The following is a 144179-nucleotide window of genomic DNA, read 5'->3' as shown; positions in this document are numbered from 1 at the left end:
ACGGTACGGCCATCTGTATCGCTGAGGCACGCAAGCCTCCCCACCAACGGCAAGGTCCATGGTTCATGTGGGTAGGGCCTAGAACTTAGAACTAATTAAACCTAACTAAGGACAGCACACACATCCATGCCCGAGGCAGGATTGGAACCTGCGACCGTTCTGGTCGCCCGGTTCCAGACTGTAGCGCCTAGAACCGCACGGCCACTTTGGCAGGCCATTCTCAGACTCCCAAGGAAAGCTAGCCCACGTGTACTAGTAACAAGGACTCTACAAAAAATTCTAATACTCTTTTTGGCAGCAGTGGGGTCTGAGGCCGGCGGAAATGTGTCGCCGGAAACAGTCGTGTCAGACAAGAAATAAATTCTCAAGACACAACTGTGGTGGTACCTTTTCTCATATATATATATATCATCAGCTGAAGTCCCTCGTCCACGTAATAGGGTGGATATCCATATTGTAACACCTACATTCTTATATACGGTGCAGGTAGAACCTGCTTGGCTTTTTTCCTTGGGCGCGTTTATCAGTAAAACAACTAAGTTTACCTTATTCTTCAGAGTCTCTCCTTTTCCTGTCGCCAAATTTCGCAATACCTGGATAAAATTATGTTTCACTGTCTCAGTAGCAGTACTATATCCCATTAGTTCACACTGACCGGCAAAGAAACGACACAAAAGAAACGCAGGAGCCGCCTAATTACAACACGAGTCGACCGAAAAAGAAAGCAACCTGCACTCTAGACGGCTTGTATCAAAAGTAATGCGAAAGCAATACATGCTCTGTTTAAGTAAACTTACAAAAATTAAATACGGCATCCATGAATTACTTTCTTATTGATGATAAACAGAACCCCATTTTAATTGATCGGATTATTGGTTCAAATGGCCCTAAGAACTATGGGACTTAACATCTATGGTCATCAGTCCCATAGGCCTTAGAACTACTTAAACCTAGCTAATAAGGACATCACACAACACCCAGTCATCGCGAGGCAGAGAAATGATCGGATTATTAAGACTAGCTCGGACTAGGGTTGGGAATTCCCCAGTAACTTTTGCAATGCTGTCAACTTTCGACACACAATGTATAGTGTGGCCAACGCTCCATTTTATAAATGATCTAAAACTGTTTACTTCTCACTGCAGATATATACACCACTGTCTTTCCATTCGACAGTAGGAAGAATACCATTCAACTCTAACTTGATAGTTTTATTATCCCCGAGGCGTGGGCACCCAAATGCTGACGGTGGCCCGCAGCATTTGCTACTTCTTGCTACGTGGCTAATCCAGCTCTGGGTACATTCCATACACGAGGTGCGACAATAAATTAATGAGACTGATGTGAAAAAAAAATTGCATACTGTTTTCGTCAAGTATAGTGTTGTCTCCTTCAAATTACTTCCCTTTTGACTGCACACACTTTTTCCAACGCTTCTGCCATCGATGGCAACATTTCGAGAACTCATTTTGTGTAATATCCTCCAAGACCCTTGTCACAGCTTTTTGGACATCTTGTGTTGTTTGAAAATGGTGCCCCATCACCGCCGTTTTGACTCTTGGAAACACAAAAAAAGTTTCACGTAGCGATATCTGGTGAATAAGGTGGCAGTGGTAGTACTGAAATTTGTTTTGAGGTTAAAAATTGCTGTACTTACATAGCAGAATGAGATGGCGCACTATTGTGATGCAGAATCCAGTTATCAGCAATGTCGGCACCGACGGGAAGAACTCCTTCACGTATTCTTTCTAAAATTTATTGGTAGTAATATTGGTTAACTGCTTGTCCAGGAGGCACCCACTCTTTATGAACAATTCCCTTGGAATCAAAGAAGCGCACAAGCACGCGTTTCCCTTTTGACTTTGACATGAGAGGTTTTTTTGGTCTGGGTGATCCCTTTGAGCACCATTGCGAACTTTGGTGTTTTCTCTCTGGATCGTACTGAACAAAACCAACTTTGATCACCAGTGATAGCACAGCTCAACAATTCTAGATTGATTTTCGTTTGCTCTAACAGATCGGTTGCCACCTTAGTCTGTGTTTCTGGATGTTGTGGTATGAGTTTTTTGGGGAGCATTTTTGCACAAATATTTCTGTTACCAAGATCTTTAGTTACTGTTAGACGACCCGTTTCTCTATTGATGTTCTTCTGCAGCCATTTCCATGGATAATCTTCGATCAGATCGTACGAGTTCACGCACCCTAGCGAAGTTGACATCCGTCCGTGAGGTTGATGGTCGTGCACTGCGGTCTTCACCTTCATCATTCGTTCTGCCCTCACTAAACATTTTATGCCAACGAAAAACTTGAGCTCTGACATAAACTCCTCTCCAAAAGCCTTCTGAAGCTTACTGTAAGTTGTCGTAGCGTTTTCACCCAATTTAACGCAAAAGGAAATGACGTATCGTTGCGCAGTATTATACGTTTCCATTTCCGTGACGAGAGACGCAAATACGTATTAACTTATTACAGCACAACTCACGACTGAGCAGTTGCATCGATGTTCCGCTTGGACTAGAAGTAGCTTTAAACGAAGGTCAAAGATATTGTGCCTACACAAACCTTCAGGGTTACCACATCTTGCAAAGAAAATCAGTCTGAACACTTTATTGTCGCTCCTTGAACGTGGTGCAGGCACTGCAGTGGGGAATGTTAGTAAAGGAGTTTGGAAGTGACGACATCAACCAGCATTACAAGAGAGAGGGAGGCTGGTTTCTCCAATTACCAAATAGCGCCTCTGAGCTAGATGTTTCGACTCAACTGCGGGAAAACCACGATCACCCGGTGGCGACGCGCTGATTGCCTGGAGATGGAGAGGGTGTTTGCAGCTGGACTGTTTAGGGAGCAGGAAAACGGGATGGCAGTAGGAAGTGTAGACGGCACACACACACACACACACACACACACACACACACACACACACATACACAGACGACGAGCCGAGCGCCAAGCACACTGGCCCGCGCGGCGCTTTTGCCGGCCGGCTGCGTGGGCATAAACAGTTTGTTACGCTAATCGCAGATTTAACATCGTTAGCCGCGCATGGACTGGGCTTGTGCCTAGGCGATAATGCTGCTTGTTCAGGTGCGCGCGCCTGCCGAAGCCATACACACACACACACACACACACACACACACACACTGGCCAGGCTTGGAAACATCATGTGAAACGAACAACGGATCGCATGAGAGAAATCATGTCTGTGCAAAATTTATAGAGGACTGAGACAGGGCTCTGAGCTACACTCTCGAGATTCTCCATCCTATACACGACCACAGTGCATAGTTCGATCTTTCTCATCGGCGACAGTAGTCTTTCCGTTTAGTTTCGCGAGAAATTATATTGTTTTATGTGATGTTTTCCTTATAGGATGCCATCTTACTGTCGGAGCAGCTGTAAGGCAACTACCGTTCTTTTTTTCTTTTCTCAGATGAAGATGAAAAACTCATATTTCGTTTTCTGGACGCCGTTCAAGGAGGACGCATTACATATACACTCCTGGAAATTGAAATAAGAACACCGTGAATTCATTGTCCAAGGAAGGGGAAACTTTATTGACGCATTCCTGGGGTCAGATACATCACATGATCACACTGACAGAAACACAGGCACATAGACACAGGCGACAGAGCATGCACAATGTCGGCACTAGTACAGTGTATATCCACCTTTCGCAGCAATGCAGGCTGCTATTCTCCCATGGAGACGATCGTAGAGATGCTGGATGTAGTCCTGTGGAACGGCTTGCCATGCCATTTCCACCTGGCGCCTCAGTTGGACCAGCGTTCGTGCTGGACGTGCAGACCGCGTGAGACGATGCTTCATCCAGTCCCAAACATGCTCAATGGGGGACAGATCCGGAGATCTTGCTGGCCAGGGTAGTTGACTCACACCTTCTAGAGCACGTTGGGTGGCACGGGATACATGCGGACGTGCATTGTCCTGTTGGAACAGCAAGTTCCCTTGCCGGTCTAGGAATGGTAGAACGATGGGTTCGATGACGGTTTGGATGTACCATGCACTATTCAGTGTCCCCTCGACGATCACCAGAGGTGTACGGCCAGTGTAGGAGATCGCTCCCCATACCATGATGCCGGGTGTTGGCTCTGTGTGCCTCGGTCGTATGCAGTCCTGATTGTGGCGCTCACCTGCACGGCGCCAAATACGCATACGACCATCATTGGCACCAAGGCAGAAACGACTCTCATCGCTCAAGACGACACGTCTCCATTCGTCCCTCCATTCACGCCTGTCGCGATACCACTGGAGGCGGGCTGCACGATGTTGGGGCGTGAGCGGAAGACGGCCTAACGGTGTGCGGGACCGTAGCCCAGCTTCATGGAGACGGTTGCGAATGGTCCTCGCCGATACCCCAGGAGCAACAGTGTCCCTAATTTGCTGGGAAGTGGCGCTGCGGTCCCCTACGGCACTGCGTAGGATCCTACGGTCTTGGCGTGCATCCGTGCGTCGCTGCGGTCCGGTCCCAGGTCGACGGGCACGTGCACCTTCCGCCGACCACTGGTGACAACATCGATGTACTGTGGAGACCTCACGCCCCACGTGTTGAGCAATTCGGCGGTACGTCCACCCGGCCTCCCGCATGCCCACTATACGCCCTTGCTCAAAGTCCGTCAACTGCACATACGGTTCACGTCCACACTGTCGCGGCATGCTACCAGTGTTAAAGACTGCGATGGAGCTCCGTATGCCACGGCAAACTGGCTGATACTGACGGCGGCGGTGCACAAATGCTGCGCAGCTAGCGCCATTCGACGGCCAACACCGCGGTTCCTGGTGTGTCCGCTGTGCCGTGCGTGTGATCATTGCTTGTACAGCCCTCTCGCAGTGTCCGGAGCAAGTATGGTGGGTCTGACACACCGGTGTCAATGTGTTCTTTTTTCCATTTCCAGGAGTGTAGTTTGAAGCGCTACCCGCAGTATTCTGAAGCGCTGCTTTACATCTGAATAAACAGTCGACTTCTTGACAGCTATACCAGTTTCCAAATTATCTGTATCAAACCCAGCATTTTTTATTGCTGTGGGAAATTTTACAGGTGGATTTCTAGCATTTGAGTGTCACTGTTGACATTTTCCTGGAGCAAAGCGAACAATCTGGTGACACAGTTTAGAAGTAAAAATAAATTGTACAATCTGAAAGCTAGGGAAGAAACGAATAGACGCGGTTAAAAGATACACATATTGTAATAGATTTTAGGCGTATGTCGTCACACACATTGCTAAAATATGCTTATACGAGGAACCGATTATTGTTAGATGCAAAGTAAGGGTCTTTGGACCTGCAAGATTATAACATACCATTCAATGGATATGAATCGAGGACAGGCAAGCAAATAGGCTGCAGCCGATTCGGAGGCACCCTCTCGCTACTGAGCTTCGTCGTTTTAGATTATCTCTGTATATAAATGGCCATGTCCTGACTGACTGACTGAATCATAATCGCCCAGCACAAACCGCTTAGGATATAAACTTGAAATTCTAATTTATGGTTCTTATACTGTGGGTGTGGTTTAAGAAGTGATTTCTCGAAATTCCGACCCTAAGGGGATGAAATAGGGCATTAAGGTTTCTTTGAAAAATGTCGTTATTAAAGCAATCTTGAAGCTAGACCTACGAAAACTGTTATTTGGTTTTCGGTCAGAAATAAAGAGGTATGTGTTTCAGTATTTTTGGACATTAAACATTGTGGGAGAGAAATAGTGGGTGAAAGCTTTTTTTTAATATATCATCATTAATGATTTACTGAAGTATTTTTAAAGCTATATCTATGAACATTGGTATCTGATTTATCAGTTACAAAACAAAATATATCTCTCTCATTGTTTTTGGTAACTGGACTCCTACTGGGTGTGAAACAGGGGATGAGGCTCTTTATGATTTTTTTTTTTTGAACCATTTTTAAAACTAAACCTAAGGAAATTTAAATTTAATGAATCGATTAGAAATAAAAAATACGAGTTTCATTGATTTTGGAAATTCGCCCCCTAAGGGAGTGAAATATGCTCAGACTGATTCATGGCCTCATTATCTCACAGCCCAGTGTAACGTCCTTCGGATCTTCGCTCTTGGCTATACTCAGCGGTAGAGCAATGAGATTATTATTTCTTATGTATCTGTATCGACGTTACAAACAGAGCATTGATGAACTAAATTCGCGACTTGTGCGAGATATTTACTTCACCAAATGTCGTAATTAAATCGTTTATAATCGCTGGTTTAACAGTTCCTATTTAAATATTAATGATAAGTTCAAATTAGTTCCAAATACACCAAATTACCTACAGACTGGTTGTAATCTCAAATCTATAATCAATCGTAAGAGTGTTATTAATTCCTAACGTCAAGGAGTTTCTATATATGCTCCGAGCGCTTCAGTCAAATCATATCGCAGCACGTTATCTCTATAAATAATATTGTAAAACTTGAATGATAAATGCGTGAATTGACACGATAGGCTTGTTTAAAACACAATATTAGTCACTTCCTAACAGTGCTGTGAGGAAGAAGCTATCTACATCTACATCCATACCCCGCAAGCCACCTGACGGTGTGTGGCGGAGGGTACCCTGCGTACCTCTATCGGTTCTCCCTTCTATTCCAGTCTCGTGTTGTTCGTGGAGAGAAGGACTGCCGGTATGCTTCTGTGTGGGCTCTAATCTCTCTGATTTTATCCTCATGATCTATTCGCGAGATATACGTAGGAGGGAGCAATATACTGCTTGACTCTTCGGTGAAGGTATGTTTTAGAAACTTCAACAAAAGCCCGTTTCGAGCTACTGAGCGTCTCTCCTACAGTCTTCCACTGGAGTTTAGCTATCATCTCCGTAACGCTTTCGCGATTACTAAATGATCCTGTAACGAAGCGCGCTGCTCTCCGCTGGATCTTCTCTATCTCTTCTATCAACCCTATCTGGTACGGAAGCCACACTGCTGAGCAGTATTCAAGCAGTGAACGAACAAGCGTACTGTAACCTACTTCCTTTGTTTTCGGATTGCATTTCCTTAGGATTCTTCCATTGAATCTCAGTCTGGCATCTGCTTTACCGACGATCAACTTTATATGATCATTCCATTTTAAATCACTCCTAATGCGTACTCCCAGATAATTTATGGAATTAACTGCTTCCAGTTGCTGACCTGCTATTTTGTCGCTAAATGATAAGGGACTTATCTTTCTATGTATTCGCAGCACATTACACTTGTCTACACTGAGATTCGATTGCCATTCCGTGCACCATGCGTCAATTCGCTGCAGATCCTCCTGCATTTCAGTACAATTTTCTATTGTAACACCTCTCGATACACCACAGCATCATCTGCAAAAAGCCTCAGTGAACTTCCGATGTCATCCACCAGGTCATTTACGTATATTGTGAATAGCAACGGTCCTCTGACATTCCCCTGCTTCACACCTGACACCACTCTTACTTCGGAAGACTTCTCTCCATTGAGAATGACATGCTGCGTTCTGTTATCTAGGAACTCCTCAATCCAATCACACAATTGATCTGATAGTCCGTATGCTCTTACTTTGTTCATTAAACGACTGTGGGGAACTGTATCGAACGCCTTGCGGAACTCAAGAAACACGGCATCTACCTGGGAACCCGTGTCTAAGGCCCTCTGAGTCTCGTGGACGAACAGCGCGAACTGGGTTTCACAAGACCGTCTTTTTCGAAACCCATGCTGATTCCTACAGGGTAGATTTCTAGTCTCCAGAAAAGTCATTATACTTGAACATAATACGTGTTCCAAAATTCTGCAACTGATCGACGTTAGAGATATACGTCTATAGTTGTGCACATCTGTTCGACGTCCCTTCTTGAAAACGGGGATGACAGGTGCCCTTTTCCAGTCCTTTGGAACGCAACGCTCTTCTAGAGACCTACGGTACACCGCTGCAAGAAGAGGGGCAAGTTCCTTCGCGTACTCTGTGTAAAATCGAACTGGTATCCCATCAGGTCCAGCGGCCTTTCCTCTTTTGAGCGTTTTCAGTTGTTTCTATATCCCTCTGTCGTCTATTTCGACATCTACCAATTTGTCATCTGTGCGACATTCTAGAGAAGGAACTACAGTGCAGTTTTCCTCTGTGAAACAGCTTTGGAAAAACACATTTTGTATTTCGGCCTTTAGTTTGTCATCCTCTGTTTCAGTACCATTTTGGTCACAGAGTGTCTGGACGTTTTGTTTTGATCCACCTACCGCTTTGACATAGGACCAAAATTTCTTAGGATTTTCTGCTAAGTCAGTACACAGAACTTTACTTTCGAATTAATTGAACGCCTCTCGCATAGACCTCCTCACACTACATTTCGCTTCGCATAATTTTTGTTTGTGTGCAAGGCTTTGGCTATGTTTATGTTTGCTGTGAAGTTCCCTTTGCTTCGGCAGCAGTTTCCTAACTCGGTTGTTGTACCACGGTGGCTCTTTTCCATCTCTTACGATCTTGCTTGGCACATACTCATCTAACGCATATTGTACGATGATTTTGAACTTTGTCCACTGATCCTCAACACTATCTATACTTGAGACAAAACTTTTATGTTTCGCCGCCAGGTACTCTGTAATCTGCTTTTTGTCACTTTTGTTAAATAGAAAAATCTTCCTACCTTTATTAATATTTTTATTTACAGCTGAAATCATCGATGCAGCAACAGCTTTGGATCGCTGATTCCCTGTTCTGCGTTAACTATTTCAAATGGTTCGGGTCTGTTTGTCACCAGAAGGTCTAATATGTTATCGCCACGAGTCGGTTCTCTGTTTAACTGCTCAAGGTAGTCTCCAGATAAAGCACTTAAAAAAATTTCACTGGATTCTTTGTCCCTGCCGCCCGTTATGAACGTTTGAGTCTCCCAGTATATATCCTGCAAATTACAATCTCCACCCAGAACTATAAAATGGTGGGGAAATGTACTCGAAATATTTTCCAAATTATCCTTCAGGTGCTCAGCCACAACATCTGCTGAGCCAGGGGGCCTATATAGACATCTAATTACCATGTCTGAGCCTGCTTTAACCGTGACCTTCACCCAAATTATTTCATATTTCGGATCTCCGTCAATTTCCTTCGATACTATTGCACTTCTTATCGATATAAACACGCCTCTCCCTACACTGTCCAGCCTGTCTCTGCGGTATACATTCCAATCTGAGTTTAGGATTTCATTACTGTGTACGTCTGGTTTCAGCCAACTTTCTGTCCCTAGTACTATATGGGTGTTGTGACCGTTTATTAATGAGAGCAGTTCTTGGACCTTTCTATAGACGCTCCTGCAGTTTACTATTAGCACATTAATATTGTTATTCCCTGTTGCATTTTGCCTACTACTACCTTACCGTGTCTCAGGAGGTGTCTTGTCGGGCCTAGGGAGGGAATTCTCTAACCTAAAAAACCCACATGTGCACTCCACACGTACTCCGCTACCCTTGTAGCCGCTTCCGGCGTGTAGTGCACGCCTGACCTATTCAGGGGGACCCTACATTTCTCCGCCCGAAAGCAGAGGTCGAGAAATTTGCACCCCATATCTCCGCAGAATCGTCTGAGCCTCTGGTTTAAGCCTTCTACTAGCCTCCAAACCAGAAGACCGCGATCGGTTCTGGGAACGATACTACAAATAGTTAGCTCAGATTCCACCCCGCGAGCGAGGCTTTCCGCCTTCACCAATTCCGCCAACTGCCTGTACGAACTGAGGATGACCTCTGAACCCAGACGGCAGAAGTCAATGGTGCCGACATGAGCAACAATTTGCAGTCGGGGGCACCCAGTGCTCTCTATCGCCGCCGGCAGGGCCTCCTCCACATCTCGGATGAGACCCCCGGCAAGCAGACACAGTGAACACTGGCCAACTTCCCCAACCTTTCCGCTATTTCCCTAAGGGGCTCCATCACCCGCCTAACGTTGGAGCTCCCAATGACTAATAATTCCCTCCCCCCGTGTGCCTGCTCGGACCTTGCTGAAGAGCGGCCACATGTCCACTCACAGGCAGAGCGGGCGATGCCACACAGGCAGCTTCCACATTGACCGCCCGCCTCGTGCGCCGCGAACGCCGCAGAAACCGCCACTCCCCTTGGGGAGAGGGTGGCCCAACCGCACCCGGTACCCGCGAAGATGTTTCGACAGCAGGGATAGTGGGTGAAGCATGTAACACCTGCGGTGTACCATGCGACGCACCAGACTCCCCGCTGCCGCTACATTCCGAGGCAGCAGCCTGAAGACGGCTGACCGCGGCCATCAGCACGTTCAGGTGTTCGCGAACAGTGGCCAGCTCCTCCTGCGTCCGTACACAGCAGTCACACATCCTATCCATCCTAAGAAATCAATTTACTGTAGAGAGTTAATCAACTTTTAATTAGAGTGCTAATTCACTAAAGGCGGCTGATTGTTGACTAAACTGTGGTTGCTAGACACTTCTTGTAGAAAACAATGAAGGTAGCACTACCTGTCTCTGGACTGTATTGAAAGAAACACTAGCACTACTAGCACTATGGTTGACTAAAGGGTCTCTCTCTGACTGTATTCAAAACAAACACGAAATCTATGGAACACAAATACTAGCACTCGACAATTAAAGCTTACTGAAAGAAAAACACACGGAAGAAGAAGTGACAAGTAAGAAAAATATAGTTAATACTTAAATTAACGTAGCTCGCTGCACAGCAGACGTGAAGCAGACGGCAGGTGTTGGGGGGAATTATAAATTATAACCCTCGTAACTATCGCCAAGTTCCATAGACCATTACTTATTACGAATGAAATTGTCTATCTGTGTTCACTTCCTAAATAGTGTTAACATCAAGTTATCTAATTAAAAGTCACTTCTGTCTAATATATGACAGTTCTGCGTCATAGTAGGCCGCAATAATCAATTCTGAAAAAACAATCTAATTGCGCCTACGTATACAAGCATTCAAAAGTATGACCTGCTTCGGCTAACTCTCGTAACGTAGTGACAATGGATTGAATTATCCTTAGCCATTACTCACTAATCTCGAAGAGTATTCACACGGAGTATTCTTTGGAAACGTTCGTTCTACTTTGCGAATTTTAATTATAATGATTTTGCGATTTAGTATGATTTTGAATTTTGAGTTTGATTTTACTGGAATCCCATCTTTCTTTCGTATCTTAATAAATTACTAAGTATTAGATTCCTGATTCAGTTACTGGTTAATATTACTGGTTAATATCCAAATAATAGTGTTAACTGGAAATTTGTTTGCTTCTTTATTTCTCATGGAATGTGGAACTTGTTTTGGGGAAATCTTTGGGAATTTTGGATTTAATTTTTGATTTTCATTTCTCGTCCAAGGAAGTCGCATTACACCAGTCCATTATGGATACAAACTTGATGTTTCGAGAGGGTGTGAATCTTATATTCTAGGCATCCTTTAAGAAGGTATTGCCCGAAATTTCACTTCTAGGAGGTTGGGTGAAATAGGTGATATAAGACGTTTTGAACGTATGAATTTTGAAGGCAATTTTGAAGATAGAGCTACGAAAAGTGGCATTTGGTTTTTCAGCCAGAAAATAAAAAATAATTGTTTTAGCAATTTTGGATATTCAACCACTAAGGGGGTAAAATAGTAGCTGAAATTTGTTTTCTAAATAAATAACTGCTAAAGGATTTTAAGGCTAAATTATGACAACTGGTATTTCACTTTACAGTTTTTTGTGGCTGACCCACTTTAAATCGCTCCGTACGAGTAGTCGCAGACATTAAGTGTATGTGACTGCTATCAGTGTTTCTTGCACAATCTCACCATTGTGTACTTTATGATCAAACGGTATCCCAACACTTAATAGTGGACTTCACTATGGAGTAATTCCGCTCCTAACCTTTGTGACAGGTTGAAAGCTTCTGAGGACACACTCAATGAGGTGTCTGCATGTCTGTAGAGGAGTGGGAGCCCAGTCTTTCTCAAAAACTGAAGCCAGAGAAGGTAGAAATATTGGACGATGTAATGTTTTCCAGGTATTGGTAAAAACTCAAACCATCCTATCGGATTGCCGCAGTGTATGGAGTGACTCACCGCAGTAAATCACTCGTTTCCAGTCGTCCACTGCACATTGGCGTCGATTTTTACACCACCTCATGTATAACATAGCATTGACCAAAGAAATTTGTGGCTTACGGGGAGCTGCTCGATCATCATATCTCCATTCTCTCCAACTTCCTAAGCACAGTACTTGGGCTAGGTGTACTGCTGGTAGAGCTTCTTTGGAACATGGTAGTGATAAACTTCCTGGCAGATTAAAACGGTGTGCCGGACCGAGACTCGAACTCAGACATCTCTGCCTTTCACGGACAAGTGCTCTACCATCTGAGCTGTCCTAGTACGACTCACGCCCCGTCCTGACAGCTTCACTTCCGCCAATACCTCATCTCCTACGTTACAAGCCTCACAGGAGCTCTCCTGCGAAACTTGCAGACTAGCGCTCCGGAAGAAATGATATTGAGGAGACATTATGGTAGTGATTTCTTCTACTGGTTTCATGAGGTCTCTTACAACAATCCTCGGTAATGGTCGACAGTGTCCTTGTGTCAATAAGTACATGACGTCTGCATAGCCTAGGTTTAAGTGAGGATATTCCTTTGCGTCTCGACTTCAGAGTCGCATTTAGAAAGGTTGAAATATCACTGATGAATTATTTGCTCAGTTAGTTCAATGAGTACACCACGTTCGAAGTAACTGAGGTCTCCCGACCAACCCATTCTACTCTCATTGAGTCTCTGATGACTATATTGGAGGATCCGTCACTAGTGACATTTATTGGTCACATCCACATAACATCTGGGTACCCCAACACCTTTTTATCGAATAGTGTACAAGAAAACCTCTTTGTTCCTATTTATTGAGAAATACGGTACATTTATTTATGTAAAGGGTCAAGTAAGAATTTTTTGCAGAGCTTCCCGCATTTCGTTACCACCTTCTAGCGTTTTCTGTAGACAACTGTTTTATTCGCGAAGCCTCATGAAGCTTCCTACGTTATCCGCTAGGTCAGGGGCGTCCAACCTTTCGGTTTAACTGGGCCATATTGGAATAGGGGTATTTTTGGGCCCCACATAATATTCTTAATACTAATAATAACCGCTAAAGAAAAAAAAAAGGAGGGACCGATGAGAGAACAGCGTCGTGTAGTGCGAGTTCAGACTGAAATTATTCAGTTTAATATAAATTTACATAAAAGAAATTTTACCGTTTTTTATTATTCTTGGGCCGCACTGATACTTGCTCTGTGCCATATCCAACCCGCGGGGCGCGGGTTGGACACCCCTGCATTACATCATTCATATATGTTGTGAACAGTACTTTTATATAACCTTATAATTCTCACTTAGGATATACCATAAGTTACTTTTGGGTATAAATATCTCTCTCTCCACTGAGAGAGTCACGCTGTGTTCTGTTTGCTGAATACACTTGAACCCAGTAAATCAGCTTGTCTGACACTTCGTACGATCGAATTTTGTACATTAGGTGCCAACATGAATCTGTATTGAACACCTTCTGAAACTGAAGGAACACAGCGTCAAACATGACGCCGGAATCTACTGCTGTCTAGGTCTCGTGGACGAGCAGTGTGAGCGAGGTTTCATGTCATCATTGTTTGCTGAATCCATGTCGATACCTGTAGGAGGAAGTTCAGACACAGGAACGTCAAAAATTTTCTAAAACTTCACAACAGTCTGGCGGAAGAGAAATAAGCCAATAGTTTCGTGGATGAATTCAACGAAACGAGGATAACCAGTTGTTTTCTTCCAATCACTAGGAAGCCTGCGCTATTCCAGCTATCTACAGTACAATTTTCTTAAAGTGAAATAAGTTCTTCCGAGCACTCTAAATACAATCGTATTAACACTGATAAAACTGCCTGGGCTTCTACAAATGAAACTGGTACAAGATCCAAGTTTAAAGTAGTAGAAGATGGAAGTTAGTACGCGTGAATGATTAAATAAGACACTGGTTGTAGTTATAATGATATGTACAGATGAAGAATTTAGGCTGGTAAGCAAACAATTCGATCTTCAGATGTGGTTTAAAGTTCTGCAATACTTTCTATAATTTCTACAACTTTTCAAATATTTTTAAATTACTAGAATTTTCTTCTACCTTTTTATACAATTTACATTGTATTTTGAAAGATATCTTACTGTAGGGCTAAAATTATATTTACAGCGACATTCTGATGAATCATCTTTCTCAAAACAATTAAAACTAGTGGACATTTACGTCGTCGATGACTCACCCTTGAAGAAAACATGTCACAAATGTACAAACTAACAAGATATTCCAAAGATTTTAATTTACCATTGGTTATAGGAGACAAGTGTTTCTTTACTTACGATAATAATCTTCTACATTGATAGGCTGTGTCATCCTTTTTCATGAAAGATGACACGCCCACGCCACATAGATATTACCTTTGATAACCTTTAAAACCTGCTTATCTACATGGATTTCACTATCTTACGCCTCCTTCCTGCTATTGGAAATGTTACGTTCTAAACGACAGAATGCTCCTTTTATTATCGCCATCACATATCACTCCATTTTGTTTCATTCTTTATTATCCTGTCTCATTTCATCACTGTTATTTTTGGTTTGGTTTTACCTTGTACTAATTTAAGAGTTACATATAAGTTACTATGTCCTCTCCACTTGCACCCTTTACCTACTGTATTGTCAATAATCCTTTCCACTTCTTTGCATCTCTTAAGAGTTTTACATTTATTTCAAAATAGTCTATTACATATTTCACTGTTTCTTGATGTGTGAATTAAATAACAGTGGCAGTCAGCTGAAAAACTTACATCCTCAACACAAATGTTTCTTTCTCTGTTTACAATTTTGGTATTTCTGTCTCTTGTGAATACTGTGGAATGCTAGCCTCTGTACTATCTCTCAACTTTCCTTAAGATTTGTAGTATCTTCTTGTTATGATAGCGGACGTGATTACACGTGTTATATCACAGATTTGTCGATGCAATTTCATTTACTTCGTTTCGTGATGTGTACGAAAGGTTGTTATTATTTGCTGCCTGGATAAATTTTCGATGCATTTTATAATACTATATTGTAATTCAGTGGACGTCATTTACGAATTCCAAGTATAACTGCTTCATCGTCGTCTCATGTAGAGAATTACCCTTCTATTTTAAGTACACTGATTTGTGTGCTTGTTAGGAATTTTCTGGTTATTTCTACGTAAATGGAGAAATACGAGAGTCGTCCACAAAGTAAGTTCCGTTTCTGTTTCTATCCGCGGCAGCGAAACGATCGCGGTTCGGAGCATGTCAGACTGTTACTCTGACTCAAGAAGAAGACATGTACGCCATTTTCAGATCGTTGCTACCGACGTGTGCTTTGCAGGGCTTCTTTATGTCAGCAGTAATTTAAAATGCCGCCGGGTGTGAAACCAGGTCCGTGATTCGTTTTCTAAATGCAAAGAAAGTTAAACCAAAGGAAATTCATTGGAAAATCTGCGAGATTTACTGACAAATGCTATGAGGGATTCAGTGGTTAGAAGAGGGATCCGACTGTTCAATGAAGGACATGATCAAGTGCACGAAGAAGAACGAAGTGTACACCCGTCTATGGTTACCGATGAACTACTTCCACATTTGAAGAGAAGATTAAGCACAGCCGTAAGTTTACACTTAGTGACCTTGCTATGGAAGTTCCGCAGATCTCATGAAATTATTACAGAAAAACTGAAATTTCGAAAACTTTGCTCACGTTGGGTGCCCAAAATTCTTACTGAACAACACAAAAAAAAACAGCGGATTGGCAGTGCACTGAAGTTTGACACGCTACAATAAAGAAGGAGATGGTTTACTTTTCCGGATTGTCATAGGGGATGAAACTTGGGTATCGTACAACACCACTGAAACAAAACGGCAATCAGTGGAATGGAGGCACACTTAATCCACAACGAAGGTTTAGCAGAAGAAAATCTTGACACTTCGAAAAGTCATGTGCATCGTTTTATGGAACATAAAAGGCATTTTGCTGATTGATTTCTTACCAAGAGTCTGAACAATTAATGCCGATGGTTACCGCGAGACCATTAAGAAAATGTGCCGCGTTATGACAAGTGCCTACAAAATTGCGGAAGCTATGTAGGTAAGTAGTTTAACAGTTGTAGATTTTTGTACAATAAATATCTTTTCTGTATCTGTACTCGTGTGTTTTATATAACCAAATGGAACTTATTTTGTGGACATAACTGATACTATAACTTTTTCGACGTTTGTCGTTCTAACCTCTACATAATTTTCGTCTTGCAACTGCTGCTACTCTTGTCGTGTTAGAACACAACGCTGCTGAGTAATACGTAAATGAGAAATTGACTTGATGAAAACTACCAAGAATGTTAGGAATCCTGTGATCATTTTCTGAAATATCGCCATGGCGTTGTGCAACCCATCGTAAAAGTAAGAGCCATTTGGCGCCTCTTCCGTTTTTTAACTGTTTGGCTCGAGCAGATCCTCGAGATCGCACACAGACGTTCATGGACGTCCCGTGGGAGTTACGGTTAGGGGAGTCTGTATTATTCAGCGCCGCCGTTGCCGCCGCCTCTCCCTGTAGGCAACCGCGAGGCACACAGCGCCGCCTACCTTCCACTGTGATGCAGCCGTGCAGCACAGACTGTGGGATGTGCTTCCGTCTCTGCCCTGATCAGTCAGAATAGGTTCTGCACGGTTCCCGTTGCCAGTAGATTTCAATGGTTCTTTCATTACAGTCGTGTATGCTGTACAAGTACAAGAGTTTAGACTACAGATAAGGCTTCTTTTTACCTTCATCTGCTTTTGTTCCTGTCACAGAAGTCCAGATGAAGTATCCCTTACTTATCATTGTACATGTACTTCAAAGAGTAAGATTGCTTTGTTGACGAGGACTTTAATACAGAAAAATTCTGATACTGATAGAAAATTAGGGAAGAGGTATAACAAAAATGTGTTATAGTAATTTGCTCTAAAGTTTCGACAGTCTGATACTCTGACTATTGATTGAGTACATAACTAATTATATATCTCACTACTTTCTACATTTCCGTTAAATCTTTGAAGTCATTGAAGAGATTGTATTTAGTCCTAGTTTTATATACATCCTTTGCACCATTGCTGAAAAACGAGGAGCTTTGCTACAAGAAAGAACCTTCCTGAGTATTTCTACTGGGAAAAAGTTGCCAATTAACTGGGGTTTTTAAAGAGATCTCTGCAGGAAGCTCTACCAATAACTAAGAAGAAGTGCATTAGCACATATAATTTATGAACTCTTGTGGTCTGATAAACTTAACAACACAGTGTTATTTAAAACTGATTATGGTTATTGCTTCTGTTATCATATACAGAATAAAGAAAAATATTTAGTGGGTGGTAATTTGATTTGTTATTAATTTGTTGACTATTTGTATTAATTTATCAGTTGATTCTAATAATATATCATTCTAATCACCACCTGACCACAAGGATTTAGGTATATGAGCTGTTATTAATTCACTTCACACTGCAATGATCCCTTTGAAATTATCATGTCCAATTTCCAGCTTATTCCTGTTGAGCTTGTCCTCTATTTGAAATGATTGCACAGATAACTGGACAAATGAAATTTTCACTTCTTTCCTCGGACAGAAAAGAATGAAACAGAGGATTGCTTTCTTAGATATTTCATTAATACTTCACTACCCAATATCATATTCTCAAACCTTCATTTGTTATCAAAATAATGATTAAAAATGTACCATTGTCACTGTAACCTCAGGAAAATGAGGTACTACCACACTAACGCTGTAGTTGTACACATTTCACTTTGGTTTAGGGAAGACTGCATGGAGATCATCAAAAAAAGAAATCAGTACAAAGTCATAGAAAAAATACAACCCAATTTCAACGAAAACTGTCTTGAATTCTGTCGAGATGTTCTTGCTGCCTAAATGAGAATTTTTATCAAATCCGCCAAAATTATACTGAAAAATTATTTGTAGAGGATATAATCATTTATTTGATATCGGTTTTGCTACCACACCATAAGTAAACAGTGACACATCAAGCCGTAAATTTGTGAGTTCTATACACATCATTCGGCACGTGATGATGACATTACCCCTCAACTCGTTCTGGGCCGATGTGCGAAGATTTACCGTTAGTCTATCCACAGCATTGTAGGTATCAGAAGAGGCTATGTCGACAAGGACATCGATTTTGTGCAGAAGTGACTACAACACTACCTCACACAATTATACCGCGAGTATGTGCTATTATTTTACTCTTATGTGACGGTGTTACTAACGATTAGTTTAGACAGTTGCATTCAAGGGTGATTCATACCCCAAAACAAACCATAATCAGTATACAAAACAATTTGGATTGCAAGTCGTTTCTGTTAGGCCACACGAAACTCATATTACAGTTGTAGCAAGACAAAATTACAGTCACCAACGCAATTCTGCATTCCTTTTAGTCAGTGAGGGCACTGGACCAATTGAGCTGAAAATTTCAATTGCTAACTAACTGCCTTCATCGACTGTTTCACGAGAAAGCCACTGGATCAACTTTTATCTATAATATTCACTATGCTCTAAACTGTGAGACACTAATTAACAATGAAGTCACTTATTTACATTAACTGTCAAGAAATTAATGTGGGTAGTTTTGAATGAAGCAAAGTACATTAAGGTGACAAAAGTCTTTGAACTGTGGTGTGTGTGTGTGTGTGTGTGTGTGTGTGTGTGTGTGTGTGTGTGTGTGTGTGAGAGAGAGAGAGAGAGAGAGAGAGAGAGAGAGAGAGAGAGAGAGAGAGAGAGAGAGAGAGATTCATTGTGATAGATACAGAAACAGAGAAGGATAAATTACGAGAGTGAAAGGTAGAGAGAGTAAAAGGAAATGGTAGGCTAAAACTTGCCTACAGTGAACTATGTTTCTACCATATTTAATGTAATGCTGATTTTTTATCGAAAGCTGTGGGGAAATGCTGTTATGGCAACCCACACATTACATGCAATGTTCCTTGTGTGCTAACTATACTTGTGTGTGAGACATGTACTTCGTTATCGCCTGTAGATTACAGAACGAGATAGCCGCAAATTGCTGTGTGTTTGTCTCACGCAACAAAATTATGATGCTTGCTGTCGTGAAACTGTCAGCTATGTAGCTGTGAGATAGAACGAGCAACAGCTCTCGCGCTTCGAGTACTGACATCGATATCAGCAGCACGAAACTCGTGTTGCGTTTCCCTCTAAACGAATCTATTATGGAAACTAGCAGCGAATGTATCGTCGGCTCCCTTCGTTTCACAAGCTACCTGTCACTAGTTTTCTGTCGCTTGTATCTATAAATTACAACATGCCAGCATTCGATACTTCCACGTGACTATCGGCCGTCGTGTTAGTTAATTATAAAGGCACACCCACTTGATGCAAAATCAACCATGGAGTAAATGTAAATATAGTAACAGTTTCCTGTTCCCATCTTGAGTGACCAAGTGCACAATAGAGCAGCAAACATCAATTATTGTTGCTTTTAATGATGCTGTATTCTTCAACCTGAAAACTGGTTTGGTGCATGTCTCGATGGTAGCCTATCTTGTCCAAGCCTCTTCATATCTCTATGAATACAGCAGTGTTCACGCATCAGAAACTGTTTACTATATTCATACCTTGGTTTCCCCCTGCATTTTTTAGTACCCCCATTGCCATACATTCTCATTCTGAAAATTACTTTCTGCCTCATAACGTGTTCTACGTAGCGATCCACTCTTTTAGTCAAGTTGTACAGAAAATTTCTTTTCTCCCCAGTTCAATTCAGTACCTTCTCCTTAGATACTCGATTTGCCCATCTAATCTTCAGCACCCTTCTGTAGCGCCACATTGCAAATGTTTCTATTTTCTTATAGTGTGAACCGATTATCGTCTACATTTCACTGCCGTAGGAGGCTGCACTCCAAACAAATCCTCTCACATTACACTTCCTAATGCTTAAATTTATATTACATTACCGACCCACACAGACTCTGCACGGACAGAAATAAGTATCTTCGGCAGAAAGATTTTTCTGATGTAACAGTAATACCTTATGTACATAAACTTCCTCGTGAATCCTTCTGTCTATTAGTGTAAATCGTATCAAAACCTCTACAGTTCACATGTGTTGTTGTGGTCTTCAGTCCTGATACTAGTTTGATGCAGCTCTCACAGTAAAGCTGCATGCCCCCGGGAAAAATTACGGCCGTAGTTTACCCTTTCTTTCTGCCGTTCGCAGTACCAGAACAGCAAGGCAGTTTTGGTTAGTGTTACAAGCCCAGATCAATCATTCAAACTATTGCCCTTGCAACTACTGAAAAGGCTGCTGCCCCTCTTCAGGAACCACACGTTTGTCTGGCCTCTCAACAGATACCCCTCCGTTGTGGTTGCACCTACGGTACGACCATCTGTATCGCTGAGGCACGCACACAAGCCCCCCCCCCCTCCCCCCCAACAACGCAAGGTCCATAGTTCATGGGGGGGGGGGGGAGGGGACAGTTCACATATGCACAGAGAAAAACGAAGAAGTACTTGTATGCATACAAGTCAACAATTCCTCTTGTATTGAAATTCTTTCTTGGCATTACAGTTCTGCATTTTTTTTCCTCCCTACTTCGGTCATCATCAGTTATTTTGCTTCACAAATGGCTATACTCCTTTATTCCTTTATTTCTTTTTTCCTAATCTAATTTCTTGAGCATTGTCTGATTTAATTCGGCTACATTCGACTACCCTTGTTTTACTTTTATTGATTTTCACCATACAATCTAGACTATTCATTCTATTCAACAGGTCATCCAGGTCTTTTTCCTGCTCTGACATTATTACAGTGTCACCAGTAAACGTCAAAATTTTTGTTCCCTCTCCCTGAACTTTAATTGCCTTTCTCAATTTCTCCTCGGTTTCATATACAGCTTATCGATGTGCAGATTGTGAACACGGTGGTAAGCTAAAACCCTGCGTAACTCCCTTCTCAACTACTGTTACCCTTTCATCTACTTCGACTTTGGTTTCTGTACACGTTGTAAATAAACTTGCGGCATCCGTTTCCTTCAGAATTTCGAAGAGTCTACGTCTACATAACTACTCTGCAATTCACTATTTCTCTACTGTTCCACTCTCGAACACTAAAATCTTTTCGTACGAGGTTTGTTTTCTCTTATTTTATTACAAATATCATTTCTTCTTATTTAGGTTGATATCAACAAAATATCTTGCCATTCGGAGGAAAAAGTTGGAGACTGAAATGTAGTGAAATGATCTCGCTGCTACGAGAAACGCCTGTGCTTTAGTAACAAATTCTGTGCAGTAAGGGTGTCGGAATGAAATCCAGAAAGATGAAATATGTAATGGCACACCAAACTATCGCTCTCGGTTGTTGGGCTTTATGGCGGGTGACGGTCAGGTTCGTAAACCATTGCTGTCCGGGGTGTCTCCACACACATCTTCGTTTGTCGTCGGGCCATGGAATCATACTGACTAGAGAAGAATTGTCTTCAGCGATGAGTTTCGCTTCGAGTTGAGCCTGGTCCTCGGCAACGTCTATGGTTTATGGGCGCAAACATCCACCGGTACCTCAAAGACGTTTCTCTTTAAAAATACAATAATTCAAATTTATTATCGTGTTTTAGATAACTTTGAAGACAAATGTATTACACTGAGATCGTGACAATACCGTGGTTTCCATGGTTTCTTTCTGACATCTATGCTGCAGATGTATGTTTATAAACACGCAGATTTAGAAAAATTTATCATAACTGGACGTACTTCTCACAGGGATTTGAATAAATCCCACAGATTTTGGTTATTGTAATTTCTTAGCTTGTCACAGCACGTTTAGAAGTTTCTAATACCTTAAAAAAGGAAAAATAGTTGTGAATATCGAGACACTTCTCAAACATTTCCTAACTAATCTAGTAATCATGTTTGTTAACTGTCGCAGTCAGTCGGAAAATAAAGATGAAAAAGCCGGGCTAAACTTAAACGTTCAAAAAAAATTCAGTTAATTCAGGCTGATATTTTCCTTCCAACACTGTCATACATGTGAAATTTGCAGCTAAAGTCGTCCCAGAACATAATACTTTACTCTTTTCATTGGCTAATGACTTCACATCGACAATGTAGAGAAGCGCTGAAGAGTATTTTCACATCTATACCACATTAAAATTATCTATAAAATCCTCCAACATCTTAAAATGTCCATTCGAGAGAAATTTTAAGAGCGAGAATTCCATTTACTTTTTCTGAAGTAACTGCAGTATCTTCAAGTGCCATTTAATTTTTTTGAAATCTGAAGTAACAGATGACATGGTTGCAATTTATAATATAACTAGACCAAACCAAACAAATATTTTAATTTGCAATATGGGATTTTCAGCGTACCTCCATTCCTCCAACACACACTTCTATTCTCACATAAGGTCACTATAAATGTGACATATGTCGCTTTGCATCTACTCTTGGCATCAGACAGTTTAGACTGACTCAGCTACTTCCTCTTCTCCTACAATACCCATTCAACACAACGAAAATTATTTAATGTCCTGTGATGATAAAGTTATTATCGACACAGCGAAGGAAGTCTAAACAGGGATGCGGAAAAATATTGGTCATATCCCTTTCAAAAGTTGTGCTAGCCTTACCCTTAATCGGTTTAGGAAAACTATGGTAAACGTTAACCTTGGTGAGTGGACAGGGATTCAACGTCTGCTCATCCCGAATAGGATCCCAGTGCGTTAAGGACTGTGCTACAACTGTCAGTTTCGTAGGCAAAGGGGTTCGATAGCGCAAGGAAAATTCTGAAGGACATGGCAATCTGAAGTCTATTATTTGGCAAATAAATGAAAATAAATAAGCCAAATAAGGACCTCGCCATTAACTCACTTCTGTAATGACAAATACGAATCACAACAAGTGATTGTTGTTTTCACCGTTCTTGTCGTTCGAGGTCTGGTTTAATGCAACAGCATGCTACTCTACCTCGTGCAAGCCTACAGTAACTTACATCTGCTTTGAAGCGGTACTGAGAGTACGCTTCACGAATAACCTACTAAGGGACATGTACAAGGCAACTAATTTTTTTTAAAAATTTCGATTACTTTCTCAATGTGTCACGCTTCCTCGTCCCCTATGTACCTTTCCAACGTATGAGTGCATGTTGTGTGAATGTGTGGGGCTTAGAAAGGCGAAGGAAACTTTAAAACATTGTCAGTAGATGCGGTAGGCTTCTCAAATGAGAAACTAGGGAAGGTAAACAAAGGGATTGCTTGAGACACTTCAGAAAGACTTCTGAGGAGTGTAGAGAGCAGAGGTTGGCCTTTAGCCAATAGGAACGTGGCAGTTCGAACAACGGCCGGGGTGGTCTGTTGGTAGCGTGACGGGTAGACTGGTAGCAGCGACGTGCTGAGTAGAGGACGCAGTGCGGAGACGCTCCGTCCGGAAGGTGGGAAGATGTGAAATGCAGTGTATCACGGTAGATACAGTTCGCGAGCCAACTTCCCCTCTTTGGCTGGTCTCATGTGCGCACTGTAAAATTATGTGCTGGAGCAACTTTGTGGGTAGCTTCCCAGATCTGTGCGGTCGCGCTTTTGCATTAACTTATGTAGCAACGAAATTTCGAGTAGTGCTTCACGTTGTGCCTCAGCGTAGCGATGCATGGAAGGTTTGTGCCCTGGTGTGTGATAATGAATGCCCTTCGGCCAACCTATAGGGTGACCATTGATAGGTTGATAATACGAGACCAATTAGCCATCTCAATATTTGTCAGCACCGACAACAGTATGGATCAGTGATTCCAGATTTTGCTCAATTATAACCTCTAAATTTGTAATAAAATTTCAGTCACCTAAGAAACAGAGCTGGAATTTTCGTATAATTACCTCTCGTCTCCAAAAGCTCATCATACTGCTGGTAAGAACCCCCCTTATTACCTTAGCAAACAATGCCAAATCAACCAGCAATTCCCCTCTTGATACCCCAGTAGGAATATGTGCGTAGGCCTGAAGAAATGGTACAGGTTACCATCCCCGTTACTGATTGCTTTGGTTGTGTGTGTGTGTGTGTGTGTGTGTGTGTGTGTGTGTGTGTGTGTGTGTGCGAGCGAGCGTGCGTGCGTGCGTGCGTGCGTGTGTGTGTGTGTGTTGTTATTCCGCTGCGTTCACTAGTGTTTTATCAATAATTATAAATCAGGTCGTACTCACACGAAAAATTATCATGCGCCTTCGACCACAGCATCCACTAATGTATGAGCACCAAGCAGACAAGAGGCACAGACCAGCACCACAGAGAGGGAAGACGGTTATCACGCACCGTGTTAATCTGTTGCTGTAGTCAAGCCTTGATAACGCTCTAGAATTTTTACCGACACATTTCCTTAAAATGTAAAAGTAATGATTCATTGTAAAGTCAGAGTGTGTCCTTCAGCCGTCCCCTTGTTTTAGCCAAGTTTTTCCATGAATGTTTTCCCCAACTAGGTCCAGAACCTCCCCATTTGTCACTCGACCTACTCAATTAATCGTCATACATCTTATGTAACACAACATTTAAAAATATTCTGTTATCTTCTTGTGTGAACTGCTTATCATCCATGTCTCACACCCGTATGAGTGTACACTCCAGAAAAATGCCTTCAGAAATAACTTCCTAATACTCAAATTTATATTCGTTTTCAACAAATTTCTCTTTTCAAGTAATTCTATTCAAGTTATTGCCGGTCTGCATTTTATGTCTTCTTTAATTCGGCCATCGTTGTTTATTACTTTTGTCGCCAAAATACCAGTGTCACCTGCGAATCCAATTCCCTGAGCATTGATTTATTTAATTTAAGTGCATTCAGTTTCAGCTGTTGTACTTTTTTATATCCTTCTTATAACCTTTTGCTGTTAGTTGGCGCGTTTCACTATGCCAGCCATTTGTACTTGTGATAAATTCTAAGTTGTACCATGGTACAGATAACGTTTTAAACTGGGTAAGTCAGTTATAAAGTTGAAAGCGGACAAGCGCATACAGAAGGTAACAGGATCATACTTACTAAAACAATCCAATGTTCTAATGAACCTTCAGAATGAAGGAAACTTAACATCTTATTATCAAACCAAAGATCAAATGTGTCTCATTAGTGTCAAAAAAAGAAAAGCAAATTGTTGTTTCATGTGTCTAAAAGCCTGTTATTTATGAGATAAGATAAAAAGAACAATAGTTATCTTACTTTAAATTCATTAGCGATGGTCAAACGTTTCCACACCTTTTGCACAGTTTCATCTGCTTAGAAAAAATATTTACATATACATCACCAACATAAAGCAAGGTTGTACATAAATCAGTGTAAAAGACAGCTGTTGATTTGAAACTTTTCTTCTGCTCTGAATGTATGTATAATGCTTCTAAGCACACAGAAATATCATAATTCCTGAAGTGTTTTGCATCCAAGGTTATCAATTATTGATAAGTCAACAGAGCATTACTAAAAAGCGTCATCACAATTTTTTGGGCATCACTGCAGAAACAATCAGCTCGGTCACAGCATTTGCAGAAATCGTACACTGCCTGCAGACACCGTGTCGTCAGTATGCGAATTGCAGGAACAGGGCTGCTTGTATACTGCGAGACGGGCCAGACCGAGGACTTCAATCCTGGCGCCGAAGCGAAACGAAGGTACTCTCGCAGAGGGCGCTACGTAGTTAATCAGGACCCCTCGGATTTGTTATTTCGAAGGTGAGTGGAAGCCATGCATCGGCACAACAAACGAGCTGTCAATCCATATAAATAAATGTCAATTTTAGCAGAATTATCAGCAGTCCAGCAGCGCCCGCCACGTCTGGAGGGTTACAACAGAGGCCAGAGTGATGCTGGACAGCAAGAAAGCAATGTGGGGGTGGGCTTCCGCTTTGACGGCACCATCCTCCAGCAACAATTCCACTTTCTTGGACTGGTGCCCCTCCACTGTTGGGCCACTACTGCTGGACTTTGGTTGCATCCTACCTTGAGAGGCAGGAGATCGAGCCGCGGGCAGTATGGCTGCCAACCCTCATACACTAATGCTGGCATCAAGGTACCATGCACCAACACACCAGTGCGAGACCCACTACCAAAGGCTGTCATGCCCTCCAAGTATTCTGGCAGTCCAAGCTGCAGGTACCTACCATGAGCATTGACGCCATACTAAATGAAGCAAACGTTGCTGAGCAAGTTTCTGTGTGTTCGCGTTCATGGTCTTCGACGTCTTGGGCTACCTGTTGGCGGCTAGCCGGGCACCTCAGTGTAACCTGCACTCTCCCTGCGAAGTGTTAAGATGGTGCGTGGCCGCATCGGAGAACTGCTACGAGTGTACTAGCATAAGCTCTACTCAAATTTTTGGTAATCAAATGTTTGACTATTGATTTTGTTTCTCTGAGCTGCCACTGGCCTGCCTCCCCACCGCGACCCACTGCATCTAACCAACTCTGCGAAGAAACAACCTTACAGCCTGAACATTTTCGGTTACAAAACAGTTTACATAATTTATAGAAATCCATTGAGGCAGGGGTGTGATAAAAAAATAAGAGTGCTTTTCTGTACTGACACATCATGCAAGCAACCACCCTGCCCCGCGCCCCTCCGAAAAATAACTGATGTAAGCCACTTTGTTCTGGAATTTGTTAAACTCTATGCAGAGATAAATTTAGGTAGCATCATATCGAGCGCATAGAAGATTTGGAGAACGGAGAGCCGATAAGGGGTTTCTCTTGCTTTACAAATTACTAGCGCTGATAGTGCCATGTGATACTTTGATATGTAATGTTGGCCAAAGAAATCTCCTTTAGCGATGAGGGTGCAAAAGAATGAGGGACGTTCAAATGGTTTAAATAGCTCTAAACACTCTATGACTTAAACATGTGAGGTCATCAGCCCCCTAGACTTAGAACTACTTCAACCTAACTAACCTACGGACATCACACACATCCACGCCCGAGGCAGAATTGGAACCTTCGACAGTAGCAGCTTCGCGGTTCAGGACTGAAGCGCCTAGAACCAATGTCCGTTCAATGCGACAGCCTCAAGTCACGTTACTGGGAGGGCCTGCAAGCCCGCATGGTACCACTCCACTGATCGACCCCGGGGCCAACATCTTGCTGCATCTATAACCTCTCTATCATCCACACACTGCTTTCGGCGGAGTGCATCCTTCATTGGGCCAGATGGGAGTCGGAAGGTGTGTAGGTGGGGAGGAACGCACCTTTGAGTACGGCAACTGGTAGGCGAGTGTGTCAGCGCTACCTACAGAGGCGTCCAGTTGTGCAGCGAGGTGTTTGTTTGTGATCAGTCGATCATCTCAAATGAAAGTGTCCACACGCTATAGCACTGCAATAGTCACAGCCGTGTGCGGCCGGCCGGCACACGGGAGTTAGGACAGGTTTGCGCATCCTTCTTGCGAAGATGACACATGCCTCGCCGAGCGACTCACGATCATTTTATTCACTGGCACGTCTCTGTAGACATTCTGCAAGTGCCTCTAAATATCTGCGACGTTCTGGTTTTCCGCCTAGAAAAAATTCGATGACAGCTCAATGCTGTGAACGCACCACAGTATTATGCACTACTGGCCATTAAAATTGCTACAAAAAGAAGAAATGCAGATCATTAACGGGTATTAATTGGACAAATATATTATACTAGAACTGACAGTTGATTACATTTTCACGCAATTTGGGTGCTTAGATGCTGAGAAATCAGTACACAGAACAACCAGCTCTGGCCGTAATAACGGACTTCATATGTCTAGGCATTGAGTCAAACAGAGCTTGAAAGGCGTGTACAGGTACAGCTGCCCATGCAGCTTCAACACGATACCACAGTTCATCAAGAGTAGTCACTGGCGTATTGTGACGAGCCAGTTGCTCGACCACCATTGACCAGACGTTTTCAATTGGTGACAGATCTGGAGAATGTGCTGGCCAGGGCAGCAGTTGAACATTTGGTGTATCCAGAAAGGCCCGTACAGGACCTGCAATACGCGGTCGTGCAATATCCTGTTGAAATATAGAGTTTCACAGGGATCCAATGAAGGGTAGAGCCACGGGTCGTAACACACCTGAAATGTAAGGTCCAATGTTCAAAGTGCGGTCAAAGCGAGCAAGAGGTGACCGAGACGTGTAACCAATGGCACCCCACACCATCACGCCGGGTGATACGCCTGTATGGCGATGACGAATACACGCTTCCAACAAGCGTTCACTGCGATGTCGCCAAACACGGATGCGACCATCATGATGCTGTAAACAGAACCTGGATTCATCCGAAAAAATGACTTTTTGCCATTCGTGCACCTAGGTTCGTCGTTGAGTACACCATCGCAGGTGCTCCTGTCTGTGATGCAGCGTCAAGGGTAACCGCATCCATGGTCTCCGAGCTGATAGTCCATGCTTCTGCAAACGTCGTCGAACTGTTCGTGCAGATGGTTGTTTTCTTGCAAACGTCCTCATCTGTTGAGTCAGGGATCGAGACGTAGCTGCAAGATCCGTTACAGCCATGCGGCTACGTTGCCTGTCATCTGAACTGCTAGTGGTACGAGGCCGTTGGGATCCAGCACGGCGTTCCGTATTACCCTCCTGAACCCACCGATTCCATATTCTGCTAACAGTCATTGGATCTCGACCAACGCGAGCAGCAGTGTCGCGATACGATAAACCGCAATCGCGGTAGGCTACAATCCGACCTTTACGTGATGGAAACGTGATGGTATGGATTTGTCCCCTTTACGTTTCACCAGGAACCGCCGGTCAACTGCGGTTCGTGTATGAGAAATCGGTTAAAAACTTTCATCATGTCAGCACGTTGTAAATGTCGCCACCAGCGCCAACCTTTTGTGAATGCTCTGAAAAGCTAATCATTTACATATCACAGCATCTTCTCCTTGTCGGTTAAATTTTGCGTCTGTAGCACGTCATCTTCGTGGTGTAGCAATTTTAATGGCCAGTAGTGTATTATTAGAAATTTAGTATCAGATATTAGCTAATGTAAATTACGATATTTTGCGCAGCAGGTAGTCAGTGACGAACGATGCTGTTAAGTGGAAGAATTCAACTGAGACTGCTCTGGACGTACGCATCCGATTTTGTGGATACCAGAACACATTGTGGATAACAAGTGTATTGAGAAGTTAGCTCCCATAGCGTGTAGGCTCACTTTGGTGCCAAGTTGGGTAGCACCATTGTGTCGTGGTGGAGATAAAGGTCAATGGCAGAGAAACGTCAGAAGTCCAGTATGTCAATAGAACTTGTACTACTACACATTGCCGTTCTGCGATGCGGGCACAGCCCCTCCCAGCACTAGTTAAATTAATTCCAAATTAACAATTTATAACGTCTGTCTTGAATAAAGTCGGTAACATATTATACTGCATTTTATGTAACAACAATAGCCGTATTATGAATCTGTCGTATACTTTCTTATATAGCAGTTTACTACGTTCACTAGAGGCATACCTTACATACGATGGAAAATAAATGAATAAATTTCCAAACGTATCAATAATTTCTGATGAACACGGAAGTGTGTCAGCTCAATCCACCTGTTTGAATTTTCTATGTGACCTAAAGAAGTCAGAGTCTGCTGCTTAAGCAGTACGAAAGCTCCAACTCGGGAAAATCTGCACCTTTCGGTGGCGAAACTAATGTACGGTTTGCTGACAGATACGCTTGCCAGAGCAATAAATATTTGAATCACGCATGTGTGCACAGCTCTCAAAATATGCAGTTCGCAGATTAATTACTAATGCTAATGCCATCACTTCCGCTCAATAAATGATAAATTTGAGCGATTTGTAGCCACACATGAAGCGCAATGTCATGACATCGGAGGAGTTTCGATAAATATTTGTCATGCATTTTTATGGAAGCGCTTCGTTTATCCACGCTACAATATTCGCTATTTCTGCGAGTACTGCTTTCGTGTAATCGACGAAAGAGACTGAAAGAGACTGCGGTCCATCAACGTAATACATCACACGAGGCTATTAAATTTACAAAATCATAAAGTGTGTACCTCAGGTTTACTTTGTGAAGGGCAAGTAAGTAATTTACCACCTAACTCGCACAGAATAACTAATGTGTGTTTATAGTGTCATCTGAGAATCTACCATGCCTTCCAGCGAAATAAAAGCTCGAAATACACTGGAGATGCATAAATTTAGCCAAGGGTCCTCCTGGAAAGCGCTGCAAGCAGCACGGAAAATAATTGGTCGGGCCACTATATTCGTACTTGTTACGATGGCCATCAGAACCAAAATTGATCCCCTGCTATACCAACGAGCTACCGCCATATTTTCCAAGTCTGTATAGTCATCTTTATCTGCTACCAGCTTAGAACTCTCTTAGCTAAATTTAATTAAAAATTTGAGTAAAATCCTACTTGGTTGCAGCCTCCAAATCGATGTTCCTCAAGTGATGAATCAGTGACGTTATAAAGAGGGTCTAAATGTCACCTCCGTTATGTAGCTGTCTTTCATTTGACAACAAGTGGCCTAGCACCTCTAGCGGTTCTGTTATATTTTGACGTAATTTTTTCTCCCGACATTATCATATGCAGGGGGTGACAAAACCATAGAGGCAGAGCACAACACATCACCATGCCTAACACGGCGTAGCAAAGCTTTTGGCAGTCAAAACAGCTTCCAGTTGTCTATTTATGGATAAATACAGGTCCTGTATGGGTTTAAATAGAATCCTATACTATAATTCCTGCAAAACAGTCTTAATTTCACGTAACAGTTATGATTGTACACAGGGATTACACACACCCTTCTCTCGAAAGAACACCACAAATGCTCAGTATTATTGTGATTCGCTGATTGTAATGACCAAGAGAAATAGTACAATTCATTCTCACTTTCATAAAACCAGTTCTATACAATGCGGGTTGCCTGAACAGGGACCCATTCGTCTTGGAACGCAGCATTGGCGTTGGGGGTCAAACATTGTGCCATAAAACGGACCTGACCACCCAAAATGTTGACATAATCCTTGCCAGTAATGAGATCTTGCGTGGTAGTAATGCGATCTTTCAGAGTAGCATGGGGTCTACGGAACATCACTAGAAGGCTGCCCAAATGATCATGGAAACCATGCCATGCCTATCCATTGATACATAAACTGGGCCAGGAGTTGGAAACTGTGTGCAACAAAACACCTGAAAAATGACATTCTTCCATTGCTCATTACTCCATAGTCCATGTTTAATGCCTTCCAGATGAAGTTATCCTATTACGGGCATTTGCATCACCGCTCAGTGATTTTGGAATTCCAGTTCGTCCTGGATTACGTAGCTTATAGAGCTCCCTTCGTGCTGTTTGGGTGCTGACAGGATTCGCAAGTGAGAAATTCTTTTCTGCGGAGATTTTTGAAGATGTCGTCCTCTTATATTTCCTCACAATCCTCTTCAATGACCGTCTGTCACGGTGACTAAATACGCACTTTTTTCCGAGTTGCGAATTAACGAGTTACATTTTTCTGCTTCCTCTGTATGAGGCATAAATCGTCGATACGGTGCCTATTGACACACCAAACACTTCGGCTCCCAAGGTTACGGAAGCGCCCACCATAAGAGCATCAACAATTTGCCCACGTTAGAATTCAATTAGCTCCGACATGATGCACTCGCGACATCACAGAATACCGTTCTGAACACGACTGAAACTTGAAACGTATTGAAGATATTGCACAGGTGCCGTTCGTTATCAACTACATCAGTTCAAATCGCAGACTTCGCTAGCATCTGCATTCGTGTTCAGTTTTGTCCAACCCCTTGTAGGACGCACTTCTATTGAAGGATAGAAAGACTGATTCGTTCGAGTCTATTTACATACCAAAAATGACATAGAGGGGTGACTGTCACGACGATCAGACAAGAAACGAAAATCTGAACAGAAACATTTTATCTTATTTTATAAGCTGTTAAGCTGATATTTTTATTACTAAATGAGTGGGGAATGTTTTATTTTAGACAACGGAAAAATTATATCTGTTTGCTAAAGCATGGAAGGATCTAAGATATTAATGTAAATAAGTAGGGTAAAAGACGAATAAGAAAATTTCTTGAGGGGGGCAGCAAGTGGTGGAAGATACACGAGAATGAGTCCTTTGTGAGACAAAATGTAACTGGATTTTCTCATTTGATGCTAGTCATTTGTCAGGATGAGCATTACTGCAAAGGGCATTTGATTCTAAGCATTATATCAGGGTGAAAATACTAAATAAATTAATTTTTCTCTCTTAACAACATGTGGGCACGGTGGGTTCTCCCTTGGCTCGGGTATGAGGTAGAATGAAACAGCATTTTTTCATAAGATAACTTTTATTGAAGATTTGTACAACTGTTCCCTTACTCGATTGTTCTGGCTAAGAGAGCGGCAGCTGTGTCGTTTGCGAAGCCTTCTGCTGTGGCAGCGGCGGCGTCTGATTACGCCTGGCCGTGTGTATCTCGTGTCGCCCAGTTGACTGGAGACGCGCATCGTGCTGTGGCCCGTTTAATTATTGAGAACAAAGTCGTAATCAGACGGTGATACCTTGGATGTGGCGTCCCAGTGTTTCTCTTCTCTAAGCGGCCGCGTTTGTCAGTGATATGCATCGGCCGGCGGAGCGGCGCGGCGGGGAAGGTCTGTGTCCCGGACTCGAACAACGGACTCCCGCTTGCCAGTCTTCGGCTGTCAGATCTTCATCCCAGCTCACAGGTGACTGCTGATGAGAGGCCGTCTCCTTCCCGTCCTCACGAGTCACCCAGGTACGTAATAATCAGACTTCAAATACCTTTTAACTTCTGTCTTGTGTCGCCGAGGTTGCTGCTTGCTATTCCATTACAGCGGCGTCTGTGTATGATGCAGTCTCTTCTTGCATAACGGTTTTCAGCATCGAAACTGACTGAAAACTACTGAAACTCTCCTTGTCCTCGGGCCCACTGCGTCTCGCGTATTTATTCACTTCAGTTCACTAGAGATGAACGACTTCACGGTCATTGCCTCTTCTGTCACGTTGAAAAGCTTCTCGAAGAATCTTCTTAACGTCGGTCATTGGCTCTTGGAATGAAGGCGAGGACCTTTGCTCACATGTGACAACTGAGAAACACGTGAGCCGGTCGGGCGATGCCCTGACGGCTGAATCGACAGCGTTCCCTTATGTGGGGAGGACGATGGCTTCTCCTGAACTTGCTGACTTCACGGGTATTTGTCTCTTCTGCTCTGCCCGCTGTTTGCCAGTATGTAACGCTCTAAACTAAACCAAGTTTTTCATGTATTTTCTAATTTTTGCTTCACTTTGATTTCAGTAATTTATTTACTACCTATCTTAAGTACCACTCAACAAAAACAAGGCAGAATGTTACCGAACACTCACCACTGTATGCGGACGAGATACGGGCCAGCAAAAGCAGCCAGCAGGTCAGGTAAACAAGGACGCGGCACAGGGCTCTACTGGAAACTAGTGTCGTAGGAGATGCATCTGCTACCGGTTCGGAGACTCCATAGAGAATTAGGTCCTGGTTCAGCTCGCAACTGTGAGGTATCGTGGATTAGATGGGTACTAGTCTCGAAATTAAAGATGACTGCCATTTGATGCAAACATATCAATGGAGGAAACGTCACCACCTACTGAAACGACCTCTACCGTTTCCAAGATCTGCTGGAAGGACAGCAGTGATGGTTCAGAATTGCATTTACAAGCTATTATGTTTGCTGGGGACACATAGTTCATAATCTATGCACTGTACAGTCACAATGATGTGACCACCTGTCAAAATCCTGAATAACCACCTTTTGCAGTACGGACCGCTGCGAGACAATGAGGGTCTGGAAGGAACCGTCTCCAAGCTTCTTGGCTGACGATCCATGCCACAAATAGCCCGTTCGAGGTGGTCCCAAATATTCTTGATTGGATTTAAATCCAGGGAGTCTGGTGGCCATGAGAGTACGGTAAACTCATGCCGGAGCTCTTCGAAACATACACGTACACTGTAACCTATGAGATAGGTTGCATTCTGCTGTTCGTAGGTAGTATCTTGCCGAGGACAAACAAACTGCATTTAGGGGTGGACATGGTCCCCAAGGCCAGATGCATACTTATTATATTGCTCCATTCTGCCTTTCAGAATGACGAAATTGGTCTGGGAATGCCACGAAAACATTCTCCGTGCCATAACGCTCCCTCCTACTGCCTGGATTGTTGTGGCCGTCTGCCTGATCGAGCATAAAACGAAATTCATCTGGAAAGTCCGCCTGATAACATCCAGTGAATGTCCAGTTGCGGTACTGAGTGCAAATTCCAGCTTTCGTCCCCGATAAACAGCAGTCAGTCTGGGTACATGAACAGGCGTTTGCTGCAGAGGAACGTAAGCCGCAGCGTTTGTTGGACGGACGTTAAAGAGACACTCGGTTCGTCTAGGTGGTCAATTGCTCAATATTTGCACGGGTATTTACTCATACACATTTTCACAGCCGTCGTTCAGACTGTAATCGATGGCCCTTGGTGCTCCATAGATGCCAGAGCCTGTTTTTGGATAGCGCCATTTTGACACGCACTGTATACCTTAAACACGGAGGCACGCGAACAGTTAAGCTCCTGGTCGTTTCTGAAATGCTTTCTCCCTTTGTCCGCAAGCCAATGATCATGCCCTGTTGCGGATCAGTTGAATAAGTTACTTTCTATATTACGGCAACGATTGCATGTTGTCTTCGTCGTCGTCGTCGTCGTCGTCTCTCTCCACCCCCCTCTCCTTACCTCACACGCTTTCTATACCGTCTATTGCTCAAGGGGACCCATACCCTGGGGCAAGGGGGGGGGGGGGGGGGCGGCGTGCCCCCCTCCGCTCTCCCAACAACTCTCAAGGAAAGGACTAAACATAGTGCAGTCAGGTATTTTTTTTTTCAATAAAATGATTTAAAAGTCTGTGTTACGCAGGTTTTTAACAGTGTTGGAACTGCAAGTTTCTTTATGATTACTTAAAAGTCACCATTCTTCTTCCAAAATACTGAAAATACTCCACACCTCCCAGGCCTATGCCTCCTCCCACCTCACAAATTATCGTATGGGAGCCCTTGCTTCCACAATGTCCGACTTCAAATCACCTGTTAGCGTTACCGCTCTGTAATTCGACGACGTGATGCTCTCAACCTGTTCACCCATAAGATAGTAGTCTGCGACTTTCTCTTTGTTCGAGGCATTGTGTTGTGGTTATCGATATTTAAAGACAACTGCTACTCATTAAACCATGTTAATATTTCTTCAAATCTTTTTGCATGTCATTATAATGTCCTTACGTTATATTTCTGTAGAGAACAGCAGCTTCAGATAACAATCTGATAATGCTGTTGATCCTATCAGAAAAATCATTTATGTGTACTGCAGCCATTGTGATCCGATTAGGCCTGCTTGTAGTACAGCCGTTGTTACTGTCTTTACTGTCCAACATTCACTGGCCCATATAACGTACAGAAATCCATTAGTTAAACAATCGTTGAGTAGATCGCGTATCTTTGAAGATCCTACGTACTACCGTAACTGCCTTGTTAGTTGACAGTCTGATAGTGAGCGGGGCGTGATTTGGAGGTCTACGAAGACAGGATACGCCTGTTATCTAATATGTATAAATCTGAAGGTAACTTACGAATAAATATATACACAGAGGTGCAGAAAAATATAGATGACCTATTATACTCGATATTAATGGAAGAAAACAACATACCGTTACAATTCTTTCACGGGAGGAAGGTTATTTTTTATGTTCAAATTGACCCGCGTTAACAGGCAAACAACGGCGATGACGCCGAACTGTTGACCGAACTACGGCTGTAAATTTTGCCGGTCTGACAGCCGCACAGGATGCCTCGATGTTTTCTCGTAGCTCGTTCAGTGCATCTCGCTTCTGTTGATTGTGATACATTATCAAATAGTCGAATATCACAGATATAATGAACGCAGTTCCAGATGTGGCTAGCTACTTGCAACTGGGGGAGTCCTAGAAGGAACTACTTCATGCAGCAGCTGACGGCGATCAAGTCGTAACGTTGACCACATGACTCTCTGGCGAATGCCTCGAGAGAACCTGCCCTGTCTGTACCAAATGCAGAGTGTGTAGGCACTATTAGTAACCGATTTACCTGCAAGGCTACACTTCTGGTTAATTCAACAATGTGGCAACCCACACTTAAATCCAAATGTGCTGTTCATGGATCAGGCCTCATTTCGACGTGATCAAACGGTAAATTTTCATATGGAGCACGTATGGCTGTCGCCAAACCACATAAAATTGTGAAACCACACCATCAAGAAGTATTTTCTGTCAACGTTCGGATCGGCATTGTTGGCGACTGTTATGTCTCATGTTCTTTCATCCAGAGACAACTGAGAATCTTACCATGCTTCCTTAGATAATACTTTAATTTTTCTGCTAGAACATGAGGCTTTATGAGCGTGACAAAACATTTACTACTTGCACCATTGAGCTCATTCTCAAATTTTCGAGACGCTGTCGGTTGGAAAAGTTACCAAAACACTTTAGAAACAATATACGTCTATAGTCACACCTTTTTTTTTAAATTTTGGTTACGGGCTACCGGTTTCGTAGACAGCACCAGAGGCTGAGGATGGAACTATGAGCCGAAACCGGTTAGCCAATATGCAAAATAATAAATAGATAGCGACTGGAGACTAAACTGTAATGTTAATGTCGTAGGCTCTTGAGGGATGGCCAGGTTGAGGCTGACCAATTCCTTGACCTCCACTCTCTTTGGACCTTAAGTCACTATGCTTTTATGAATCGGAGCATTTGAAAGCTCTCATGTGAGGAACTCCTGCATGAGATGTCAGAGTCTACGTACCCGTGTTGTGAAAGGTTGTGAAACAATACATAGTCCTCCAGGGATACATCAGCACATCAGGGATTGAACTGGACGGCGGGTTGATGAACGTATTTCTGTTAACCAAGAGCACTTTCAACATTTCGTTTAGGACAGCGTTTAATACGGTGTTGACACGTTACTTTCCTGTGTGTTTCCCATAACTGATGTGTTGAACAGCTGCTGCAAGTGAGTTCTAACATGGAAATAAACCATTCCAGAAACCAAGTCCGTATAACTTACTTTCTTTCGCTAAGTGTGAAGAATGTTTTGTGGAAGTTCTGTTATACATTTTGTTATGCACTGTATTGTACCGTATTTCGTTTTCAGGATGTGCCGGTTGGCACGATTCTCTGAACCGACTAGGGTTTGCTATCGATTAGTATCTAGCGCCTATTCCCTCAGGGACGGAGCCGCCAGGCGGTGTGGAAGATAGGAGGGGGGGGGGGGGTGAGGGGGGGGGGGGAGGAGAGGAGAGCCGCCGAGTGACAAGAGTGGAAAGCGTGTATGCCGGAAAGTGGCGAGTAACGGCTGACTGGATGGAAGGTGTTCGATTCGCTAAAAAGAGACCCCCTTGAGTGCGAGGTCGCAAAAGACCAATGTTGTTTGCGGTATTCGACGCCTCACATATTGTCTACCGCGCAACCACAATGTTGGCTGCTTATGGAAACAGGGGGTGGCACTGGAAGTGTCCAATGGTGAGCACAACCTGAGGCTAGAAGGCTGCTTAGTCGACGAGTAACTCACTAGAGCAGTGGTGGTGGTGTTCTACATCTACATCTACATCCATACTCCGCAAGACACCTGACGGTGTGTAGCGGAGGGTACCCTGAGTACCTCTATCGGTTCTCCCTTCTATTCCAGTTTCGTGTTGTTCGTGGAAAGAAGGATTGTCGGTATGCTTCTGTGTGGGCTCTAATCTCTCTGATTTTATCCTCATGATCTCTTCGCGAGATATACGTAGGAGGGTGCAGTATACTCCTTGACTCTTCGGTGAAGGTATGTTTTAGAAACTTCAACAAAAGCCCGTACCGAGCTGCTGAGCGTCTCTCCTGCAGTCTTCCACTGGAGTTTAGCTATCATCTCCGTAACGCTTTCACGATTACTAAAAGATCCCGTAACGAAGGGCGCTGCTCTCCGTTGGATCTTCTCTCTCTCTTCTATCAACCCTATCTGGTACGGATCCCACACTGCTGAACAGTATTCAAGCAGTGGGCGAACAAGCGTACTGTAATCTACTTCCTTTGTTTTCGGATTGCATTTCCTTAGGATTCTTCCAATGAATCTCAGTCTGGCATCTGCTTTACCGACGATCAACTTTATATGATCATTCCATTTTAAATCACTCCTAATGCGTACTCCCAGATAATTTATGGAATTAACTGGTTCCAGTTGCTGACCTGCTATTTTGTAGCTAAATGGTAAGGGATCTATCTTTATATGTATTCGCAGCCCATTACACTTGTCTACATGGAGATTCAATTGCCATTCCCTGCACCATGCGTCAATTCGCTGCATTCCAGTACAATTTTACATTGTTACAACCTCTCGACATACCACAGCACCACCCGCAAAAAGCCTCAGTGAACTTCCGATATCACCCACAAGGTCATTTATGTATATTGTGAATAGCAGCGGTCCTATGACTCTCCCCTGCGGCACACCTGAAATCACTCTTACGTCGCAAGAATTCTCTCCATTGAGAATGACATGCTGCATTCTATTATCTAGGAACTCCTCAATCCAATCACACAATTGGTTTGATAGTCCATATGCTCTTACCTTGTTCATTAAACGACTGTGGGGAACTGTATCGAACGCCTTGCGGAAGTCAAGAAACACGGCATCTACCTGGGAACCCGTGTCTATGGCCCTCGTGGACGAATAGCCCGAGCTGGGTTTCACACGACCGTCTTTTTCGAAACCCATGCTGATTCCTACAGAGTAGATTTCTAGTCTCCAGAAAAGTCATTATACTCGAACATAATACGTGTTCCAAAATCCTACAACTGATCGACGTTGGAGATATAGGTCTATAGAGACACAAAGCAGAGAAATGGCAACGATGAAGAAGCAAACATTGCATTACATCTACAACAGTAGCCAAAATTGGCATTTCGTCTGAAAGGAACCGAAGGAATTTCACAGAATGACGAAGAAGAGACAGATGAAATATTAGCGTTTCTGCAGTATGAGGCAGCGGAATGTGTGGTAGTGTACACGCTCGACTGTTTGGAAAATATACACAAGGAATACAATGATGACGATACGAGCTTAAGAAGTGCACGTGGTGTTGAAGCAGGTGTCGACCTATGTAGTTCATCATGCTTGTCTGACAGGGGGCCAAAAATCCTGTCTCCAGATAAGCGTAGGAAAGGACCACCATTGTCCGTGGAACGGGTATTAAAAATAGTTATTTACGTGAAAAATCATCTTGCAGCATAGTAAAAAGAAATTATGAACTGATTTGCCGTGTAGTGCATAAGTAAAACTACGGATATTCAGCGGAGGACAAGGCGCACTTCTCACAAAAAACTAATGTTTGCACGTTACTATTATGCTCGATACAATTTACAGGCTGTGCATGATAGTGACCTACTACTTTATGACACTCAACATAGATTACAGTCATTTAAAGAAAAGCAGTGATGGTTGCATAACTTCAAACAGTGCTGCAGAAATGAAGGACGTAAGAACGAAATTTCAAACAAAGCGCCAACTTGACGATGCACAGTAAATTTTAGATTCGGCCCGAAAATTTGTAGACGAGTTAAAAAAAGCTTCTCCTATCGTTGAGTAAAGAATTTATTTTCAATTCCGACCAATCGGAAACTGTAGAGAAGAAGTATATGAAAGAAAACCTGGAAATTAGAGGTACCAAGAAAGTTTTACCGTATTCAACTGACATCAATGCCTTAACGCATTCATAAACAATTATTCCGACTGTTAACCTGATTGGTGAATTGGACAAATTCCTTAAGAGTGGATGCCTAGCGCCGACCGCTCTGTCCAAGCGGTTCTAGGTGCTTCAGTCTGGAACCACGCCACCACTACGGTCGCAGGTTCGAATCCTGCCTGGGGCATGGATGTGTGTGATGCCCTTAGTTTAGTTAGGTTTACGTAGTTCTAACTTCTAGGGGACTGATGACCTCAGATGTTAAGTCACATAGTGCTCAGAGCCATTTGAACAGTTTTTGGGTACCTAGCTGAACGTCCTGCACGGTTTGTAGCTCCCTAGCAGTTCGCCTTCGATCTTGGTGGTGCGAACTTTTGTGATGACTGTGGTGCGTCATTCTGTGTTCATGGATCAAGTTAATTAGTTGTTTCAAATATTTCTTGAATGTTTACACTGTCCATTTTGTGAGTCGTAACACATACATCTCATAGAAGGTTGATTTCTGCGTCTCCCGGAATTCATTTTCCGTTGCTCTCCTAGTGCTCTTGATGAGTCATTAGCAGCTAATATATTTCCTGATGTAAGTGTTATCAAAACACTTTCAAATGAACCTTACTAGAGACTGAACTCGTGACCTTGCACGCAAGGGGTTCCTTGCAAGTAAAATCGTTATATTGTGCTGCCATAAGTCGTTGGGTGGCATTGTACGTTACGATATTACAGAAACCAAATTGTGTGAAATTATGTATGGGGATTTTGGCAACGGCCTTTCCGCAGTGGCTACAACGGTACCCGTCAGATCACCTAAGTTAAACGCTGTCGGGTGTGGGCAGCACTTGGATGGGTGACCATCCGGGCCGCCATGCGCTGTTGCCATTTTTCGGGGTGCACTCAGCCTCGTGATGCCAACTGGGGAACTACTCCACCGAATAGTAGCGGCTCCGGTCACAGAAAACCATCCTAACGACCAGGGGAGCGGTGTACTGACCACACGCCCCTCCTATCGGCGTCCTCAACTGAGGATGACACGGCGGTCGGATGGTCCCATGAGCCACTTGTAGCCTGATGACCGAGTGCTTAGATATATGTGGATTTCACGATAGTAATACGAAGGTTAACTGACACTGGCATAGATAATTTTAGTTGTGTCCAATGGTTGATACGAGTTGTATTTATCAGCATCCTGTCCTCAATTGGTTTGTGGAACACTGTCCAGTAGATCGGTGCCGGGCAGTTTCACGGTTTCGGAACCCCTGCCAATGTCGTTGCAAGTGTGGTGCTCCAGTAGAGTGATCTAATAATCAGTCTTCGGATGGCGTCTTGTGTACGAATCTATCATCTGCCATGTTGAAACAGAAAGCTAGGAGGACGAAGATCTCCGTGTTACGAATGAAGGATCAAATGGATGCATGGCATGTTTGGAAATTTTCTCACTCAGAGAAACAGTTATGGAAATCCACCGTAAACCCTTCCTCATGAATTAAAGATACATTGAGTAAATCTTACTCTTCTATATTGGTGGCTCACATATACAGTTGTAAGCATTCGTTAACTCATGTGTTCATAAAATGAATAAGGCTACTATTTGTCGTTTTACGGCAGAGCAACCTCTGGCACTTCATTACTTTTAAGACGGCGGTGTGGTGGGGGGGGGGGGGGGGGGGGGGGGAGGTGGGGGCGGAAAGAAGCCTCGGAATTTATAGTGTTCGCAATTATATATGTTTTTCGTTTTACTATAGTGGATCAATTGTTCTCAGAAACATTTGTGTAACATTCCTTTGCCCTGTTATGGACTGCTGGTTACTGTGGAGGAACAGATTTCCGTGAGAGTCAGCTTTTGATAATACGTGCATGTTATGATTTCTATTTGGGGTTTCATTGAATTAAAGGAACGCCCCAACGAACTTTCTTCCTAGTTAACTAAAGAGTACCTTAAATTTTTTCAGCTCATGGAGAATTTTCGTTTTCCATTTCACTTTAAAATACATTGATTTTATTAACTCAGAGAGAAAGTCTCGTTTTTTGTATAATTTGTTTCCCACTTCACACTCCTCAATACAATAAAACACTGGTTATTGACATACCTCATGCGCGGAATATCCTTGCAAGTAGCAAAGTCTACCCATCCGCCAGCCAACTACACACCAAGCAATATTGCAAGCACACTACACGTGGTGGCTAGATGAACACTGTATTGTATCACTGTGGATAAACTGAACCACATTCTAGTCTTCCAAACAATTATTTCCCCAAGAGCTAACTTCTATTGCATTTAGAGAATCCATAGGTACAAGCCTGGTATCTAATATTTTTACCTGACGCACACAGTAAACGTGGAGTGCCCAAGATTCGATAATTCACTAAAATTCTTCGCACGTGGTTACTTGGGACGCTATACATCGCTGATCTCCCAGACGGCAACGGGATCGAAGTGCTTAATGCGGTGTCCAGGTTGGAACGCTTTCTTCATACCTTACCGTACACGCCTCTTTTTATCGCACCAAAACGGATGCGTTCGCGATGAAAGACTTCATACTGAAGACACTGCAGTGTATGTAGTCGTTACGGTTGTTTTTATATCCTCAATGTAGGTCATAATATTTATGGTTTGCTCGTTAATTCTTTTCTGCGGCAGTTGACGGCGAATAGTGAGCGCTTTTCAGTTTGTGGTGGTCCGCTGCGACAGACCTCTTTTAAATTCGAATTTCAGATAGCGGTACTCCTGCCTATCAGACTGCTCGTAAAACCCTCCGTGGGTTGGTTTATGTGCTGCGGGCTTCTGTCTGGGACTGTACGTACCTTATTACTCCATTTCCAAACACGTTACCTTAAGAATTCTGGAATCTCCTTATAATTTATTCTCTCTGATATGAAAACTGAGAAAACTATTCATTCTTTTTCATTTTAAAGGTTTCTTGGAAACTTGACTACACATGATTTACTTATTTTCCCTACAAATTTTACATAAAGGGAACAACACTTACATCTACACAGAATTACGGTACTTTGAGCTCATTGTCTCTCCTTCTCATCCCACCCCAAAGAATTACACACGTGACTTCCATCAATCGAACACTGAAATTCGATTATGTTTGACAGATTGTACGGATGCAAGAGATACAGAAAGAGTAGAACATAAACAAATTTAAAGTTACTGAAGTTACTATAAAAGTTATATGATTCGAATATAATAAATATTCAATGATTAAATTTTATTTGTCATCGAACTCAATTGAACACTGTGTAACTATCGATGGACACATGCAACTGACCCATTTTCAGACCTATCGGACATTGAAGTTGCGAAACTTTACTTGGTTTATTTAAAAGCAATTTTACTGTTCTATTTATTTATTTTTCTGTTCTATTACGAAGTGTCCAGTTGCCCTAAACAAACGAAACATCTGTGTAGCCAGAGAACAAGCACATTAAATTCCGGTACAATAGTTTCCGATAGAATCTTTTCACTAACACTGGTCGTCATTTCAGTTGCAATAGTTGACATTTCAGCATCTCTGGCTGCACCAGCGAAGATTCTACCATGCGTTTATTGCAACATCCTTGGTACAGACATGAAAAAGAAAATAATCACGCAATAATGCACAATTAGATATACAAATTTAAATTAATTGCCACTACATGCACTAAATTTAGTTAAGCCTTCTCAAGCATACTCTCTAAGGGAGTAAGCAAAGCAGGGTGGCAGATGCCAGTATTCTGTTACACCACAACCTAGTGATACAGATAAGATTGCGTGACGGTTAATCCGAATTAAAGGTTCATCTGAAATGACATCCTTTACAGCAAGCTTTAATCAACCGTCTTTTGTAATATTCTTATATAAATTTCTTGAACAATGTCACAGAACACCTTATCTTAAAAAAAAACCACTCTTTTGTAATATTCTTATATAAATTTCTTGAACAATGTCACAGAACACCTTATCTTAAAAAAAAAAAACACACAGCAAATTTTCACAGCCTTATGTGAGTATTATTTCTAGCACAGATAAAAGAGCTGGTAATGGTAGACAACTGGTCCTGTTTCGTCAGTGCTAATTTGTACTACATTTTTTCGTTGTGTTCATTGTATGTTATTTTAGTAAAGCGAGCTCCAGATCGTGCAGGTCTGCTTACCGAATATTTGTGCATAGTTCAGTGGTCTTTGAAGAAAATAAGAAACGAATCCTGAAATTTTGCAATTGTAGGTAAATTAGTCTCTCACTGCATTGATGCCTTTTAATTTCTTTAATGCAATATCGATTTCAGGACTGCCATCCAAGCGCTGAGGTGTTATTTTGTGTGATGTTGTGGACGCGGGTTTTGTGCATATCTCCAGATCTGAGATGACAGCCAGATTTGATCCCGAAAAAAAAAGAAAGAAGAAAAGGGGTAGTTAACAGCGAACAGATGTATAATTCAATATGGACCTTAAGATGGATTTGACAGTACCGAAATCGAATGCCTTAAAGAAATTTAAAAACCATGCTTACAGCGAGAGGCTAGTTTCTTTGTAACTGCAAATCATCATACGGCTGTGTTCCCACTATCCTCTACGATGTAACGTTAATAACATAGGTACCCTTATGTTTCATTGCCGGAAGACGATGTGGATCCCAGTCCCAAAGTGGGACATCACAGAAATATGTGCCTGTTGTCACTTATTTCATCTTCATAAAATGCACAGACTACCTCCAGAAGATCTCAGTGGCCAATATCCTGCCGGTATGAAACTAAAGAGCTAAACGTCACCGATTTCCAACACTTTGTTTCAGGCGAGTAAAGCTTAGATAATGGATTCGTATTTCAAATGTGGCATGTAGGATGTTTCGTATAAAACACTCCTGGAAATGAAAAAAAGAACACATTGACACCGGTGTGTCAGACCCACCATACTTGCTCCGGACACTGCGAGAGGGCTGTACAAGCAATGATCACACGCACGGCACAGCGGACACACCAGGAACCGCGGTGTTGGCCGTCGAATGGCGCTAGCTGCGCACCATTTGTGCACCGCCGCCGTCAGTGTCAGCCAGTTTGCCGTGGCATACGGAGCTCCATCGCAGTCTTTAACACTGGTAGCATGCCGCCACAGCGTGGACGTGAACCGTATGTGCAGTTGACGGACTTTGAGCGAGGGCGTATAGTGGGCATGCGGGAGGGCGGGTGGACGTACTGCCGAATTGCTCAACACGTGGGGCGTGAGGTCTCCACAGTACATCGATGTTGTCGCCAGTGGTCGGCGGAAGGTGCACGTGCCCGTCGACCTGGGACCGGACCGCAGCGACGCACGGATGCACGCCAAGACCGTAGGATCCTACGCAGTGCCGTAGGGGACCGCACCACCACTTACCAGCAAATTAGGGACACTGTTGCTCCTGGGGTATCGGCGAGGACCATTCGCAACCGTCTCCATGAAGCTGGGCTACGGTCCCGCACACCGTTAGGCCGTCTTCCGCTCACGCCCCAACATAGTGCAGCCCGCCTCCAGTGGTGTCGCGACAGGCGTGAATGGAGGGACGAATGGAGACGTGTCGTCTTCAGCGATGAGAGTGACTTCTGCCTTGGTGCCAATGATGGTCATATGCGTGTTTGGCGCCGTGCAGGTGAGCGCCACAATCAGGACTGCATACGACCGAGGCACACAGGGCCAACACCCGGCATCATGGTGTGGGGAGCGATCTCCTACACTGGCCGTACACCTATGGTGATCGTCGAGGGGACACTGAATAGTGCACGGTACATCCAAACCGTCATCGAACCCATCGTTCTACCATTCCTAGACCGGTAAGGGAACTTGCTGTTCCAACAGGACAATGCACGTCCGCATGTATCCCGTGCCACCCAACGTGCTCTAGAAGGTGTAAGTCAACTACCCTGGCCAGCAAGATCTCCGGATCTGTCCCCCATTGAGCATGTTTGGGACTGGATGAAGCGTCGTCTCACGCGGTCTGCACGTCCAGCACGAACGCTGGTCCAACTGAGGCGCCAGGTGGAAATGGCATGGCAAGCCGTTCCACAAGACTACTTCCAGCATCTCTACGATCGTCTCCATGGGAGAATAGCAGCCTGCATTGCTGCGAAAGGTGGATGTACACTGTACTAGTGCCGACATTGTGCATGCTCTGTTGCCTGTGTCTATGTGCCTGTTGTTCTGTCAGTGTGATCATGTGATGTATCTGACCCCAGGAATGTGTCAATAAAGTTTCCCCTTCCTGGGACAATGAATTCACTTTGTTCTTATTTCAATTTCCAGGAGTGTAAATGTGTGTACTACCTCTTTCTTTTTCTTTGGTTAACCGTGCCATCTCGAGTCCGCGTTAAAGCAGATATTACTACATTACTTAGAAGTCTAATTTCGGACTGGCTCTGTAGCTTAAATCTTTGAAATTTATCAAATACAGGCACATAAATTTACATTATCCTAAGGCGGATCAAGATACATTTCAATAATTCATAGTCTCTCGCCATCTACCGTGTTTGGATGTCTTCAAACTACTGTAGGACGTTGAAAGTAGTTTTATTAGTGTAACAAAGCAACTCCTTGCTAGACTCTTTTTCATTTCCGGACTTCTCACTGTCCTGATGAAGTGGAGTGACGCTGTAGCACTGACTCACATATTTTTCAACATTGATTTCTGCATCCTGTAATTTTTTCACAACTTTCAACTGCTCCACACGGAGATGAAACTACAGAAATAAAACTAATGTCTTCTGTGTTACTTCTGTGCTCTCACCAGCTGCCATATTTTCAATTCCCAATAAGGCAGGAGGTTCATTTTCCAGACGAAGACTATAATATCGTGTAGCCTCATCTAAATACTTGACAGAACGCCAAAGTTGATACCCTCTGTAACTTCTCTGCGCTATAGAGCACAGTATTGGATGATACCTGGCACCAAAATTCTTCTTAAAAATATTTCTATGATTTCTTTTGCTAAGGAAATTCAGCTACTTCCTGAAGAAGAAAAGAATGTTATGTCAGCATAATATTGTCTTCCATTAGTAATCAAAACGGCCTCAGGCCTGGGTTGTCACACTTCCACCTCTTAAATTTTGGACAAAAATCATCAGTAATAGCGGCGATGATTCCCCCTTAATAAGTCACCCTTACTCTGACAACGGCCTTGTCAAAGAGGGCGGAGGCGCGGAATGATAGTCAGGGTGTAAAAGTACCCCTAAAGGCGAAAGAATCAGAAATCATTAATGGCATGGCGATGCAGAAGCCAACGAAACCCACTGCACTGAAGACAACGTATCTCGACAGTACAGGTGGCCTGTAACTGAAAAAGTGCCATGATGATCTCTCCATTGGCAAAATATTTAGGACTAGACTCCCATTTGGTTCTCTGCGAGATGGATGGTGACCATGAGAAAAATACTGAATAACCAAGAAAATGATATCGTTCTAAAAACTGGGGCGTGGAATGTCAGAAGTTTGAACGTGGTAGGGAAGCTAGAAAATCTGAAAATGGAAACGATAAGATTCAATCTATATGTAGTAGGCGTCAGTGATGTGAAATGAAAAGAAGACAAGGGTTTCTGTTCAGATGAGTATAGGGTAATATCAACAGCAGCAGAAAATGGTATAAAGGGAGTAGGATTCGTTATGAGCAGAAAGACGAAGCTGAGAGTGAAATACTGTGAGCAGTTTAGTGACAGTGTTGTTCTCGTCAGAGTCAACAGCAAACCAACACGACAATAATAATTCAGTTGATCATGCTGACGCCGCTAGCCGAAGATGAAGAGAGAGAGAGAGAGAGAGAGAGAGAGAGAGAGAGAGAGAGAGAGAGAGAGAAAGTACATAAAGATGCTGAACGGGTGACGGGTAATTCAGTACCTAAAGGGAGATGAAAATCTAATGGTCATGGGGGACTGCAATGCGGTTGTAGGGCAAGGAGTAGAAGAAAGAGTTACAGAAGAACATGGGATTGGTAATAGGAATGAGAGAGGAGAAAGACTAGTTGAGTTCTGAAATAAATTTCGTTTGATAACAGCGAACGCTCTGTTCAAGTATCACAACAGGATGAGGTATGCTTGGAAAAGGCCGGACGATAAGGGAAGATTTCGGTCAGATTACATCATGGTCGGGCAGAGATTTCTAAGTCAGATTGTAAGGTATATCCAGGACCAGATACAGAATAATACCACATTTTAAAAGTTGTGAAGAGTAGGCTGAGAGATTAGTTATGACGAGTAACTGCGCAAATAAGTGGGATGAGGAAGTACTAAGGAATGACGAGACAAACATTAAGAGACACTGGGATAAGGAATAGCTCAGTAGGCAGTTCAGTTGGAGAAGAATGGACATCTCTAAAAAGGACAATCACAGAAGTTGCGAAGAAAAACATAGGTGCATAGAAGTTAAATGCGAAGAAACCATGGTAACCGAAGAAATACTTCAGTTGATCGATGAAGGAAGGAAGTACAAAAATGTTCATGGAAATTCAGCAACATAGAAACACCAGAGAAATGAACAGAAAGTGCAAGGGGGCTAATACGAAATTTCCGCATAAATAATGTGAAGAAACCGAAAAAGAAATGATTATTGGGAGGACTGACTCAGCACGTAAAAGAGTCGAAATACCCTTCGGTGAAACTTTCTGGCAGACTATAACTGTGTGCCGGACTGAGACGCGAACTCGAGACTTTTGTCTTTCGCGGGCAAGTGTTCTACCATCTGAGCTTCCCAAGCACGACTCACTCTCCGTCCTCACAGCTTTACTTCCGCCAGTACCTCGTCTCCTAATTTCCAAACTTCACAGAAGCTCTCCTGCGAACCTTGCAGAACTACTACTCCTGGAAGAAAGGATATTGCGGAGACATGGCTTAGCCACTCTGCAGCGGTGTGTGCGCTGATATGAAACTTCCTGGCATATTCAACATATCAGCGCATACTCCGCTTCAGAGTGAAAATCACATTCTTTAAACATCCACCAGGCTGTGGCTAAGCCACATCTCCCCAATATCCTTTCTTCCAGGAGTGCTAGTTCTTCAAGTTTCGCAGGAGAGCTTCTGTGAAGTTTGGAAAGATTTTCGGAAAAATGTCACACACACAAATCCGAAGACTGCAAGAACTGATAATGCAGAGAATTATCGCACAGTCAGCGTAATAGCTCATCCAAGTTACTGACAAGTACAATATAAAGACGAATGGAAAAGTGAAGATGTGTTAGAAGACGATCCCTTTGTCTTTAGAAAAGGTAAAAGCATCAGAGAGGCTGACATTGTGGTTGATAGTGGAAGCAAGACTAAAGAAAAAAGAAGACGCATTCATAGGATTTGTCTACCTGGAAAAAGCGTTCGACCATTTAAAATGCTGCGAGGTGTTGGAAATACTGAGTAAAATGCGGGTAAGCCATAGGTAAAGACGGGTAGTGTAAAATATGTACAACCGCAAAGAGAGAACAATAAGAACGGGGGTTCAAGAACGAAGTGCTCGGTTTAAAAAGGGTGTAAGACAGGGATGTAGTCTTTCGCCCCTATTGCTCGGTCTGTACTTCGAAGAAGCAATGACGGAAACAAAAGGGCGGTTCAGGAGTGGGATTAATATTCAAGGTGAAAAGATATCAATGATAAGATTCACTGATGACATTGCCATCCTGAGTGAAAGTGAAGAAAAATTACATGATCTGCTGAAGGGAATGGACAGTCTAATCGAAGCATTTTAGGTGTGGTGCTACAGAAGAACATTGAAAATTAGATGGGCTCATGAGGTAAGGAATGATGAGGTGATCTGCAGAGTCGGCAGCCAAAGGAATGTATGGAAAACACCGACAGGAGGAAGGGACTGGATAGTAGGACATCTGTTAAGCCAGGCGGATTAACTTGCATGCCACTAGAGGGAGCAGTTGAGAGTAAAATCTCATGGAGAAAACAGATATTGCAATACATCGAGCAAATAATTGAGTACGTAGCATTCAAAGTGCTACGCTGAGATGACGAGGTTGGCACGGGAGAGGTATTCGTCGCGGGCCCATCAAACCGATCAGAAGACTGATCGGTCAAAAAGATATTGTTTGTAGACAATATATGTAAGCCACATTTGAAGGACCTTTTGTAGTCTGATACTCTGATATACACGATACGGCAATTTCATTTTCTGCCTCTTCTTTTTTGACATCAGATACTGACGTCTATAGCCATTAAAAATACTTCTTTGTCTTTGCACGAAAGGATTCATCTTTAAAAGGAATATTAAAATTGGGTAAATGGTTCCTGCTACTAAATCATACTTGTGCACATAACTAACCGTTGTACAGTTTTTGATGGAAGGTACTTCGTTCCTTTTTCTACAGATGTTCCTTTTTCTGTCCTGTCGCAGATGCAACGAGGAGAAAGAGCTCGTACTATCAACCTGAACTGCGTTCAACCTGACTGCATGCATCCCACAAATCATAACTTTCTTGCAGGTCCTCTACTTTCTGTGCGGCATAGTTCTGTCACTGTATGAAATGATTACCACAAGAGACCACTAGAGAACATTGATCTGTACGGCAATCAATCCAAATACCACTATATCGCAGATTATAGCGTCTTCAAATTATTAGAGATAAGACAGACATTAATTCTTGTGAGGTCAGGTTTATTACAACGTGTGATATTTTAAAAACGTTGTCACTCTCATAAGTATCTTAAATTATAGAACTCGTAAATCTATAACACAAATAAGCAATCCTTAGCCATTTGAATTTTTTATTTGTCAGTGAGAGATTTTGCAAGATTACCAGGACTTCCAATTCGACGTATTCTTGCTCGGCAGAAGATTTTCAAACCACCTATGCCCCTTCGTTCCCTTGGAATGTTTCAGCCAGGCGCCATGTATGAGTGATAAATTGGTGGGAGTGGGAAAGTATTTTGATTTTGTGTCAGACACTGAATTCCAAAAACAAAACACGATAATTATTTTCGCTTTATAACAGCAAAATAGCCATCAAGTATTATTTTGTCACGTAGCACAGAATGGCGACTGGAAACGATACCCATGCTGTTTTTACTTCTTGGGCTGTCCACCCATCTGCCGTCTTCAGCACAAAAAGTCGTCAACTCATTATTGTAAGACCTCATTGTTTGCTCCGTTTTCTCCATGGTAATACATTATGTTACAGTTATTGTGTTTCCAGGACTACATTAAAACTACCTCCATCAAGTTCAGTTCGTTGCTGAACGTTATATGCACTAGAAACAAACTATTAAATCTTAGTTTCGAAATGAAACTTTTCCTTCTTCTGAGGATAATTTTGGTGATATGGAATATATTTCCATGACTACTCATACAATTAGGAATTTTTCAGACGCCTGAGGAGTGCCATGTATTTCAAAGCCTATTAGTTCTAATTAATTTGAAACAATGTCGAAAGTATTTCCGTAAAAAATAAAAGACGTAATTCAGGTTCATTGCTGCTCTCGAAAATGTTCACTTTCACGTAGTCCTATATACACTTCTGATACAAACTTGTTCCTTTACCTGATTTTTATGTTCTCCCTCTCTGTTTGGTGACAATTTTAGTCATTATCTTCTACATCGCGGAGAGAAGGCTAATAGGTCCATTGGTAAATAATTGATCTGACTAAATTTCATCCAGCCAGTGCCTGGCTCATAATATTGCCGTTCGGGAGTGGACGCTTCGTCCGTGAGTCAGGACTTCGCTACCGTACATAAGCACTGGAAGAAACCGTTTCAGTGAGGGAGGCAAGCTTACGTTCTCTTTGCCATCGTCAGCAAAAATTTAGACAATATCCTATATGCTCTGTGTCACAAATTGTTCTGATAATCCACTCACTGCCTGTGGCTCTATAACGCATTTAACTGATAATCTGTGGCTTCTGATAGGGTTTAGAATCGATACTGCCATTACTAAATGAAAAATCAGCATGCTATAACAATGCTTTTTCTTTATTAAATGCACTGAATTTTACAGTAAAGCGCGTATGGTACCTATAACATCACTAAGTTTAAGATGGAAAAAGTAGGTATTCAACGCGGAGATCTCCGCTTGATCACGTCAGACCATCGAGTAACACATTTCGTAGCGTGCTAGAAAATCTACTACGTAACATCATGCTATTTCGTACTATCATATATTTTCGGGCGAATATGTCCCCACCATTTATCAATTTATTGCATTGATAATAAAGCCATACTTTCGGGCAATGACAGATTTCTTCTAACCTTTTCTATATTAAAACTTATTTGTTGTTGTTAATATTCGTATTTAGAGTTATGATTGTCACCCATTCTCCGGGCCATTCTGGACCTATATATCAGCGTAGCGAACTACTCGTCTTAACAACAAGCATGCAACTCATTGCTGATACGCTGCTGAAGCTGCCTCCACCCTCAGAACAGCCTCCAGCTACATTTCTGTACTACAGCTCGAGAAAATATTCTATCGTCTAAATCTCTCTAACGCTTAATTATTCCTATTACAGAAAATACATAAAAGATCCAATTATGTCTAGATGCAACACATAATTTAGTACAATGAAATCGACTCCCTATCGTGGAGGAACGTCAAACCATAACCTAAAGAATTCAAACACTCATAATTTTCTCCTCGAATTTCTAAACTCTAACGTTTCTAACCTCTAAGTATATAAGAAAGTGTTCTTTACTTGCAAAATTGGTCATTTGCTGCAGTGAGATCGATTGAAAGACGGCCAAGTGCTTTAATTACGAAACTCATGCTTTTACAATAATGTAATACCTTCCAGTATTATTATAGTGATACGTAGTTTGTGACAGAACCACATGTTTGCGCCTTTACGTAAACTGACAAACATGTTCCAGTCCCCTCCGCGCGCGCTGTTAGAGATGAACAAGAAAGGCCATCGTAATAACGAGTCTTGTGAACGACAGCATTAAACACCGCCTGCGCAACAGACGTCGTTATAGCCGGGGCGACTTCCGGTGCGCAACAAAAGCGGAGCGTGTCTCCGGCAGATAGCGACGCTTCATTGTGGCCGCGCAGAATGTGGGCCTCCTTATTCGCCGGCTTCGTTTGTAGAGGGCGGGGCCGCCTTTGTAGCCCGCGGCACCCATTCTTCGCCCACCGCTCTGCAGACGACGTGCAGCGCTGCTTGCTTCCGAAGCGATTAAATATAAATTAGTGAACTCGCTGCCGGTGCGCAGATACGGCGAAAGGCCTGCTCAAGTTTACCGCACAGTGGCACAGCGGGTTGCGAGTCAGTCTGGTTACAACAGAGAGATTACGCTGTCAGGACAGAAAACAGTGGATCCTCTTATCCCTCAGGGCGATATGTTAGTGCCAGTACTACTTCATAACTCCTTAATAATTTAATACCATACATTCCGCTCTCGTATCAGAATCTTAGCAGGTGGCCTTTTTTTTTTTTTCAATCCTTTGCTATAGAAAAATGCGAGACTACTGTCCTAGCCGACCACACAACTGCATAATGTTATCTCGTAGTAGTGATTGTGATTGTGTGTGTGTGTGTGTGTGTGTGTGTGAGAGAGAGAGAGAGAGAGAGAGAGAGAGAGAGAGAGAGAGAGAGAGAGAGAGAGAGAGCTCATCCTTGTGCAAGGTGTTCTGTTCAAGCAGCCTACTAAGAAGTGAAAAGCTTGTTGGCCGTTAAAAAAAAATTAAAACGAATCATCAGGTACATTGCAGCTACAGGTAGTGTCACTAATAGTTTACTCCGCTATTAGTGTAAAATGTATGATATGTGTGATATCAAGATACACTGTCCAGTCACATTAATGAACCTGAATAAGCACTTTTAGCAGCGCGGATCGCCACAAGACTTGAAAGAAGAGAGTGTAAGTAGGCTGTTTAGCTTCTTATATTGGTAACGCCACCGCCACATAGCGCTGTGTATGAAAATCACTGGCTGTGTTGTGTGCAATCTGTGGCTGGGTGGCATTGTTGGAATTTGCTATTGTAGTGTTGGGCAGTTGGCTGTTAAGAGCGCGTAGCGTTCCGCAGTTGGAGGTGAGCTGCCAGCAGTGGTGAATGTGGAGGGTGAGATGGCGGAGTTTTCAGAGCGGATGATCTGGACAGAGACAGTAAATTTGTAATATTGGATATCATGGACTGATATAGATATTATGACTTTTGAACACTATTAAGGTAACTGCAGTGTTTGTTCTCTATCAAAATCTTTCATTTGCTATCTATGCCTATCAGTAGTTAGTGCCTTCAGTAGTTTGAATCTTTTATTTATCTGGCAGTATCGGCAATCGCTGTATTGCAGTAGTTTGAGTAACGAAGATTTTTGTGAGGTAAGTGATTTGTGAAATGGCTATTCTTTTGTAGGGATTATTAAAAGTTAGATTGCGTAGAGCTAAAAATGTGTATCAGTTTAGTGATGATCAGAATAAGTAAAGAGAGAAATGTCTGAGTACGTTCAGTTCTGCTCAGCTGTTTGAAAATCAAATAATGTAAGAGATTTATCAGCACAGTAATTCATTAATTTTTCTAAGGGGACGTTTCAAGAGGCTTTAAGGGACCGACAGGGATGTGGAGCCATGTCGACTTTTGAGCCATGGCCAGCTGCGCTAACGTTTCTCCGCTGAGGGTCCACGCCGCCAACAGCTCGAACGAGACGGTTCTCGACTGGGTTTATATCCGGGGAGTTTCGTAGTTGAAGTCATCCTGGTGATCTTGGAGCTGCGCACGTACACTGCGAATCGTGTGACACTTTGCATTGCCCTGCTGGTAGAGGCCGTCATGCTGAGGAAAAATAAACTGCATGTAGGGGTGTACATGACTCTAATGATAGATACATGCATATATAGATCCATTGTGCCTTTCAGAATGACAAAATCACAGAAGAAATGCCACGAAAAATTCCCCAGTTCATAAAGTATCATCCTCCGAACGTTAAAGGTTGCACACGCCAATGGCCATCGGGCCGATGAAGCCTAAAACGTGATTCATCTGAAATGGCCACCTGTCGTCACTCAGTTAGCTTGAAGTTGCGGTACTGACGCGCAGATTCCAGTCTTAGTCGCCAATGAATAGCCGTCTGCATGAGCGCATGAACGACGCGCCCTCTGCGTAGGCCCACATGCAGCAAAGTACGCTGAACAGACGTCGAGGACACGGTGCTGGTAGCCCCTTCCTTCATCTGGGCGGTCAGCGGCACAGCAGCTTTACATACATTTGCCAATATACATCTCCGCAGGTTGTTCACCCCTGACATGTATGGCCCTTGGTCCTATTTTCGCTAGCGTTATTTTGCTATGCACAGTATATTTCAACAACAGCAGCACACGAACAATTTTCAAACTTAGCCAATTCGAAAATGCTTCCACACTTGGCTCGAAAGCCAATGATGAAACCCTTTTGGATGTCTGCTAAATCGTTCAGTTTTCGCATTACGACAATGACTGCATTGTTGTCCGCGTCCCGAGACACGCTTTGTATACCTTTCATTGCTAGCGCTGCTATCTGCCGTCTATGAGTGGTAACTGCACATTGACGTAGAACATAGACCTTGGTCACATTAATGTGGCTGAACCGTTTACATGCTGTGCAAAATGTATTGGTAGAATTAAGTAATGAGTGCAGAAGTCTGACTGAATTAAAAGATACATCGCAAGTAAAACAACATATGATTAGCCGAGCTAGTAACCAGATAATGGACGATCAGAACCTCGTGCTAGATATGGATGCTCACGTATCTGACTATCCTTCGTTCATGATATGCACTCTGTAACACCTGGAAGCATCTATACAATATGAGGAGCCCATGGGCTGGCGATGTTTTACCATCTAATGTGGTCTAAGGAGAAAAATATTTTATTCTTGATACCGAGAGCCTAGAGAGATAGAGAGAGAGAGAATTAGGCGATATTTCAAGAACACAAAATACTGTCTACCGATTTACTTTTCCATTAACGTTGCTCTTTTACTTAGTGAATGCGTAAGAATTTATTTTCTCACAAGAAAACGAACGCATTATTCATCTCCGCAGATGCGTGATCATTTTTCTTCATGTATTTCCAATTCGAAAGACAACGTACCACTTTGCAAACCCCTTCAGCAAATAGTTCGCGTACTTATATGGGAGGAAAAATACATTCCAATGAAGCGAGATTTGAGGCTTGTTACACGAATTTTCATTGGTGTTTCCGTGCATAATACACGCATATTATATTTCGTTCCAGCTACAACACTACTAATACGAAAACAAGAAACCCACATAACTAGTAGACCGATTTAATTACCAATAACAATGGGTTCAATTTTCTAACGAGCTGGACGCTAGTAATAACCGAAATTGCCCACGTGGTAGTCCCATTGGTCGTGGCTGCAATACTTTGCAAAAGAATTCACCTGTTGGTTTGATACGACTAGGCCATCGCATGAGATAATGTAGACAGCTATGCATCGTGACCACCACGTGGTTCACTGACCTGTAACGAAACGTGCTGCTCTTCTTTGGATCTTCTCTGTTTCCTTTATCAGTCCTCTGTTTCGGATCCAATATTGACAATCAATACTCAAGCATTGGTTGAACGAACGTTTTGAAGCTACTTCCTTTCTAGATGGACTACATTTCCCGAGGATTCTTCCTTCGAATGTCAGTCTGGCATCTACCTTTCTTGCGATTAATTATGTGTGTTTGATCTACTTCAGATCGCTCTGCACTCTTACTTCCAGATATTTTTCGGAAATAACCGCTTCCAGTGATTGTTCTGCAATACTGTACTCACACAAAAGGGACCTTTCTGTCTACGTATTCGCGGTGCTTTACATTTGTTTACTTTTAGCGTCAATTGCCACTCTCTGCACCAAGAATCGATCCTGCATTTCGCTGAAGTTTTCTAGCGTTGCGGCTTCTCTGTATACGACAGAATCATCCTCAAAAAGTCTCATGAATCTTCTGACTTTATCTACAACGTCATGTATACGTATTGACAAAATCAATGATCCTGTTACATTCCCCAGGGTCACGCTCGAAGTAGCTTTTGCGTCTGAGGACTTCTCTGTGTTCAGAATGATGTGTTGTGGTCTGGACGCTAGAGCTCTTTAGTCCAGTCACACAGTTGGTCCGATATTCCATATTCTCGAATTTCCTTCATTAGGCGCACTGCCTTCCGGAAATAAGGAAAACGGCACCAACCTGGGCGCCTGTATTTACTGTTTGTTTGGTCCCATGGACGACGAGACCGAACTGAGTTTCACACGACCATAGTTTTCAGAACCCTACACAGCAGATTTCTAAAAGGGTAACCAAATAGGAACAGGAAGAAAGCTGATGAATTAAAAACAGCTATGTCTTATGTTAGAAACAAGTTGTTTTACGTAGAATTTTAGTTTTTAATTTACAAAGAAGTCTTCATCTGTGGCAATAGATCTGGAATAGATCGAGTGGTCGCACTAGATCTCATGATTATGAAGAGGATGGGTAGTTCATCACACGGTCCTTCTGAACAGTGACGTAACTGACGGTAAGGACATGATGTGATTGAACTCTCGTCATAAGCCTGCTCCGCTACTGCCTCTGCTATCTCACACCAAAGTCTCCACGACGCTGATTCCGCAGAAAGAGCAGAGTATCTGTCCAGCATTTGCTGCTGGGTACAGCAGAATGGCCAACAGGGCGCTCTACGAGTAAATGACAGAAGCGTATAGCCGCATCTCGGTTGCTTGAGAGCTATCAGGGTCGCATGTAACGTGGCATGATAAAAGTTGGATTTTGTTCTTAGCCAAATCCTTAGAGCGTGTTCTGGGAAAATATTATAACAGCCAAGAGCGTTTAGTCTGACCTATCTGTGTAAACCACAAGATCATCTTTGTCATTAAAATGCCCGTTTAAAATATAAAGGAATTGTGTCCTCGGAGTCTTTCACGGAATTTATGTAGAGGGTTAAAATTTGGGATATTCGGTTTATTGTGAGAAAGTAATTCAAAATTTTTGCAGGGTCTCTTTATAAGCCAAGATGTTCAGACACTCCGGGAGAGAGGTATCTACAACATTCTTTTGCACTACATACTGTTTAAAGAGGTTACCTTATAGCTCTGTGGCTCTTGGTCGGATCACTAATAACGAGTCTGCTGGAAAGTGAGCAATGGTGATCGATGATGGTGATTCTTTGTCCGACCGAGCCTCCAATGCGTGTTGCAGAGTCGGAAGATGCTATCGGAAAGAAGGCGATGGCTCACTACCTGAGGCACAGAGGCTCGGGATAGTGTGTTCTGCTAGTCCCTGTGGCCAGTCCTATGCCCGCTTTGTGAATGAGCGCGCCACCTGTATGATCTGTGGTTAGACTGGGCAGGAAGCGTGCTTTCCAAAATGTGGTAGTCAGGACCTATCTTAAAAAAATGGCTCTGAGCGCTAAGGGACTTAACATCTGAGGTCATCAGTCCCCTAGAACTTAGAACTACTTAAACCTAACTAACCTAAGGACATCACACACATCCATGCCCGAGGCAGGATTCGAACCTGCGACCGTAGCGGTCGCGCGGTTCAAAACTGAAGCCCCTAGAACCGCTCGGCCACGCCTATCTTCACCGCAGACCTTTCCATTAACAATAAAATATCTAAGGCTTTAATTTTTTCTTGCTTTAGGTTTCGTCACTTGTGGTAGCTTTGTAAACTTCCTATCTTATCTGATCCCCAGGATCCTAAATGACCAAAACGGAGAAAGATGCCATTAAAACATGGTTCTGCGGCAGATGTGATCAAAAATATACAACTATAGTTTTATCTGTTAATAACTTAAAAACCGGGTTTTGTATCCGATACTCCAATATATGAAGCACCGTCTGAAATTGGATGGGTCTTGAATGCAATATAGGAGGAACAGAGGGAGGCAGTGGGATGGACAGTGGAGGAGGAGCAGTAAATAATAAAGTTTTCTATAAACACGGATTTCTCTACAGAACTCTTAACTGTATTAGATATTTCACTGCAGTGGCGAAGTGACTGATACTTAAAATGCCCCCTTGGAGGACACCGTTGCAATCTATGAAAATTTCTCAGAGAGCCGCTCACCCAGTCGTTAGCGATGTTGCCGCTCTTCAAGTGAAGATTCTAGAAAGTTTTGAAACCTTCTACGGAAGTACCTGTTGTACCTCAGTGTAAAAGGATAACTTGTTGTCTGAGTAGGGTAGCTTCCTGTAGCACTGTCTCAAGTAGCGTCAGTTTATCTAGGATAGTATGGTACATTATGAACCGAAAATGGAAGCCGCTACTGAGTTTTTTCCTCTCTAACAATCACATCGGACGGCTGTTAACCATCCGCTTAACTGTCTATCCTAATCTGTTTGAGTAACCAACAACATAGTACGTGTACTCTGTATGGTAATTTTGGGAGATTTATCATAACTGAGTCTCTCCAAACACATGCGAGTGTAGTGTCTCTGACGATAAACAGTGCAAAAGACAAAAGAAGATTAGACGCCCTGCTAAACCCGCAGGACAGGGCAGGTAGTTTAAGTTGTGGAAAGGGGCCAAAATAAGCAGCTGTCAGTAACACTCGAACATACAACCTTTTATTTGATTAAACATTATAAGAATCAAGAATTTAAAAAAAATACACAGCTTTAGTTTTGGAACTTAATTAGTGGCTGAATGCGACGTACAGTCTCATGCCTTAAGGGCAAGGTCACTTTAATTTAAAAACAGCTGAAAGTCAATAACTTAAACCTCAACCAAAATCAGATATTTAAAAGACAAAGCCTTATCTTAAACAGTTATTAGGCTGAAGGCCCAAAGAATCTGACACTTTAAGAGTAAACAACTTAAATTCACGATCGGCAACACTTAAGACTCAATAACATTAATTTTGAAAATACCAAAGGCTTTACATAGAACAGTTCTTAAATTAGGTTGAAGGCCCAAGCCATCTGAAGCCTTAAGGGTGAAACAACCTTAATCTACCAACCGGCTAGAAGCCAAACAAGAAAAGGCAGTACACCTAAGGGCTCCCAGAAGTTCCGAGGGTCGGCCTGGAATTCAAACACTAACGCTCGCTTAGGTCAGACAGGCAGTCGGCCCAACCATTGTCGATCCGACGACAATCCAACCGAGAGGGTCAACAGGCCCATCGACCAGCACGCAACAGAGAGTTCAATGGAACAACGTAGAAGGTGATTTTCACTCTGCAGCAGAGTGTGCGCTGATATGAAACTTCCTGGCAGATTTACACTGTGTACCGGACCGAGTCTCGAACTCGGGACCTCTGCATTTCGCGGGCAAGTGCTCTACCATCTGAGCTGCCGAAGCACGACTCACGACCCGTCCTCACAGCTTTACTTTTGCCAGTACCTCGTCTCCTATCTTCCAAACATTACACAAGTTCTCGTGCGAACCTGCGAAGGCGTCTCATTGTATAATCTCTCACGTACTTTCATCACACGTACATAGGCTGTCTATCTTTGGAGATTACAGCACCGTCGTATACGTTCCGCGATAGAGCCGAGCTGTGGCAAAGTTATCTATGGCAAACGTATCTGTCGTAGCCTAAAGCACAGTGGTTGGTTGGTTTAAAAGAGGGGGACGGGAGAGACCAAACCGCGAGGTCACTGGTTCCTTGTTCACAGTAAAATAATTACACAAAGGAAAGAAGGGAAAAAAAGGAGACGTACAGCACAATAACCGGAGAAAGGAAGAACCAGAAGAACGACAGAAGGACAACCAACACTACTATGGACAAAACAGGAAAAGAAAACCACAGAGAGAAGCAAGAAACACGTAGGAGGGGTAGAAACAAGAAAGCAGATGACCATGGTTGGCAGACCACGAGAATAAAAAGGAAAAGGCAGCCACTCTACGACACATTAAAATATCCACCCTGAAAGCATTAGAGTGGAGAACACAAAGGAGATGCTGTAAAACATATATAGAGCGATAAAACCCAACGTCAGGTATAAAACGTAAAACTAAATTAGACGATGAGGCGTTGTCAGCTAAACTTAATGGCAACGAGTCCGGTAACTTAAGAATCCGGCGCAGGGCAGCCAAAGGATATGGGCCACTGTCAGCCGGGCGCCGCACCGACGCTGAGGTGGGTCATCGCGGCGCAGGAGGTAGCCGTGTGTCAACCAAGTGTGGCCAATGCAGAGCCAGCAGAGAACCACAGAGTAAATGCGAGAGGCCTCCATGGAGTACTGCCACACATTCGTAGTCTCCTTAATGGCGCACAGTATGGTGTGCGTGCTGAAGTTCTACATCTACATCTACATCCATACTCCGCAAGCCACCTGACGGTGTGTGGCGGAGGGTACCCTGAGTACCTCTATCGGTTCTCCCTTCTATTCCAGTCTCGTATTGTACGTGGAAAGAAGGATTGTCGGTATGCTTCTGTGTGAGCTCTAATCTCTCTGATTTTATCCTCATGGTCTCTTCTCGAGATATACGTAGGAGGGAGCAATATACTGCTTGACTCTTCTGTGAAGGTATGTTCTCGAAACTTTAAAAGCCCATACCGAGCTACTGAGCGTCTCTCCTGCAGAGTCTTCCACTGGAGTTTATCTATCATCTCCGTAACGCTTTCGCAATTACTAAATGATCCTGTAACGAAGCGCGCTGCTCTCCGTTGGATCTTCTCTATCTCTTCTATCAACCCTACCTGGTGCGGATCCAACACTGCTGAGCAGTATTCAAGCATTGGGCGAACAAGCGTAGTGTAACCTACTTCCTTTGTTGTCGGATTGCATTTCCTTAGGATTTTTCCAATGAATCTCAGTCTGGCATCTGCTTTACCGACGATCAACTTTATATGATCATTCCATTTTAAATCACTCCTAATGCGTACTCCCACATAATTTATGGAATTAACTGCTTCCACTTGCTGACCTGCTATTTTATAGCTAAATGATAAGGGACCTATCTTTCTATGTATTCGCATCACATTACACTTGTCTACACTGAGATTCAATTGCCATTCCGTGCACCATGCGTCAATTCGCTGCAGATCCTCCTGCATTTCAGTACAATTTTCCATTGTTGCAACCTCTCGATACACCACAGCATCATCTGCAAAAAGCCTCAGTGAACTTCGGATGTCATCCACCAGGTCATTTATGTATATTGTGAATAGCAACGGTCCTATGACACTCCCCTGCGGCACACCTGAAATCACTCTTACTTCGGAAGACTTCTCTCCATTGAGAATGACATGCTGCGTTCTGTTATCTAGGAACTGCTCAATCCAATCACACAATTGATCTGATAGTCCGTATGCTCTTACTTTGTTCATTAAACGACTGTGGGGAACTGTTTCAAACGCCTTGCGGAAGTCAAGAAACACGGCATCTACCTGTGAACCCGTGTCTAAGGCCCTCTGAGTCTCGTGGACGAATAGCGCGAGCTGGGTTTCACACGACCGTCTTTTTCGAAACCCATGTTGATTCCTACAGAGTAGATTTCTAGTCTCCAGAAAAGACATTATACTCGAACATAATACGTGTTCCAAAATTCTACAAGTTATGCCATTTCGTCACCCAAAGCCGAAAAACCTTGCGGCGTAGTGCTGAACTCAGATCGATTGCAGAGCAGCCAGTCTCCATGAGCGATTTCCGCGTAGTCTGTTTGCCCAGCCCGTCGGCAAGTTCGTTGGCTGGGATTCTGACGTGACCTGGGATCCAGACAAACACCACTGAACGACTGGACCGTTCCAGGGCATAGATGGACTCCTGAAAGGTCGCTACCAAAGGATGACGAGGGTAGCACTGGTCGATAGCTTGTAGGCTGCTCAAGCAGTCAGTACACAGGAGAAACGACTCCCTAGGGCATGAACAGATGTGCTCAAGAGCACGAGATAGAGCCACCAGCTCTGCAGTGAAAACACTGCCGCCAGCGAGCAAGTAATTCTGTTCAAAATGTCCATGTATATACACCAAGCCGACGTGACCATCAGTCATCGAGCAGTCGGTGTAAAACACTTCGTGGCCTCGGTAGATGTCAAGAATCGAGAGGATGTGGCCAAGTGAAAGGTCCAGGTGAAGCCGCGGCCTAGGTTTACACCATCGTGTACGTGAATCGAACTCAAGTGTAGGTGGTAAAGGCAAGGATTAGACTTTGGAAATAAGGGATCGGACACAAACTGCAATTGTAAGGCCTGACTTGGGCCGCCGATGCGGGAGATGAACCACCTTGGGTGCGAAAAGGAAACGGTGATTCGGATGCGCAGTAGAACTACGAATGTGTGCACCGTAACTGACAAGCAGTTGTATACACCTAACGTGCAATAGAGGGACTCCGGCGTCCACAAGAACGGTGGTCATTGGACTCGTCCTAAAAGCTCCTGTCGCTAGGGGAACGCAACATTGGTGCAATGGGTCTAGTAAAAGAAAACCTGAGGGCGACATTGAACCGAATCCGCTGTCAAGGAGGGATTGAACAAGACCTCTGTAGAGCTGCACTGGCGTAGAACGACCTGCAACCCAGTTGTTGTTGCTCAGGCAGCGGAGGGCATTGAGGTGCTGCCAGCACTTCCGCTTAACCTGACAAAGGTGAGGAATCCAAGTCAATGTGTCGAAATCCAGTACTACGAATGTATATGTCTCTACTACAGTTAGTAGGCTGTTTAGGTTTTCTTATTGCTGACGCCACATAGCGCTCTGTATGAATATCACTGGCTGTCCTGTGTGCAGTCTGTGGCTGGTTGGCATTGTTGTAATACTCGCCATTGTAGCATTGGGCAGATGGATGTGAACAGTGCGTAGCATTGCGCAGTTGGAGGTGAGCCGCCAGCAGTGGTGGATGTGGGGAGAGAGATGGCGGAGTTTTGAAACTTGTAAGAATGGATGTCATGAACTGCTATATATATTATGACTATTAAGGTAAATACATTGTTTGTTCTCTATTAAAATCTTTCATTTGCTAACTATACGTATCAGTAGTTAGTGCCTTCTGTAGTTTGAACCTTTTAGTTAGCTGGCAGTAGTGGTGCTCGCTGTATTGCAAGTCAGGGTCATTCTTTTGTAGGGATTTTTGAAAGTCAGATTGCGTTGCGCTAAAAATATTGTGTGCCAATTTAAGCACAGTTATGTATAATTTTCTAAGGGAACGTTTCATATGGCGACCCTGCCAGGATACCTCACTGGAATCTTCTGATTTTTTCTTGTAGTTTGTGTAATTAGTGTAGATATTGTTTATTGCTAGTGCATAATTGTAGAGAGAATCTCCTTTGTAGTTTCAGTCTTTCATTGTTGTACAGTAAAACAGTTGTGGCACGCATGTACATTTGCACCAAGTATTTCGCAGCTGTGCTTGCAATTAACTAGATATTATTTTCAGTGCTATGTTAATGTGTTCTCTTATTTTTGCTCTTCAAATTGTGCTTTTATGTGTTATCGTGTGAAATATTGTGACAATAATGGCGTGTGAAAAAAGTAATACTAGGCTCCAAAGTAAACTGAGAAATGCCAGTGAAGACGAAAGCAGTGTGTTAGCACCACCATGTAATGAATTAACTAATGTTCAAAGCAGTAATTTGGTAACTGTGCATAGGGAAATGGAGCGGGCTGGAAATAATGGTGTAGGCAGTGAAACAATTAGTGAACATGGAAGCATTATCGATCGATCGGTCGGCAACAGCTCGCCTCAGGATTCAGAAATGACAGGACACAATCTTGCAAATACTGTAGATTCAGGTTTCGCGTCCTCACCATTTTCTCAAATAAATCAAGACACATTTTCTGCTTTTCAAAATGCGAATATTGCCGGTTCAAATGCACTGCCGAATAGCACTAAGGAACATGTTTCAGACACCAGTGCACTGTTATTACAATTAATGCAACAAATGGGACAAAGGCTACAAAAGTTAGACACAACACTTGAACAAAATCAGAAACAAATGGGATAAAATCTTCAAAAGTTAGAGACAGTGGAACAAAATCTTAAAAAGTTAGACACAATGGAACAAAATCTTCAAAAGTTAGACTCAGTGGAACATACACTTGAACAAACACGTGAAGACTGAAATACTGAGTTGCATAAAATCGAATCGACATGTCAAAAAGTCTGTAATGACGTAAAATTTGCGGCAGTTCTTGATTCAGGCAGTCCCATTTCAGTAATTAGTGAAACAGCTTTTAGCAAATGCAACATTTTGGTTTAGTTGAAAAGACATTCTTCATTTGAAGTACTTTCTGTGATATTATAGATGACTTAGCATTTGGTTTCTTTGATAGCTACACGATTATATCATGACGCTACTAATGTGTGACACAATTTACATTGTGCTTTTGCGGTGTATCTGTTTTATATCTGCACAGTTTTTCTGAATTCTTCTGGAAAGGAAAACATGTTTTAGTAGTAACTTTTGTGGTATAGCTACAATGAGACAGCCTGTTCTGTAGCACAACAATACGTTACAGTACAGTACTTACTTCATCATGGAAATAAGCGTAGTAACTACGATATCTATACGCAAAGCATTTCACTTTTGTTTACGATGAGGTAAGTACATTGACTTCTGCAGAATTTAGCTTTCGGAGGACGATAACTACGACATTTCCACAGAGATTATCATACAAAAAGACGCACAGTTTAGCGCTACAGTACACATATTTGAGTGAATAATTTTGTACTTAAAACATTTATTCTTAAAGATATTTGAAGTACAATGATACAAAGGTTTTCTGTGATACATTTCATTCCATTGTTGTAATCTGCAACACCTGAAGATATAATTACATTAATCCTCAGGGGGTACACACCTACTTTGTGTACCATGTGTCTGGCAAGCACAAGGAGCCCTAGCTAATATGGTATTTGCTTATACAACTTTACACATCGGTACCATATTTCCCTAACACATAAATTACACAGCTATCTGATCATTTAACTGAGAGCGACAAATATTTATTTTACTACATCAGTGACAGATGTTTACGTAATTACACAGTTGGATAACTTCACACTTATGAAATTGTATTTTGTCTGTACTTTGAGAACTGTTCATATTTTTTCGGAACCATTGTGGTACTATGAGAGCTTTGAATGACGTATTTGGTATGGGATCATGATTTTTTAAGTACATTTGAGGTAAATGACACTTTTGACATGAGCAGAGAATTTTTTTATGTTTTGAAATTATTGGAGGAAGCTACGACGATTTTGAGAATTTGACTGAGGTGTTATGATGTTATTATTACGATGACTATGTGTATTATGCTGTTGCAGTATGTTTATTACCAATAAGCTGATGCTATATGAGGTATCTGATTGCACTACATATCTATTATGATGAAATGTTGAAGAAGTGTCGACGAATTAGGTAAGGAATAATGAGTAGTGGTTAGAGACTCTGGTTTGTGAAAAAGGTGGTTGTAAACCAAGAATCGTACTTTAAGAGTTATGAAATGTATGTAAATGCGTGAATGTATTACAATGTCGACGAAACTTTTTTGGACACTGTTATATTTATAGGATTTTATTTTCTCGCAAATCCTCAACCTGTGAAAATATTTTTACATGAGACTGTCACTGTAGCGGAAACTGCTGCCGTAAATATTTCGGTAAGAAAGGTAAGTGACCGTGACGTAATGCGTTGTGAGCGGCCAGGTGTGCCAGCTGCCTTGAGAAAAAGTCATTAGTGTGTGCCTTTCAGAGGCACAGGTGGAAAAAAAGAGGCCATTATCCTCGCTATTGACATTCCTTTGTAGAAAGCATCGCAAAAACGACACACTCAATAATTGGAAAGATACTAACATCTGCACACCTGATTATGACAAGCGTCTTTCGACGAGAGTTGAGAGAATATCTACTAACTTATGAAATGTCACATGACTATTAAATGATATTTTTATGCTTTGCCTTTCATAGTTGCTTATTTCATTTCATATCTGGTTTCCAGCTGTGTTGCAGCATTGGTTTTATAAATTAAAATTAAATGCATTTGCTAATGTGAACACTTTCTGTCAAAAGATCTATTAAATAATCATTTTATGATCCACATTCTTCGAAAAAGGAGCACTTGAAAAGGAAAGAACAATACGAAGGGATTAATAACAGTTACTGCACACTTAATTTTCTTTTCAACTACTTGGTAATATCTTTTGTAGAATTAGTTTTGTGGTGCACCACTTTAATGACATAGATATTAATATGTGAATAGACATTTCCCTTTTCTGCATTGTTTCTTTACTGTAACATTTTTTTTTGCTTGAGCTTTGTCATGTTTAGGTATAAGTTATTGCATTTGCTGCTGCTGTTTGCCAGGCATAGTGTTACTGAATTTCACTTTGTATTACTCTGTTAAGCCAGTTTTACTACTGATTTATTTTTCTTGTTGCTGTTCATTGCTTCATATTAGTTGTAATGTTGCATATGCTTTGCTAAGCCCTATATTGCTGCCGCTTTGTTGCCAATTTGCATTTTTTTGTCACAGCTGTTTGTGTTAATTGTTTTGTGCTGCTGCATTGCGTCGTCCCTTAGTTTAGCATCTGAGCTCAGTAGGTTTAAGTTAGCTAAGAGGGGGTAGATTATATAAGAAACTAACTATGATGAATTGGAAGAAAACCATTGAGAAGCTATAAGAAAATGGTTTGGCCAAAAAAGTAGTGTACAGTGGAGAAAAACTATTTTTGAAAGAGGATGTGAACATAATACAGAAAGCATGCTTGGGTAGTTTTTTTTTTTTTTGCTGGAGCAAATGTTGAAATAAGAGGGACGATCTAGGTTGTTGTTGTTGTTGTTGTTGGGATGTTTAAGGGGGACTAAACAGCTAAGGTCATCAGTCCCCCATTCCAAAAAAACCAGCGAAACAAAATTTACGGAACAGGTAAAACCCCAAGGGGGGAGGAGACGCCCCTCCCCCCAGTCACTGAAAGAACACCAATGTGTCAGCGAACACTAGAGACAAGAAGAGTACAGACGAACACTGGACAGAAAGAAACGGAAGAAAATAAGAGGGTCGGAGACTGGTTGACTGACCATGGGTACAAAAATTGGGAAAGAGTCAACCATCCGAATACACACATTAAAATCTGGAACCAATGAGACACTCGAGGACAAGATACACAGAAAGGGAAAGGGACAGGTCCCCCCTAAATGGATCCATAAAAAGGACTACCACGGATAAAATTTAAAACGTCGTCAGCCATGGAGGCATCGTCGCATAAAACCAAAGGCAACGTGCCCGGGAGATTAAAAGTCTGCCGGAGGATGCGCAGGCGGGGACACTCCAACAAAATGTGGGCGACCGTCAACCGGGACCCACACTGACACAGGGGGGGATCCTCCTGACGCAAAAGATGTCCGTGCGTCAGGTAGGTATGGCCGATGCGGAGCCGACACAGGATGACAGAGTCCCTGCGAGAAGCCCGCAGGGAGGACTGCCACACATCGGTCGTCTCCTTGACAGCCCGCAGTTTATTCGGAGAAGTCAGGCTACGCCGCTCGTCACGCCGCATCTGAAGCACCTTACGGCGCAACGCCAGCTGCAAATCACGAGCCGGGAGGCCGATCGCCAAAGTGGGGGCGTCGACCGCCCCTTTGGCCAGCCTGTCGACACGTTCATTCCCCGGGATGCCAACGTGACCTGGCGTCCAAACAAAGACCACCGAACGACCAGAGCGGGTAATGGCAAAAACAGACTCCTGAATAAAGGATACCAGAGGACAAGAGGTATAGCAGCGGTCGATAGCCTGGAGGCTGCTCAGGGAGTCACTGCAGATGACGATGGACGTACCTGAGCAGGAACGCATATGCTCAAGAGCGCGCAATATGGCCACCAGCTCTGCAGTAAAAATACTGCAGCCAGCCGGCAAGGAGCGCTGTTCAACATGGGCAGCGTGGGCAAAAGCGTAGGCAGGACGACCATCCACCAGGGAACCATCAGTGTAGACAGGCTCACAGCCTGAAAACGAGGCGACGAGCGCAAGAAAACGGTGACGGAGGGCCACATGCGGAACCGAGTCCTTGGGTTCCCATGCCAAGTCCAGGCGGACGGACGGACGGGTCATACACCAGGGAGGCGTGGGTGCACAGGCCCGGAAGGGCGGCAGAAGAGGGAACGACCCCAGTTCCGACAGCAGGGACTGGACACGGACAGCAATGGAAAGCCCAGACCTAGGTCGCCGGTCGGGCAGAGGGAGGACCCTGGCAGGGAAAAGCAGGCGATGATTGGGATGGCCCGGTGAGCAATGCACATGGACAGCATAGTCGGCGAGCAGTCGGTGGCGGCGAATCCGCAGCGGGGGAACCCCGGCCTCCACCAGCAGACTATCCACGGGGCTCGTACGGAAAGCACCAGTTGCAAGCCGAACCCCACAGTGGTGTATGGGGTCCAACAACGTCAACACTGAGGGCGATGCAGACCCATAGGCCAGGCTCCCATAATCAAGCCTGGACTGCACAAGGGCTCTGTATAATCGCAACAGCGTGCTACGATCTGCACCCAAAGACGCATGGCTCAGGCAGCGGAGGGCGTTGAGGAGCTGCCAGCACTTTTGCTTCAGCTGAGTAATATGAGGAACCCATGTGAGCCGGGCATCAAAGACGAGTCCTAAGAAGCGGCTAGTGTCCACCACTTCAAGTAGGTGACCGTCGAGGTAAAGTTCCGGATGAGGGTGGACCGTCCGACGCCTGCAGAAGTGCATAACTCGAGTCTTGGCCGCAGAGAACTGAAATCCATGAGTCAGAGCCCATGATGCCGCCTTGCGAACGGCTGCTTGCAGCCTGCGTTCGGCGACTCCCGTAGTCGTTGAGCTAAATGAGATGCAGAAGTCGTCGGCATACAAAGAAGGAGACACCGACGACCCCACAGCTGCAGCCAGACCATTAATGGCCACTAGAAATAAGGAAACGCTCAATACCGAGCCCTGCGGGACCCCATTTTCCTGTATATAAGATGAACTAGAGGCGGCACCGACTTGCACCCGGAAAGAGCGGCGCAATAAAAAGTTTTGAAGAAAAGCTGGAAGCTGACCACGAAGACCCCACTCGCGCAACGTAGCAAGGATGTGATGCCTCCATGTTGTGTCATATGCCTTCCGCAGATCAAAAAATACAGCAACGAGATGCTGACGGCGGGAAAAGGCCGTACGGATAGCAGATTCCAGCCGCACCAAATTGTCCGCAGCAGACCGGCCCTGACGGAAGCCACCCTGGGATGGAGCGAGGAGACCGCGCGACTCAAGGACCCAACACAAACGCCGCCCCACCATACGTTCGAGCAATTTGCACAAAACGTTGGTTAGTGTAATGGGGCGATAGCCGTCCACCGCCAGAGGGTCCGCACCGGGCTTCAAGATGGGAACGATAACACCCTCTCGCCATTGCGACGGGAACACGCCCTCGCTCCAAATGCGGTTAAAGATGGTGAGGATGTGTCTCTGGCAGTCCCTGGAGAGATGCTTCAGCATCTGCGCGTGGATGCAGTCCGGTCCTGGCGCTGTATCAGGGCAATTGGCGAGGGCAGCGAGGAATTCCCTCTCGCTGAAAGGAGCATTGTATTTTTCAGAACGACGTGTGTGGAACGATAACGGCGTCCGCTCGGCGCGCTCCTTTAGAGAGCGAAAGGCAGGAGGGTAAGTTGCAGTCGCAGAGCTCGTAGCAAAGTGCGTGGCAAGGTGGTCAGCAATGGTGGCGGCATCCGTGCAGACAGCGCCGTCCAGGGAGATTCCAGGGACACCCATAGGGGTCTGGTATCCATAAATCCGCCGGATGCGGGACCACACGAGCGACGGGGAGACACGGGAGCCCAAGGATGAAATGTACCTCTCCCAGCATTCCTGCTTACGCCGTGCAATAAGACGACGGGCCAAGGCACGGAGCTTCTTAAAGGCGATGAGGGTCTCCAGAGACGGGTGCCGCTTATGACGCTGGAGAGCCCGCCTACGGTCGCGAATAGCCTCAGCAATCTCCGGCGACCACCAGGGGACAGACTTCCTCCGAGGGAGTCCAGAAGAGCGAGGGATGGCAATCTCGGCCGCAGAAATAATTGACGAGGTCAAGACACGGACCACCTCGTCAATGTCACCCTGTGGGAGAGAAGTAATGGTGGCAGCGGAAGTAAAAGCCGGCCAGTCAGCCCTGTTGAGAGCCCAGCGGGGCAGGCGCCCAGAAGAATGACACTGGGGCAGTGACAAATAGATGGGAAAATGGTCACTACCACACAGGTCAGGATGCACTCTCCAGTGAAGGGATGGGAGAAGTCCGGGGCTGCAAAGAGAGAGATCGATGGCCGAGAACGAGCCATGGGCCACACTGAAATGCGTGGGAGCACCGGTGTTCAAGAGGCTAAGGTCGAGCTGAGCCAACACATGCTCCACAGCGCGACCACGGTCATCGGAGGCAGTCCCACCCCATAGAGGGTTGTGGGCATTGAAATCGCCCAGAAGCAGCAATGGCGGCGGGAGTTGAGCCAGCAGCACAGCCAAGACATGTCGGGGGAGTTGCCCATACGGAGGAATGTAAACAGAGCAAACAGTAATAGCCGGCGAGAGCTCAATCCTGACAGCGACTGCCTCTAAAGGCGTCAGAAGGGGTACTGGTGAGCTACAGACAGAGTGGTGAACAAAGAGGCAAACTCCACCTGAAGCTCGTTGACAGTCAGCGCGGTTCTTATAGTATCCCCGATAACCGCGAAGGGCAGGGGTCCGCATTGCTGGAAACCAAGTTTCCTGAAGAGCAATGCACAGAACAGGGGAAACACTCAAAAGCATCCGGAGCTCAGGCAGGTGGCGGAAATAACCGCCGCAATTCCACTGGAGAATGGAAGCAGGAAGGGACTGGGAGGGCGTTAAGTCCACTAAGAGACAGACGGCGCCGCAGAGTCAACGGCCGCCACCGAGCGAGAGTCAGCTGTGTCCATAGGAGAGGTCCCCGAGGGTTCCGTGAGGGCGAGATCCGCGGCAGAGGCGAGGATCTCCACCGCATCCCCAGAGCCAGAGCTATTGACAGCAGGCGGTACTGAAACTGCCGGAGCGTCCTTCTTCTTGGACACGTTCCGGTCCTTCTTCTCGCGTCTGTCCTTTGGCTTAGAGGGCTGGGAGAGTTTCTCTAAAGGAGCGTCGGAGGCTGACGACGACGCAGAAGCCCTACGACCAGCAGGTGGATGAACCTTCAGCCACTGGCTGACATCCGGCGGGGTAGCAGAAGAACCGGAAGAAGGGAGGGCCCCGAGGGACCCCTTCCGCGAGAGAGGAGCCGGCAGAGACGACGCCGGCAGAGAAGGGGGAGGGGGAGGTATCGAGCCCCCTGGTTTTGGAGCAGATGTCACTCCTGAAGCATGTGCGGGGGGAGTGACAGAAGGGGGTTTGCCCCCAACTGCTAAGGGGGCAACAGAGGAAGGCTTGCCCCCAGACACAAGGGGGGCAGACAGAGATGGACGGCCCCGAGGGCCAACTGAAGGCGGCACAGAGGAGGCGACAACTGCCGCCCGCGAGGGCGACGATAACGTAGCTGCAGCATAAGAAGTTTGAAGAGGGACAGGATGCAACCTTTCAAATTTCAGTTTTGCCTCGCGATAAGTAAGCCGGTCCAGGGTCTTAAATTCCATAATCTTCCGCTCCTTATGAAGAACGGGGCAGTCCGGCGAGCGAGCATGGAGAGTGGTGTTCCCCACAGTTGACACAGACAGGCGGAGGCGCACATGGAGAATCGGGATGGGAGGGGCGTCCGCAATCTCGACATGTGGCACTGGATGGGCAACGGGAGGACATATGCCCAAACTTCCAGCACTGGAAGCACCGCATCGGGGGAGGGACGTATGGCTTGACGTCACAACGGTAAACCATTACCTTGACCTTCTCAGGCAATACAGCACCCTCGAAGGCCAAGATAAAGGCACCGGTGGCCACCCTGTTGGTCTTGGGTCCTCTGTGCACACGACGGACAAAATGCACACCACGTCGTTCCAAGTCAGCTCTCAGCTCGTCATCGGACTGTAACAAGAGGTCGCGATGGTAAATAATCCCCTGGACCATATTTAAGCTACTGTGGGGAGTGACGGTAACAGGGACGTCTCCCAGCTTATCACACAAGAGCAACGCCCGTGACTGGGCTGGGGAGGCCGTCTTGAGGAGGATGGACCCATTCCTCATTTTAGACAAACCCGCCACTTCCCCAAACTTATCCTCCAGGTGTTCCACAAAAAACATAGGCTTTGTCGAAAGAAAGGAGTCACCATCACTTCTGCTGCAGACAAGGTATTGTGGTACATAAGGCTCCTGCTTGGCACTAGATCTGCGTCCCTCCCATGGCGCAGCCAACGAGGGGAACGACTGAGGATCATATTGTGCAGCATCGAATTCAATTTTGCCTCGCTTAGAGACGCTGGTGGCAGTGCGACCACCAGCTTGCTGAGATTTATTGCGCTTCATTGCGCCACATCCGCCCAGATGCCACCTACTCCGAACGAGGGCTCTCCCCAAGGGCGCCACCCAGCCAAAGCAACGGGTACCTGGCCGATATCCCATTGCCCGGAGTCCCCGTGCCCCAGACAAGATGGGCACATACTCCTTGGCATGCATGGGGAGGAAACAGCTCTGGCATCTGTAGTGCGATCCCTGCGTGGTCAGGGGGCTACCACCAAGAGGGTACATGACGACCCCACCACAACGGACTGGCTACCGTGCTGGATTTTAGGTGTTGAAAGGGTCCACAATTGCCGTGGGCGCTAAGAAGGGGATTGCGCACAAGACGAGGAGGCAACCCAGAAGACATGGGGTGTAAATCCCTCCACACGACAATAGATAGCATGCAATATGGAGGTGCACGATGGACCAATAGAAAAACACCACGTAAGGCGTCCTTCCCCAAATGGCACGCACTAACAACGGAAATTTTGAAAATGGCAGGTCAAACCCAAGTGGGGACCATCACATAAGGCCGAAACTTTGAAGACTCCTTTTAGTCGCCTCTTACGACAGGCAGGAATACCGCGGGCCTATTCGTACCCCCGAACCCGCAGGGGGAGGACGATCTAGGGAATGAAGTTTTGGGTTCGGCTGCAGTACCAAATGTTACACTGAAAGCAATCCCTGTGCTTTCCTTTTGTGTAATCCCACTATGTGTTTGTGTACCCTTGTGTATTTATTTTCTTCCTGTCTCTGTGTACTGTTTCATAGAATTTTTTCTCTTCTAATACTAAGCTACATTCACTATGATGAGGAATACAGTTATCCTCAAATATAATTTTCATTAATAACATGTTATTTACTTCGTAAAGATGTTTACACATTATTTATTCTGTTTTATTCTAATGCTCATGTGTGAAGTTGATGTTTCAAAAGTTATTCTGATCTTTTATGTATGTACTTATGTCATAATTTTTCTAACACTAATGTACATGTTTATTTCTATTCCTTTGTAAAGCCTGTTTTACTACAAATGTTATCTGTATTATTATGTTTTTAATTATGTATTTTGTACCTTTGTTATTGTATTCTTATGTTATAAAATTGTAATTGACACCAGTTCCTCAAATTAAGTAACTTGTAAATTACATTTCACTGCACATGTTTCTGTTGGTCATAGTATATGGACAGTATGTGAAAGTAGGGACTGATAGTGTTTGCACATGTGTTAATAATTCAGCAAGGGACTGGATAACAGCATTGCTGGTTCTAAGGACATTTCAAACAAATTCTTTGTGAGTGGACAAGTGGTGGTTTATGGACTTGCTATATTGTCCACAAGACTCTTCGATGGTGATTGTGCACCTGCACAGTCGCAACAGGGGGCTGCTAGCCATCTCTACAAGGACTACAGTGGGTCTACACCTTTGATGACTCACCAATACCATAATCTCTACTAGGACTACAGTGGGTCTGCTCAGTGTTGACCAACTTACCAATATTCTTCAAAACTTGGACTGACTATGCTGTGGGTTTGCTCTGTTGTGGCCCATTACCTGTGAACATGTCTTTCCGTTGGAAAGACAACACTACTTCTTCAAGACTGCATGGAAATCCACTACTTCCGTGCGCATTTTCTTTTACTGCTCAGACATTGAGCAAAAACACTGCTATTTTACTGTGATGTACGATCAGGACTGTCTTTATGGACTGTGAGAAAATTTTAACTTTTGACCAACATTGTATCGATAACTGTGTGCATTTCATTTCTTTGTTATTGTAATTATGAAAAAAATTTCAAATCTGTATTGTTGTTGTTGTTGTTGGGATGTTTAAGGGGGACTAAACAGCTAAGGTCATCAGTCCCCCATTCCAAAAAAACCGGCGAAACAAAATTTACGGAACAGGTAAAACCCCAAGGGGGGAGGAGACGCCCCTCCCCCCAGTCACTGAAAGAACAATGTGTCAGCGAACACTAGAGACAAGAAGAGTACAGACGAACACTGGACAGAAAGAAACGGAAGAAAATAAGAGGGTCGGAGACTGGTTGACTGACCATGGGTACAAAAATTGGGAAAGAGTCAACCATCCGAATACACACATTAAAATCTGCAACCAATGAGACACTCGAGGACAAGATACACAGAAAGGGAAAGGGACAGGTCCCCCCTAAATGGATCCATAAAAAGGACTACCACGGATAAAATTTAAAACGTCGTCAGCCATGGAGGCATCGTCGCATAAAACCAAAGGCAACGTGCCCGGGAGATTAAAAGTCTGCCGGAGGATGCGCAGGCGGGGACACTCCAACAAAATGTGGGCGACCGTCAACCGGGACCCACACTGACACAGGGGGGGATCCTCCTGACGCAAAAGATGTCCGTGCGTCAGGTAGGTATGGCCGATGCGGAGCCGACACAGGATGACAGAGTCCCTGCGAGAAGCCCGCAGGGAGGACTGCCACACATCGGTCGTCTCCTTGACAGCCCGCAGTTTATTCGGAGAAGTCAGGCTACGCCACTCGTCACGCCACATCTGAAGCACCTTACGGCGCAACGCCAGCTGCAAATCACGAGCCGGGAGGCCGATCGCCAAAGTGGGGGCGTCGACCGCCCCTTTGGCCAGCCTGTCGACACGTTCATTCCCCGGGATGCCAACGTGACCTGGCGTCCAAACAAAGACCACCGAACGACCAGAGCGGGTAATGGCAAAAACAGACTCCTGAATAAAGGATACCAGAGGACAAGAGGTATAGCAGCGGTCGATAGCCTGGAGGCTGCTCAGGGAGTCACTGCAGATGACGATGGACGTACCTGAGCAGGAACGCATATGCTCAAGAGCGCGCAATATGGCCACCAGCTCTGCAGTAAAAATACTGCAGCCAGCCGGCAAGGAGCGCTGTTCAACATGGGCAGCGTGGGCAAAAGCGTAGGCAGGACGACCATCCACCAGGGAACCATCAGTGTAGACAGGCTCACAGCCTGAAAACGAGGCGACGAGCGCAAGAAAACGGTGACGGAGGGCCACATGCGGAACCGAGTCCTTGGGTTCCCGTGCCAAGTCCAGGCGGACGGACGGACGGGTCATACACCAGGGAGGCGTGGGTGCACAGGCCCGGAAGGGCGGCAGAAGAGGGAACGACCCCAGTTCCGACAGCAGGGACTGGACACGGACAGCAATGGAAAGCCCAGACCTAGGTCGCCGGTCGGGCAGAGGGAGGACCCTGGCAGGGAAAAGCAGGCGATGATTGGGATGGCCCGGTGAGCAATGCACATGGACAGCATAGTCTGCGAGCAGTCGGTGGCGGTGAATCCGCAGCGGGGGAACCCCGGCCTCCACCAGCAGACTATCCACGGGGCTCGTACGGAAAGCACCAGTTGCAAGCCGAACCCCACAGTGGTGTATGGGGTCCAACAACGTCAACACTGAGGGCGATGCAGACCCATAGGCCAGGCTCCCATAATCAAGCCTGGACTGCACAAGGGCTCTGTACAATCGCAACAGCGTGCTGCGATCTGCACCCCAAGACGCATGGCTCAGGCAGCGGAGGGCGTTGAGGTGCTGCCAGCACTTTTGCTTCAGCTGAGTAATATGAGGAACCCATATGAGCCGGGCATCAAAGACGAGTCCTAAGAAGCGGCTAGTGTCCACCACTTCAAGTAGGTGACCGTCGAGGTAAAGTTCCGGATGAGGGTGGACCGTCCGACGCCTGCAGAAGTGCATAACTCGAGTCTTGGCCGCAGAGAACTGAAATCCATGAGTCAGAGCCCATGATGCCGCCTTGCGAACGGCTGCTTGCAACCTGCGTTCGGCGACTCCCGTAGTCGTTGAGCTAAATGAGATGCAGAAGTCGTCGGCATACAAAGAAGGAGACACCGACGACCCCACAGCTGCAGCCAGACCATTAATGGCCACTAGAAATAAGGAAACGCTCAATACCGAGCCCTGCGGGACCCCATTTTCCTGTATATAAGATGAACTAGAGGCGGCACCGACTTGCACCCGGAAAGAGCGGCGCAATAAAAAGTTTTGAAGAAAAGCTGGAAGCTGACCACGAAGACCCCACTCGCGCAACGTAGCAAGGATGTGATGCCTCCATGTTGTGTCATATGCCTTCCGCAGATCAAAAAATACAGCAACGAGATGCTGACGGCGGGAAAAGGCCGTACGGATAGCAGATTCCAGCCGCACCAAATTGTCCGCAGCAGACCGGCCCTGACGGAAGCCACCCTGGGATGGAGCGAGGAGACCGCGCGACTCAAGGACCCAACACAAACGCCGCCCCACCATACGTTCGAGCAATTTGCACAAAACGTTGGTTAGTGTAATGGGGCGATAGCCGTCCACCGCCAGAGGGTCCGCACCGGGCTTCAAGATGGGAACGATAACACCCTCTCGCCATTGCGACGGGAACACGCCCTCGCTCCAAATGCGGTTAAAGATGGTGAGGATGTGTCTCTGGCAGTCCCTGGAGAGATGCTTCAGCATCTGCGCGTGGATGCAGTCCGGTCCTGGCGCTGTATCAGGGCAATTGGCGAGGGCAGCGAGGAATTCCCTCTCGCTGAAAGGAGCATTGTATTTTTCAGAACGACGTGTGTGGAACGATAACGGCGTCCGCTCGGCGCGCTCCTTTAGAGAGCGAAAGGCAGGAGGGTAAGTTGCAGTCGCAGAGCTCGTAGCAAAGTGCGTGGCAAGGTGGTCAGCAATGGTGGCGGCGTCCGTGCAGACAGCGCCGTCCAGGGAGATTCCAGGGACACCCATAGGGGTCTGGTATCCATAAATCCGCCGGATGCGGGACCACACGAGCGACGGGGAGACACGGGAGCCCAAGGATGAAATGTACCTCTCCCAGCATTCCTGCTTACGCCATGCAATAAGACGACGGGCCAAGGCACGGAGCTTCTTAAAGGCGATGAGGGTCTCCAGAGACGGGTGCCGCTTATGACGCTGGAGAGCCCGCCTACGGTCGCGAATAGCCTCAGCAATCTCCGGCGACCACCAGGGGACAGACTTCCTCCGAGGGAGTCCAGAAGAGCGAGGGATGGCAGTCTCGGCCGCAGAAATAATTGACGAGGTCAAGACACGGACCACCTCGTCAATGTCACCCTGTGGGAGAGAAGCAATGGTGGCAGCGGAAGTAAAAGCCGGCCAGTCAGCCCTGTTGAGAGCCCAGCGGGGCAGGTGCCCAGAAGAATGACACCGGGGCAGTGACAAATAGATGGGAAAATGGTCACTACCACACAGGTCAGGATGCACTCTCCAGTGAAGGGATGGGAGAAGTCCGGGGCTGCAAAGAGAGAGATCGATGGCCGAAAACGAGCCATGGGCCACACTGAAATGCGTGGGAGCACCGGTGTTCAAGAGGCTAAGGTCGAGCTGAGCCAACACATGCTCCACAGCGCGACCACGGTCATCGGAGGCAGTCCCACCCCATAGAGGGTTGTGGGCATTGAAATCGCCCAGAAGCAGCAATGGCGGCGGGAGTTGAGCCAGCAGCGCAGCCAAGACATGTCGGGGGAGTTGCCCATACGGAGGAATGTAAACAGAGCAAACAGTAATAGCCGGCGAGAGGTCAATCCTGACAGCGACTGCCTCTAAAGGCGTCAGAAGGGGTACTGGTGAGCTACAGACAGAGTGGTGAACAAAGAGGCAAACTCCACCTGAAGCTCGTTGACAGTCAGCGCGGTTCTTATAGTATCCCCGATAACCGCGAAGGGCAGGGGTCCGCATTGCTGGAAACCAAGTTTCCTGAAGAGCAATGCACAGAACAGGGGAAACACTCAAAAGCATCCGGAGCTCAGGCAGGTGGCGGAAATAACCGCCGCAATTCCACTGGAGAATGGAAGCAGGAAGGGACTGGGAGGGCGTTAAGTCCACTAGAGACAGACGGCGCCGCAGAGTCAACGGCCGCCACCGAGCGAGAGTCAGCTGTGTCCATAGGAGAGGTCCCCGAGGGTTCCGTGAGGGCGAGATCCGCGGCAGAGGCGAGGATCTCCACCGCATCCCCAGAGCCAGAGCTATTGACAGCAGGCGGTACTGAAACTGCCGGAGCGTCCTTCTTCTTGGACACGTTCCGGTCCTTCTTCTCGCGTCTGTCCTTTGGCTTAGAGGGCTGGGAGAGTTTCTCTGAAGGAGCATCGGAGGCTGACGACGACGCAGAAGCCCTACGACCAGCAGGTGGATGAACCTTCAGCCACTGGCTGACATCCGGCGGGGTAGCAGAAGAACCGGAAGAAGGGAGGGCCCCGAGGGACCCCTTCCGCGAGAGAGGAGCCGGCAGAGACGACGCCGGCAGAGAAGGGGGAGGGGGAGGTATCGAGCCCCCTGGTTTTGGAGCAGATGTCACTCCTGAAGCATGTGCGGGGGGAGTGACAGAAGGGGGTTTGCCCCCAACTGCTAAGGGGGCAACAGAGGAAGGCTTGCCCCCAGACACAAGGGGGGCAGACAGAGATGGACGGCCCCGAGGGCCAACTGAAGGCGGCACAGAGGAGGCGACAACTGCCGCCCGCGAGGGCGACGATAACGTAGCTGCAGCATAAGAAGTTTGAAGAGGGACAGGATGCAACCTTTCAAATTTCAGTTTTGCCTCGCGATAAGTAAGCCGGTCCAGGGTCTTAAATTCCATAATCTTCCGCTCCTTATGAAGAACGGGGCAGTCCGGCGAGCGAGCATGGAGAGTGGTGTTCCCCACAGTTGACACAGACAGGCGGAGGCGCACATGGAGAATCGGGATGGGAGGGGCGTCCGCAATCTCGACATGTGGCACTGGATGGGCAACGGGAGGACATATGCCCAAACTTCCAGCACTGGAAGCACCGCATCGGGGGAGGGACGTATGGCTTGACGTCACAACGGTAAACCATTACCTTGACCTTCTCAGGCAATACAGCACCCTCGAAGGCCAAGATAAAGGCACCGGTGGCCACCCTGTTGGTCTTGGGTCCTCTGTGCACACGACGGACAAAATGCACACCACGTCGTTCCAAGTCAGCTCTCAGCTCGTCATCGGACTGTAACAAGAGGTCGCGATGGTAAATAATCCCCTGGACCATATTTAAGCTACTGTGGGGAGTGACGGTAACAGGGACGTCTCCCAGCTTATCACACAAGAGCAACGCCCGTGACTGGGCTGGGGAGGCCGTCTTGAGGAGGATGGACCCATTCCTCATTTTAGACAAACCCGCCACTTCCCCAAACTTATCCTCCAGGTGTTCCACAAAAAACATAGGCTTTGTCGAAAGAAAGGAGTCACCATCACTTCTGCTGCAGACAAGGTATTGTGGTACATAAGGCTCCTGCTTGGCACTAGATCTGCGTCCCTCCCATGGCGCAGCCAACGAGGGGAACGACTGAGGATCATATTGTGCAGCATCGAATTCAATTTTGCCTCGCTTAGAGACGCTGGTGGCAGTGCGACCACCAGCTTGCTGAGATTTATTGCGCTTCATTGCGCCACATCCGCCCAGATGCCACCTACTCCGAACGAGGGCTCTCCCCAAGGGCGCCACCCAGCCAAAGCAACGGGTACCTGGCCGATATCCCATTGCCCGGAGTCCCCGTGCCCCAGACAAGATGGGCACATACTCCTTGGCATGCATGGGGAGGAAACAGCTCTGGCATCTGTAGTGCGATCCCTGCGTGGTCAGGGGGCTACCACCAAGAGGGTACATGACGACCCCACCACAACGGACTGGCTACCGTGCTGGATTTTAGGTGTTGAAAGGGTCCACAATTGCCGTGGGCGCTAAGAAGGGGATTGCGCACAAGACGAGGAGGCAACCCAGAAGACATGGGGTGTAAATCCCTCCACACGACAATAGATAGCATGCAATATGGAGGTGCACGATGGACCAATAGAAAAACACCACGTAAGGCGTCCTTCCCCAAATGGCACGCACTAACAACGGAAATTTTGAAAATGGCAGGTCAAACCCAAGTGGGGACCATCACATAAGGCCGAAACTTTGAAGACTCCTTTTAGTCGCCTCTTACGACAGGCAGGAATACCGCGGGCCTATTCGTACCCCCGAACCCGCAGGGGGAAAATCTGTATTGGCCACTGCCCAAAACAATTTATAATTTTTTTTTTTTTGTGGGGAGCATGGGGGCTATGTAAGTAGGCTGTTTAGGTTTTCTTATTGCTGACGCCACATAGCGCTCTGTATGAATATCACTGGCTGTCCTGTGTGCAGTCTGTGGCTGGTTGGCATTGTTGTAATACTCGCCATTGTAGCATTGGGCAGATGGATGTGAACAGTGCGTAGCATTGCGCAGTTGGAGGTGAGCCGCCAGCAGTGGTGGATGTGGGGAGAGAGATGGCGGAGTTTTGAAATTTGTAAGAATGGATGTCATGAAGTGCTATAAATATTATGACTATTAAGGTAAATACATTGTTTGTTCTCTATTAAAATCTTTCATTTGCTAACTATACGTATCAGTAGTTAGTGCCTTCCGTAGTTTGAATCTTTTATTTAGCTGGCAGTAGTGGTGCTCGCTGTATTGCAGTAGTTCGAGTAACCAAGATTTTTGTGAGGTAAGTGATATGTGAAACGTATAGGTTAATATTACTCAGGGCCATTATTTTGTAGGGATTTTTGAAAGTCAGATTGCGTTGCGCTAAAAATATTGTGTGTCAGTTTAAGCACAGTTTTGTATAATTTTTTAAGGGGACGTTTCACAGTGAGTGAATCGTTATTACGGTAAAGTTCAGGTTCTGGACGAACGTTACAACGCCGACAGAAGTGCATAACACACGGCTTTGCGGCCGAAAACTGGAAGCCGTGGGCTAGAGCCCATCACTGTGCCTTATGGATGGCTACCTGTAGGCGCTGCTCAGCAAGACCAGAACCGATGGAGCAGTACGAAATGCAGAAGTCGTCAGGATACTGGGAAGGTAAGACGGAAGGCCGTACAGCTGCAGCTAGACCGTTAATAGCCACTAAAAACAGAATGACTCATTACAGAGCCCTGCAGGACCCTATTCTCCTGGATACGGGGGCAACTATGGGAGGCACCAACATGGAGAAGGAAAGTACGAATAGACAGGAAACTCTGGATAAAAATCGGGATGGGGCCTCAAACACCCCACTCCTATAAAATGGCGAAGATATCATGTCGTCAGGTGCTGTCACACGCTTTTCGTAAATCAAAAAGACGGCAGCCAGGTGTTGCCGTCTGGGAAAGGCTGTTCGGATGGCGGATTCGAGGGACACGAGATTATCAGTGGTAGAGTGATCATGGCGGACGCCGCCCTGATATGGAGTCAGTAGGTCATGTGACTCCAGAGCGCAACCCAACCCAGCCGCCAAAACACCATACATTCCAGCAGCTTACAAAGGACGTTGGTGAAGCTGATGGGCCGATATCGGTCCATATGAAGCGTGTTTTTAGTGGAAGTGAGCACCGAAATGATAGTGCTCTCCCGCCATTGCAATGGAAAGATGCCATCGCACTAGATCCTGTTGAAGATGATGAGATGTCGCTTGTAGTCAGATGAGAGATGTTTAATCATTTTAATGTGGATTCAATCCGGCCCAGGAGCTGTGTCGGGGCAATTTGCAAGAACGCTGGGGAGCTCGGAGCTCCCACTCTGAAAATGGGGCGTTGTAGGATTCAGGGTGGCGTGTAGTGAACGTGAGAACTTTCCCTTCACCCGCCGTTTGAGAGTGCGAAATGCTGGGGGGGAGGGGGGGGGAGGGGGGTAATTATTCGACGCAGAAGCTCCAGCATTGTGCTCAGCAAAGTGCTCGGCAACTGGTTTGCGTCGGTAGATAACACGCCATTTATATTTAACACCGGGAAAATCTGTTGGAGTCTGCTAACCAAAAACAAGTTTTATCTTTTCCCAGCTGTAGCAACAAAGAGTAGAATACAGACACGTCAATTAACGTTAAGAGCTTCTTAAGAGTGCATTTTTCTTGCTTAGTAACAAACAAAAATTCTGACAGAGATGGCATTATTTTAAGATGAATTTAATTTTAATTGACGTAGGTGAAATCGGACTGAGCTAATTAAAGTTTACAGAATACTATGCAGTACGGTTACAGCGAGATTTATGAAGTGAGCGGGAGAATATTTTAGTGTTTGTCTTTCGGTGCTGACAACTCTTGGTCATGCGCAACTAGCACCGATCGGCTGCTATGGTATCAGTGTCACACGGAAGTAACATGGATTCGTGAATGAGCATTATAGGAACTGTTATCTTCAAATGTGGCACATGTTTGTAGCAAGTGATATGAAATCAAATTAAGGCTGTTGAACTACAACGCAATTCGTAAAAGAGTAATGACATTCAGAACATTTAGCAAACATTTGTGATCGTGAAGTATTGCAATTACTGTTATTAACTAACATAACATACTAATTTATATAGATTACCGATAAATAGTAAGATCAGTGGGGAAAGATGTAAAGTGGCTAGGACGGAAAAGGTGGCCATTACATAGTGTTTGCCCTGAACAGTGCAGCTGCCTGCCGAGAAATAGTTACACTAGTCGAATTTACATCGTCATTGGTGATTGTGAGGTTGACAAACAAGCTGGATCCGTTATTTTTTTTGTAAGAACTTTTTTCTTTTTGAGTCGTCTGATGTAAGATATTTATGTTGAAGGAAATGGCCACAACAGTGCTCTTTTCTTCCTATTTAAATAAAAAAAAGTTTAACTTTAGCACACATTTTTTCATCACGATTACAACAGTTTCAGAATTGTCACCGACATGTTCCAAATACTGGACAAGAAAATAAGTCATTTATCTTATTCTTGTTACCTCACTTGTAAGGAGAGTAATAATTTTTTTTAAATATCGATGTACAAAACAACGTCTTTCGTCCTAAAGATGTAGTTCCTTGTAATTTACTTCAATTTGATACTTTCTTCTGTTAATCACTGATGCCGACTTGACTTCGAATAGCAGAAAGTGTACACCCCAGTATGTGTTAGTTGCCTCTAAAATAAACCAGTAACACAACTGTTAAAACTGAATTTTAAATGCTTTTATACACGTAGCTATCATTCGCCATTCTAACTGCTTTTGTCAATTTTGAATTGATTAACCTATACAGTATTATTTAAAACCGTTTCTGTTCTGTTATATTTGGTCCAAAAAGAAAATACGATTGAACAAAGTCTGCTGCAGTGGGGTAGTATTCTTTCAGATAGCAGGGCGTGAAGACGCCTACAAGATGTGTCCAAATATCAGAACAACCATGGAGCCCTTATCTGATGACATTGAACAGGGTATCCAATTAGGTACGTAAAATTGACCACTCTATAAGCCTTCAAAAAACTCCATGTAGTTCCAATATATTATTTTCTTTTTCACTTAAAAATACACAGATGCGCGAAAGAAATTTGTATAAGCATGTGTATTCAAATACAGAGGTATGTAAACAGGCAGAAATGGCGCTGCGATCGGCAGCGTCTATACAAGACAACTGTGTCTGGTGCATTTTTTAGATCTGTTACTGCTGCTACAATGCCAGGTTACCAGGATTTGAGTGAGTTTGAACGAGCTGTTATAGCCGGCGTACGAGCGATGGGACACAGCATCTCCGAGGTAGCGATGAAGTGGGGATTTTCCCGTACGACCATTTCACGAGTGTATCGTGAATATCAGGATTCCAGTAAAACATTAAATCTCTGACATCGCTGAAGCCGGAAAAAGATCCTGCAAGAACGGTACCAGCTACTGAAGAGAATCGTTCCACGTGTCAGAAGTGCAACCCTTACGCAAATTGCTGCAGATTTCTATGCTAGGCCATCAACAACTGTCAGCATACAAACCGTTCATCGAAATATCATCAATATGGGCCCATTCGTGTACCTTTGATGACAGCACGACACAAAGCCTTACGCCTTTCCTGGGGCCGTCAATACCGACATTTGACTGTTGATGACTGGAAATATGTTGCATGGCCGGAGACCGTTTCAAATTGTATCCAGCGGATGGATTTGTAAGTGTATAGAGACAACGTCATGAATCCGTGGACCCTGCACGTCAACAAGGGACTGTTCAAGGTGGCGGAGGCTCTGTAGTGGTGTGGGGCGTGTGCAGCTGGAGTGATGTGGAACCTCTGAATCGTCTAGATAGGACTCTGACAGGTGACACGTACTTAAGCATCATGTCTGACCACCTACATCCATTCATGTCCATTGTGCATTCCGACGGACTTGGGAAATTACAGCATGACAATGCAACACCCCACATGTCCAGAACTGCTACAGAGTGACTCTATGAACAGTCTTCCGAGTTTGAACACTTCCGCTGGTCACCATACTCCCCAGACATGAACATTATTGAGCATATATGGGATGCCTTGTAACGTGCTGTTCAGAAGAGATGTCCACCCCGTAATACCCTTAAGGATTTAAGGACAGCCCTGCAGGACTCATGGCGTCCCTTCCCTCCAGCACTACTTCCCACATTAGTCGAGTTCATGCCACATGGTGTTGCGGCACTTCTGCATGCTCACGGGGGCCCTACACGATATTAGACAGGTGTACCAGTTTCTTTGGCTCTTAAGTGTGTTGTATATGACGTCCTATAACATGTTGCTTCGAAATGCCTAAGAGGTTAGCTTCTATCACTAATTATGAATCGGTGAAAACTGCATTTCTCTTTCAGTGGACACTTTACGCACCCGCCACCCTGTTTCCTATGTTGTTCGAGGTGTCACCGTACAATGTCAGTATTGGCTCTTAAGCAAAAATGTTTGACAGCCACTGCTCCAACAGAACTCACGTCTGTGGAAGGAGGTGGGGGCTCTTTTTTTCCCTTGTTCTTTATGACGGTAAAATTGCCAGCAATACAGAACCACGGAGTTGTCTGAGTTCCCAAGTAAGTTACGGAGCAGAAAACTACTGCGCCATGTTCGGTTCTTTGTTTCTGAAGAATTGCTTTCTACCATTCGTTCAGTCGAAAATTCGTAAACTTTATCCACTAGAACTAGAAGACATTTTAACTTAATTACATTGTAAATGATTAAGCCCATAGTGTAAATATATAAACCTAGCTCTATACTCTGTCGCAGGGTACTTTGTTTGCCTGTGTCACTTGCACGCTTACTTGTTCCAGTCGCGTGTGGTCTGCTTGAAGACTTCTGGTAAGCCTCCGTGTGGGGTCGAACCTCTCCAGTTTTATCTTCATGGTGTTTTCGCGAGGTATACGTAGGAGGAATCAATGTATTTGTTGACGCTTTTAAGGACATACACTCTCGGAAATTTAACACTAGACCACACTGTTAAGCAGATTGCCTCTTGCATTGTCTACCTCTGGAGTTGGCAGAGCGTTTCGTGACGCTTTTCTGATTACTAAATGAACCGATAACAAAACGTGCTGCTCTTTGTTGGATCTCTCTTTCCTCTATCAATCCCATCTTGTGCTGATCCCAGACTTTTGTAAGCTACGGTACTTCCTTTGTTGATGGACTACATTTGTTGAGGATTATTCCTGTGAATCTCAGACTGGCATCTGCCTTACTGAGATTAATTTGTTGGTGTTGTTCCACTTAGGATCACTCTATACGCATACTCCTAGATATTTTATGGAAGTAACTGCTTCGAGTGATTTTTTCCTTCAGTTAAAACTTCCAGGCTCAGAAGCCATGGTCGATGAACAAAATTTCTACCTAACGTTTCGTCTCGACCTGCGGGAGACATCTTCTGAGGTCATCCGGCTACTGCCACTGAGGCTCCAGGTACTCTCGCATTTATAGAGCGCATAGAGGGCACCACCATTCGTCACGTGATGCCGACGGTATGCCTATCTTTGGAAGGCGTTATCATTCTCGATTAAGAGTAATCGACTGTCATTCTGCTGGCGCAACGTCGGCATCCATATTTTGTCCAACAGCAAAACTTCCTCTTTTCTATTAAAATTATTATGGTGTTTGTGAATCTCTAATGCTTCTCCATACATGCTCTACTCGTATAAATGCGAGAGTACCTGGACCCTCAGTGACAGTAGCCGGACGACCTCGGAAGATGCCTCCCGCAGATGGAGACGAAACGTTAGGTGGAATATTATACATCGACCATGGCCTCTCAGCCCGGAAGTTTTAACTGAAGACAAACACCGGCAGTGAAAGCCTACATTGTATGGCTACCATTGATTGTTCTGCAATCGTGTAGTCATGCAGTGAAGGTTCTTTCTGTCTACGCATTATCAGTACGTCACCTTTCTTTCTATTGTGCGTCAGTTGTCACTGTCAGTACCCAGAGTCTTTCCTCTAGCGATCTTCCTGCATTTCGCTACAACATTTTAGCTTTGCGGCTTCTCTGTATACAGCAACATCATCAGCGAAAAGCCTCATGGAACTTCCGACTTTATCAGCTCTATCATTTACGAATACTGTGAAAACAAATGGTGCTGTTATAATCCAATGACACATGTGCTCAGTCAGTTTTACGTCTGAATTCCGATTTTTAGCGCTGTCTTCTGTTCACTCGGAGGTCTTCAGTCTAATCACTCAGTTGGTGTGATACTCCGTGCACTCGTGTTTTGTTCATTACGTGGTAGGGCGTAAGTGTTTCGCACGCCAGGAACATGGCATCTACCTCGGGGTCACTATGTATTGCTATCTGTGTCTTGTGGACGAAAAGAGCTAGCTGGTTTTAACACGATCGCTGTTTTGGTTCTTCTCCCCCATGAACCATGGACCTTGCCGTTGGTGGAAGGCTTGCGTGCCTTAGCGATACAGATGGCCGTACCGTAGGTGCAACCACAACGGAGGGATATCTTTTGAGAGGCCAGGCAAACGTGTGGTTCCTGAAGAGGGGCATCAGCCTTTTCAGTAGTTGCAGGGGCAACAGTCTGGATGATTGACTGATCTGGCCTTGTAACAATAACAAAAACGGCCTTGCTATGCTGGAACTGAGAACGGCTGAAAGCAAGGCGAAACTACAGCCGTAATTTTCCCCGAGGGCATGCAGCTTTACTGTATGATTAAATGATGATGGAGTCCTCTTGGGTAAAATATTCCGGAGGTAAAATAGTCCCCCATTCGCATCTCCGGGCGGGGACTACTCAAGAGGATGTCGTTATCAGGAGAAAGAAAACTGGCGTTCTACGGATCGGAGCGTGGAATGTCAGATCCCTTAATCGGGCTGGTAGGTTAGAAAATTTAAAAAGAGAAATGGATAGGTTAAAGTTAGATATAGTGAGAATTAGTGAAGTTCGGTGGCAGGGGGAACAAGACCTCTGGTCAGGTGACTACAGTGTTATAAAGACAAAATGAAATAGGGGTAATGCAGGAGTAGGTTTAATAATGAATAGGAAAATAAGAATGCGGGTAAGCTACTACAAACATCATAGTGAACGCATTATTGTGGCCAAGATAGATACGAAGCCCACACCTACTACACTAGTACAAGTTTATATGCCAACTAGCTCTGCAGATGACGAAGAAATTGAGTAAATGTATGATCAAATAAAAGAAATTATTCAGATAGTGAAGGGAGATGAAAATTTAATAGTCATGGTTGACTGGAGTTCGGTAGTAGGAAAAGAGAGAGAAGGAAACGTAGTAGGTGAATATGGACTGGGGCAAAGAAATGAAAGGGGAAGCCGCCTGGTAGAATTTTGCACAGAGCACAACTTAATCATATGTAACACTCGGTTCAAGAATCATAAAAGAAGGCTGTATACATGGAAGAAGCCTGGAGATACTAAAAGGTGTCAGATAGATAATATAATGCTAAGACAGAGATTTAGGAACCAGGTTTTAAATTGTAAGACACTTCCAGGGGCAGATGTGGACTCTGACCACAATCTATTGGTTATGACCTGTAGATTAAAACTGAAGAAACTCCAAAAAGGTGGCAATTTAAGGAGATGGGACATGGATTAACTGAAAGAACCAGAGGTTGTACAGAGTTTCAGGGAGAGCATAAGGGAAAAATTGACCGGAATAAGGGAGAGAAATACAGTAGAAGAAGAATGGATAGCTTTGAGGGATGAAGTAGTGAAAGCAGCAGAGGATCAAGTAGGTAAAACGACGAGGGATAGTAGATATCCTTGGGTAACAGAAGAAATATTGTATTTCATTGACGAAAGGAGAAAATATAGAAATGCAGTAAATGAAGCAGGCAAAAAGGAATACAAACGTCTCAAAAATGAGATCGACAGGAAATGCAAAATGGCTAAGCAGGGATAGCTAGAGGACAAAAGTAAGGATGTAGAGGCTTATCTCACTAGGGGTAAGATAGATACTGCCTACAGGAAAAATAAAGAGACCTTTGGAGAAAAGAGAACCACTTTCATGAACATCAAGAGCTCAGATGGAAACCCAGTTCAATGCAAAGAAGGGAAAGCAGAAAGATGGAAGGAGTATATAGAGGGTCTATACAAGGGCGATGTACTTGAGGACAATATTATGGAAATGGAAGAGGATGTAGATGAAAATGAAATGGGAGACACCATAATGCGTGTAGAGTTTGACAGAGCAATGAAAGACCTGAGTCGAAACAAGTCCCCAGGAGTAGACAACATTCCATTAGAACTACTGACGGCCTTGGGAGATCCAGTCCTGACAAATCCTGACAAAACTCTACCATCTGGTGAGTAAGATGTATGGGACAGGCGAAATACCCTCACACTTCAAGAAGAATATAATAATTCCAATCCGAAAGAAAGCAGGTGTTGACAGATGTGAAAGTTACCGAACTATCAGTTTAATAAGTCACAGATGCAAAATACTAACGCGAATTCTTTACAGACGAATGGAAAAACTAGTAGAAGCCGACCTCGGGGAAGATCAGTTTGGATTCCGTAGAAATGTTGGAATACGTGAGGCAATACTGACCCTACGACTTATCTTAGAAGCTAGATTAAGGAAGCGCAAACCTACGTTTCTAGCATTTGTGGACTTAGAGAAAGCTTTTGACAATGTTGACTGGAATACTCTCTTTGAAATTCTGAAGGTGGCAGGGGTAAAATATAGGGAGCGAAAGGCTATTTACAATTTGTACAGAAACCAGATGGCAGTTATGAGTCGATGGACATAAAAGGGAAGCAGTGGTTGGGAAGTGAGTGAGACAGGGTTGCAGCCTCTCCCCGATGTTATTCAATCTGTATATTGAGCAAGCAGTAAAGGAAACAAAAGAAAAATTCGGAGTAGGTATTAAAATCCATGGAGCAGAAATAAAAACTTTGAGGTTCACCGATGACATCGTAATTCTGTCAGAGACAGCAAAGGGCTTGGAAGAGCAGTTGAACGGAATGGATAGTGCCGTGAAAGGAGGATATAAGATGAACATCAACAAAAGCAAAACGAGGATAATGGAATGTAGTCGAATTAAGTCGGGGGATGCTGAGGGAATTAGATTAGGAAAAGAGTCACTTAAAGTAGTAAAGGAGATTTGCTATTTGGGGAGCAAAATAACTGATGATGGTCGAAGTACAGAGGATATAAAATGTAGACTGCCTAGGCAAGGAAAGCGTTTCTGAAGAAGAGAAATCTGTTAATATCGAGTATAGATTTAAGTGTCAGGAAGTCATTTCTGAAAGTATTTGTCTGGAGTGTAGCCATGTATGGAAGTGAAACATGGACGATAAATAGTTTGGACAAGAAGAGAATAGAAGCTTTCGAAATGCGGTGCTACAGAAGAATGCTGAAGATTAGACGGGTAGATCCCATAACTAATGAGGAAGTATTGAACAGGATTGAGGAGAAGAGAAGTTTGTGGCACAACTTGACGAGAAGAAGGGATCGGTTGGTAGGACATGTTCTGAGGCATCAAGGGATCACCAATTTAGTATTGGAGGGCAGCGTGGATGGTAAAAATTGTAGAGGGAGACCAAGAGATGACTACACTAAGCAGATTCAGAAGGATGTGGGTTGCAGTGGGTCCTGGGAGATGAAAAAGCTTGCACAGGATAGAGTAGCTTGGAGAGCTGCATCAAACCAGTCTCAGGACCAAAGACCACAACAACAACCTGTTGATTCCCGCAATTAAAAGAGATAGTACTCCATGTTCTTCAACACTTTCTTAACCGAAATCTCTTTTGCCGCATACGTCTGTAAACATATAAGTATCTTTTGAAAAAGTTATAACTCACCCACTCTTACTTCTTGATGTGGATGGATCCGGTGGTCTAAACTTCATTCCCTTAGTTTGATCTCAGTTCTTGTTTTTTGTAAAATTATAGCTCCTGCCAGATTTCTGTTTTTTTCTGATGCAATTCCCACGTACAATGTTGTGACTATTTTCTATTTTGTTCCTACCACCTGGTACCATGATTTCTCATCCAGTTCCCTCGGCCTAACCTAAGTAGCAAGTGTGGACGAAGTAATAGTGTGGTTTTCGCACATTTCCTACGTTAGCATTGTCTTTATCTGTGTGTAAGATACGTTTTCCATTACGAAATTTAACTTCATCTTTCTACGGAAGAAGGGTAATACAGCGAAGTATGTAGCTTACGTCAGATATAAAAAAAAAATTGGTTCTTTTTTATACTTCCCAACTTCGAGGATGTGTCGAAAATTCAGTATATCTCAAGAAAGAAAGAAGCACGGGGTAGTTTAGTACAAAGCGCAATAGAAGCGTGTCAATATCACACTTTCTTAGCATGTTCGGCAGACATGTTTTGAGACGAAGCACTGCCTCAGTTAGAGAATGATGCGAAAGGTAATCGGCCTAATTTTATTTGTAACATACCGAACCGATATACGAGAAACTGATTTAAGGATACCACGATAATTCTAAAGTCTGGATGGAGTAACGGGGGATCTTACCAGCCCTCCGTCACATTCTGAGTCCAGTGTCTCAACCGTTTTATGGTGCTCATTTACTTAAAAATGTTGTTTTCACAATACTTTTTGTGTCAATACTGAAGACATCATGAGGCAAGCTTAAAGTGTAATAGACTGTCAAATATAATCCAAATGATGGTAACGAATACAATTACTGTAATTGCTATCTACAAACTAATAAACTCCACCACCTCGAAAATGGTCACTTTTATTCAAGTTTGTTTCCGTTGGCTTTAGATGTAACGAAGTAATGGTAGCAAAGTTTTTTCAAGATGAGAAGGGCGTAATGCATTAAGCAAATGTTATTTAACGAATTCCACTGATATGAAAGAATATTACTGAAAGAAGACTAACTGGAAAACAAGGCTGATTGCGAACTGGGCGGCTGTTCGCTTTCTACTCTCGATAGCATTTATGATCATTGGTTGACGGACTGTGCAACTAAGAGACATGTGTAGAACGTCCAGTGCCTCAACATGGAGCGCACACGCTTGCTCATTCTGTGAGAACAGACAGGCTACGATCTATGGTACTTTTGACGACAGAATGCAATGCTGACGCAAATGCAAGCGATTCGAAGCACGCCATTCAGCGCACATCGTCGTCGGGAAGGTTTCGCAGCAGACGACCTCTGCACGTCTCCATGTTGTCCCAAAGACATCATGAATTTCAAACTGCTGTGGGCACGGCATCTTCGAGATTTGGAGGCCTGTCACCTAGTCGGATGAATCACGAGTCTTGTTACACCAGGCCGATGGTCGTTTGGGCATAAACCATCAGTAGTGTGTTATAGCAACCAATGAGTACTTCAGGAGGAGGTCGGGCGAATACCACGACAAACACACACATTATTAGTAAACTGTTAAAACATGAACATGACAAATACTTAAGTTTGGAAAGGATTAGTGTCCATATAAATGACATGTATTTAATGCTGTCACTGACAGTTACAAAATTAGCACTTTGTTCATTGCACGATGGCAGTTCCACATCAGAGTACAATAGTCTTCAGCCGATAAAATGTTCATAATAACTGTTATCTTCGCACTCAGCCGCATCTGTGCTGGGACGGTACTGCCGTAGTTAGCAATTACCACAAGTGGCCGCTGATTATACACTCCTGGAAATTGAAATAAGAACACCGTGAATTCATTGTCCCAGGAAGGGGAAACTTTATTGACACATTCCTGGGGTCAGATACATCACATGATCACACTGACAGAACCACAGGCACATAGACACAGGCAACAGAGCATGCACAATGTCGGCACTAGTACAGTGTATATCCACCTTTCGCAGCAATGCAGGCTGCTATTCTCCCATGGAGACGACCGTAGAGATGCTGGATGTAGTCCTGTGGAACGGCTTGCCATGCCATTTCCACCTGGCACCTCAGTTGGACCAGCGTTCGTGCTGGACGTGCAGACCGCGTGAGACGACGCTTCATCCAGTCCCAAACATGCTCAATGGGGGACAGATCCGGAGATCTTGCTGGCCAGGGTAGTTGACTTACACCTTCTGGAGCACGTTGGGTGGCACGGGATACATGCGGACGTGCATTGTCCTGTTCGAACAGCAAGTTCCCTTGCCGGTCTAGGAATGGTAGAACGATGGGTTCGATGACAGTTTGGATGTACCGTGCAATATTCAGTGTCCCCTCGACGATCACCAGAGGTGTACGGCCAGTGTAGGAGATCGCTCCCCACACCATGATGCCGGGTGTCGGCCCTGTGTGCCTCGGTCGTATGCAGTCCTGATAGTGGTGCTCACCTGCACGGCGCCAAACATGCATACGACCATCATTGGCACCAAGGCAGAAGCGACTCTCATCGCTGAAGACGACACGTCTCCATTCATCCCTCCATTCACGCCTGTCGCGACACCACTGGAGGCGGGCTGCACGATGTTGGGGCGTGAGCGGAAGACGGCCTAACGGTGTTCGGGACCGTAGCCCAGCTTCATGGAGACGGTTGCGAATGGTTCTCGCCGATACGCCAGGAGCAACAGTGTCCCTAATTTGCTGGGAAGTGGCGGTGCGGTCCCCTACGGCACTGCGTAGGATCCTACGGTCTTGGCGTGCATCCGTGCGTCGCTGCGGTCCGGTCCCAGGTCGACGGGCACGTGCATCTTCCGCCGACCACTGGTGACAACGTCGATGTACTGTGGACAGCTCAAGCCCCACGTGTTGAGTAATTCGGCGGTACGTCCACCCGGCCTCCCGCATGCCCACTATACGCCCTCGCTCAAAGTCCGTCAACTGCACATACGGTTCACGTCCACGCTGTCGCGGCATGCTACCAGTGTTAAAGACTGCGATGGAGCTCCGTATGCCACGGCGGCGGTGCACAAATGGTGCGCAGCTAGCGCCATTCGACGGCCAACACCGCGGTTCCTGGTGTGTCCGCTGTGCCTTGCATGTGATCATTGCTTGTACAGCCCTCTCGCAGTGTCCGGAGCAAGTATGGTGGGTCTGACACACTGGTGTCAATGTGTTCTTTTTTCCATTTCCAGGAGTGTATAAAGACTGGGGCGATTACATAGGGACTGGGTGAGCGGCACTGCGCTAGTACGTAAAATAACTTCCAAGCTCTTACGGTGTAAAGAAAAACTCGAGTGTGTGTCTACGCAGGCGATTGATAGGTTGATGACTGACAGCGTCTGACTGCTGACAACAGGACACCATTATCCAGGCGAATGGCTGCTGAAAGCATGCACCCCGCCAAGATCACAGGCAACAGGATCAGTATTATGTTACGGGGGATATTCACTTGGACTTCCTTGGGATCTGCGATAGTAATAGAAGGCACCATGACGAGCCGTGGGTAACGTGATCACAACTGTAGACCCCACCTCCTTCGCATCCCTTCATGTTTGATGTCTTCTCCAGCTCCGATGACACTTTCCAGTAAGGTAAGTCTCTTTGTCACAAGGCACGAATCGTTTACAGTCGTTTGAAGGGCAAGATACTGAGTTCGTGTTGATTTCTTAGCCACTTCGCCTGATCTGAAGGCGATGGAACACATTTGGGACACTTTCGGGCGCCAGTTCCTCTCCCACAAAACATCGGCCCGTAATTTACAGCAACTGTGTGACCTGTCTGTAGACATCGGGTGCCACACACGTCCAGAAGACTGCCAAGGACTTGCGGAACTCACGCCACGAAGAAATGCTCTGGTGCTGAATTCCGAAGGTGGTTGTTACGCAGGCTTAATACAACGTTATTTGCTGTTTGAGCACTGAATTCATATCTTAGATTTTTTATCACCTGTAGCTTTGTCCTGGAGCTACCTCACTATAAACCAGATAATCATGATAATATGTGTACCTGGAATGAAAAGTAATTTACTTTTTCAATGTGTTGAAATATTTCGTCCAAGTGTATACATAAAATTCATTTTTATGTAAGAGCAACTGCGTGCTCATTGCCTTATATTTTCTCTCTTCTTCTTAAAGCGTCTGCTGTAACTTCTTTTCCGAATAACTGCCTGTTGTACTTCTCAGTGATTCGGCCACCAGTAGTCTTTCGTCGCACTGGTGTTCAGTTGGTGCTGATACCGTCATTCATTGCCGGTATCATTTGCCGCATAAAGGCGATGATATCTGCCGATGTACAATGAAATGTATTTTGAAGTAGTCTTTTGGAGATGTGATTTCTTTTTCTCTCTCGGTGAGACAAGAGCATTTTTCTAAACTTTTTGATAAATTCCTTTACCTGCCTACTACAATAGACATCTTAGGGTTACATTAGTTGCAGAGGGCTGCTCGAAGATCAATATGGAAATAACGGGATACGGACTACGGATTCTCTACGCTCTAATTACTTTTAATTATAATCCCTCGCTCGAAAGTTATTTGCAGAATCCTCGTAAATGCTGTAAATACAATACTTTCTGGGAAATTTATTTGCAAAGCCAAATTTTCCTGTGCCTTTCCTTTCCTAGCCTTTTATGAGAATGTTAATAAACGTGATGTTTATTTGCAGTGAAATTTATGAAAAACCATAATTTGAAAGAAACGTTTCAGCTTAGGGACTCGACCCCACGACTTGCAGATTACCGCTCTGTACTCTTTCCGCTGCGCGAACCTATGCCTGGAAACTACACAAACAGAAACGTCTCATACCTCACCCGACCCTTGCGAAAACTGCTATTTTTTCTAAACCCACTTCTGTTACTTTTATTTCTTGCCAAGCCCTTTATATAGACTAAATCTGGACGGAAATGGTGTGACGAGTAAGCGCGGTCCTCTTATAGGTAGCCACGCCTTGCCTATAAAGGAAGAGCATCTGTGACTTCTAAAATGTGGATTTAAGAGGATTCGTTTCGCTATCTTTGAATTACTCGCCTGTTCGATGGAGAGAGTCCTCATTGCCACGGAATTAACTCGACTGTGGTTGATTTGATAATGTTCGCGTCCGATCCCTTCTCTCTGTTCAGAGAGCGATCTGCACCTAAGTTGGTGTTGCTCAGGCAGCGGAGGGCAGTGAGGTGCTGCCAGCACTTCCGCTTAAGCTGAGGAAGGTGAGGAATCCAAGTCAATAATGTGTCGAAAACCAGTACTAAGAATCGATATGTCTCCACAACAGTGAGGGCATCGTCAGTGACGTGAAGTTCTGCTTCCGGATGAACGGTACGACACAGAAGGAAGTGCATCTGTTGTAGAATTTTAGAACATGTTTTCTGCTCGAGTATCATGTAATTTTTGGAAACCCAGAATTTACTCTCTAGGAATCAAAATGGATTCCGGAAACAGCGATCGTGTGAGACCCAACTCACTTTATTTGTTCATGAGACCTAGAAAATATCAGATACAGGCTCCCAGGTAGATGCTATTTTCCTTGACTTCCGGAAGGCGTTCGATACAGTTCCACACTGTCGCCTGATAAAGTAAGAGCCTACGGAATATCAGACCAGCTGTGTGGCTGGATTGAAGAGTTTTTAGCAAACATAACACAGCATGTTGTTATCAATGGAGAGACGTCTAAAGACGTTAAAGTAACCTCTGGCGTGCCACAGGGGAGTGTTACGGGACCATTGCTTTTCACAATACATATAAATGACCTAGTAGATGGTGTCGGAAGTTCCATGCGACTTTTCGGGGATGATGCTGTAGTATACACAGAAGTTGCAGCATTAGAAAATTGCAGTGAAATGCAGGAAGATCTGCAGCGGATGGGCATTTGGTGCAGGGAGTGGCAACTGACCCTTAACATAGACAAATGTAACGTATTGCGAATATATAGAAAGAAGGATCCTTTACTGTATGATTATATGACAGCGGAACAAACACTGGTAGTAGTTACTTCTGTAAAATATCTGGGAGTATGCGTGCGGAACGATTTGAATTGGAATGATCATATAAAATTAATTTTTGGTAAGGCGGGCACCAGGTTGAGATTCATTGGGAGAGTCCTTAGAAAATGTAGTCCATCAACAAAGGAGGTGGCTTACAAAACACTCGTTCGACCTATACTTGAGTATTGCTCATCAGTGTGGGATCCGTACCAGATAGTGTTGACGGAGGGGATAGAGAAGTTCCAAAGAAGAGCGGCGCGTTTCGTCACAGGGTTATTGGGTAACCGTGATGGCGTTACGGAGATGTTTAGCAAACTCGAGTGGCAGACTCTGCAAGAGAGGCGCTCTGCATCGCGGTGTAGCTTGCTCGCCAGGTTTCGAGAGGGTGCCTTTCTGGTCGAGGTATCGAATATATTGCTTCCTCCTACTTATACCTCCCGAGGAGATCACGAATGTAATATTAGAGAGATTCGAGCGCGCACGGAGGCTTTCAGACAGTCGTTCTTCCCGCGAGCCATACGCGACTGGAACAGGAAAGGGAGGTAATGACAGTGGCACGTAAACTGCCCTTCGCCACACACCGTTGGGTGGCTTGCGGAGTATAAATGTAGATGTAGATGTAGACTTTGCGGCCGATAACTGGAGGCCGTGGGCTTATGACTGCGCCTTGTGGATGGCTCCCTGTAGGCGCCGCTCAGCAACACCAGTACTGGTGGAGCAGTACTTAATGCAGAAGTAGTCTGCATACAGAGAGGATGAGACAGACAGCCCCACAGCTTCTGCTAGACCGTTAATGGCTACTAAAAATAGACACTCAATACATAACCCCATTCTCCTGGATATGGGGGAACTATGGGAGGCACCAACTTGGACACGGAAAGTACAAAGCGGCAGGAAACTCTGGATAAAAATCGGAAGCGGGCCTTGGAGACTCCACTCCTATAATGAAGTAGGGATATGATGTCGTCACGTGGTGTCATACGCTTTTCGTAAATAAAAAAAAGGCAACAAAATGCTGGCGTCTGGAAAAGGCAGTTCGGATGGCAGACTCGAGAGACACAAGACTATCAGTGGTAGAGTGATCCAGGCGGAAACCGCCCTGTCTAGGAGCCAGTAGGCCACGTGACTCCACGACCCAACCAAACCGCTGAGACACCATACGTTCCAGCAGCTTACAAAGAACGTTGGTGAGCTTGGTAGCCCAATAGCTATCCACATCAAGCGGGTTTTTACTGAGTTTGAGCACTGGTGTGATTGTGCTTTTCCGCCAGTGCGATCGAAAGACGCAGTAGCACCAGCTCCGGTCGAATATGATGATGTGTCGCTTGTAGCGAGATGAGAGATGTTTAATCATCTGACGGTGGATCCGATCTGGCCAAGGAGCTTTGTCGCGGCAATGTACAAGAGCACTGAGGAGCTCCCATTCTGTAAATGGGGCGTTATAGGATTCACTGTGACGTGTAGTAAAAGAGAGGACTTTCCCTTCACCAGCAATTTGTGAGTGCGAAAGGCTGGAGGGTAATTTTCTGACACAGAGGCGCGAGCATAGTGCTCAGCTAAGTGCTCGGCAATCGCGTTTGCGCCGGTAGATAACACGCTATTTATGGTAACACTGGGAAAACCTGTTGGGGCCTGGTACCCACAAACTCGTTTGATATTTGCCCAGACTTGGGAAGGTGACGTATGGCACCCAATGGTCGAGACATATCTCTCCCAACACACCTTTTTCCGTCATTTGATAAGCTGGCGAACGTGGGCACGGAGCTGTTTGAAGGCTATGTGGTGCTCCAAGAGAGGGTGCCGCTTATGCCGCTGTAGAGCTCGCTGACTCTCCGTAATTGCCTCAGTGACTTCCGGCGACCACCAAGGAACTGTCTCGCTGGGGGCATACTAAAGAACGAGGGATCGCGTTCCCCGGTGCGAAAACGATCGTTGTAGTTACCTGCACGACTATCACACCGATGTTAACATCTGGGGGGTGGGGGGGGCGGGGATACAATGATGGCAGCAGAAGTGAAGGCTTCCTAGGCTGCCATTTTTAAAGCTCATCTGGGCAGGCGCCCGTGGTCCTGACGCCGGGGCAGTGACAGGAAGATGGGGAAGTGGTCACTACCACACAAGTCGTCATGTGTTCTCTGGTGGATAGATGGGAGAAGTCCTGGGCCGCAAATTGATAGATCAGTGGCCGAATAACTACCATGAGCCACACTGAAATGTGTAGCGGTCCCAGTATTTAAGAGGCAGAGGTCTAACTGAGACAGTAAAGTTTCGACATCCATGCCTTGGCCAGTAAGCACGGTGCCACCCTGTAAGGGGTTATGAGTGTTAAAATCTCCCAAAAGTAGGAAAGGTTTAGAGAGTCGATCAGTCAGTGTGGCCATGTGTTCAGGGGTACTGCACCATCTGGAGGAAGATACACATTTCAGCCAGTTATTTCCTGCATCGCCCTTACCTGACAGGCACAGCTTCAAGAGGGGTTTGAAGGGGCACAGGCTCACTGCATGCTGAGTTCAGGACACAAACTCCACCTTTCTTGTAATATCCCCTATAGCAGTGGAGGGTAGGGGTCCACATTTCCGGGATCCAGGTTACCTGAAGGGCAATGCAGAAAGCAGGTTTAAAGATTAACAGTTGATGTAGCTCAGCCAGGTGGTGGAAAACACCGCCGCAATTCCACTGGAGGATGACGTTATCATGAGGCTGGGAAGGTATGAAGTACGCAAGGCAGCAGGTGATGCCTCAGGGTCACCTGCTGCCACTGATTATTTGTAGCCATTTCTATGGTGGATGAGGCATCATTGAGACCCAGGTCCACAGGGGACGCTAAGATCTCCTATGCGCCTTCAGATGCAGAAATGATAGGGAGTGGTGGCGTTGAGGCCACCAGACGGTCCTGTTTCTGAGCAGACTTCTTCTTAGTTTGCTTTCTATCTCGCTTCTCTTTAGGGGCTTGCTGGGAAGATTTCTCCAAAGCAGCTTCAGGCACAGTGGAAGACCATGAAGCTCTTCATCCAGCAGCTTTTGGCTCCTTCAGCCACTGGCGAGTGTCCGCCATGGGAGACAAGGCCCCAAGGAACCGGAGGAGGCTGTTGTTTCGTTGGAAGGTGCGAAGGGACCGGTGTCTCCTGTATAGGGAGGGAGGGTGGGCTTGCTCCCAAAGTAGGTGCTTTGGGAGCAATGGAGGAAGATTTGCCCCCTACCACTAAGTGGGCAGATGTATCCTGGTGGCCCAGAGGGCCCACTGTTCGTAGCAAAGAGTGAGGTATCACTTGCACTTGGGACGGCGATGGTGACGTAGCTACAGCATATGTCGAAGTCAACCGAACGGGGTGTAATGTTTCAAATTTAATTTTAGCCTATGTATAAGTCAACCGCTTCAGGGTCTTGTACTCTATGATTTTTCGCTCCTTTTGGAGTACTGGACACTCTGTCGAGCAGGGGGAGTGGTGCTCTCCACAGCTGATGCAAGTGGAAGGTGGCGCACATGGATTATCTGGCTGCAGTGGGCGCCCACAGTCTCGACATGTGGCGCTGAAAGGGCAGTGGGAAGACATGTGGCCGAACTTCCAACACTTAAAGCACTGCATAGGGTGAAGGACGTATGGTTTAAAGTCACAGTGGTAAATTATCACCTTGGCCTTTACAGGCAATGAATCAGCTTCATAGGCCAAGATGAAGACACCAGTATCAACCCTGTTGTCTTTGGATCCCTCGTAAACGCGCCAGATGAAATGTACACCCCCGCCATTCTAAACTGACGCGGAGCTCGTCGTCAGACTGCATGATATCACGATAGAAAATGAGGCCCTGGACCATGTTGAGGCTTTTATGGGGAGAGACGGAGACAGGAATACCATGCAGCTTGTCACAGGAGAGTAACGCTCGGGAATGGGCTGGAGGTGCTTTCTGAATCAAGACTGTGCCGTTTCGCATCTTGGACAGTGCTATCACTTCTCCAAACTTACCCTCAAGGCGTTCAACGAAAAATTGAGGCTTCGTAGGTAGGAAGGAGCCCCGTCAGTTCTGCTACAGACTACGAAACGAGGCGAATATGGCTCTCTCGGTTCTGTAGCCATACGTTCCTCCCATGGTCTGTCGGCATTTTATTCGATCTTGCCCTTCTTAGAGACTGCTGGTGTCGTACGGTCACCAGCAAGAGATGACTTAGTCCGCTTCATTGCGGGTCTTCCGCCATGATGCCACCCACTCAGATCAGGGACGCTCTCTACGGGCGCCACGCAGCCATAGCAAAGGCTAACTGGCATGATGGCCGTTGCCAGAACTCCTGATACCCCAGGACGACAGACATCTGCTGCTTGGCATACGTGGGAAGTTTACAGCTCAGGCATCAGCAGTGCGATCCCTGTGTTGTCAGGGGGCTACCACCAAATGGGTACATGACGGCCCCACCACAACGGATTGACTACCATGCTGGATGTTGGGCGCTGAGAAATCCAATATTCTCATGGGGATGAAAGAGGACAGCAGACGACGAAAGAAGATGACGTACTCCGGAAAGTGTCTTCGGCATCATAGTTGAATCGCAGGCGGAGATGCAAAGCCTTGACGAGAGATTCAGGAGATCGAGTCTAAGGGCACTATGGATAACTCATGCACCACGTAAGGCGTCCTTCCCCATTTGGCCCGCACTTCTGTAGAATTTTCAAAGTGTCAGGTCAAACCATAGAATGGGGCCCCAACTCATAGGGACACCTTTTAGTTGCCTCTTACGACAGGCAGGAATACCTCGAGACTATTCTAATCCCCGGACCCGCAGGGGGATCGTATGCAAGACAGGTCGTAATGTACAAACAAACGAGGTTCGTCTACAACGGATACTGACACAGAATAAACATGGCGTACACATCCAACACGTACACTGAAACGTTTTCCTCACTTCAGATCATTGCAAAAACAAACGTAACTATTACTTTCCACCGCGGCCGTAACATCACAGACACAGCGGACAACACATTAGCAATTCGTATTTTCAATTCAAATTTTCGAGTAGTTCACAGCACTCGCTTCGCTTTATGGCAAATGTAATTTTCAAATGGTTCAAATAGCTCTGAGCACTATAGGACTTAACATCTGAGGTCATCAGTCCCCTAGAACTTAGAACAACTTATACCTAACTAACCTAAGGACATCGCACACACCCATGCCCGATGCAGGATTCGAACCTGTGACCGTAGCAGTCGCGCGGTTCCAGACTGAAGCGCCTAGAACCGCTCGGCCACTGATGCCGACTGGAACTTCCATCTTCCAACTAAGCCAACTTCTGATATTTTACACATCGGTCTGCACCCAAAATTAAAATATCGTATTGTACATGTGCGGATTTCCCAAAATCAAACTAAAATCTTCAAACCCAACTTAGACCTCGGCTTACACTAAAGATCTGTTTGTAATAATATCCTAGAATTCGTGTTTCGGATGACATCATAAAAAGGTAACAGCTTAGTTTGAATGGGTTCTGAGGCTCACCGGTACCTTCGGCACTACACCTGTCCAGGGTTTACGGGTTAATATTCGGTATATGTCCGATGGATAGCGTGGCACGTTACAGGGCGACGCTGTATTAGTTGGGACGTGAACTCTTCTTACTGATAAAATATTTCCGAGCTTAGACTTTAGATGAAATGCAGTCTTGCTTGGACACTAGAAGCACCGCAAGACGGATATGCAGCATATTCCCAAGCATTGGGAACAAACTCAAACAGCGCGACATTGCCCGTACTCGAATTGTGGTAGACAAGTAACTTCAAATAAGTGGCCTACGATCTGCAAACAACTGTAACCGAACAGACCTTGTAGATTACAGTTAATATGGCTGCACATCGAGCACCTAAAAGGCAACTGCTCAATTTTCAGTGTATAACATTAAGTGAACATTCCAAATACTAAAATGAGCTCAACGGATCACAAGAAGCGTTTCCTCCATTGTAGATAATGACGTCCGCATATCTATGTAAATAAGAGAGACCTATATATGAGTGAGTTAATATTAATTTTATTTCGTTTTCTATTCCTGGTTGTTCGTATCCATGTTTGAGTCTAAATTATGTGAACAATCTTTTTCTTTTCTTTTTTTTTTTTCGTATTCAAGGTTGTTAGTACCCATAGCTGACAGACTCACATTGGAGAAGAGAATAGTTGCAGACTTAATGGAAGTTGTGCAGTCGGCGATAGAAGTGCGACGAGGGTTTGCAGAACGATTTCCAGATAGGTGGCCACAAACTCGTTTAACAATTTATCGCATTTACCAGAAGTTTGTAGCAACTAGATCAGTGGCAAAGATTTATCTTGGAAATTCGGGGCAACCTAGAACGGGGAGAATGAAGTAAATGTTGCTATAGCGCAGGAGGCCATACTACGTTGTCCACCGAAATTGACGAGAAGTTGTAGTCTGGAATCAGGGACTCCACAGAAGACAGTGAAGCCAGTTCCATCCAAGGACATTGCCATGCGACCATACCATCTACAAATCGTTCTCTGTTTGACTGCTCGGGGTAGGAATGGGCACGAGTACGTCCACCGTTGGTCTGCGGCTGTGAAAAACACATCTGTACTCTTTACCAACACCAGCCATGTAAATAAACAATTCTCCATCTCATGGTAGTGTGAACCATCGAAACGATCAGTGGCAAAACAAACAAGTGAATCACGCAGAAACTGTTTTATTTGCATTAAAACTATCTTAAATACCGTTCTAGAAAGTATACCAGTAGCAGAGATTCAGACAACAATATGAGTCTGATCATGCTACCAGGATCATAGGTGAAATCATGAACCGTCTTGATTGGAAGAAGAACTACTTCATTCTAAACAGCAACGATACGATTAGCCAGAATGCCAAACCACGGGGGGTATGACTGATAGCGTTAGTGGTAACGCTCTGTTATCGCATAGTGCAACTACCTAGAGGAAATGCGACGAAGTGGCACGATATGAACGGAACACACGAAATGAGAGGTAAGATGTGGTTATAATTAAAATGCAGATGCTCAAGAAGGTCCAATATCGTCTTAGTTATCGTATGGAAGCAAAACTTTTTAGATATACTGATGCGTTAATCCGGAACCGATATACAATGAAAAAAATTAGTTCAAACATTGGCCACCAGATGCAGATCTGGCTTTGTATATCATCTTGTCAACGTCGACTCAACCTAAATCCTTTCTCACTTATTTGACGTTTTCTGGCCACGTCCCGTTACTAGTCCATTACGTATGAAAACATTTCTATTCGTCTTTCTTGCACAGCACCAAATTTGTACATGGTGGCTAAAAGTGGAACTACTATTTTCCGGCATATATTGGTTCCGGATTAATTCATTAGAATATCTACTACGTTCCGCTGCTGTACGACAATTACAGCCCACACTGGGTCTCTGCGAGTAGATACACTTTAATTTTAACCAGCCGGTACGTGTGGCCATTGGTTAACTTACATTAACTAAGAGATTGGTTGGTTGGTTGGTTTGGGGAAGGAGACCAGACAGCGAGGTCATCGGTCTCATCGGATTAGGGAAGGACGGGGAAGGAAGTCGGCCCTGTCCTTTCAAAGGAACCATCCCGGCATTTGACTGGAGCGATTTAGGGAAATGACGGAAAACCTAAATCAGGATGGCCGGACGCGGGATTGAACCGTCGTCCTCCCGAATGCGAGTCCAGTGTCTAACCACTGCGCCACCTCGCTCCGTTAACTAAGAGAAAGTGCAACAGAACCATTAGCCAAATTGCATGTAAGATTATTGTGCTTTATTCTAGAATATGTATTAATATTTCATGTCTTCAACAAGAGAGCACAACTGAAGATTTTGAAGAAATTAATACACTGCGAGGATCGTGAAAGATCAACATGGTTCATAGGAAAATTTAAGATGCGCTCCGAAAAATGAAATGGTATTCATTGAAAGAAAGGCAACATTTTTGTAATTAAAACCTTCTGGCTTACTTTAGAAAATCCTTGTTCAATGCAGACTACGCACAAGTTCTACAGTATCCATCGATGTTTTGCAAGAATTGAGAATAAGTTATATCACGGCACATACGGAGCCAATAAATAACGAATTTTTGTTAAATTTTATGAAAGAATGGCTGATATTAACACGACGGCTCCTCCCCCGGCCCAGATCATACCTTCACGGTATTTCTGTTGTGCATACATAAATACACACGTTACTCTGCGAGGGCAACATCATAATCAACCCGTCAAATTGACTAGCGTTAACTCTTTTCAGCGGATCGGATAGGCGTCCCTGCACCCACAAAATGTAAATGAAGTCTTTATGAGACTAAATCAGCGTCCCAAAATATATTCATAATCAGGAATACGAAGGCAAATACAGGTCGTTTCATAGTGAGAAATATTATCATCGATAGTATATATCGTGAATTCATAAACATTGTACAGTGTAAAATTTACAGATCAGTATTTCGCCGACGACGTACACTGTTTTGCACACAACGCAATATTTGCAAAGTCGTAGAAATCGTCATTGTTTCATTATTTATAACCCGAAGTAATACTTCAAATACTTTTGTTTTACGGATTAAAATTAATCCATAATTAGAGCAGTTTTGATACTTTGATTAGGTTTGCTATTTGATGAGGTCTGTTGTCCTCTGAAACAGTTCTGGCTGTGCAGTGACGTAATCAACATCACAACATCAAGTAACATGGACACACGAAGCTAATGGGAGGGGGAGGGGGAGGGGGAGGGAGGAGGCGGGAGGGGGCAGGGTGACCGGGGGGGAGGGGGCAGGGGGACCGGGGGGGGGCAGGGGGGAGGGGGAATGGGGGGCATGGGGGAGGGGGGCAGGGGGAGGGGGAGAGAGTGTGAGAGAGTGTGTGTGTGTGTGTGTGTGTGTGTGTGGCGGAGGGGGGGAAGGGGGGCTTCGACGTTATCAGCGGCCTTACACATATTAAAAGAAACGAATTAATGCAATAAAAACTGTTTCCAAATGGTTCAAATGGCTCTGAGCACTATGCGACTTATCTTCTGAGGTCATCAGCCGCCTAGAACGTAGAACTAATTGAACCTAACTAACCTAAGGACATCACACACATCCATGCCCGAGGCAGGATTCGAACCTGCGACCGTAGCGGTCGCTCAGCTCCAGACTGTAGCTCCTAGAACCGCACAGCCACTCCGGCCGGAAACTGTTTCCAGATTACAAGCAATCACTACACAGATAGCTTATGTAGCGGTGCAGTTCTCAGTTCCTTTGAGAACGTCCGAAAACAATGCCAAGAGAAAGACTGTGATTGTTCCAGACGATCCAAAGCATCAGCACAGAAATGCAGATCATATACTTTAGTGGAGCGAACCAAATATGGAAATGTATTGAAAACAATGTTTGATTTATTGCGTACGTAAGGACGTATCAGCCACAATATATCATTGTGATCTGGAAATTATGCGTAACATTTCGTGCCTGTTACTGCTATGTCGAATTAGGATAACTTCAAACGATAACCACATAAGATGAATTGTGAGGATTGCATTTTCATACAACCATATACATGTATTTGTGATATATTCGTAGAATCTCGAAATATTATTTAATTCACACAGTTATTATTATCCTAATATCCCATTTGTTGTTTATGAAATGAAAGTGTTTATTAATATCAGCAGCTGTTGACTTACCAACTCACGTCGTGTCAAACACCCACAACGCTTAGCACTGCCGGATACCGATACCGCTGAGCGTGTACTTTTACGTGGCACAAATTCAGATAAATAAATAAACTGAAATACGTGAACGAAAACCGTAACGGATGCCGATAAAATTCGGCCGCGTGTACTTGGCGCGCGGATCAGCTGTCGCGACTTCACGCAGTGGCCACGAACCCCGGCGGGGCAGCGCTAGCGTCGCGCGGCGTCGTTCCGAGGCGGCCCAGCAGGTGGTGACAGTGGCAGTGGGTTGCCATGGATACGGCACGTCACGCGCCCTTGCCTACGGCGGTTGCTAGCGGAAACTTTCTCTGAGGGTGTCAGGTTGCATTACACCGCAAATTTCCGCTTTAGGGGCAGGTATACTTTTCCCTCGAGACACTCGAATAATTGTTGCTGAGTGCTCCGAGTTAGTTATTACAGTGCTGCAAATAGGCAGCAACGGGAACCCAAGGGTGCCTGGTGTTACAACATGGTGATACGCTGAAGCAGTAATACGGTAAAGCGAAAATCTTAGACGTTGGTTGTTCTGCAGATTGTGTGTAATGACTAAAGGACGTTTTGCACACTATGAGCCGTAACTCAACCGTATTTATTTGCCTGGTTGTTACTAGAAGTTTATATCCCATGTCAGTGGCAGATACTTTGGACTGTATCTCAAACGACGTGTTATCATTTATAAAATCATTTTCTATATATTTTATACTTGATGGACATTTCGTGTGATACAGACATGCACGATAAACGCCATTGGCGATGATGCACTGAATGCCCGAATACCGGTTTGACAAAAAAAAAAATGCTTTTGAAGTGCATCTCATGGTGTGCATCAAGATGTCCTCCGTCTTTATATAGTGACTTACCTGAAAACGGATGTTGTCAGGTGATTACGACTTAACATTTCTGAGCTAAGAACAATCACGTAAAGCTACTACATATCAATATACTACTTGCATTTTTTATTTATTTATACATACATTTCAGCTTTTACCCTATCTTGCATCTAAGCAGTTATATTTCGAGAGTTGCTTCCGCGAAGATCCCAGTACATGAGCTGTACATAAAATAATAAGTTAAAGTATTGAATATACACTATGTGATCAAAAGTATCCGGACACCTGGCTGAAAATTACTTACGAGTTCACCATCGTTAATGCTGCAATTCAGTGTGGTGTTGGCCTACTCTCAGCCTTGATGACAGCTTCCACTCTCTCAGGCACATGTTCAATCAAGTGCTGGAAGGTTTCTTGGAGAATGGCAGCCCATTCTTCACGGAGTGCTGCAGGGAGGAGAGGTATCGATGTCGGTCGGTGAGGCCTGGCACGAAGTCGGCTTTCCAAAACATCCCAAAGGTGTTCTACAGGATTCAGATCAGGACCCTGTGCAGGCCGGTCCATTACAGGGATTTTATTGTCGTGTCACCACTCCGCCATAGGCCGTCCATTATGAACAGGTGCTCGATCGTGTTGAAAGATGCAATCGCAATCCCCGAATTGCTCTTCAACAGTGGGAAGCAAAAAGGTGCTTAAAACATCACTGTAGGCCTGTCCTGAGATAGTGCCACGCAAAACAACAAGGGGTGCAATCCCCGTCTTTGAAAAACACGACCACACCATAACACCACCGCCTCCCAATTTTACTGCTCGCACTACACACGCTGTCAGATGACGTTCACTGGGCATTCGCAATACCCACTCCCTGCCATCGGATCGCCACATTGTGTACCGTGATTCGTCACTTCACACAACGTTTTAGCACTGTTCAGTCGTCTAACGTTTACGCTCCTTACACCAAGCGAATCGTCGTTTAGCATTTACCGGCGTGATGTGTGGCTTATGAGCAGCCGCTCGACCCTGAAATCCAAGTATTCTCACCTCCCGCCTTACTGTAGTAGTACTTCCAGTGGATCCTGATGCAGTTTGGAATTCCTGTGTGATGGTCTGGATAGATGTCTACCTATTACACATTACGACTCTCTTCAACTGTAGGCGGCCTCTGTCAGCCAGCAGACGTGGTCGAACTGTACGCTTTTGTGCTGTACGTGTCCCTTCAAGTTTCCACTTCACTATCACATCGGAAACAGTGGCCTTAGGGACGTTTAGGAGTGTGAAAATCTCACATACAGACGTATCACACAAGTTGCACCGAATCGCCTGACCACGTTTGAAGTCCGTGAGTTCTGCGGAGCGCCCCGTTCTGCTTTCTCACGATGTCTAATGAGGTCTTTTTGGTGGTAGCAACCTATATGAAAAACGTATGTTTTTGGGGGTGTCCGGATACTTTTGATCAGGTGTTGTTGCAGTACTGACATTGCCCACCCGGGTAACGCGAGCGCTTCTGTGACGAGGAGGTAGAATCCGCCCGGCTGATAGACGACAAAGGGGCAGGGATGCTGGCCTGCCTGAATGTATGCTCTTTTTGAGGTTTCCCTCATCCCAGTAGGTAAATATATCGGGCTGTTTTACATGTTGCGCCTCAGATGTATGCTGAGCAAACAAGTAATACACTTTCTCACACTTACACTCAGAATTTTCTCTGTTCCCTGACGGGTCAGGTACACTGCTTCTGTCCTGGGCGATGAATAGGAAACTGATGACCTTCGCTGTTTGGTTTCGTTAAACACTTACTTAGCAGCAGCAGCAGTAAAGACACTCAGTTTGACGTTGTGGTAAATAATTTTTTCACTTATAACTTTCTGTCGAGTAGGATCAAATGCGTAACAACAGAAACGTGTGGCGGCGGCACTGATGGAATAACCCGGTGGAGAGTGAGTGAACAAAATAGGGCAGATTTAGCAGACGAAAGTAAACACAGCCAGTTAAAAATGAGGAAGTTGGGTACGTTTGTCAATTTAACAGAAATGTTCACTATTGAAAAGAAGCTAGGTAGCTGGAATACACCTAGTGCGACGCTACGGCAAGGATAACGAGCAGAACTTTTATTTACTCTTGAAAGCAGTGTGATTTTTATACCGGGTGCAGGTTACAGTGTAGTTTATTCCAGAGTAGTGTAGCTGGAATGTAGAAGAAAATGGATACAGGTTCAGTTACCGTTACGCATACCTATAGCCAAGATGTTCGTCACGTCACACCTTGTATTGCGCTAATGGAAGGGTGATGGCTAACTGGCATGTCACAAGAGGAGATGAGGAATCTAATGACTCAGGAGCTGATGAAAGAAGCAGGACGTGGGGGAAAGGAAGGAAGGGCGACTTACCTCGCTCCGCTTTCCATGCTCTCGTATAAGGGCGAAATGTGGGTTCTAATCCCGGTCCGGCAAAAATTTTCATTGCTATCTCACCATTATGCAGATTATGGTTGTCCGTATTAGCAACTCGGAATACATCTCTTGAATTTATGTTTAATGTCTCGACGACGACGAAACCTTTACGGCAGAAAGACATGTCCTTTTCGAAGGAAACGTCCCAGAGTAGTTTCTGGAAATTGCATCCACAATCCAGTCGTAACCACGATATCCAAGTATAGGAAGGACTGACCTAATAAAACTACCCAACGTTACACACATATCTTACTCACGCATTCATAGCCAGCTCGAGTTCTCGGCTGTTTTGGATATGGACAGTCACAGGAGTAAAGATTCGGCAGGATTAGTGACAGAATAATTTTGTTTTTAGATGCAAACACTTGTCTAACTTTTTGAAGTGCGATGGTTCGTTTCGTTCTTCCCTGTTTAGAGACGGATGTAAGATTACGCCGATGACTTTTGTACTTTTTGTAGTGTGACTGGATGTATCAAGCAACATGGGCATAAATGCTTCGGAATTTTTTTCGTTGATCAATGGTTAGTGCGATATGAAAACTACCTGTGACTTCTTAGGAATTGTTTTCATATTCAGGTTTTGCACTCTCTGTCATTCTCATGCATTAATAGGTTTTCTCTCTTTCTTATCCTTTGCTTTTATTTTTTTGAGTATCAATCTTCTGACTTGATGTGTCCCGCCACGAATTCCTGTCCTGCGCCTATCTTTCCATCTCAAAGTAGCACCTGCGTCCTACATTTGCCATTATTTGTTGGATGTATTCCACTCTCAGTCTTGCTCTACAGTTTTTTCCCTCTACACCTCCATTTAGCACAACTGAAGTTGTACCCTGACTTCTTGACGATGTGCTACCACCCTGTCTTCATGTCAGTGCATTCCACAATTCTTCATTGACTCAGCGAAAAATCTTTTTCTGTCTTAATTTATCAGTCTACTTACTTTGCAACATTTCTTTTTGTAGCACCACACCTCAAACGCCTTGATTCTGTCCCTCTCCGATTTCCCCTCAGTCCGTGGTTCACTTCCAGGTAATACTGAGCTCCAAACGTACTTTCTCAGAAATTTCCTCTTCAAATTAAGGCAATGTTATACACTAATAGACTTATATTGTCCAGTAATGCCCTCCTTCGCTTGTGCTATTCCTCTTTTCATTTCATCCTCGCTTCGTCCTGCATTAGTTGTTTTGCTCCCAAGAAATCAGATTCCTTCATTTGGGGACCAATTATAATGTTAAGTTTATCGCTAATCTCATTTCTGGTATTCCTTGTTACTTCCGACTTTATTCGATCTATAGACTAACGATTCAGGGCGAAAGACTACATCGCTATCTTACATCCTTTCTAGTCCTGAAACATCCCCTTAGAAAAATTATGAACGACTGAGCTGGTAAAAATCTTACGTTACTTGATTTTCAAACAGCTGAGCGAAACTCAACGTACTCAAGCAGTTTTCTCTTTACTTATTTTGATCATCACTAAACTGACACAAAATTTTTTTTGCGCAACGCAGTCTGACTTTCAATAATCACTACAAAATAATGGCCCTGACTAACAATAAAATATACCTTTCACTTACCTTACAAAAATCGTCGTTACTCGAACTACTAAAATACAGCTAGCGCCAATGCTGCCAGCTAAATAAGATTCTGACTACTGAAGGCACTAACTACTGATAGGCATAGTTAGCAAATGAAAGATTTTGATAGAGAACAAACAAAGTATTTACCTTAATAGTGTTCAAAAGTCATTATATATATATATATATATATATATATATATATATATATATATATATATATATATATATATATATATATAATTTTGTGACATCCAATTAAACACATTTCCTTTTTCTGATGGACACACTGCGACGGGTCAGGCTCTTATCGCGCAGTTTCCTTTCCCTGAAAGAAAATCCACCTACCTCGTTTCTTAGGTAGTTGCTGCACTCGCCTCTCCTGATAGCAGCTACTGGAAAAATTGCAGAAAAGCAGTGTTGAAGAAACTGCAATTTAATAGCCGCTCACCGGAGGCCGCGATACATGTTTGCTGAAATACAATCTATGAGCAATCTTCCTAAATAAATTGAGTTATTGGAATGGTAGTAATTGTTTACTCAAACGAGAACGCGAAGTTGGTAATTCTATTTAAGCTCTTTATTGTCTTTAAGCCTGATCATCAGCCCGCTAATCTACGTTTGAAGAAAGTTCAGTTCACAATTCTATCCACACTCAAACCCCGCCAGAATTAGCTTTCAAAGTTACGGAATTTACTTAACTGCAACACAGACGATTTTCTAACATACACGTTTGCAGTCGATGTTCAATAATAGTTCGTTTTTTAACGTTAATGCTCGCCATAAGCACTTAGTAAAAGTTTACGAAGTACCGCCACGCTTTTAATTATTAAAGTTACTCGCGTCTTTCGCGGAACGAAAAGTCACAACTCGCTCAAACTCACACTACGCGTTACTGGACTCTTCCAGTCTCAAATCGCACAGTACCGAACCGATGAAGCCGTTTTATGACTTCATTTTACACATTATTCGCGAGGACACATCAAGCATGTCTCTTCTCGATCACAGTTCCTTCGCGACTCCTCATCCACTCGCGACTCACTCTCCTAGTCTGCTAACCGTCCTCGCATCTCATTGGCTCACACATCACACAGCCAATCAGAATTAACTCTTTGGGTGCGCCTCGCGCCAAAATCTAGCACGCACCAGTCATGACTTCTGAATCATTTACGTCATGATTTCTTGTTACACAAAATTTACTGTATAATTTAACAAACCGAAAGGAAAACTAGACTTTACTTTATTTCCAGAAATTATTTAAATACTCGCGAACGTTCTGGCTGCTTGTACAATACCATACACTCTTGGACATCCGACATTCACTAAGATGGGGAACCACTGGCGAATCTGTTCCCACGGTTACATCGTCTGAACACTTGCGAGTTCCAACCTAGATTTTATACACTTGCAAAGAATGGCGAATGTCCCTCTTTCATTCACTCAGGCACACTCATTCACTCTCACCTACTCATATAAAATAACTGTTCACAAAAATTCAAAACATTTATGGTTTTAACAAAGTTATAGGTGAATTTCTAAAAGTAAAATTCTCAAAATAAATACAAAAGCACGGAAGGTGATTTTGTTTCATAGTTGGATGGTCACTGAAGGTGATCTATACATAATGGTATTTATTTAGACTCGAAAATTGTAGAAATTTGCGTTTTCTGTAAGATTTTTCTAATTTCCAAAATATGCAGGTTTCAAAGCTCAAATTTGGATGACTTATTTTTATTCATAACAGAAACTAGTATATTAACTTTTAATTTCCTCAGGTTCCTCAGTTAGAAGTTATTAAAGATGAAAGTTCCACGTTATACACGCGGCTAGTTAGCGCACAGGTCTTACATTCTCACGGTACAGACATGCCATATGGTCGTGACGTCAGACGAACGGACACCGGTAATCTGCCCGCTACAGCACATATGCTAATCTGATGGCTACTTTACAGTCTGTCTACATTTCACAGTAAATATTTGATAGAAAACTGTGCGCTCGCACTAGTTGCGACGCCACACACCTCCTGAGGAAACTAAATTTTTTCATTCATGACAAACTTTTAGTTTTCTAAAAAAAATTTCTATTAAAGATTTACTCAAACAGCTATTTAACATTTATAGTTCCTGTACATCAATCATCCACTTATACCTAGGGCTGACGACCTACAAAACATCTTATATCTAAACATGCACTTTTATCATCATTCAAAAAAAAATTTTTCAGATTACAAAATTCTATTTACAAATTCCTGAAAGAGAAAACAAACCTAAATACTATCTTGATGTACGTCACACGCACACTAACACTACTATCGCTATGGTGAGCGTCACTTTTTTACCACTTACACTTAAGATTTTGATAGCACTCGTAGTTCGACCGGGTCCTGCTTGGGAGGTCCATTTCAAGTCTCGTGCTACCACCTCTGTTTACTTCGGCGCACCTGAAACATCAGCTGGCCTCAGTTCCCTTTCTAACTGCTACGTCTTAACCTACAGCAGCGATAAATGGCGCTATCTGCTTGACTCTAAAGTCTCATATTTTTGATAAAATTTACTTTACAGTATGTACAATTTTCAATTTTTTTTTTTTTTTTTTTTTTTTTAAGTGAAAAGTGAATCGACTTTCCTAATGCAGTACCGAAGTGGCACATTTACTCTTTAATTACTTCTTCATCTCATAATCAAACAAGTTATGGTTACATAAGAAATACTAAGAAAAACAATTCCTACAAATAGTTCACAAATACATAATAAATCTCCGCCAGCACTGGTGACTCTCCAGTTCCTGTACAATACACAACAATATAAAATATACACAAAATTATCAATATTACAATTCTGTCTCCAGGCAATCTCCTGTAGTCCTGTATCATAAATTAAACACTGAAAAATACATATTTACTTATTCATTTATCAACACTACAATCCTTATACTAATCTCTACGACAAACTTGGGGAGCTTTGTGTGTCTCTGGTCAAAAATGGAATCGATGTCATGGGTACTTTCCTCATCTCACATATCTGGAGTTACTTCAATTTCTTGTCAACATCAGGTTTTCTCTAGTCACATTCGGGTTTAATTTACAACTCTCATACTCATACTTCACACACTCAGGTTAGTATTTGTTAAAGCGTTTCCTACTAATCTGCGAAACCTCGTTACCCATACTTTCTAACATACATCCACCTCCTAAGTTACCAACGTCGCCTCAGCTCTGTTTACATTCGTAGCCTCACTTCCTTTTGTTTACAAACATCTCCTCTGTTTACCAACAAACGCCACCTCTGGTTACCAACATTAAGCTTTTTATTTACTCACCTTCGTAGCCTCACTTTTTCCTAATATCGAGCTAGCCAAACACTATGCTCATTCTTTCTCCTTTTCTCACATATTTCTCTTCATTTGACAGTCAGTCCTGCTGCACTGTCCCTTTAACTTAACTTCCTTTACCCCTTTGACAGTCAACCTTGTTGCACTGTACCTTTACTCATTTTACCACTAAATCACCTCCTGAGGCTCTGACTTCATTGAACAGACAGTTTTGCTGTACTGCTCCATTTCCTTTCCTAAACATTAGCTTAATGCTACGTCTTAACATATCGTTCTGTTACTTAACAAACAGCTTCAATGTTCGTCACCATATTTTCTGAGGCTCTTACATTTCTTAGTTATTTTACCTTTCTAAGGGCATTACTCACACCTTAGGCCAAACATTTACTTTACTGAGACTTATTACTTATCTGAGGTATCTTAATCCTTTTTGATTTTCTCTTACACTCATTCCTTACGCTTAACCTATACTGCACTGAGGTTCTTTCCTACTCATTACTTAAACACTTTATCACTTAAAAACTACGATAGAGAAGAAGGAAAGACGATAGAATTTTAGTTCTGAATGAAAGAAGAGGTAGGTTGACAATACGGAAAAGAAAGTGGAAGAAATATTGTCAAACGACTCGAGACCTAGTGCTCGTCACGCACTTAGCTCTGCAAAGAGTGCAAAGCTCTCTGAGGTATCTACTCACTCCTGGCCACGTCTCTCTTTTGAACATATCTTTTCAAATCCACAATGTTCCTAAGCCCTAACACCTTATGTGATTTCACAAACTCCAGTCTATAAGCATTTGGGTGAGGCTTCTCTACGATTCTAAATGGGCCCACGTACTCATCGGTAAACTTCTTTGTTTCTGACGTAAGTTTCTTAGATCTTTCCCTAGTTTTCACTAGCACTAGATCCCCTACCTGAAAACTAGTGGGATCAGCTCTTGCGTCATGCCTTCTCTTTCTTTCCAGGGCCTTCTTTCTTATATTAATACGTACCAGTCTCTCCTTCTCTTCGATGGCTATGTCTGTGAGATTTGGAAACTCGACCAGGTCGAATAAAATATTATTCGGCCTAATGTCACACATTAGCTCTACTGGTGCATATCCTGTGGCTTCATGCTTCAGATGGTTTATTACTTCTTCGAAGTATTCAATATAATTGGCCCAAGCGGAGTGTTTTTTATGACAATATGTTCTACACAATCTGTTTAACTCCTTCATAATTCGCTCACACATGTTCCCTTGAGGAAAGTACGCGGAGATTTTTATGTGATCGATACCTCTCTGTTGTAAACATTCACTAAATTTCTTAGAGATAAACTGGGGCCCATTGTCTGACAATATTGCCTTTGGCACTCCTATCTTCCCAAAATAGTCCTTCTCCAACTTATTCACTAATACTTTAGAGTTGGCTTTCTTAATTGGGTAAAATTTTACGTACTTAGTAAACCCATCCACCATCACAAACACATATTCACATCCCCCTCTAGACACTGGTAGTGGACCAAATAAATCTACAGCTACTAAATCCAGCCGATTTTGTGGTTCTACTGAATACATCTGTCCTTGGATAGTTCTATTGTTGGCCCTAACTTTCTGGCAACGATCACAGGATTCTAATCGCTGTTGCACCCTTCTCCACATATTATCAAAAATTACCACTTCACTTAACTTAGCTGTACATTTACGAGCGCCATAATGCCCATACTTACAATGTACGTAGTCTATAAGTGCATCTACATGTTGCTCCGGAAAACATATTTTCCAATTCTCCTCACTGTCTTTCCTGCGCCTAAATAAGACATCTTTATGCACTTTATAGTAGACCAGTAATTTTGGGTAGTCTGGATGACCTAATCTACTCTTTACTAATTTAATGTTGTCATCCTGGTTCTGTTCCCTCCATAGGTTCTTACAAATGCGCTTAATTAAGCCATCGTCCTGGAGCTGCATGATGGCCAACATTACTTCATTATTATCGGTATTTCTTAAAGATTTCCCTTCTTGTCCTGTATCTTTCACACTTCTTGATAAGGCGTCCGCCACGATGTTCTCGGAACCCTTAATGTATATCATCTTATAATTAAATTGCTGTAAATACAGGGACCATCTTCTTAATCTAGCATGTTTTAGCTGACATGAGTCTAAATATGTAAGGGCACTATGGTCTGTGTAGATCCAAATTTCATGTCCTAAAAGGTACTTTTCAAATTTTTGCAGGCCGAAAATAACAGCTAATGCTTCAAGTTCAGATATACTATAATTTTTCTCGGATTGTTGCAATGACCTGCTCGCAAAGGCTATGGTCTTGTGGACTTCCTCTTCTCCTTCTTTTTCCAACTGAAATAGTTCAACTCCTAACCCGTAACCACAAGCATCAGATCCCAGACAAAATGGTTTCGAAAAATCGGGATGGTTCAAAATCTTACTATTAATAAGAGCTTCTTTCAATTCTTCAAACGCCTTCTGACACTCAGAAGTCCATTTATAAACTACATTTTTCTTTAAGAGTTCTCGCAGGCACGGTGCATTGAATAATTGTCCAGACACAAATTTTCTATAAAACCCAAACAAACCAAACATCCCCTTTAATGCTTTACGTGTTGTAGGTGCAGCATAATCCCTTATTGCTCTAATCTTTTCTGGATCCGGCATGATACCATCGCCACTCACTATGTGCCCCAAGAATTTAATTTCTTTCTTCACAAATTCAGTTTTGTCTAGCTTCAATTTCATACCCCCCAATTTTATGGCCCTCAATACTTCATCCAATAACATACAGTGTTCCTCCCACGTTGGTGTCGATATCAAAACGTCGTCTACATACACTGTAATTCTTCTCAGTAGATGGTCCCCTAATACCTGCGACATAGCTCTTACAAAGGCACATACACTTATATTTAAACCAAACGGCACCACCTTATACTGATAACATCTACCTTCGAATAAGAATGCCGTGTACTTTCTTGATTCCTTTGCTAACGGTAGGTTCCAATATCCACAGGTCACATCCATGGATGTAAAGAACTTAGCACCTTTAAACTTTTGTAGCAGTTCTTCAATATTCTCCGGACGGTCACTCTCAGGTAGTACTATTTTGTTTAATGCTCGAGCATCCAACACTAGTCTAATTGAGCCATCCTTCTTAGGAACTATGACTAGCGGGTTATTGTACACACTAACAGCCCTTTCAATAATTCCCCACTCTAACATATTTTGAATTAAGTCACGTACTGCCTCCTTATGTACTTCTGGGATTGCAAATGGTTTTTTGAAGAAATGAGCGTCTTTCTGCACTGTCAAAAAACACTCATAATCCTTTACTAGCCCTGGTTGATCTGAGAAAACCTCGGCATGTTTGACTAGTATTTGTCTTAAATCGTTTTTCCTTGCTTCATCAATATCAATTAATTCTAGTAATTTCTCCTCGATCCTATTTCTGACACTCACAAGCTCAGACGGATCCTCTACTTTTTTGCCACCGTACTCATTATAGCCCTCCAAGAATTTCTCTGTTTTACAAATACATATAGGAAAATCATTCTGCTCAGGATCCTCACATAGCTGCTTACCGATGAAAGGTATAGTAATTAGTTTACCCTTAATTTTTACCATAACATCATTGGTAGAAAAATTCACCCATCCTTCATATTTATTCAAAAAGTCAGCCCCCACCAATATGTCTACACTCAGTCCATTTATAACTAAGAAGTTCTGTCTTATTTCTACTTCCTTAAATGCTATGGGTAGAAACACTTCCTGTTTTACTGTCTTCTTAGTCTTACCGGTTGCTACTACAATGTTCAAGCCACTTACTGGCATCTTAACAATCTGTTTACTGTTAGGGAGTTCATTTACCAAGTTCTGGGATACTGCACAGACTTCCGATCCAGTATCTATCAAACATTTAACTGGTTCATTTAATACTCTTAGCTCTACTATCGGTTGCCCTAAGTACTCTTTATTTATTTTGGGTTCTGCTTCCTCCAATAAATCTTGCACAATTTCTCTCCTTTCGAAGCCTGTCTTTTGGGTGGCAATCACATTCACACTTACAGGGTTTATTTCATGCTTATTATCACCCTCAATTCTAGTGGCAGCTCCTATTAGCCTATCCACTATTGCTAAGTCAAAACATTTTTCCAATGTTTCCCCCTCTTTCTCATTAACCTCCTTTTCTACGACCCTATCCAAGGCGTCGTCATTAACCTCTACCTCCTCCTCTAATCTATCCTCTTCTTCGTAACTATCTACAACATCAATTATCTTATCAAGCACAGTCACAACCCTGCCATTATTACTGTTCTCACCCCTATCCGACAGCTCTTCATTAGTTTTACTGTGCATAATGTCTTTCTGATTATTACCCTTATAACTAGTACTTAGTTCTTCAATAAGTGGCTTCTTATGATTATTCTTACAGTTAATTGGTTCATTAACCTCCACTTGACTTAAAGCTACTATCTCTGTCTGTTTTACGTTATCCTCCCTAAATTTTGTAGCAACAACATTTATGTTAGGTGGTCGTTCAGGCTGCTTTCTTATGAATGGTTTTGCCAGCGGATTTAACTTTAAACGCTGTTGCCTACGATCGCCAGCACACTCGTAGACAATTAATGGTTTTCCGAGCGCGGTGCGTCATCACTATGCCTCCAGCTGACCGCCTCACCTCCTGACATCTGTCGGCCGCTGTCATACTGCTCGCGTTCATTGAACCTGTTAACATATGTTCTTCCTCTACCACGTGAACTGCCACGGTATCCGCCGCCTCTCTGAACACCCATCCTATTAATGTTTACATCCGCGCGATTGCCATTCTGCCTAGCAGGCGGGCGATGCTCCCTCCTCATGTTTTCTTCTTCTTTTTGGACGGATTCAACCCTTTCTAAATACTGTACGAACTTGTCAATGTTATCTCGGGGCGCAGATATGATCTTAGTTTTCCAGTTCCACGGTAGCTTATTTTCTACCCCTAATATGATCTGTTCTGTTTCTAACTTATTACTAAGGTAGGACAGAGTTGTTACCCACCTTTGAACAAATCGTTTGATGCCCTCTCTCTTGGGGTCATACTTCTCTCCCGACCAGAACCGATTAAGAACATCCATCTGCTTTCTCTTTCCCCAGTATTCCTCAAAGAACGCTAATTTAAATTCTGACAATTTCGCGTATTTTTCAGAGGCTAAATTCCCCCATACTCTGGCCTCTCCCATCAAATTTGAAGTGATAAAGCCTATCTTTTGTTTATCGCTCCATACTTTCGGCAAAACGTCTTCAAAATCGTTCCAAAATTCTCTGGGGTGCATGTTCTTACTTGGGTCAAATTTTAAAAACTGTCTGTGGGTAACATACGCAACCTCGGTAGATTCAATTATTCCACTGGAAATTATACTACCACTATGGTTAGAAACACACTGTTCTACTTTGGTTAGTCTGCATTCATGCCCACAAAGTTGCTCATTCACACTTTCACTGAAATGGCTTATGTGAGTCTCTAAATTATTGACCTTATTTACAACTTGCTCTCCAAGTTTCTCACACCGAATTTTGGTATCATTTACTTTACATTCTAAGGCGGCATGATTAATTTCATTGGAATTCTCTACCACTTTTATGTGCTCACATACTTTATCTAATTCTGCATCAACATGGGATTTAAATTGCTGTTGATCCTCAGTAACCTGTTCGATTCGTGTCGTCAATTCACTTTGCACTTGAACAATATTTTCTGTACATTCTAGTTTAACCTGCTGTATTTCAACATTTACTTTACTACTGAGCACTGCTAAATCTTGCTTCCAACAGTCTCTGAGATCGGATATTTTGGAATCTAAATCAGCGCCCATTTTAGTCATCTCATTACTTAAATCAGATCCTAATTTAGACATTTTTGAATCCATTTTACTTGACATATTAGTTTCCATTTGTGACATATTAGTTTCCAATTTTGATATACTGGAATCCATCTTACTTGACATATTGGAATCCAACACGTTCATCTTAGTTAATAGATTCATCAGCATACTGGCGACATTATCCTTCGCCCCCTCATTTGCTGATACAATGTCCCTATTAACATTAACTACCGGCATGGGTAACTGTAACTCACTGGGCACTGACATATTTGGATCTGACTCCAAACTATAATTAACATAGGATGAATCAGTCAAACTACTACTGAAATTGGGTTGAGACACGTCTAAACTAAAATTCATGGGGTCATTTTCCCCTGTCTCCATCCCACTATCACAACTTAGTTCCGCCTTTTTGTCACTTGGTTGAAACTCAGCCATTTTTCTCAGTTTGACTCCACAAACACACAAAGTTTTCAAAAGCACTGTACTTAACTTTGTGCTTCGGCGTGCTGCGTTGCTGCTAGATGAAACTGCGGGTCCGTTCACCATACACTGCAATGCTGTACCAGTTTCCGGGCCCCCGCTCGAATCAGCGCTGCCAACTGCCACTGCTGTCGTCGCCTCTGCGTAGTCTCCGTAGCTCGTCGTCTGCCAGACGCCGTCGTAGACTGCTATTCCAATCGGCGCGTAGTCACCGAAAAATTCTTCCGTTCCGTACAACACATTACAGTTCACGGACACTTTCACTGTCCTTCCTATTCACGTGGCGATATCAATTTGTACGCTACACAGTTCCTACACATAGCGAGCACTTCTGTATTGTCCGGTAATTGTCACTACTGCTTTTTTTTTTGAAATTCACTGGAATTTACTATTTTTATTTCCCGGCCGATTGCACCACTTGCGACGGGTCAGGCTCTTATCGCGCAGTTTCCTTTCCCTGAAAGAAAATCCACCTACCTCGTTTCTTAGGTAGTTGCTGCACTCGCCTCTCCTGATAGCAGCTACTGGAAAAATTGCAGAAAAGCAGTGTTGAAGAAACTGCAATTTAATAGCCGCTCACCGGAGGCCGCGATACATGTTTGCTGAAATACAATCTATGAGCAATCTTCCTAAATAAATTGAGTTATTGGAATGGTAGTAATTGTTTACTCAAACGAGAACGCGAAGTTGGTAATTCTATTTAAGCTCTTTATTGTCTTTAAGCCTGATCATCAGCCCGCTAATCTACGTTTGAAGAAAGTTCAGTTCACAATTCTATCCACACTCAAACCCCGCCAGAATTAGCTTTCAAAGTTACGGAATTTACTTAACTGCAACACAGACGATTTTCTAACATACACGTTTGCAGTCGATGTTCAATAATAGTTCGTTTTTTAACGTTAATGCTCGCCATAAGCACTTAGTAAAAGTTTACGAAGTACCGCCACGCTTTTAATTATTAAAGTTACTCGCGTCTTTCGCGGAACGAAAAGTCACAACTCGCTCAAACTCACACTACGCGTTACTGGACTCTTCCAGTCTCAAATCGCACAGTACCGAACCGATGAAGCCGTTTTATGACTTCATTTTACACATTATTCGCGAGGACACATCAAGCATGTCTCTTCTCGATCACAGTTCCTTCGCGACTCCTCATCCACTCGCGACTCACTCTCCTAGTCTGCTAACCGTCCTCGCATCTCATTGGCTCACACATCACACAGCCAATCAGAATTAACTCTTTGGGTGCGCCTCGCGCCAAAATCTAGCACGCACCAGTCATGACTTCTGAATCATTTACGTCATGATTTCTTGTTACACAAAATTTACTGTATAATTTAACAAACCGAAAGGAAAACTAGACTTTACTTTATTTCCAGAAATTATTTAAATACTCGCGAACGTTCTGGCTGCTTGTACAATACCATACACTCTTGGACATCCGACATTCACTAAGATGGGGAACCACTGGCGAATCTGTTCCCACGGTTACATCGTCTGAACACTTGCGAGTTCCAACCTAGATTTTATACACTTGCAAAGAATGGCGAATGTCCCTCTTTCATTCACTCAGGCACACTCATTCACTCTCACCTACTCATATAAAATAACTGTTCACAAAAATTCAAAACATTTATGGTTTTAACAAAGTTATAGGTGAATTTCTAAAAGTAAAATTCTCAAAATAAATACAAAAGCACGGAAGGTGATTTTGTTTCATAGTTGGATGGTCACTGAAGGTGATCTATACATAATGGTATTTATTTAGACTCGAAAATTGTAGAAATTTGCGTTTTCTGTAAGATTTTTCTAATTTCCAAAATATGCAGGTTTCAAAGCTCAAATTTGGATGACTTATTTTTATTCATAACAGAAACTAGTATATTAACTTTTAATTTCCTCAGGTTCCTCAGTTAGAAGTTATTAAAGATGAAAGTTCCACGTTATACACGCGGCTAGTTAGCGCACAGGTCTTACATTCTCACGGTACAGACATGCCATATGGTCGTGACGTCAGACGAACGGACACCGGTAATCTGCCCGCTACAGCACATATGCTAATCTGATGGCTACTTTACAGTCTGTCTACATTTCACAGTAAATATTTGATAGAAAACTGTGCGCTCGCACTAGTTGCGACGCCACAACACGTCCAGATCGTCTACTCAAAGCTCTGGCATCTCTCTCCCCACATCCACCACTGCTGGCAGCTCACCTCCAACTGCCCAACGCTACGCGCTGTTCACATCCAACTGTCCAACACTACAATAGCGAATATTCGAACAATGAGTACAAGCAGCCACAGATTGCACACAGCGCAGTCAGCGATTTTCATACAGAGCACTACGAGGCATTACCAGCATAAAAACCTAAACAACCTACTTACATCCAATAGTAAAGGGATATGATATGAACGAGACGTGATATAATGCATAATTCTCTTCGAGGGAGGGGGGGGGGGGGGAGTGGTTGTTATGTTAATCGTTAAATTTTTCCAGCTACGACGGCTAAAGCTTGGCGTGTTAGTCAGACTTGTTATACAGTCTTAACGCAAGGAATTTGTCTGATGATACGGATTGAGAAGGATGATGATGAAGTAAGAGATCTTTCTTTATAGACTGTAAAAAAACTAATTTATTATGTGTGTGTAGTTGCTAAAATTGTTGGGTAGGTAAACCAGACCACCATGTAGCAGCATTTTATGAGAGATGGGGACTGGAAAATTCCACAGAAACTGCAGAGGCTATGAACGTGTCAGTCCGGATGTAACAGTCATTGAGACTCTAGTCGATGTCACAAGTTGAAGTGGACACTCGAAGAGCACCGTGAAATGTCGTAGTACCAAGTCACGAGTCAGTAGACATAATATTTGTTAAGGACAAGTGAAAAGAGCTGACTGATTTGATAAACTCAAGTGTTCTTGTAAGAGACATCCGAAGCACAACTTAGCCCGAGGCTGTACCAACGGTTCTGGAAAATAGGGTACGTGGTACAACAACACAAAGGCAGAGGAATACTACGAATCGTACCGCCTCTGAACGATTCTAGAATCAGAAGGATCAGCGCTCGCCCACTTGGATGAGGGACCTTTACTCAGCACCCGAACACTTGCCTCTGAAATGAGCGCTGTGCATAAAGTTGAGTGCAAAGCAATACAGGTACAGCAGCTAGAGCATTACTATTCAAATAAAGTGTAAGTTTTAACTACAGCGCACTTCGAACCTAGGATCGTGCTTAGCCAATAGGTGTGGATCTCTTTATTGTCCATCCTCACTGCTGTGTATGTGTATTTTCCTAGGATGTTGTATATATCTGATCAAAATCACCCGGACACAGTAAGTCACTCTGCACGGAGAGAGGTCTTCAGATGTGAAAGTGTGTGCCCCAAGGGGACGTCACAGTAGCTTTGCTATCCTCTGTATATACGTACACTACTGGGACCTAAAATTGCGACACCAAGAAGAAATGCAGATGATAAACAGGTATTCATTGGACAAATCTATTATACTAGAAGTGACATGTGATTACATTGTCACGCAATTTGGGTGCATAGATCCTGACAAATCAGTACCCAGAACAACCAAGTCTGGCCACAATAACGGCCTTGATACGCCTGGGCATTGAGTCAAACAGAGCTTGGATGGCGTGTACAGGTACAGCTGCCCATGCAGCTTCAACACGATACCACAGTTCATCAAGAGTAGTGACTGGCGTACTGTGACGAGCCAGTTGCCCGGCCACCATTGACCAGACGTTTTCAGTTGGTGAGAGATCTGGAGAATGTGCTGGCCAGGGCAGCAGTCAAACATTTTCTGTATCCAGAAAGGCCCGTACAGGACCTGCAAGATGCGGTCGTGCATTATCTTGCTGAAATGTAGGTTTTCGCAGGGATCGAATGAAGGGTAGAGCCACGGGTCAGAACACATCTGAAATGTAACGTCCAGTGTTCGGAGTGCCGTCAATGCGAACAAGAGGTGACCGAGACGTGTAACCAGTGTATAAATCACATAGTGGATAATGTCGGAAGTTCCATGAGACTATTCGCTGATCATGCTGTTGTATACAGAGGAGTCGCAAAGCTACAAAACTTTAGCAAAATTGCAGAAAGTCCTGCTAAGAATCGATGTTTGGTGTGAGGAGAGAAAATTAACGCTCCAGATAAACAAAAGTAACGTATTCCGAATACATGGACATAAAGACCCTTTATCGTATGATTACACGACTTCAATCACTGAAGACAGTAACTACCATAAAATATGTAGGAGTATTCTACGTGAACTGCAACGATCACATAAAATTAATCGCGGGAGGGGAAGATGCCAGACTAAGAGTCATTGGAAGGACCCTAAGAAAATGTAATCCATCAACAATGAAAGTAGCTTACAACGTACTCGTAGGACCAGTACCTGAATATTCGACCAGTACTTGAATAGGACTCGTTAGTGGGGTATCCATATCAGGTAGTACTGACAGAGGAAGTAGAGAAGATTAAAAGAAGAGCTGCACTTTTCGGTCTAGATTCAATAAGCAAGCGCGAAATCCTCACAGAGATGCTCAGCCAACTGCAGTCACAGGCGATGCAAGAAAGGCGTCCTGCATCACTGTCTGGTTTACTGTCGAAGTTCCGAAAACGTACCCTCTGAGAAGAGTCAGTGGATGTACTGTTCCCTTCAATGTATATCCAGCAAAAAGGTCACGAATATAAAATCAGATCTGAAGCCACACAGAGGCTTACCAACAATTTTTCTTCCAGCAAACCATACAAGACTGGATGAGGAAAGACGAGGAGCGAATTGATACACGAAGTACCGTTGTGTGGTTTGCAGAGTACAGATGTAGATGTTAGCCCCTGTGCAAAGCGGAACTGACCACTAGATGCAGCCGACCCGCGAGTTTAAAAGGAGGCGGGCCGATTGTGTTGTCAGAAGAGAAAATATAACATTTGATGTTACTCGAGTAACAAATCCGTCAGAGACATTTCGACCCTTCCAAATCTGCCCAGTTCGACTTTTACTAATGTGACTGCAAAATGGAACCTGGAGAGGACAACCATAGCTAAACCAAGACCAAGCAGATCTCATGTACTGCCGAACAGGGTCCATCGAGTACTGCTGAGAGTGATTAAACAAAATCAGTAGAAGGAATCGCTAGCGAGTTCCAAAGTGGTAACATCAGTTCAACAAGGAACTGAAAATAATGGGGACAATGGCCTAGCAGCTCCTCATAAGCCATACACTGGTGTAGCCAGTGCTAAGTGATACCTTGAGGTGATGTAAAGAGTGACGCCATTGGACAGCGGATGAATAGAAACGAGTGATTTCGAGTGAAGAATCACGCTGTACTCTGTAACAATTCGATGGAACGGTTTGGGTTTGGAGAATGCCTCGAGAATATCACCAGTCCTCATCAGTAGTGCCAACAATGAAAGACGGTGGAGGGAGTGTCAGGATATGGAGGTGCTTTTCGTGGTTACGCTTTAGAACTCTTATTGCCCTTAACAAACGCTAATTACATCTACATGGTTACTCTGCAATTCACACTTAAGTGCCTGGCAGAGGGTTCATCGAACCATTTTCATAGTACTTCTCTACCATTCCATTCTCGAATGGAGCGCGGGAAAAAGAAACACCTACACCTTTCCGTTCGAGCTCTGATTTCTCTTATTTTATTAGAATGATCATTTCTCCCTACGTAAGTGGGTGTCAACAAAATATTTACGCATTCGGAAGAAAAAGTTGGTGATTAAAATTTCGTAAATAGATCTCGCCGCAAAAAAAAAAAAATAATAATAATAAAGCCTTTGTTTCACTGACTGCCACCTCATTTCGCGTTTCGTGTCAGTGACACTCTCACCCCTATTGCGCGATAACACGAAATGAGCTGCCTTCTTTGCACTTTTTCGATGTCTTCTGTCAATCCTACCTGGTACGGATCCCATACCGCTCAGCAATATTCCACCAGAGGGCGCACAAGTGTAATGTAGGCTGTATCTTTATTGGGTTTGTCGCATCTTCTAAGTGTTCTGCCAAAAAAGCGCAGTCTTTGTTTCGCCTTCCCCACTATATAATCTATGTGGTCTTTCCAATTTAAGTTGCTCGTAATTGTAATTACTAGGTATTTAGTCGAATTGACAGCCCCTATATTTGTGCGATTTATCGTATACCCAAAATTTATCGGATTTCTTTTAGTATCCATGTGGATGACCTGGAACTTCCCTTTGTTTAGTGCTAATTGCTACTTTGCCCACCATACAGAAATTCTCTCTAGATCATTTTGTAATTGGAATTGATCGACTGATGATTTTACTAGACGGTAAATTACAGCGTAATCTGCAAACAACCTAAGGAGGCTGCTCAGATTATCACCTAGATCATTTATATAAATCAGGACTGAACACCTATTTCAGCATTATGTACTGCTCGTAGTAGAGTCACTGTTAGCACACGATAAATTTTGTTTCAGTATGAGAATGCACCCTGCCTTAAACTCGTCCCTGTGAGTCAATGGTTTCTGGGGGTAACGTAACTGAAATTGACTGACCTACTCGGAGTCCCGACGTTAACAAAGTATATTGCTTCTAGGATGGGGTAGAACGTCGAATTTGCTCCAGATCCAAGTGTCTGTCACTACCTTACTGAAATTGTCCCCAGCAGAGATGAAGTCGAAATGAAAGCGAAGAGTGAACACATCCAAATTAACGTCCGCTAATTGGTGTTGTGTCGTCTCCAGGCAAGACATTTGTAAAATCTGTGTAATATATGCAAAAAACATTTATCTGGGTTCTTATATTTCATTTCTGTATGAACAGTTACCGATTGTTTGGTTTCTGTATAAAGGAAATAATCATTTTGCATTTTTATGTTTGTGTAATATTATGTATGTCAATTTTGCAAATAACGTCTGTGGTCGGCGAGTGTGGAAACCGACGCAGACGATGATAATTAAAAATATAACAAAGATGTCTATATTAGCATATTAATTTACTTACAAATAGTGGAGGCTTAGATATTACTGTCTCTGTCTTCTCGTAGCCGTGAATGTTGTAAGAGCCTGTGACGCTCTCTCTAACGCTTAGTTGGCCTTAAAAATACTTGTAATAATTTGTAGCTCGTTTGCCTGGTATTTCATCCCACATTTTAGCCATTTTCAACGAATTTAGCATTTTTTTTTTTTTTTTTTTTTTTTTGTGACGCAGTGCTGCTCCACGATCGCGGGAGCCGCTGCCGCCGCAACTTCAGACTGTAATTGAATGAAAGCAGTTTTCCCGCAACCAAGCGAGCAGGTAATTGCGCATTAAAATTATTTCTTTCAGCTTCCTGGACCCCGCAGAGGAGAACTGCAGGTTTTATTATGTCATTTTCAGATGGTCATGGGCAACTGCTAGTACAATACCATTTACGTAAATAATTTACGTTAATCAGAGAGTTAAAACTTTACTTATGTGAGATCAAGTACCGCTGCGTTGAAATCTGGTCTGGCCAATAATATTAAATCATTTCCATTTTTAGTTTCATGCTCTCGTGTTAGCCGTGGCAATCAATAGTGTTCAAACATTAAAAAATCCTGTGGTTGGCAAACATTGCATACTGTAACTTTTGTCCCTGTAATAAGAGTAAGTTTCGTGGCATTTCGGAGACCAAAGTAGAGAAAGACATGTTTAATTTCGTAATCAGTTACAGTAAAGATACAGTGTTTCATTTCTAACAAGCCAGTTCAGACTCATGAAAATATAGTTTTGCAAATTAAAGATCATACGCTTACAGCAGGAAATCTGTTAGTGTTGTGCGTATCCTCACATAATAGATTAGAGGGCCCAAAGTTCAATTTTCAACAACAGAAACCAGTAGTGAGAACGGCATTTTATCTTTTGTGTTTGCAAACGATAATCAATATTTGGTTTACTTAAAATGCTATGCAATATAGACTGTATTATAGCCAAAGGTCACAAAAGTTCAATCCATGATGTTATTACTACCAAGAAACTGAATAACATTCTTTTACTTTAAACCAAACTGTATATAAAATCAAACTTCACGGGGATACGTAACAGTGACCACGTGCTTTTGATGAGATAGTGTAGGCCTATGTTTCACCAAATAATCATGTGTCGGCCACTGACATGACCTAAGCTATGGTTATGAAGAAGCATCAAAACAATCTATGGGTAGTCGCAGTCAATGATTGGCTTGTAAAACTGCACCTGCTGCCTTACACCGCGCCTAACTGCACCAGTGTATCATCTTCGTGCATTTATGTGCTTCCAACATGATGGAATCACACGTTTGGCTCATGAACACCCACGTTAGACGGCCCGGAAAAGATTGACAGGAAAAGGAGCTCAAGTTTTGGGGCCAGTTCCGCTCGATTTGTTGTTGTGGGATTATGTGAAAAGACTTCTCTACAAGACAGCTGTTGGGACTGAAGAGGATGTCTGACATTAACTGTCGATAAAAATTGTATTTTTTTAACAGCACTGGATCATTGTAGAACTTTTTCGTAATTATGTCCCAACTGCACAGTAGAAAAATGGCTGAAATGGCTCTAAGCACTATGGGACTTAACTTCTGAGGTCATCAGCCCCTAGACTTAGAACTACTTAAACTAATATAAGGACATCACTCACATCTATGCCCGAGGCAGGATTCGAACCTGCGACCATAGCATCAGCGCGGTTCCGGACTGAAGCGCCTAGAACAGCTCGGCCACAGCACCCGGCTGCACAGTAGAAACTAAAACTCTTTTTGAACATACGATTTTTTGCAGTAAATTAATACAGGGGCAGGATCTAGTAGAACAGGGGGACGGGGTGCGTGCGGGCGTGGCGTAACTTTAGTTATTGTGTGCATGACTGATGTTCACGAAAATGAGCTAATGATGTCAAGAGAGTTAGTACTTCTGCGGAAGGATTCAGAAAGTGTTGGTGGAAATCATTTGGATTCGTCGATAAAATGCAGTGCTATTCCGAAAGGAGACAATTTGCTCGAACGGTTGTCAATCATACTGGGGCCACCAGCATCATTCAACGAAAGGGGTGTATTTTTGCTGGACAATCAGTTTTCCCCAGAACACTCATTCAAATGGAGGTGACATTTCGTACTCGTGTATACTTATCTGCTTAGATGTATTGTATGACAACTGGTACAACATCAAAAGTATTAGCCACTTCTTACTGACTGCAACATAGCTGACCCTCTCGTTGGCGCCATAGCAACATGGTATTTGCAGAATAGAGAACATGATCGTATTGTAAGGCCACGGACCCATCGTTGCGCAATTAGATGTGGCAAAAATTGCTCTTCCAATGACTTCTGTAAAGATAGAGCGATAAATGAGAAACAGCCCTTATTTAGGTCAGCATTCGTTTCGTTGATAAAAATTAGATTTTGCATGTGCCACAGTGAACGAGTGTTCCCATTCTTAGGAAATACTGTGAAAATAAAATGTTTTCAGCAGAGGTAATCATTTGCTCTTAGTAGAGTATCAAAACCATGGTAGAGAAAAGGGTATGAAATGTAATGTGTGGCTTCATAATAGATAGTTTGCTGTGGATTGTTTTCTTTTAAATGTGTCCTGGAAATAGTATTCAGATGGATAACGTGGTAAAATTTCAAATTTGTACCTCGTTATATTCCTTTATTTCTTCATGTGTTTAGCTCCCATCTGAGATAAATTAATATAAATCATTTTGCAACTCTTTGCAGGCAGATCTGGACGCTGTTGACTTTTTTATTGAAGGAGTATGTTGTCTTCATTTGGAAAACAGCAGTTAATATTCAGAACACATAACAGGGTTTTAAACTTGCCTGGACATACAGCCAGTGAGTTTCTTGAAGTCAATGACGAAATAAATTTTGTTTGTCAACTTTATTACTTTTTTTATGAGTAACTAAATTACTATATTTTATGGCACTGTATCTGAGATGGTTTTTTTGTGACTCGAAAAATAATTCGTATTTGTAAACACAGTTTTTGGACTGTGAATGAGTGGATTTTTATTATATTTTCAAAAATATAACAAAAATATGGAAACATATTCTCAGACTTTCTGTTTAATGTTGTGTGATTAATCTATGAAAGTCTGTTTCATTTCTGAACCATGATGGTAGTGGTAACCACTAGTGAATGTACGTTAAAGTCCACTCCATTCTAAGCATTACTTATAAGCAATTTATTTCTCAGTTTCACATTTAAAGAGCATCTGAAATGGGTTATTTTATCCTGTTGACTGTCAGCAGTCAATTGTAAATTGCGTACCAGTATTTTGTTGTCTTCTTTGTCCAGTAAAGGACTGAAATGTGTTAATAATTGTTTCAAAATCATGTATTTGATAATTAAAAGTGGTTGTAGTACGTACGAATCGTATAAAAACAAAGTGGTCAGCGTGCCTCGGTGCTATGTGGAGCATATGGGTTCAATTCCCGGTTCTAACAGGGATTTTTCCTCAGTGAGAGGACTGGAACGGGGCACACTCAGTCTTGTGAATGTAATGCCAACTGAGAAGCTACTTGAATGCTAAGTAGGGGATCCAAGGCCTAGAAGCCCGCCGACAGCCGGAAGAGTTGTTGTGCAGACGCCTCGCCCCTCCATTTCGACCCCAAAGACGCCTCTGGAGAGACACTGTTACCTCTGTTAATTTTGTCTGGTATGGATCACTCATATTTTAGCTGACCTTTTGGATGGGGCGTACAGGTATTTTTAAGGGCCGTTCTAAGTTACTCCAGTACCAAGAATTCCATACACAACATCACTTCCAATAATATTTATTCTAATTAAATTTCATTGTCAAAAATTCGCGAAGCGTTACGAAAGCAGAAAACTTTCATGGAATATACGTTTTGCCCACATAGTTTCATCTTCCAGTGGCATTTATTACACAAGGAAGTCGTAACCAAAAAACTAACGTCGCAGACACGTTGCTACTTTGAATTTCGTGGTATGCACTTTCGGACCCGAGCTGTGCGTCGTCGCACAACGTGGGCGGCCGCCTGGAGGAGATGCGACGGCATCGCGGGGTTTGCGTTGCAGCTCACTGGGACAAAGCGGGGTCTGGCGCGCTATGAAACGTGATTCCGCGCTAAGCCGATTTGGGGGGTCTGTCCATCCGAAGTCCCTGCAAGCCCAGCTCTGCAGACAAAACGGTAACTGGTGCCTGAAGATCCTCCCTTGCACTGAAGTACCTGCGGTCGTGCTTGATAGCTGGTTCACAGAGTAGCATCTGTTTCGAGAGGTAGCACCTCTGAGTACCGCCAAACATCCCGGCCGAGTAGTTGTTTACATGCTCACAAACAACTGAAAAAATTTGGGGGTAAACATCCGCATGTTTTGAATGCGTTTACTTCAAAGGTAAATTTTACTATAGCGCCAAGAGAGCATGCACCATAATGTGTGACATAAATTTCAATTTTATGCCCCTACTCATTCCTGAGGGAAAGGGTTCTTAACAGACGGAAAGACAGACAGACATTCTGACAACTTATGCAAAAAAAAAAAGGAAAGAAAGTAAAGAAACAAGAAATCGCATGATATATGAAATACAAATTAACAATTTTCGAATTCTTTCTTTTGGTTGTTGTACCGTGAAACCTTGCTTATTGCTGAGGATAACGATTCTAGGTCAATGGGAAGTACCCTGTAGTTTTTGATGAGAGTGTTGCGTATTGAATCGGGGAACCCAGGGTTAGTGTGAGGATCGGCCGCAATGCACCCCTCCCCCAATACCCACCGACCCCCCACCCACACCTACGGGAATGACTCATACTAGACGAGTGTAATGCCAAATGTTTGCGTGGCAGAGTAATGATGGTGTATGCGTACTTGCAGACTGAGTTTGCGCAGCAATCGCCGACATAGTGTAACTAAGGGGGAATGAGGGGAACCAGCCCGCATTCACCGAGATAGATGGAAAAACGCCTTAAAAACCATCCACAGGCTGGCCTGCACACCGGACCACGACACTAATCCGCCGGGCGCATTCGAGTCGGGGACCGGTACACCTTCTCGCTCGGGAAGCAGTGCATTAGAACGCGCGGCTAGCCGGGCGGGCTTTTGATAAGTAAGTTTGCGAGTATCAAAACATGTGACATAAACGGCCGTATCTTTTTATTGCTTTGGCTTAGAAGCCTCACTCTTTTATACCGGTAAGGAACTGTAGATATTAATATGTGACACAAATTTCAAATTGATACGCGTACCTGTTCCAGAGAAAAAAGTTTTTGATGTTTTTGAACACTCGGACGGACAGATGGAGGGACAACAAAGTGGACCTACAAGGATTCCGTTCTCAGTTATTGAGGTACGGAACCCAGCAAATACCAATGGTAGTAGCTAACGTTCAGATTTATCAAAAGGTCTAAAGAAGGTGCTTTGGCCCCATGATATGTATCATTTAGCTACAAAAGGTGGGTGGTTGACAACAGCCGATCATAAGGTTCCTGTGCATAGTCCGCACAACCAAGCATAGAACGCCGAAAGAAATAACGACTAGTTTGTAGTGTCGGTATATCGTTTTGGAGTTTGTATTATTTCTCCGGTGTCTATGAGATCAGAGCATGGAGGTAACAAATTATATGGCACAAAAAACGTCCAAAACGACTAGATGATTATGTTTCAGTGAGACTTCATTTTATGTTCAAATGTGTGTGAAATCTTATGGGACTGAACTTCTAAGGTCATCAGTCCCACACTTACACACTACTTAGCCTAAATTAATCTAAGGACAAACACACAGACCCATGCTTGAGGGAGGACTCGAACCTCCGCCGGGACCAGCCGCAAGTCCATGACTGCAGCGCCCTAGACCGCGTGGCAGACTTCATTTGAAATATACTATACTCTACCACTTATTTTTCGGGTGTAGTTTATAAACAACACTCTCCTGTTCTGTGTGTACCTTTCGATATAAGAGTTTATTATTAAATGAGGAGTTTCGGAACTGACGTCCTCTCTCTCTCTCTCTCTCTCTCTCTCTCTCTCTCTCTCTGTCTGTCTGTCTGTCTGTCTCTCTCACTTAACCCATCATTATTCAGAATGGTTTGATGAGGTCCGCCACGAATCCCTCTCCCACGCCAGCCCCTTTATTTCAGGGTAGCTCTCCCACCCAACGTCCTCAGTTACTTGTTGAGTACAGTACAATCTCCCCATACAGTTTTTACCCTCTACAGCTCCATTAAGTATCAATGTCCTGTTATCCCGTCCCGTTATGGGAATGAAAGCAAAATTTCCAGAAGATGACAAATGACTGATCCGTTCAGCAAGACCCGCAAGCTGGGAAAGCAATGTGACATGGAGAAATTGGAGGACAGCGGAAAACTAATGAGATCATAAATGTGGTAAAACCACTCCAGTTCTGGTGAAAATCTGGTTGAGACACCAAGAAAAGGAGGTGAAAGATTGTAGATGATAAAACAAAATTAGAGGTTTGCCGCAGTGGTAACACCGGTTCCCCTCAGATCGCCAAAGTTGTGCTTCTGTAGCAAAGGACGGGTGACCGTCCGGTCTACCCAGCGTTGTAGGCACGTGGGGTGCAGTTGGCCATTGTGAGGCAAATTGAGGAGTTACTTGATTGGGAAGAAGCGGCTCCGGTTACGAAAATTGACAACGGCCGGGAAAGCGGAGTGCTGATCTCATACCCCCTCCACATCCGGATCCAGCGACACCAATAAGCTGAGGATGACACGGCGGTCGGTCAGTACCGTTGGGCAGTCCGAGACCTGTTCGGACGTAGTTAGTTTATTTTTTTAGTTTTAGAGATTCCTGAAGTTATAGAGATGGAGGATGCTCTACTAGGATCGAAAATGTGACCGTGAGCCGAGATAGAATTGAATAACTTAAGGAAAGAGGTCATAGTATTTGTTATGTAAAATACTTGTTAAATGAAACAATATTAGTTCCCCAAATTATTCTTAAGGCGCTGAGAATGTTAAATCGTGTAATAGTAGTAATGAACGACACTGTAAAGACACTACCAAAAGCTAGTCCAAATCTGCACACGAGAGAAAATAACATCGGCTGCCTGCGACAGTGAGATCTCACACCTGAGTATTTTGCGACGCCAATTTATGAAAACGACGAATAAATGGTTGGTGTACTCCTGTTCATCAACATGCCCACAGCAAGGTGAATACAATACTGATCCAGTGGAGATGTTCTTGAAGCACTTGTGATCGAAGCTCAGACATGCTGCAATTAAAGCGATGGCATGTAAAACGTGGAAAGACGAATGGCAAGAAACAGTATACGCCAGAGGCAGTCATCACTATCAACTACGACCCAAGCCCTGTACGGCTTTCGGCAGGTGGCATCAAACGTTTATCACAAAGATGCGCTTCCATCAAGGTAACATCATAAACCACCCAGCAAGATAGGTGCTAGAGATTGCCAAATTTATTGATGAATCTCAAATGCAGAAGGTGATTTAATTTCAGATTCTTTTCGTGTGATTTTGTATAGGAAACAGGATACATTGATTAAATCTCTCAAGCATTTTCTCCTGTTATATCTCCATTTTATGTTTCATTCATGATGTGATGGCACTTGATATACTGAATGCAAGACGAGGAGGAAATACAATGGTGCGTAAAAGTTAAGGACGAAAATAACTTTCGCATGATGTGCCACTGTCAAGTACCTTAGTTCAATGAACTGTTACAATGTAGTACAGAAGGTAACAGAAAGAAATACGCTATCAGAAGAATGGAAATTGCACTTTTTTTTTCAAGTACAATAATTGCTATTAAGTCACCTCGATTCGTGATGGTCCGCTGGACATTAAAAAATGTGGAGCATCGTCTTTAGTGGCGTGTGCAATCATCACGGATGGCACTTTATGCTCTGTTTCGTGCTCCCTTGCTGGCCAGAAGGCTAATGAGGTGTTATTGTGGTAGGGCGTTCCATTCCTCTAACAGCGCGGCTGAAACTTGCTGGGTCGATATGCTCCAGGGATATGAAATAGAATGATAACATAGGCTCAGGCAGACGATAGACTTCGATTTATAGGTAGAATACTCAGAAAGGGGAATCAGTCTACTAAAGAAACTGCTAACAAATAACTTATTACAAATTGTAATGTAATATTAACAGACCAAGATATGGGAGCTTGTATCTCCATGACCACACGTACACCAACACTACAAGCGCAAGCCGGAGATATATAAACAATTAGCTCCATTTCGTCCTGCGTTGACAGCCCTGCTTATCTAATAGGTAAGATGCTTAACACATTACTAACCAACCTATATATCTACAACGAAAAATACAAAACAAAGAACACAAGAGCGTTAGCACATGAGATAAAAATGTAAAAATACCAAAAATACACGAACATACATGTATAAGAAGCAACAGAAATTACAAAGAAGAACTTTCTAAGACACAGCAAAACTTCTGTCACAGGAGCAGATGACATCATAGATCTGCTAAAGCTAACACTCAACCGAAGTTGTTTTGAATTCAACCAAAAAATTTACGCACATGCCGATGGAGAAGTAAGGAAACTAATTTGCTGGCACAATTGCAGACTAATTTATCAACACGCTGGAAGTAAATATTTTCAGCTCCAAATTGCCAATACGCAACAGGATTATATATTACCATCGATATATAGATGACTGTTTGGTTCTAATAGATGTAAACGATGAAGACACCGGACAGTTCATCGAGAACTCAGTAACTTGCATCTAAAGATAAAATTAAGAACAGAACCAGAAAAAAACAAATCCATAAACTTCCTTGACGTTAAAATCAGCAACCATGATAATCATTATGAATTTGAAATTTACATAAACCCAACTACTACAGACAGCATAATCAATGAAAGCTCCCGTTACCCAACGCTTCAAAAATAAACCTATTTCAACTCAGTGATCAACAGAATAATTACTATACCATTCAAACACTAAGCAACACAAAATGAGCTTAAGACACTCCAAAATATAGCCCAACAAAATAATTTCAACCGAAATGTAGTTCTTAAACTGTACGAAAAACGCTCGAAATCTAAAACCCAAACCATTCACAAAGACACAAAATTAATAAGAAAAAACGGAACTAATCTATAAGCAAATTACGTACACACGACATACTTGGGATAAACATAGAATAAAATGAAGCAAATATTAAACATAACAACCATTAAATTATTTTTCCGAACAAACAAAAATCACAAACCAAAATTCGATCTGCAAAATCCAAAATCCCGATTTTTGGCAACCCAGCCATATACTAAAATACGTGTAACGGCTGCACAGAACTGTGTATCGGTCAAACAGGAAGAAATTTTAACAGTAGACTCAGAGAACACACAAGAAATTGTGGCAGCAATCAATCAGGTTTTTACCAGCATCTCTAAACAAAAACCACAAAGCAGAACATACCGAAAGTGCCTTACAGGTTCTACACACAATATCAACGTGACATACCACGGACATCTTGGGAGAATCAGAAATATACACGCGCACAAAAAATTTTCCAAATGATTTCCTTAATGAGCAAATCGATCTCAAACACAGAAATTATCTAGAAGATTTTATTGACATTTTGGAAAATGAGATCGGATAAAAATGACAGTAAACAGAAAACCAAAGATAGCCATAAATACAAATAACACCAAGATTATAATAGCAATGAAATGCAACTAGCCTCACTGACTGGCAAAGATTGCAATGTAAACATAAACCATCAACGAGAATAAACTGTCATTCCAGCTGTCAAAAGTACTTCCAGAAAACATTTTATACAAACAGAATTTACATGATTATAGCGATGTATCAGCAAAAAGACAGTCGACAGTTTATGCACTGGTGCAATATCGGCATTTGTTCCAACTAAAAGTCAGTAAGTATGCAGACCGATCTTTCTATACAACTTTTACAAAAGTAAGAAGACTCACCAAATCTGCAGATTTACTTGAGAATGGCGCTATAGCCGAAACAAGCTAGTAGTAAAGAAGGATTTCTAATAAAACCATTTGCGAATTATCTGGAATTATTCATTACAGGACATAAAATAAATACGAAGTTCGGACCACTTCAATATCTCCCTCTTCGCGGTACACATACAGCTCAAGCCTATGTATTCTCAAAGCATCCCATGGCGAGGGCAGTGTTTCGTTTACTAGTCTTCTGGTTCACTTTTATGCGACGAAGGACGCCCTCGTCAAAGTCGAGAGTGTGGCACATCCGTCGAACACCACAGTTACGAACTTACCAGTTGTTGTAGTCGGACGAAAACGGTACGTGACGTCATAATTACAACAGGGGTTGACGGCGGTGTGCTTCTCTCAGTTTGTGTGCCTACTGTAAAGCGAGATATCGTAAAGTGACCCAATGTTCAAATTTATCTTATATCAAAACGATACGTTTCCGGATATGGGTTCCTCATCAAACTTTTATCTACAGTGTTCGCTCTAAGGCTAGAAGCCGGTAATATGAACTGCGAAACATCCTGTATTAGGACAGAGCCATCGAAGACTTGTCAATCTTCCGAGGAATACTCGGCTGAAAGCTTGTGGCAATTTAGACATTGCAGGCATGGTAAGTTTTTATTAATCATATCACGTAAGACCACGTATATGTTCTATATGTAAAGACAGCTACACTTCCTACCAAACAAGGTTCATTGTCTCTGACCCCATATACTTTTTTTTGCGTCATCAGTTTCTAACTTGTTTGATGCTGCCCGCCGTGAACTCCTCTCTTGTGCTAATTTCTCATCTCAGAGGAGCACTTGCAACCTACGTCCTCAATTATTTGCTGGATGTACTCCAAGCTCTGTTTTCCTCTACAGTTTATACCCTGTACAGCTTTCTATAGTACCATGGAAGTTATTTACTGATGTCTTAAGAGATGTCCTACCATTCTATCCCTTCTTCTTGACAGTGTTTTCCACATATTCCTTTTTTATCCCATTCTGTGCAGCACCTTCTCATTCCTTACCTCATCAGACCACCTAATTTTCGACATTTGTCTGTAGCATCACATCTCAAATGCTATGAACCTCTTCTGTTTCGGTTTTCCCACAGTCCAAGTTGCACTATTATAGAATGCTGTGCACCAAATGTACGTTCTCAGACATTTCTTCCTCAAATTAATGCCTGTGTTTGATACTAGTAGACTTCTCCGGCCAGGAATACCCTTTTTGCTGTGCTAGTCTGCTATTGATGTCCTCGTTGCTCCGTCGGTCGTGGCTTATTTTACTGACTTGGTAGCAGAATTTCGTAACTTCACCTATGTCGTGACCATCAACCGGATGTTAAGTTTCTCGCTTTTCTCATTGTTGCTACTTCTAGTCACTATGGTATTTCTTCGATTTACTCTTGATCTGACTGAATTTTGTCGTTTTGCGATTGCGGGAGAACGTCTCCCATAGCATAATACTGCTCCCATCAACCTGCATCGGTGGCACGCTACACGTTTCGAGCCGCCGTTCACCTAGATGACGAAATTTATGCAGACGATCAGCGACCTAGTGTAGCAAAAATGTGGTTCACCAGAAGAGCCGATACGTTTCCATTGAGCAACTGTCGAATCTCTATGGTCCCATGCCCACTGCAATCGTAAATGACGATGTCGTTGGGTCCAAATGTGAACGCGTAGGAATGGTCTGCAGCGGAGCTTCATGTTGAACAACGCACGATGATCGGTGTGCTCCGAAACAATTGTGCGTGCACCAGCACTATGCTCTTTCACCAGAGGTGCCACAGTTCGCCACCTATACTACTTTAGAGAGTAGACATGCCTCCGAACCCCACGAAGAGTCGTGGATGTCCAACGATTTAGCGCCTAGTAGTAGTTTCAATGTCCTTCTACTTCTTTCCGTAGATGCTCAAGAGAGTAGCACGCGAACACTCGAACAGCTTCACCTTTTTCGAGATACTCGTTCACTGGTTCTGCGTAATAATAATCTACCCTTTGTCAGAGTCGCGTATCTCAATGAATTTCCCCATTTGCAGCCCATATTTCGCTAGGTGATACACCCTCCGTGTCTGCTCCGTTTACGTACTTTTGTTACCGCGTCACGTGCCCGCAACGTAACCAGACGGCATACAACGTTGCGGTGGGCAGTGGTCGTGTTGGTTTGGCTTATCAGTGTATATGTAGATTGAACAGCAGGGTCGAAAGACTACGTTCCTGTGCTGCACACTTATTAATCCGATTCTCGCTCATCGGTTGTTATACACACTGTATAATACATGTAGCTTACTCCTATTTTTCTGACAATTTCGAACACTTTTCACCATTTTCTAGGAAGGCAACCCTCTGACCTTCATTTCTCTTCGGTCTTGCTTCCACTACCAAGCGCAACGTCGGAAATTCCTCACTGGTAGCTTTACCTTTCCTGAAGCCAAACTGGTCTCACATAAAAGACGCTCAGTTTTCTTTTCCATTCTTCTGCGTGTTATTCAGGTAAGCGGCTTGGGTTCAGGAACTGTTAAGTTGACTGTGCGATAGCTCTCCCACTTATATGCTCCAGCTATCTTCGTAATTCTGTGGCCTACAACGGAGGGATATCTGTTCAGAGGACAGACAAACGTCTCCTGAAGAGGGGCAGCAGCCTTTTCAGTAGTTGCAGGGGCAACAGTCTGGATGATTGACTGATTTGGCCTTGTAACAATAACCAAAACAGCCTTGCTGTGCTGGTACAACGAAAGCAAGGGGAAACTACAGCCGTAATTTTTCCGGAGAGCATGCAGCTTTACTGTATGATTAAATGATGATGGCGTCCTCTTGGGTAAAATATTCCGGAAGTAAAATAGTCCATCATTCGGATCTCCGGGCGGGGACTACTCAAGAGGATGTCATTATCAGGAGAAAGAAAACTGGCGTTCTACGAATCGGAGCGTGGAATGTCATATACCTTAATCGGGCAGGTAGGTTAGAAAATTTAAAAAGGGAAATGGATAGGTTAAAGTTAGATATAGTGGGAATTAGTGAAGTTCGGTGGCAGGAGGAACAAGAATTCTGGTCAGGTGACTAAAGGGTTATAAACACAAAATCAAACAGGGGTAATGCAGGAGTAGGTTTAATAATTAATAGTAAAATAGGAATGCGGGTAAGTTACTACAAACAACATAGTGAACGTATTATTATGGCCAAGATAGATACGAAGCCCACACCTACTACAGTAGTACAAGTTTATATGCCAACTAGCTCTGCAGATGACGAAGAAATTGAAGAAAGGTATGATGAAATAAAAGAAATTATTCAGATAGTGAAGGGTGACGAAAATTTAATAGTCATAGGTGATTGGAATTCGGTAGTAGGAAAAGGGAGAGAAGGAAACGTAGTAGGTGAATATGGACTGGGGCAAAGAAATGAAAGAGGAAGCCGCCTGGTAGAATTTTGCACAGAGCACAACTTAATCATAGGTAACACTTGGTTCAAGAATCATAAAAGAAGGCTGTATACATGGAAGAAGCCTGGAGATACTGACAGGTTTCAGATAGATTATATAACGGTACGACAGAGATATAGGAACCATGTTTTAAATTGTAAGACATTTCCAGGGGCAGATGTGGATTCTGACCACAATCTGTTGGTTATGACCTGTAGATTAAAACTGAAGAAACTGCATAAAGGTGGGAATTCAAGGAGGTGGGACCTGCATAAACTGACTAAACCAGAGGTTGTACAGAGTTTCAGAGAGAGCATAAGGGAACAATTGACAGGAATGGGGGAAAGAAATACAGTATAAGAAGAATGCGTAGCTCTGAGGGATGAAGTAGTGAAAGAAGCAGTGGATCAAGTAGGTAAAAAGACGAGGGCTAGTAGAAATCCTTGGGTAACAGAAGAAATATTGAATTTAATTGATGAAAGGAGAAAATATAAAAATGCAGTAAATGAAGCAGGCAAAATGGAATTCAAACGTCTCAAAAATGACATCGACAGGAAGTGCAAAATGGCTAAGCAGGGATGGCTAGAGGACAAATGTAAGGATGTAGAGACTTATCTCACTAGGGGTAAAATAGATACTGCCTACAGGAAAATTAAAGAGACCTTTGGAGAAAAGAGGACCACTTGTATGAATATTAAGAGCTCAGATGGAAACCCAGTTCTAACCAAAGAAGGGAAAGCAGAAAGGTGGAAGGAGTATATAGAGGGTCTATACAAGGGCGATGTACTTGAGGACAATATTATGGAAATGGAAGAGGATGTATTTGAAGATGAAATGGGAGATACGATACTGCGTGAAGAGTTTGACAGAGCACTGAAAGACCTGAGTCGAAACAAGGACCCCGGAGTCGACAACATTCCATTGGAACTACTGACGGCCTTGGGAGAGCCAGTCCCGACAAAACTCTACCATCTGGTGAGCAAGATGTATGAGACAGGCGAAATACCCTCAGACTTCAAGAATAATATAATAATTCCAATCCCAAAGAAAGCAGGTGTTGACAGATGTGAAAAATACCGAACTATCAGTTTAATACGTCACAGCTGCAAAATACTAACGCGAGTTCCTTACAGACGAATGGAAAAACTAGTAGAAGCCGACCTCGGGGAAGATCAGTTTGGATTCCGCAGAATGTTGGAACACGGGAGGCAGTACTGACCCTACGACTTATCTTAGAAGCTAGATTAAGGAAGGGCAAACCTACGTTTCTAGCATTTGTAGACTTAGAGAAAGCTTTTGACAATGTTGCCTGGAATACTCTCTTTCAAATTCTGAAGGCGGGAGGGGTAAAATACAAGGAGCGAAAGGCTATTTACAATTTGTACAGAAACCAGATGGCAGTTATAAGAGTCGAGGGACATGAAAGGGAAGCAGTTGTTGGTAAGGGAGTAAGACAGGGTTGTAGCCTCTCCCCGATGTTATTCAATCTGTATACTGAGCAAGCAGTGAAGGAAACAAAAGAAAAATTCGGAGTAGGTATTAAAGTCTATGGAGAAGAAATAAAAACTTTGAGGTTCGCCGATGACATCGCAATTCTGTCAGAGACAGCAAAGGACTTGGAAGAGCAGTTGAACGGAATGGATAGTGTCTTGAAAGGAGGATATAAGATGACCATCAACAAAAGTAAAACGAGGATAATGGAATGTAGTCGAATTAAGTCGGGTGATGCTGAGGGAATTAGATTAGGAAGTGAGACACTTAAAGTAGTAAAGGAGTTTTGCTATTTGGGGAGCAAAATAACTGATGGTGGTCGAAGTACAGAGGATATAAAATGTAGACTGGCAATGGCAAGAAAAGCGTTTCTGAAGAAGAGAAGTTTGTTAACACCGAGTATAGATTTAAGTGTCAGGAAGTCATTTCTGAAAGTATTTGTATGGAGTGTAGCCATGTATGGAAGTGAATCATGGACGATAACTAGTTTGGACAAGAAGAGAATAGAAGCTTTCGAAATGTGGTGCTACAGAAGAATGCTGAAGATTAGATGGGTAGATCACATAACTAATGAGGAACTATTGAATAGGATTGAGGAGAAGAGAAGTTTGTGGCACAATTTGACCAGAAGAAGGGATCGGTTGGTAGGACATGTTCTGAGGCATCAAGGGATCACTAATTTAGTATTGGAGGGCAGGGTGGAGGGTAAAAATCGTAGAGGGAGACCAAGAGATGACTACACTAAGCAGATTCAGAAGGATGTAGGTTGCAGTAGGTACTGGGAGATGAAGAAGCTTGCAGAGGATAGAGTAGCATGGAGAGCTGCATCAAACCAGTTTCTGGACTGAAGACCACAACAACACATATATATATATATATATATATATATATATATATATATATATATATATATATATATATATTGTTTTTGTCGAAGTCTGAACTTACATTGCTAGTCTCACAAGTACCAACTTGACAGTCGTTTGGTTGTCACTTAGTCTGACCCTAATACCAGGTAACTTCTCTGTTTTAGCACTGCATCTTCAGGCCACAAGTGGCCCATCGTGACCATCCGACCGCCGTGTCATCC

The sequence above is a fragment of the Schistocerca gregaria genome, chromosome 2 (assembly GCF_023897955.1).
Source record: "Schistocerca gregaria isolate iqSchGreg1 chromosome 2, iqSchGreg1.2, whole genome shotgun sequence".
Lineage (NCBI taxonomy): Eukaryota > Metazoa > Arthropoda > Insecta > Orthoptera > Acrididae > Schistocerca > Schistocerca gregaria.
The sequence above is the reverse complement of the archived record's forward strand: the minus strand, read 5'-3'. Positions refer to the sequence as shown.